The sequence below is a fragment of the Astyanax mexicanus genome, chromosome 20, assembly GCF_023375975.1.
Source record: "Astyanax mexicanus isolate ESR-SI-001 chromosome 20, AstMex3_surface, whole genome shotgun sequence".
NCBI lineage: Eukaryota > Metazoa > Chordata > Actinopteri > Characiformes > Acestrorhamphidae > Astyanax > Astyanax mexicanus.
Window position 1 is genome coordinate 42,331 of NC_064427.1, and position 139,715 is coordinate 182,045.

At 40.1% G+C, this 139,715-nt stretch overlaps 14 protein-coding genes and 1 long non-coding RNA gene across 30 annotated transcripts in view; 6 read left to right on the forward strand and 9 right to left on the reverse strand.

The window, feature by feature from the left end:
- Nucleotides 1–3,080: 3,080 nt before the first annotated feature.
- stc1l (stanniocalcin 1, like) lies at nt 3,081–4,618 on the reverse strand. The gene is made up of 4 exons (XM_007241376.3): nt 4,444–4,618; nt 4,203–4,345; nt 3,856–4,067; nt 3,081–3,737 (listed from the first exon to the last, which is right to left on the reverse strand). Exons 1-4 carry the CDS (start codon nt 4,547–4,549, stop codon nt 3,455–3,457), a joined length of 744 nt encoding a protein of 247 aa, XP_007241438.1. The 5' UTR covers nt 4,550–4,618; the 3' UTR covers nt 3,081–3,454.
- A 2,869-nt stretch (nt 4,619–7,487) lies between these two features.
- LOC103035310 (EKC/KEOPS complex subunit LAGE3) lies at nt 7,488–9,953 on the forward strand. Its single transcript, XM_022662522.2, has 3 exons — nt 7,488–7,590; nt 8,908–9,036; nt 9,150–9,953. Exons 1-3 carry the CDS (start codon nt 7,556–7,558, stop codon nt 9,262–9,264), a joined length of 279 nt encoding a protein of 92 aa, XP_022518243.1. The 5' UTR covers nt 7,488–7,555; the 3' UTR covers nt 9,265–9,953.
- A 236-nt stretch (nt 9,954–10,189) lies between these two features.
- Nucleotides 10,190–15,775, forward strand: wdr45 (WD repeat domain 45). The gene is made up of 11 exons (XM_022664591.2): nt 10,190–10,477; nt 10,669–10,724; nt 10,856–10,930; nt 11,969–12,073; nt 12,341–12,446; nt 12,543–12,637; nt 12,715–12,794; nt 13,333–13,541; nt 14,697–14,798; nt 15,324–15,469; nt 15,561–15,775. Exons 2-11 carry the CDS (start codon nt 10,676–10,678, stop codon nt 15,668–15,670), a joined length of 1,077 nt encoding a protein of 358 aa, XP_022520312.1. The 5' UTR covers nt 10,190–10,477; nt 10,669–10,675; the 3' UTR covers nt 15,671–15,775.
- Nucleotides 15,776–17,187: 1,412 nt separating this feature from the next.
- On the forward strand, nt 17,188–21,314 carry zcchc9 (zinc finger, CCHC domain containing 9). Of its 4 annotated transcripts, XM_049468869.1 has the most exons (7): nt 17,644–17,716; nt 17,797–18,000; nt 18,034–18,275; nt 18,361–18,511; nt 19,714–19,806; nt 20,007–20,075; nt 21,052–21,314. In XM_049468869.1, exons 1-7 carry the CDS (start codon nt 17,659–17,661, stop codon nt 21,162–21,164), a joined length of 930 nt encoding a protein of 309 aa, XP_049324826.1. In that variant the 5' UTR covers nt 17,644–17,658; the 3' UTR covers nt 21,165–21,314. The 4 variants fall into 4 exon arrangements, with proteins under 4 accessions (XP_049324828.1, XP_049324827.1, XP_049324826.1 ...); XM_049468871.1 differs by lacking the exon at nt 17,644–17,716 and adding an exon at nt 17,188–17,294 and having other exon boundaries at nt 17,797–18,275; XM_049468870.1 differs by having other exon boundaries at nt 17,634–17,716; nt 17,797–18,275; nt 21,033–21,314.
- A 1,413-nt stretch (nt 21,315–22,727) lies between these two features.
- On the forward strand, nt 22,728–26,016 carry atg10 (ATG10 autophagy related 10 homolog (S. cerevisiae)). 2 transcript variants are annotated; one of them, XM_007241379.4, is made up of 8 exons: nt 22,728–22,846; nt 23,787–23,915; nt 24,051–24,146; nt 24,451–24,580; nt 24,678–24,775; nt 24,934–25,031; nt 25,117–25,251; nt 25,785–26,016. In XM_007241379.4, the coding sequence occupies exons 1-7, from the start codon at nt 22,820–22,822 to the stop codon at nt 25,217–25,219; spliced, it is 681 nt and encodes a 226-aa protein (XP_007241441.1). In that variant the 5' UTR covers nt 22,728–22,819; the 3' UTR covers nt 25,220–25,251; nt 25,785–26,016. The 2 variants fall into 2 exon arrangements, with proteins under 2 accessions (XP_007241441.1, XP_007241442.1); XM_007241380.4 differs by lacking the exon at nt 22,728–22,846 and adding an exon at nt 22,905–23,017.
- Nucleotides 26,017–27,913: 1,897 nt separating this feature from the next.
- Nucleotides 27,914–30,451, reverse strand: tmem167a (transmembrane protein 167A). Its single transcript, XM_022664600.2, has 4 exons — nt 30,368–30,451; nt 29,850–29,959; nt 28,537–28,571; nt 27,914–28,433 (listed from the first exon to the last, which is right to left on the reverse strand). The coding sequence occupies exons 1-4, from the start codon at nt 30,440–30,442 to the stop codon at nt 28,363–28,365; spliced, it is 291 nt and encodes a 96-aa protein (XP_022520321.1). The 5' UTR covers nt 30,443–30,451; the 3' UTR covers nt 27,914–28,362.
- xrcc4 (X-ray repair complementing defective repair in Chinese hamster cells 4) lies at nt 30,417–44,974 on the forward strand. 4 transcript variants are annotated; one of them, XM_022664592.2, is made up of 8 exons: nt 30,417–30,503; nt 39,141–39,300; nt 39,388–39,578; nt 40,726–40,892; nt 41,322–41,551; nt 41,862–42,008; nt 42,349–42,490; nt 44,764–44,974. In XM_022664592.2, exons 2-8 carry the CDS (start codon nt 39,162–39,164, stop codon nt 44,858–44,860), a joined length of 1,113 nt encoding a protein of 370 aa, XP_022520313.2. In that variant the 5' UTR covers nt 30,417–30,503; nt 39,141–39,161; the 3' UTR covers nt 44,861–44,974. The 4 variants fall into 4 exon arrangements, with proteins under 4 accessions (XP_022520313.2, XP_022520314.2, XP_022520315.2 ...); XM_022664593.2 differs by having other exon boundaries at nt 41,322–41,471; nt 41,875–42,008; XM_022664594.2 differs by having other exon boundaries at nt 41,322–41,471; nt 41,878–42,008.
- Nucleotides 44,975–45,664: 690 nt separating this feature from the next.
- Nucleotides 45,665–60,097, forward strand: vcanb (versican b). 3 transcript variants are annotated; one of them, XM_022664601.2, is made up of 15 exons: nt 45,665–45,800; nt 46,346–46,549; nt 47,190–47,570; nt 49,318–49,492; nt 49,593–49,720; nt 50,377–50,667; nt 52,948–53,403; nt 54,282–55,223; nt 56,052–56,156; nt 56,245–56,358; nt 57,436–57,594; nt 57,921–58,003; nt 58,691–58,835; nt 58,955–59,137; nt 59,252–60,097. In XM_022664601.2, the coding sequence occupies exons 2-15, from the start codon at nt 46,438–46,440 to the stop codon at nt 59,329–59,331; spliced, it is 3,354 nt and encodes a 1,117-aa protein (XP_022520322.2). In that variant the 5' UTR covers nt 45,665–45,800; nt 46,346–46,437; the 3' UTR covers nt 59,332–60,097. The 3 variants fall into 3 exon arrangements, with proteins under 3 accessions (XP_022520322.2, XP_049324369.1, XP_049324370.1); XM_049468412.1 differs by having other exon boundaries at nt 46,390–46,549; XM_049468413.1 differs by having other exon boundaries at nt 46,479–46,549.
- A 1,319-nt stretch (nt 60,098–61,416) lies between these two features.
- hapln1b (hyaluronan and proteoglycan link protein 1b) lies at nt 61,417–72,302 on the reverse strand. 2 transcript variants are annotated; one of them, XM_007241381.3, is made up of 5 exons: nt 72,209–72,302; nt 65,693–65,826; nt 64,447–64,809; nt 63,650–63,952; nt 61,417–63,121 (listed from the first exon to the last, which is right to left on the reverse strand). In XM_007241381.3, exons 2-5 carry the CDS (start codon nt 65,793–65,795, stop codon nt 62,832–62,834), a joined length of 1,059 nt encoding a protein of 352 aa, XP_007241443.1. In that variant the 5' UTR covers nt 65,796–65,826; nt 72,209–72,302; the 3' UTR covers nt 61,417–62,831. The 2 variants fall into 2 exon arrangements, with proteins under 2 accessions (XP_007241443.1, XP_049324371.1); XM_049468414.1 differs by having other exon boundaries at nt 65,693–65,799; nt 72,209–72,273.
- Nucleotides 72,303–75,404: 3,102 nt separating this feature from the next.
- edil3b (EGF-like repeats and discoidin I-like domains 3b) lies at nt 75,405–85,822 on the reverse strand. Of its 2 annotated transcripts, XM_022664603.2 has the most exons (10): nt 85,609–85,822; nt 84,273–84,347; nt 83,647–83,760; nt 83,273–83,386; nt 81,698–81,879; nt 79,478–79,633; nt 78,830–78,974; nt 78,521–78,705; nt 77,314–77,469; nt 75,415–76,840 (listed from the first exon to the last, which is right to left on the reverse strand). In XM_022664603.2, the coding sequence occupies exons 1-10, from the start codon at nt 85,670–85,672 to the stop codon at nt 76,694–76,696; spliced, it is 1,338 nt and encodes a 445-aa protein (XP_022520324.1). In that variant the 5' UTR covers nt 85,673–85,822; the 3' UTR covers nt 75,415–76,693. The 2 variants fall into 2 exon arrangements, with proteins under 2 accessions (XP_049325040.1, XP_022520324.1); XM_049469083.1 differs by lacking the exons at nt 83,273–83,386; nt 83,647–83,760; nt 84,273–84,347; nt 85,609–85,822 and adding an exon at nt 81,976–82,580 and having other exon boundaries at nt 75,405–76,840.
- A 5,933-nt stretch (nt 85,823–91,755) lies between these two features.
- On the reverse strand, nt 91,756–108,752 carry mef2ca (myocyte enhancer factor 2ca). 5 transcript variants are annotated; one of them, XM_049468782.1, is made up of 17 exons: nt 107,915–108,752; nt 107,804–107,845; nt 107,586–107,659; nt 107,388–107,429; nt 107,191–107,310; nt 107,034–107,117; nt 106,322–106,887; nt 105,377–105,580; nt 97,919–98,059; nt 97,429–97,573; nt 97,159–97,230; nt 96,907–96,924; nt 96,271–96,318; nt 95,663–95,835; nt 94,674–94,803; nt 94,081–94,216; nt 91,756–93,627 (listed from the first exon to the last, which is right to left on the reverse strand). In XM_049468782.1, exons 7-17 carry the CDS (start codon nt 106,373–106,375, stop codon nt 93,252–93,254), a joined length of 1,497 nt encoding a protein of 498 aa, XP_049324739.1. In that variant the 5' UTR covers nt 106,376–106,887; nt 107,034–107,117; nt 107,191–107,310; nt 107,388–107,429; nt 107,586–107,659; nt 107,804–107,845; nt 107,915–108,752; the 3' UTR covers nt 91,756–93,251. The 5 variants fall into 5 exon arrangements, with proteins under 5 accessions (XP_049324739.1, XP_049324740.1, XP_049324738.1 ...); XM_049468783.1 differs by lacking the exons at nt 107,034–107,117; nt 107,388–107,429; nt 107,586–107,659; nt 107,915–108,752 and having other exon boundaries at nt 107,269–107,310; nt 107,748–107,906; XM_049468781.1 differs by lacking the exons at nt 107,034–107,117; nt 107,191–107,310; nt 107,388–107,429; nt 107,586–107,659; nt 107,915–108,752 and having other exon boundaries at nt 107,685–107,906.
- A 4,506-nt stretch (nt 108,753–113,258) lies between these two features.
- Nucleotides 113,259–116,598, reverse strand: LOC125784855 (uncharacterized). The gene is made up of 2 exons (XR_007427448.1): nt 116,273–116,598; nt 113,259–113,301 (listed from the first exon to the last, which is right to left on the reverse strand). It is a non-coding gene; the product is annotated as an uncharacterized LOC125784855 (long non-coding RNA).
- A 7,420-nt stretch (nt 116,599–124,018) lies between these two features.
- cetn3 (centrin 3) lies at nt 124,019–126,336 on the reverse strand. Its single transcript, XM_022664608.2, has 5 exons — nt 126,186–126,336; nt 125,315–125,450; nt 125,090–125,204; nt 124,697–124,888; nt 124,019–124,533 (listed from the first exon to the last, which is right to left on the reverse strand). The coding sequence occupies exons 1-5, from the start codon at nt 126,200–126,202 to the stop codon at nt 124,490–124,492; spliced, it is 504 nt and encodes a 167-aa protein (XP_022520329.1). The 5' UTR covers nt 126,203–126,336; the 3' UTR covers nt 124,019–124,489.
- A 4,009-nt stretch (nt 126,337–130,345) lies between these two features.
- arrdc3b (arrestin domain containing 3b) lies at nt 130,346–136,986 on the reverse strand. Its single transcript, XM_007242399.4, has 8 exons — nt 136,454–136,986; nt 134,288–134,369; nt 134,017–134,164; nt 133,782–133,884; nt 133,150–133,406; nt 132,870–133,032; nt 132,581–132,723; nt 130,346–132,408 (listed from the first exon to the last, which is right to left on the reverse strand). Exons 1-8 carry the CDS (start codon nt 136,731–136,733, stop codon nt 132,340–132,342), a joined length of 1,245 nt encoding a protein of 414 aa, XP_007242461.1. The 5' UTR covers nt 136,734–136,986; the 3' UTR covers nt 130,346–132,339.
- Nucleotides 136,987–138,243: 1,257 nt separating this feature from the next.
- tlr8b (toll-like receptor 8b) overlaps nt 138,244–139,715 on the reverse strand; it is a 4,083-nt gene continuing 2,611 nt past the window's right edge. The window contains exon 2 of the mRNA XM_022664584.2: nt 138,244–139,715. This exon is cut by the window's right edge and continues 2,352 nt beyond it. Within this exon, the coding sequence (XP_022520305.2) occupies nt 138,985–139,715 (731 nt within the window). The 3' untranslated portion in view covers nt 138,244–138,984.

Genomic DNA, 139,715 nt, shown 5'->3' on the forward strand with positions numbered 1-139,715 from the left:
AACCTAGAGGTCTGAAATTGAAATATGTTGTCCGAATAGAACATTTGAGGTTGCCTGTAAAGTTTCGTGCCACAGAAGTCAACGTAGGCCAAACTCCTTCCCCCGACAACTTAGAGGTCTGAAATTTAAATATGTTGTCCGAATGGTAGTTCTGGTGTTGTTTGTAAAGTTTCGTGTTACAGAAGTCAACGTAGGCTAAACTCCTTCCCCCGACAACCTAGAGGTCTGAAATTGAAATATGTTGTCCGAATGGAACATCTGGTGTTGTTTGTAAAGTTTCGTGACACAGAAGTCAACGTAGGCCAAACTCCTTCCCCCGACAACCTAGAGGTCTGAAATTGAAATATGTTGTCCGAATAGAACATTTGAGGTTGCCTGTAAAGTTTCGTGCCACAGAAGTCAACGTAGGCCAAACTCCTTCCCCCGACAACCTAGAGGTCTGAAATTGAAATATGTTGTCTGAATGGCACTTCTGGTGTTGTTTGTAAAGTTTCGTGACACAGAAGTCAACGTAGGCCAAACTCCTTCCCCCGACAACCTAGAGGTCTGAAATTTAAATATGTTGTCCGAATGGTACTTCTGGTGTTGTTTGTAAAGTTTCGTGTTACAGAAGTCAACGTAGGCCAAACTCCTTCCCCTGACAATCTAGAGGTCTGAAATTTAAATATGTTGTCTGAATGGCACTTCTGGTGTTGTTTGTAAAGTTTCGTGTTACAGAAGTCAACGTAGGCCAAACTCCTTCCCCCGACAACCCAGAGGTCTGAAATTTAAATATGTTGTCCGAATGGTACTTCTGGTGTTGTTTGTAAAGTTTCGTGTTACAGAAGTCAACGTAGGCCAAACTCCTTCCCCTGACAACCTAGAGGTCTGAAATTTAAATATGTTGTCCGAATGGTAGTTCTGGTGTTGTTTGTAAAGTTTCGTGTTACAGAAGTCAACGTAGGCCAAACTCCTTCCCCCGACAACCTAGAGGTCTGAAATTGAAATATGTTGTCTGAATGGCACTTCTGGTGTTGTTTCTAAAGTTTCGTGTTATAGAAGTCAACATAGGCCAAACTCGTTCCCCTGACAACCCAGAGGTCTGAAATTGGAATATGTTGTCAAAATGTCACCTGTGGGGTTGTCTGCAAAGTTTCGTGTTACAGAAGTCAACGTAGGCCAAACTCCTTCCCCTGACAATCCAGATGTCTAAAATCGTGATATGTTGTCCCGACAGCACAATTGGAGTTGCCTGTAAAGTTTCATACCACAGCAGTCAATGTAGGTCAAACTCCTTCCCCTGACAACCCAGACGTCTAAAATCGTAATATGTTGTTCAAATGACACCTTTGGTGTTGCCTGTAAAGTTTCGTGCCACAGAAGTCAACGTAGGCCAAACTCCTTCCCCTGACAACCCAGAATTCTGAAATCGTAATATGTTGTCCGGATAGCAAATTTGGAGTTGACTGTAAAGTTTCGTGACACAGAAGTCAACGTAGGCCAAACTCCTTCCCCTGACAACCCAGAATTCTGAAATCGTAATATGTTGTCCGGATAGCACAATTGGGGTTGCCTGTAAAGTTTCGTACTACAGCAGTCCATGTAGGTCAAACTGATTCCCCTGACAACCCAGACGTCTAAAATCGTAATATGTTGTCCGAATAGCAAATTTGGAGTTGACTGTAAAGTTTCGTGACACAGAAGTCAACGTAGGCCAAACTCCTTCCCCTGACAACCCAGAGGTCTGAAATCGAAATATTTTTTTCCAAATGGCACATCTGGGGTGGCCTGTAAAGTTTCATGTCACTGAAGTCAACGTAGACCAAACTCCTTCCTCTGACATCCCAGAGGTCTGAAACCATAGTATGTTGTCCAAATGGCACCTCTGAGGTCGCCTGTAAAGTTTCGTCTCAGGGAAGTTAACGTGGGCCAAACTCCTTCCCCTGACAACCCAGAGGCCTGAAATCGAAATATGTTGTCCCAATGGCAACTCTGGTGTTGCATGTAAAGTTTCATGACACAGAAGTCAACGTAGGCCAATCTCCTTCCCCTGACAACCCAGAGGTCTTAAATCATAGTATGTTGTCCAAATGGCACCTTTTGAGTTGCCTGTAAAGTTTCATGACACAAAAATCAACATAGGCCAAACTCCATCCCCTGACAACCCAGAGGTCTGAAATCGAAATATGCTGTCGGAATGGCACCTCTGGGGTTGCTTGTACAATTTCGTATGACAGAAATCAACATAGGCCAAACTCCTTCCCCCAACAACCCAGAGGTCTGAAATTGAAATATGTTGTCCTCCTTACACTCGGCAGCTGTGAGAACAGGGAGTGGCTTGGATAGGACGGGTCCTTCATGATCCTCGGTCCTTCATGAGTTCCCGTACCAGGTAGTGATGCTGGCCTTCAGAATGCTTTCCACAGTGCAGGTGTAGAAGGTCCTGAGGATGCTGGGGATCAGACCAAACCTCCTCAGCCAACCTCTTCCCTGCTGAAGTAAAGCAGGCCCAAACCATGATGCTGCCACCACATTGTTTGACAGTGGGGATGGTGGCTTCAGGGTGATTGGCTGTGTTACTTTTACATTTTGCATTGTGGCCCCAAAGTTCATCATTTGGTTGACATATTGAAATCCTGGCTCCCTGAATGGGCAGTAACAGGAAGTAGCTATGGGAAAGGAAAGATCCTAGAACTACGGGACCTGGATAGAAGTAACTCAGTGTCCTGAATCCAAATTTACCTCGTTTGTCCTTTTAGTGAAAGTAAAACTGTGAGTAGAATTAGGATATCATATCACTCACTGAAGTGTGGGCTTAGGCCTAATAAATATTTAGCACTAAATAAAGCCCCACTGTAAGCTTTATTTATATACACATCCAGAGATTATCAGGCACATAATGCATTGTTTGAATAATATACCAAAATACTTTAGATATTAATTAGAAACAGTGTCACACCCTTTTTGCTTTTCAAATATAAACTGTTTTTCCACATCTATTTTTAAACAAAATATGAATTTATTAAAGAAATTCCACTATATAAATGATTGTGTGTCATTGAGCTATAAGTGAAAACCCTCAAATAATGTTAGAGACAATATTATTTTAAACATATTTAAAGTTTTATTAATATTCAGGACAAAACTATAGCTGTGTTATCAAACCTTAAACCATAATAATTCCTATGGCCAGCATAAGGAATTAACTTTTTTCTCTGTGCTATAGCAAGCATTTAAATAGACATTAACAAAACAAACAGACCAATGAACAGACCAAGTCTAAATAAATTATTAACCAAGAAAATAAGCATATATAGAATTGTCTAACTATAAATATCTATCTCCAGTGTCATTTAAATATACAGACTAATGAATTTAGCTATGGTAAATATTTAAAATAAAAATTTGTGTTAAATTTGTAAGCAGAATTAACAACGTTTGTGGAAGCAATACAAGAAACATTCACATATTTATCTTATTGGTTTGGTGTTTCATTTTCAACTGAACGCTTCCTGGCAAAAAGATGATTTGGATCCCTGTTGTGTAAACTGGGTTGTATCTTGAAGGTCGGGGGTCCGAGGGGCCAGCGGAAACTGTCCTGACCGTCTGTCTCGCCGTCAGCAGAGCACGGTTTCTTCTGCAGCAGCTGGAACAGAGTGTCCATGTCTGGACCCAGTTTAGCCACGAGCCCCGACCGAACCACGCCCACCGTGTCCTCATCACACTCCATCAGGCTCTGCAGCAGAGTGCTGTAATACCTACAGCACACAGTTACACATCCCTCAGAATACATTATAATTATCTCATTAAAATCTCTAATTTTACAAATGACTAGTCCAGGCTAGCCCACATCCATTTCATTTACTCTGGATTTACCTGTTTGGAAAATGTTTGGGCACTTTAACCACTTCTCCAATAGCATCAGGGTTAGAACGTGCGACTCCACAGATGCCCAGCTTGCTGTAGCATTCCTCCTGCACCTCAGTGATCATGTTTTGGAAGGCAGCACAGCGCCGGATGGTCTGATGAACCTTGGAAGTGATGCCTTTAGCAATGCACTTGATGCTCTCTTTGACAAAGGTCTTGCCCTGTTAGAGATATTATATATATTTTGACCCACATACATTTGAAATGATAATTTCTCTCATAAACATAAATAAATATTACAATCCAATTTTTTATTTTAGCACACACACACAAATTTTATTTTATGTTTTTTTCACCTCTGTGTTCAAAACTGCTGCAGAATTGAGGAAGATGTTGCAGATGTCGTGCATGCCGTCAGTGTCGCATGTGGAACTCTCCAGGCAGGCGAACGCACTGCAGCCGACCTGCAGAGCACTGCTGAGACAGCGCGTCACTTCCGCTGCAGGAGGAGAAAACAAGTTCAAAAACTGCTAAACACACAAATAAACTCTTAATAAACTGAAATAACACTTTTAGGAATTTATGTAGAAAACTTACATGGAGTGCTGGCTATAAAACGAGTTTGTCTCAGTGCCGGTTCGTAATCACCCTGCGCAGTCACGGCGAGGACGAGGAACAGGAGGAATCCACCCTTTAGGATCATTTTCTCAGTTTCAACAAAATCTCTTTGTGTTGAAGTTTCACCTGTAACTCTCTGCTCACTGGATCCTGCTGAAGGTGGACAGAAAAGCACTATTTATACAACCTGACTACAAACAGAACATCATATATCATACTGTTTAGACACTCTGACCAATCAGAAGCCAGGATCTCAGAGTGAAGTGAAGCGTGCATGAGTTCTAAAAGTTTCCATGCTCTCGTAAATATTCATGATTCACACTGATATTATCTCTCCAAGGAAAGCACATGGTTACTTTTCTACTCTATAACTGGAAAAAAAGACTTGCAGTTTAAAAGTATTTTTTCAGAGTGAATTCATTTTCTTTTTTTCAGTGAGAGCTCACATTTTTAGAACATTTATGTTTGGTAAGCACCACATACTAATATATATATAAGATAGCATGAGATGACTGCCAAATATCTACTGTTTGGTTGTCAGTAGTAAGATTTTTTCTAGTTTAAAATAATTACACCTTCAGAGGCTCCAAAGTACGAAGCGATAATACCAGTAATGAAAGACACATTTACATATATTGACCTGAATATAAAAACACATATACATATTTCTATAGTTAGCTTTAGGCTGAAGTTCAAATAGTAATGTTTTTATCTGTTGAAGTGAAGTAGCTCAGTAAACTATCCTGTCCCACGCTGAGGAAGAGACCTTCACAGAACTGGAATTTCTCATTTTTCTATAAAACCCTGGTAACAATCTCTCCTCTAAATGTGTTGAAGCTTTTAGATGTCATGTCTGCAGATGTCCACCTGTTTAATGCTGAGACTCTAACTGAGCTTTTCTTAAAAACCTGCCTTCATGATCAGAGAAATGCACTTAGTTTGTCCTGCACCCTGGATACACTGTCAGTTTATGGCAATTGGAAGGTCTTTTGCAATCCAAAAGGGTTTTTGCAGTTTTATCACTGTTAGTTATTGTGTTTTAGCTTCTCTTAAATTATTAATAAACATGTTTCTGTTTGTGGTTATGGCGGGATGATTTACACAAGAATCTCTCTGGAAAAAGATGAAGATTGTGTAAATAATAATTGCTGTAAGTAATGTAAAGTGATGTAAAGTGATGCAAGAAAGCTGCAGTTCATAAGATAATACAGTAACATTGACATTAACATTAACATTGAGTAATTCAGATAATAAATCATTTGGTAAAGACAAGTGAATCTTTACAATAATAAAAACTGTTCCAAGTAAACTGTAGGTAAGAGCTCAGTACGGACGGATACCAGTTTTATGTTTTTAAGTTTGTTATTATTTATGGTTTGTGATTGTTTAAGTTTCTTTTTTTCAGTTTTTATCAGAATATAAGGCAGAAACTGAACCTTCTGACCAACAATAAACAGACATGACCGGTCTCTAAGTGAAACACTCCCTGCGCTCGGGTATTTTAATAAACTGGCCCAAATTTATTCAACTTAACAGAAAAGCTCATTTAAACATGATGTATAAAGGTTGTTAGGAAAGCTGACAATACAATTTTTAGCTTGACATTGTAAATTATTTAAATTATTATTTAGTCTCATTTAGATTGACTGATTTAGACTGTGGCATTATTTATTTGAATTATTTATTAAAAGGGGCTGTAATCACATTTTCCAACACCATTCCTACAACCCGTGGGAAACAGTTCACACAAAAGCAGCTTAACTCAAATAGCCTCATTTCCCCAAACCTGGCCAACTCTTTGATCATTATCAGTGTAGTTAACCCTTTAAAGCTAATTGTATCCGTCATGGAAAACAGCTCACTTCCTCCTCACTCTGAATACATTGTCAGATCAGGATCAGGACAGAATAAAAAAATATTTACCTTATTTTTTGCCCGGCCTTTAAAGATTAATCATAGTGCTAAGAACCTTTTTTGGAAACCCACCCCAGAACAGAAGGATGCACTAGCAGAATAAACAGTATTTTAAGGAATTAATGACTTAAGCAAATTTGATTATCCTGAAAAAAAGTGTTTCAGTATTACAGTAATATAAACATAAATCAAGAGATACATTAGAAAAAAAGTAAAAGAACATCAATGGGTCAAAACATAGTAGAGATATAGAAAAATAGATAGATAGATAGATAGATAGATAGATAGATAGATAGATAGATAGATAGATAGATAGATAGATAGATAGAGACAGAGAGAGATAAATATAGAGAGAGAAATAGAAAGAGAGAGGAAGAGAGATAGAGAGAGAGAGAGAGAGAGAGAGTAAAGAGTAAGTTAGTATGGAGAGAGTTAGTAGTAAGTGACTGAGTAGGGAGTGAGGAGTAAGTGAGAAGAGAGTTAGTTAGTATGGAGAGAGTTAGTAGTGAGTGAGTTGGTAGGGAGTGAGTCAGTTATATACAGACTGTACTGTCCTTCATTCTGCATTTATTCTGACATTCATGCACTTTTAGTATTTCTGAATGCTAAAACTAAATGTCTTTTATTTAAAACCGTCTTTAAATGTTGCCAATAAAACAATTGACAACTCTTCTTCTGTGGCTGATTATTAATTTTATATGATTTTTTGTTTTTATTTTTATTATGTGTTTATATCTTCAATCAGAAAACAACGCATTATATTTTGGGAGTAATAACTGTTATTACTAAAGAGCTTCTTTTCTGAGACTTTTATTTTGACTTCGTTTGTGAACTGCAGGAAAGAAACTGTAGAGAGGAGAATACCCACTTAAGAATCATATCCTGCTTTGACACTAGACCGCGTCCCGAGTACAACATGAAGCGGTTCCTATGGAGCAATGGAGCAAAATCATAATTTTTAAATGTTTATTTAATCATTTTTTATCTCAAAACAGAAAAAAAAAATTTTTATTCAACTTTCTGAAATTAAAGGAATAATATGATTATAATCTATATTTAATTAAAATGTATTTTTCTTGGGCTTCCCCTACTGGCGGTCTGCAGTATCACCTAATGTAGCCGGAAACAGGAAGTGGACGGTCTCGCTATAAACCAGCTCTGACCGCAGGAGAGAAAGATGGCGGCGCCCTGTGATCCTGATCAGCTGGAGTTGTATCCTTATCGATTATTAATTATTGATAGTTGAGATTAATTGGATTGGAGTTATGACGGATGTGTGATAATAACTCGCAGCTTTTGATTTGTATTTGTATTTGTATCGCTGTGTTTTATTCGCCTAGATTTAGGAAACAGTCTTAAGGTTTATTAGAATGAGAATTATTTTACTGCTTAAACCATAACAGTACTGGATAATACTAAACAATACTGAACAGTACTCAATAATATTGAACAATACTCAACAGTACTGAATAATACTGAACAGTACTAAATAATACTGAATAATACAAATCAATACAAAACAGTACTGAATAATACTGAATAAAAATGAACAGTACAGAATAATACTGAACGGTACAGAATAATAATAATAATAATAATAATAATAATAATAATAATAATAATAATAATAATAATAATCATATTCCTATTGATTTAGAACATTTTTATTATTTTAGTTTACTCAACCTAAAGTTACTAAACCTCACTTTAATACAAACATGGCTTTAGTCTTCACATTGTTTTATATTTCAAACATAAACAGCCTAACATTCTGGGACAGTTTTCCAGGCAGGGATTAAGCCTAGTTTTGAATTACACAGAAATTTTAATGAAGATTTTCCACTGAAGGGAAACTCTAAGACCAGGCTTAATCTCTCTCTGGGAAACTGACCCTCAGAGTAAAGAGCACAGAGATAGATAATATGTTTTAGAGGAATTTAGAAGTATTTACTGAAACTATATATATATTTAAATAGGAATAAGGCATTTTGCCTTAATGTTGGCGAGTTTTGTAAAAATATGAAGAAATTGGCCGAGTTTTCTTTTAGTGGTTTAATAATAGTGGTAATTTTCTTTGTTCTTTATGTATTTCTTTATTATGTTTGTGTAATTCTAGCTGCTTGGTTTGGGTTAGTGCTGCTGAGTGTTGTAGAGCTGGGCGGTGTTGCAGCCGCCATCTTGAAATTACAAGCACAAAAACTACAGCTGATTATTCACTCGCATTAGTTCTGGACTGGAGTTGGTGCAACAAAAGTTGACAAATATTCCAAGGATGGCGGAATATAAGAACACTGTTCAGGCTGTTCCTCTGTCCTCGTTCATCTCGTCAGTCAATTAGTTTTAAATATCAGGGCCTCGGGATTCTATCACTGAAGAGTGGAGTTGCTTTGAGCTTGTCAATCGTGTAAAAAATAGTGATTTATTTTTATGGGCAATGCTATGCCCCTATTTATCTATTTGGTTCATGATGCAGTGTTTCTAAACGATATGTGTAATAATTAATCTGATTTTCCTTTACTGTCGAGTCAGCGCTTTAGCGGTTCCGTTTCCGTCTCAGTGGGAAGCTTCTATTGCTGTCCGGTCTCTGTCTCCTGATCGCGAGCCCAGGAAAGGTGGAATCACCCGAACTCTCAGTGTTACAGAAAACATCCTGTCTGTGTAAGAGTTAAAACTCTGTATTTAACTCTGAGAGTTAGGGTAATAGAGTTAGTTGAGTTAATAGGTTTAGATGAGTTCATTTCTAACATAATGATTTTCTGCTGTGGTTTCAGGAAATGGACGGCTGATGAAGCTCGGGTTCTTCGCGTTGCCATCGCCTCGTTTTTGGATCACCTGGCGCTGGTCATGGAAACTATGGATGCCTTTGGACAGTCTGTTCCACAGTGAGAGCACTGGGAGCACTGGGAGCACTTGATGTGTTCTGTGTTGGCTGTAGCACAATTTTTGTGGCTGGAAAAAAAGACATCACAAATCTGCAAATTTCATTCATACATGTTTAAAACCCAATGTGCTATCATTATAATATGAATGACTTTATTTCTATATTTTATTTTTCTTTTCTGTCAACAATAAACTTATAACCAGTTCAGTTATATACATGGTATATACCAGTAGTAAAATACATCAAATTATGTTTTCTGTTGTAATAATGTTTTACATTTTCAACTAAAGTATTATAAATGTAAAAGTTACAATAATAAAATATAAAACAATAATTCTCAAATTCTCAGGTTTTATAAAAATCTCTCTTTTACAATCACACATAGTGAGAGATAAAGCAATAGTCTGTAGATTGTACACATTATTTTATGGATTGTCAGGAACAAGAATGTAGAGGTAACTTTTATGTCAATGTTTTGAGTATTTGTAGCTACACCTCCAGCTTTTCCCCGTATACCTGAGTGTTGTATGTACCTGTGGTCGGTGGGCGTGGCCTTGTTTAATACAAGGTAATCTTCTGCTGTAATTGTTAAGAATTCTACAGGCTGTTCCTACTGACGAACTCTATCGCTGGACTTACACTCTGTGAAGCTGCTTCCAAATGTGAGGGTGAAATAAATTCAGGGGTTACAATGTGGGGCCCTCTCTTTGCTTTTAGACAGAAGAAATGGATGGATGGATGGATGGATGGATGGATGGATGGATGGAAGGAAGGATGAATAGATGGATGGATGGGTGCAGACTGGGTTAAATATTTTCTAGGCCAATCAGCGCTCTTCTCTTCTCAACTCCCGCAGAATGAAGCACCTGGAGGGACTGCTGTCTCTGCGGGCGGGGGAGGTGCGCTGAGGGGGCAGCAGGGGGCGCTGTGTGGTTTAATACTGCAGCCGGAAACAGAGCCACAGCAGAGGAAGAAAAGCAGGACAAACAACAACAACTTAGCCTAACCCAGTTTATTTTATATTAACCCAATTTATCGAATATTAACCCAGTTTATTTTATATTAACATACCTTAGTTTATCTTAACCTAATTTATCCTTCAACTAGCACTTCGCTCCTGCACTCCGGGCTCGGTTTTCTCGGTTCTCTGGTTTTGTTTTGAGAAAATTATCTTCATGTGAGAAAGATCAGATTACTGCAGCTGTTTTTAACCGAGTGGTGAGTGAAATAAAAACTCAAACAGAATATTATTATCATTATTATTATTATTATTATTATTATTATTATTATTATTATTATTATTATTATTATCTATTATTATATTATTATAATCTATTATATATTTCTGTTTATATTATATCTTTCTGTATCTGTATAACAATGGTGTGTGTGTGTGTATGTGTGTACAGTTGAAATATGGCTCAGCAGAGAGGAGTCAACAGTCTTCACTTTAACCAGGATCAGAGTGAGTCAGATTCCTTGTTATTCCTTTTATTATTTGTTTTTGATATATTTATATGTTTCTGACAGTATTTAAACAGAAATAAATAAATATGAATATTATGCTTTATTTTTCCAACGTTTCATTGTTGGAAGGTTGTTTCTGTTGTGCGATGGAATCTGGAGTTCGGATTTATAATGTGGAACCGCTGATGGAAAAAGGACACTTAGGTGAGGAAATGTATATTTTTACTGATTATATTTTAGTAATCTAAAGCGGCAAACAAATCATTAAATAAAACAAAACAAAAAAAAACTGATTGTGGAAACTTCACACTAGACCTCGAGCAGTTTGGACTGTGTGTTTCTCCACTCTTCCTCCAGACTCTGCTCCCTTGATTTACAAATGAAATGTATTTACTGATGATCAGTGATGGTTTGGAGAGTCATGTCTGACATCTGCTGGTGTTGATCCACTGTGTTTCATTATCAAGTCTAAAGTCAGTTCAGTTTTGTTTTCCCACAAAATCTTACAGTACTTCATATCTTACAGCTTCCCTCTGCTGAAAACAACTTTTATAGAGATGCAGATTTCATTTTTCAGCAGGACTTGGTACACTGCCCACACTGCCAAGTACCAATTGGTCTTATATAATATTCAATTTTCTAAGAAACTGATTTTTAAGTTTTCATTGGCTATAAGAGTCAAGAGTCAAGTCAAGTCAAGAGGCTTTTATTGTCATTACATCTGAGTACAGGTACACAGTGTAATGAAATTACGTTCCTCCGGAACCATGGTGCAACATAGAACAACAAGCAATAGACAACATAAAGTGCAGGAGTGACGACAGTGCAACATAAAATCATAAAATTATAAAATTATGTTTATGGCTATAAGCCAATCTTTTTAGATGCACCTGTATTTGTGTGTACAATTAATAATTCACTGAGTTCTTTATTACTAGTTATAACTAAATATTTTATTTACATTTACATTTAAGGTATTTAGCAGACGCTCTTATCCAAAGTGACTTACAACAGTGCTTCATTGTTTACTTCAAATATCCAGAGCTAGTTATTAGAGACTTGGTTTAAGAGAAACAAAAAGCTTGAAAATGTTTAGAACCCAAGGAGAATTTTTTTTAATCTCATTTTCTGTTGCCCTGTTTTTATCAATTGTGTTCATCTTCAAATGGTAAAGTTTTAGAAGCCTGTTTTATTAGATAACTCTAAGAGACACTGTAATAATCCATATGAATATTTTCACAGATCATGAACAGGTTGGCAGCGTTGCCCACTGCTCCATGCTTCACCGCTCCAACCTCCTGGCTGTTGTGGGCGGCGGCGTCAACCCCAAGTTCTCTGAGATCTCCGGTACTCTATTATACTCACTTTATAATGAGAATAATATCTCATAATCATATCTGTATAAATGGGTTCCTTAGGTTCTAAAGCCCGAGTGAGGGAACCTCTGTTAATATTTTTGATAACTGGGTCTGAAATTAATAAATCAACCAACATGTTTAAATGCAGATCAAGCATCAAGTCATATAAAATGAAAATAATATCATTACAGAATAGCACTTATTAGTTGTGTTATAACATTGATATATTGTTAAAATCAGTGAGTTTCTCCTGCAGTGTTAATTTGGGACGATGCTCGAGAAGTGAGGGACACCAAAGACAAGCTAGTGCTGGAATTCACCTTCACCAAACCGGTTCTGGCCGTACGAATGAGACACGACAAGTAAGAGCCATATGCAGCATTTTATTTTAGAGTTTAATAAGGTGTTTTTATATTTATTTATGTCTAATATTTCTGTTCGTCTTCCTGTTTATTAAGAATCATCATCGTTCTGAAAAACAGGATCTACGTTTACAGTTTCCCAGACAACCCAGTCAAGCTCTTTGAGTTTGATACTCGAGATAATGCTAAAGGTAGTTAGAATTTGATTGTATTGAAAATAATCTGTGAATATAATCTGTAATTAAAGTTCTGAATATAAACTCTGCAGGTCTGTGTGACGTGTCTCCCAGTATGGAGAAGCAGTTGCTGGTTTTTCCGGGACACAAATGTGGAAGTTTACAGCTGGTGGTAAATTCTCCACATCTTTTGGCTTCTAGAGACTTACATTCACTAACTGCAGCTTAAAAACACACCCTTACTTATGAATGCATTCAGCTACTTTCATTTCCTCTCGTTGCTGAAACAGATGTGCAAATTTACTGGTTGTGAGAGACAGAAAATTGGGGTAGTTTTAAAATGCAGGATAAAATAAAACAGTTTTATGAGTGAATGTTTGAATATGGATATTTTAGGATATTTTAGTTTTCCTCTTCTTCACACATAGTAAACACAGAAACGGCAGGTTTAGCTCAGTTTTCACTGTTTTTTTATTGGGCTTTAACGTATGCATTTGTCATTTTAGCTCATTAGTTAATAGAAACGTAATAGTAATCAGCTCATCACAGCTAATTTAATAATCAATCCTGTTTTTATTTTGTTTGATCAGTCGATTTCTGTGGATTTTTGCACTAAAAAGAATAAATCCTTGGCATTTTCTAAACATTGTATTACAAAATAATTAAAAGAGCTGTTAATTAAAGTAATAAAAAGCTGTTTGTGTTTTTAGGATCTTTCCAACACGAAACCCGGAACATCATCTGCTCCGTTCACCATCAACGCCCATCAGAGTGAAATCGCTTGTTTGGCGCTGAACCAGCCGGGCAGCGTGGTCGCCTCCGCCTCCCGGAAGGGAACCCTGATCCGGCTGTTCGACACGACGACTCGGGATAAACTCGTGGAGCTGCGAAGAGGAACAGATCCGGCCACTTTATACTGGTACCAGTTCTTTAATACAGCCCTCTTTAACAGTTCTAATGAAGCAAAAAAAATATTAAAGAATTAATATTCTATTTGTCTCGGATCTGCACGGCTTTTCTGTTTATTATTAATCAACACCAACATTGTTTAATTTTTATAATACATTATCTGTAATAAACTGTACATAAACACAAATACAAAAAAATCCCCTCTCCTTTTTAATAATAAAAGATGTGAATAGAGATTTGGAATATAATTCTTATAGTTTGATATGGAGATTTATTTTAGTTTTTCTGAATAAATAAAGCAGTTTTATGGAAGCAACACATCTTTATCTAACAGCATCATTTAACTTCTAGTAATAAATATGTCAACACTATTATCTAGCTTTGTTTACTAAGTGAATTTGTTCAATATCAATATGTAACAGTAGCTTTTCCCAATCTGTATGTTCAAAATTAGGCAGGGTTATTTGCATAAACAAAATCACAATTTACATAGAATACAGTGGTATGAAAAATTTGGCCACCCCTGATAATTTTCATGATTTTCCTTTATTATTATTTTCCTGAATTAAGTTTACTTCACCATCTGAGCAGCACTTTCCCATAAACACGTCTTCAGGTGATAAAATAACCAAAACTATTCATCAAAGCCGGACGTCCAGTCACTGTGATGGCTCCTTTATATAGTCCTGTAGTTCTCCTTTAAAACAACACAGGCTTGACCTTAACCCTGCATAAATCATTGGTTGTTCAGATCAGCAATCTCAGTTATATCAAATATATCAGACGAACACAGTGATATTTCAGAAGTGAAATGAAGTTTATAGGATTTGTAGAAAGTGTGCAATAATTCTTTCAACTAAATTTTATTGTTTTGAATAGTTTTAGCAGTAATTATTGGAACACAAAGTTAGTTTGGTAAGCTCATTGATCCTTGACCTACACACACAGGTGAATCCAAATATAAAAAAGGGTTAAGGAGCCAATTGCAGGTTTTTCTCCTCTTTGCATCTTCTCTGAAACGTGGCAACACGAGAGCATCAAAACACAACTCCCAAATGACCTGAAAACAAAGATTGTTCAACATCATAGTTTAGAGAAAGAATAGAAAAAGCTATCTCAGAGATTTCAGTTGTCAGTTTCTACTATTTCTAATTTTGTTTTCCAGCATTAATTTCAGCCACGACTCGTCCTTCCTGTGCGCTTCCAGTGATAAAGGGACTGTCCACATTTTTGCCCTCAAGGACACCAAACTGAACCGCCGATCAGCGTAAGATTCATAACTGGTTCTGACCCAACAGAACTTTTTATACCTCATTTGACGAAGTTTAATTGTATATACAGTGCTGCCTTTCTGATTTCCTTCAGTCTCCTTAAATATTTTATATACTGAACAAAGTTTTACACACTGTTTATTACTTATTTATTAATCCTGAAATTAATTACTAAAATCTCAGACGAGCCGAATTTAATGAAACTGAGGTTTACTGTCAGAATGGTGTTGATGTGCAATGTGAGAGTTTTAAAAATAGAAACATGAGGATCTGATCAGTATAAATGTTGAAGAAAGGGGGAATTGTATGTCCTTCATTATAAAAATTTGACTCATGCTTAAATTAAACTTTTGTAACAGACAATTTCAGAGCTCTCTGTATATCTGAAGCTACTTTTTCACACATTTGGTGATTTTGCTCCATAATTACAATATGAAAAAAAAAAGTAAAACATCATTTTTAAAATAAAAAATGCATATATCAGCTGATTTTTTTTATTGTGTTTTTTGTTTTCTCGTTAGTTTGGCTCGGGTGGGAAAAGTGGGGCCAGTGATTGGTCAGTACGTGGACAGTCAGTGGTCTCTCGCCAGTTTTACTGTTCCGGCTGAATGTGCCTGTATTTGTGCCTTCGGGAAAAACACATCCAAAAACGTCAATTCCGTAATCGGTGGGTAGTTTTACCTTCTTCTTTATTATAATGTATGTATAATTAAAATAAACTACCAAAATGTCTTAATGTTTATATCTTGGATTTTCAGCAATATGTGTCGATGGGACATTCCACAAATACGTCTTCACACCTGATGGAAACTGTAACCGGGAAGCGTTTGATGTGTATCTGGACATATGTGATGATGATGATTTCTAAGGTTGGAATTGGAGTTGAAATGCTGTGTAATATTAGTGTATATGTTAAATGTAGATGTTTAATATAATCTCTGTGAGGGACAGTAAATAAAATGGCTTAAACAGTTGTGGACTTTATTATTGTCTAAACCTATAAAGCAACTTTTCACACATAAAACTTTAACACACATTTCACAAATACAAAAAAGGTTGACTAAAACAAAAATAGCAGTTTCCCACCTCACAACACAGGCTTGGTTAAAGCAGTTTTCTATTTATTAAAATTTATATATATTCATCCAATCTATGCAAATAATTACAGTATTATAATGAAGGCTGGGTGACCGGCAGAATCCCAGCAGTTCATCCAAAATTATACATCTACATGAAATCATTTATCTAGTGTTTTCTGTAGAAATCATGAACATTTTTTAAACTCCTTTAGAGCGAGAGGACCCTGGACCTGAGGAGGGGATCACTTGGCCGGACACTTTAAGGTCCTGAATTAAGTTTACTTCACCATCTGAGCAGCACTTTCCCATAAACACGTCTTCAGGTGATAAAATAACCAAAACTGTTCATCAAAGCCGGACGTCCAGTCACTGTGATGGCTCCTTTATATAGTCCTGTAGTTCTCCTTTAAAACAACACAGGCTTGACCTTAACCCTGCATACAGCAGACAACAAAATAATGAAAAGGAAAAGAGTACTGTGTATAGTTATAATGTATTGAATGGTTATAATGTACTGTATGGTTATAATGTAACCATAATGGTCTATTGCTGGGAATTTGACGTTCAGTGAGGATTACTCTCGTAATCTTGCGTTTCAATTAAAGGGAAAGTAAGGCTAATGTTATAATGCAATAATTTTATTCTAATAATTATATTAGCACAAACAATGTTACATTAGCTTTTAACTGCACTGGATATAAAGCTGTGAAAAGTATCTCCATTCATTACTCTGTAGGTGGAAATATACATACTAGAGTTTAATAAAATACTTTAGTAGAAGCTTTTTACTCTTTACGTAAAAGTTCTGGTTTCAAAACTACTTAAAGTATAAAAGTAAAAGTAATGCAAGGGGATAAAATAAAGCCATTACGAACAAAAGCACCCACAGATTCCTGTAGTGCACTTTTTATTTTAAATACAGATACACACACACCGTGTTTCTGTTGAGGGCTTTAGTCTGTAAATCAGTTTACTGGATGTTTACTTTCAATTGTGGCTCGTTTAGAGAAGAAGTTTCTGTTTAAAGTGCCTTATAGTGAAAATAAATACAGCCGTGCCTTGATTACAATCTTCTAAATTCTTCTGTATTACTTTTCAATAAAGAGATGAAGTTCAGCGACATGTAATATAATAGTGGTTTTGTTTTTAATTTGGCTATTATTCTGCGTGGTAGTACAGAAATGTTCTGTACTGAATAAAAACCTCTACCCTAAAAATAAAATTATTATTATTATTATTATTATTATTATTATTATTATTATTATTATTATTATTATTAGTAGTAGTAGTAGTAGTAGTAGTATGTGTGTTGGGGGGTTTGGGAGTTTGTAAACGGAACTACAGTGCGGGTGAAGAAACGCGACGGACATTTTCTTTGGTTGGACACAACACGAGCACGAGCTTCTCCTGCGGGTAAGATTCGGATTATTTTACTGCGGTTTACTTAAACTATTTTATCTGGTCAGTTCGGGTGTCGCGCGTGTTCAGCATTTATTTACTTATTTATGTGTTTAACTGCGGGAGGGATTACATTTACAGTCGCTGTTAAAATATTAAAAATAAATGTTAACTTTTAATCAGAAACGGATCATTTAAATCGGATTTTTTGTATAACTTTACAACTAAGAACTAATAAACACAAGCAAATAATAACCACAAGAATATAGTTAAAATATAAACAAACTTATTTACGTTTTCTCACAAATATACATATTTATTAATAACCCTCCTTTACGATTCATTTAAAATAATATATTAAAGTTAAATACAAATAAATATGCAAAAAAACGGATTGTTGCCTGAGGGTTACATTTCAGAGTTATCACCTGACTCGAGTAATTATTGTTGTTTTTATTATTATTATCATTATTATTATCTGTATTTTGTGTTCAGTTGGTTTTATTTGTATTTTTAGGAATCATGACTCGCTGGGCCAGAGCTAACAATGTTCATAAAGCCAGACCGACCGAACCGACTCCGTGGGCCGAACTCAGAACCCCCCAGCCCCACCAGAACAGAGGGAACACAGCCCAGCAGAGCCGGAGGGAGGAAGGAATGGATGAGAGAGGAAAGAGGAAGGAGGGAGGAGTGGATGAGAAAGAGAGCAGGAGAGAGGCAGGTGTAGAGGAGAGAGGGAACAGGAGAGAGGGAGGTGTAGAGGAGAGAGGGAACAGGAGAGAGGGAGGTGTAGAGGAGAGAGGAAAGAGGAGGAAGGGAGAAGTGGATGATGTAAATGGGTTTATGGAGTATTTAAAGAGAACAGGTCAGTCCCTCGCTCACGGATCAGCAGCTCCTCTGGATTCAGGCGAAGAAGGTTTTGCTTCGTTTCTCAGGAAAGATCAGAGGAGAGAGAAGCGCCGTCTGAAGAGACTTCAGGCTAAAAGCAGCAGCATGGTGAGCAGTTTTACTCAGATTTTGAGTAAATGTATTGCTCTGCTAGGATTCTGGTTCTGGTTCTGATTTTGGTTCTGTTGTTCAGGTTTGCTTTAACTGCAGGAAGCCCGGCCATGGACTCGCCGACTGCCCTGAAGCTGATGGTGATGAAGAGCTGGGCCGAGGGATCTGCTACCGCTGTGGATCTACTGAGCATGAGATCCAGAGATGTAGAGCTAAAGTAGATCCTGCTTTGGGTGAGAATGAAGAGTCGTGTTTACGAGTGTCATCGTGTTAGCTGTAAGAAACAAAAAAATTATTTGCATTTTAGAAATCACTGTGGAAAATTCTAAATATACCAAAAATAAATAAATAAATAAATAAAAATCCAAAAATACCAAATCCTACCTGCAGTTGAAGTTTACAGACACTTTGTGGACATGGGTAATTGGGTTAGACTGTATTACAACATACATTTTTAATGGAAAAAAATATTTTTTCATTTATATTTTCTTTTTGGATGTTTTCAACACAGGGTCAAAATAAGAAATACAGAATCATAAATATTCATGCGCACATGCAGATCCCACAGTCCCACAATTTTTCACTTGCCAAGAGCAAGAGCACATAACCTCCCTCAGCTGGTAGTTTCTTTAAGCCACATAAACAGGTTTGATTTACATTTTTCAGAGCATGATTAATAAACACACAGTCCAAGCAGCTCAGATCAGATCTGAGGAGGATATCAGTAAATTTATACAATTTAGAAACGTCTCTGAACCGTTATCAGATAATTCTAACCCTAGACAAACTATGTAAAACAGGGGTCGGCAATAGCCCCAAGCATGAAACATCTGGCCCATGAGATAGTTAGAACTATAATAGTAATGATAATATTATGTTGATAATAAAAAAACAAGGTGTGACTTTAGACAGGTGTCCCAATTCACTAGCCAGAGCAACGGTATTGTATTGGACCGTGACCCTGACGACATAGTGTGTTTGTTTATTTTTTTAATTTTTTCATTTCTTCTTGGGTTTACCTGCTTTCAAATTAACTGTTATGCAAGTGGGTTCAACAACCCTCTGGGCTGGAGAGCTACTAGTCTAGCAATCCATCCCATTACACTTTATTTTCCAAAAACATTTTTTGTGGCCAAATATTAGCTTGGAAAATATCTGGCCAAACTTGCCGACCCAGGTTGTAAATGTTGTTGGGTCACGTGGCCACTTAAAAAAATTAAGAAAATAATTAAAATGTATGATGACATCCTGCCTTAGAAAAAGAACAGTTCACAATGCTACAATTGGTTAATAATTATATTTAATGATTAATAATTATATTAATAATAATATTTTTCATTATTGCTGCTTTGTAGATTTTTGGTTAATTTATTCAATGTTATTGGAATACAATGTGAACGGTTTGGGTTTTATAACGCTGCTGTTGTTTCTGTAGGTGATTATCCATATGCCAAATGTTTTATTTGTGGTCAGACTGGTCACCTGTCCAGATCCTGCCCGGATAACCCACGGGGTCTCTACGCTGCAGGTGAGCTTTTACATTAAAGACACTGCTGAAAAAAGTTTACTGTTTATTAAAGAAAAGTTAATCCACACTTTGCAGCTTCTCTGATTAAGTGAAGGTCTATTTTGTTCAGCCTGTTTGTGCTTTGTGAGATGGCGATAGTAAATATTACTAGTGTAAAAGTGAGTTTCGCTGTGTGATGTACTGACTGTGTTCTTGTTCAGGGGGTTGCTGTCACGTCTGTGGTTCTGTGGAACACTTCCAGAAGGATTGCCCAGAACATCAGAACTCTGGTGAGTGGTCATCAAAGGGTTGTGCTTAAAACAAGATAACAAAATAATGAACAAAAAAACCCTGTATACATTTAAAAAGTTGAAAATCAGAGAAACTAGAAAATGAGAAGGATCTTTAAGATCTCAGGCTGTAAAAAGTGTTATAAATTTTAAGTTAACAATATCCGGAAGGAAAATGATTACTGTGATAAGGCATGTTAACTGTGGATATGAGGAACGGACTCTACACTCTACAGATTCTGATGATCTAAAACTAACCTGAAAGAATAATATATAATTTCTATTATATATAGTTTTATCTCTAATTTTGCCCATGTTGTCCCCAACTTACAAGGCCAATTATCCAACCCACTCACCAGAACTTCCCCCATCACTAGTAATGCCCCAACACACCAGGAGGGTGAAGACTAACACATGCCTCCTCCAATACATGTGAAGTCAGACTCCGCTTCTTTTTGCTCGATCTACTGTTCCCACCCGGAGGGAGCAGGGGCAATTTTGCTCCCTCTGAGCAACTGCAGCTTGATGGTAAAGCTGCATGAGCGGGGGTTTGAACCTGCGACCTCCCACTCATAGTGGCAGTGCTTTAAACCACTGGACGACTCGGCGCCGAAAAAATATAATTTACCACTGAAAAATAAAGAGCCCAGAGTGGATCTGGTAATTAGTGTCTCCCTTTGTGTTTCTGATCAGTTACAGAACGTTTTATATAAACCCATAATATGTTGCCTTTTCTTTGTGTTGTACTCATGAGCCACGCGGAGGCTGTATTTTATATTAAACCATCGTTTGTCTTATTAAAACTAAATTCTGGAGTAAATAATTACGATGCGATTCTTTAGTGCATCAGTTTAGTTTAAGGTTTTGTCAAAATAATAAATAAGGCAGATATGAGTTTGTTTCAGAGCTTCAACATGACTTTTTTTTCATATCTTTATTATATAAATATATTTGCAGTATTCTCTTTTGTCTACAGGAAGTTCAGTCACTCTGCGCCGCCTTTCCAACCAGATCAGCGCTGATCAGGAGGACGTCCACGTTTCTGTAAAACGAGCTCCACACAAGAAAACCAAGATGGTGATGTTCTGAGCGAAACCTGCCAGTCAAAAGATTATATTATTATTATTATTATTATTATTATTATTATTATTATTATTATTATTATTAATTGGATGTGTCCAGTGAGCTTAATGTTTAAATTCTTTGAATGTTAAAAAATAAAGATTTACATGAAAAGACTCTGTTCTATTATTGCTACAATATTTCAATCAGTCTGATCATCAGACATAACTGCCTTTTATTTCAGCGCTGATTTAATCATAATTAAAGTCTCATTATGAATCATCATGTTTATCATAATTACCATCATCACCATATTGCCAATCAGCAACGGTTTAACAGTTTTTTTTTATGTAATACATTTTTATGCTCTCTGAAAAAAAAATATATAAATCATTTTTAGATGCTCAACAGAATTAAATATTCAGAAATTACATAATATATTAAAATAAAATATACAATTACATGAAATTACAGTCCTCCAGAACCAACACGTAACAAACAGTACTGTATAGACAACATCATTATATTAGACAGTTTAAAAGCAGTATCAAAAGGTACATTCATTGTTTTATATACATTAGTGAAATGATGCAGATTATGAAGGAACACACAAGGAATCATGTAGAATCAAAAGTGTTATAAACAAACCAAAATACTCTGTGAAGTATTTAGATACTCTGATCTGGGGAGCTGTTTGTTAACTTGTGGTTTCTGAGGCTGGAAACTCTGATAAATTTATCCTGTACAACAGAGGAAACACTTACTCGTCCTCATCACCAAATTATCAAATTATACTGTTTTGATATATTTTTGTTATACTGCTGTGACTGCACTTGAGGATACTTCCAAAGTTCTTGAAATTCTTATTTTCAGATTGACTGACCTAACTTTCTTATTAAAATATTTTTTCTTTACTTCACATAATCTGGATTAGAACTCAAATATTCACTATCACTGTATACCTGTAACTCTACCTCTTCACTACTGTTAACTGAAAGCCTGAATTCCAGGTGACTCTACCTCATAAAGCTGACTGAGAAAATCAGGATGTACCACATTTTTCTCAACCCAAATGTTAGTTTCTTCTATTCTGTTTCTTCTTAGTTTTTTCCATTCTTTAAGTATATAATGCTGGTTGTTGAGATGGGTTTTTTTGTTTAAACAATGACAAATTTCTCAAAGTGTGATGTGACTTCTTATTCTTATTGTCACTAAATAAAATAATAATGATAATAATAATAATAATAGTAATACTTATTATTATTATTAATAATAATAATAATAATAATAATAATTATTATTATTATTATTATTATTATTATTATTATTATTATATTTTTAACAGTGTTTTATTAAAATTTCATTTGCTAACATGTTTTACAGTATAATATGGAGTTTTTTTTTTTTAATTAGTAAGACAATCGACGTTATTTAGGACAAACCTGTGTGGCAGAGTGAAATTCTACTTCTTACCTGTCTTACCTAACCTTCTTCTCGGTAAAATCACTTCGAAAACAAATTATTTCTTTTTAAATTTAGTATTTTAGAAGTGGACTTTTATTTTGACGGGAAAGTCACATGACTTTCCAGCAACTATTGCTCATTTCACGGAGCTCCCTACTTCCTAGTCCGAGTCCCTGAGCCAAATATAAATTAACTTCCTAAAGACTGCTGGATCCCAAATGACACACTTAACGCGCTGTGTGGAGGTAGTGGTGATTACTACTGTAGTGCCCTCCATAGGGTGTAGGCTGTAGGGAGCAGGGTGTAGAGTGTAGGGTGTAGGCTGCAGGGTGTAGAAAGTAGAAAATACGGAGCGATTTCAGATTAACTTTTTTCAGTCTAAAAAATGATACCGGAAGTCTCGTGGAGCCGCCGGGGTAAGAGCTGCGGGTTTAATAGATAATAATATTAGTAACAATTTCTATAGAGCGAATTTAATATATGTAATATTTAATATTCAGCTATTTAAAAGCCTCTGTTCTCAAAACAATAAAATGTAAACTAGCCAGCAGCTTTCCCTGATCATCTGATTTACATTTTAATAATAATATTTTAAAATAAAGAGGAACATTTTAACTGCAGGCTAAAAATATTATTATTACTTAGATTATTACTTGTTTATATTTGTTTATTATTGAATGTCTGGAGTAATAATCTCATAATTTAATGTAAACAGAACTAAATGCAGATTTAAAACTAAAGCTTCGAGTTCACTTTTCAGAAACTTGTATTTTAAGATTCTCTAAACAAAATGTTGTTTTCACCCAATTTTACTTTAGAAAAACATGAAGCATAAAATATAATAGATGTATCACATCTGATCATTAAAATAATCTGAACTAAAAAGGAAATTTTAAAAGTTTAATTAAATATGTAAAACATTTCAGGCTTTATTACTATAAAGCTAACAGGGTAAATATAAATTACAGTAGCGCTTATTGTATTGTAATTCTGAAGTGAATTAACTCATTCCCAGTTCTGACTGGATTTACTGGACAGTGTGGTTTTGAGTTCAGCTTTTGCAGTTTAACATGATGTTTTGAGTTTGTTGGGTGATTTTAAAGACTTCAGTTCACTCTGAATATGAGCACTGACTGTGTTTAGGATTATAAATATATTTATTTATATATTTATATGTTTTTTCAGATGTCTGATGATGGAGTGTTGGATCCTGGTCATTTTCACCTGGATGAGAAAAGTTTCCGGTTCTGCTGCCAGAGTTTCCTCCAGCACTCGGATCTCCTCAGCGACGGCTGGAGCTGGACTGAAGTGAAGGTGTGTATTAAATACTGCCCTGTTCATTTCAGATCTGTAGGGGTAATATATGTACGGAGTGATCTGCACTCTTTTCGTCTGCCCTCCAATTAATGCGTGGTATTGAATGTATTATTGGCATTTGCTGGGATTTAGGGTTCTGAGGGCTTCATGAAGAAGACGGTTCTGAGACCCAGGAGAAATTCGCCTCTGAAGACTGAAGCCCTGGATTTCATGACTGAAGAAGAAAAGGTAAAAAAACAGTTTTATTACAGAAACAACAACTAGTTTATAATAGAATACAGAAAAGTGAAAAGGTGAAAAATTATTTATTATTAAAAATAACATGTCAATTGAATCTTGATTGGTAATGTTTCAGTGCTGCTCCTGCTCCACGTGCGTTAGATGATCTTTAAATATTATTTTCATATTTTATTTCTGTTTTTTATTTATAAATAGGATTTTTGCAAACATTCTATATACAGTGTTGTATAATATATATATATATATATATATATATTTGTTTGTTTGTTTGTTTGTTTGTTTGTATCTGCAGGTGGAGGAAGAGGAGGAGGAGGATGCCCAAGTCGAGTGTGAGAAGCAGGATGTGGTAGTTTATGAGTATCATGTTTTATATTCCAGCAGTTATCAGGTCCCTGTCCTGTACTTCACTGCGTCGACTCTGGGTAGGAGTTTAGATGCTAATCAGATTCTCCTTGTGTTTTTAGCGTTGGGCTAAAGAGAGGAGAATTTCATTGTTTCAGTGTTCTGTTTGTGTTGCAGACGGTCGGCTGCTGTCGCTGGAGGAGGTTTGGAACAGTGTTCATCCGGACTGCAGGACGCAGCTTCTGAACGAACCCTGGAACACTCTGACCCAACAGGTTAAAATCCCTTCTTCTATAAATATAATATATACTTAAATCTAGAAATACAGAATATTTTTTTTTTATAAAACACACATGGACACTATATGGAAGAAAGAATGTGATGTTCGGCTGATAGCAGTGTGTGTGTGTGTGTGTGTGTGATTGGTCTGCAGGAGCACCCGGTCCTCGGCCAGCCGTTCTTCATGCTGCATCCGTGTCGGACGGAGGAATTTATGCAGCCGATTTTAGAAACGGCTAGAAGAGAGAAAAGGTAAATCAGTTCAGCCCTGAATTTAATTCTGCTGGACGCAGTAATGGTAACAGGTGTGCACAGTGCAGGAGTGTGTGTGTTGCAGGAGAATAAACTACGTGGTGACGTGGCTGAGTGTGGTTGGGCCGATGGTGAGGCTGGTGGTACCAGTAAGTTACTGTACAGTTCCGGATCAGAACCGAGTCTGAGGGTGGTTTACCGGACTGGACTCCGTGCTGAGGTTTGTGTGATTTATATATTGATATATTGATATACTGATATGAGGTATCAACTGAATTTGGTTCGGTTAGTTTCGGTTTCACACTGCAGTTTAGTGACGGATTGAAGCTGCTTGCTGAATAGAGCACCGGTTCTCTATTCCTCTGGACTTGGTTCCTCTGATTGGTCTGAAATTCTGAACCATCTAGTGTTTCACTCTGCAGAAGAACCGGACCGCAGTTCAGTAGATCCAGACTGAGAACATCTTTTCACCAGGGACTAAAATCTGGCATGAGGCTCAGCCGACCAATCACAGTCGCTGTATTCCACATCACTATGGAGCAGTATGATGTTGTTGGGGAGGTGTGTGCGCGCGTGCGCGTTTGTGTGTGTTAAAAAAAAAAAAGTAATTAATTAAATAGGGCACCATACAGCCCAGAGGGAGAGATTTTTAAACTGGGTGTACTGGTACTGGTTTGTAAAGTGGGCTGTTTTGGATGGGTGTGTGTATCAGAAATGACAAAATGTTTTAAATGTTTTTGTTTTTATTATTAGTAAGATTGATCTGAGGGCACTGAGCTGGAGGATGAAACAGCGTCCCAGTGAACCGGCTCAGATCCAGCAGAACCGCCGGGTCAGATCCAGCAGAACCGCCGGCTCTATTTATTATTATTCTGATATTATGATAAACCAGTTTGTACAAAAATGTTTGTTAATTTCCAGTCTACTGAACTATATTGTCTATCGATATTGTTTTAAAGTATTAAAGTTATTGGTAATTCTGATACACTGAGCACTGTGGGAAACTACCGAAAACCTAATATCTGCAGTTTACCCAACTACTGAACTAATGCAAATAACCCAGATGTTTTAATATAAATAGTTGCTGTGCTCTGTCTCTCAAAGTAATTAAGATTTTCACAGATACACAGATCAGTTAGTGCCCGCTGTGTTGCCCCCTTGGCCCTGTGCTGCAGCTCAGTGTATTTTGGGGGGGTCTTCATACTGGGCCTGTTAAAATACCCCCTCAGGTTTGGATCAGGGATGTCAGGGGAAGTAAAACCATATGGAGCCAATCAGAACCCAGTAAAGCCAACGAGACTTCATTCCAGTTCAGAAGGAGAACAGAGGAGCTGGATTCTCCAAAAACACAATTTTTTACATTTCCCACCTCAAATATCTGATCAGCACCAGTAACACTGCGTATACCAATATTGTTTTATATTATTGTTATGGATAACAGACAAGATATTTAGGGAGTTTTTGTCACAAGCTTATGTTTGGTATTATTGTTAAAAGTTGGGAGAGTTAAACATAATTCAGACAAAACATTTAAATAAAAGTAAGAATTTTATCTGGTTTACAGAAACATTAAAAATATAATTTGATGATTATTTCACTGATTTGGTTTCTAAACTGAAAGATTTCACTCTTGGAGCACAACAGTGCAGAAACCTGGGCATCAAACCCACAACCCGCTTCTGCTCCAACCACTAACCCACCACTGACCAAACCAACAAACTGAAGACAGAGTTCATACGGTCATGAAAAACCTGGAAAAGTCATGGAATTTGAAAACAGCAAATTCTAGGCCTGGATAAGTTTTGGAAAAATAAAAATACCCAGAAAGTTTTGGAAAAGTCATGGAAATTATTGCTCTACAAATCTCAGTGTTTCAGTTTATCGTCTAAGAAAAGCTAATTTGGTGTTAAAAATAATTGAATGTTTAGGCAAATCCATCGTGTCCCGTCTGCACTGATATTTTAAAGACTGTACGGTCTGGAAAAAACATGGAAATGTATTAGTTGAAAAGTGAAGAATTTACTTCTAGATGCTTGTTATACTGGGTTAAACTGGATATTAGCTTAATCTCCCAGTAAATAAAAAAACTAAAACAGTATAAAGCATTCCTCAGTTCATTATTAAATTAATTCATTAACAGCATAATAAAGTCTCTTCAGTAAGAATTTGAGAACTCAAACTTTGGATATCGACTCAAACCCTTCAGATCATCCAACTCTATGCGACAAAATATATGATATAGTTTTATATACTTGCATCTATACACGAACACACACACAAATATATACATATATAATACATACATGAACACTAGTGTTGTGACTGTAAAAGAGCAGAACAGTAAATGTTTGAGCTCTGTAGAGCCACAGCTTGATCTGGTTTAGCTGGACCCTCCTGATGCCCCTCTGGAAGCGTAAACACAGCAATCTTCAAACAGTGGATCTGCTGATTGTCCAGAGTTTACCACTCGCACTCGGGCACTGCTGGGCTGATGTATGCCCACGCGAAGGAAAATTACCCCACACAGAATCAGCGCCGAGCCGCTGCCAGCTCAGATCTCCCCGCGTTTATTATTCAATTTTACAAACATTAAAGCTGCAGGGGTTTCATTACACAATACCCACACAAAGCTCCATTCATAACCCAGCGCTGGTTCCAATTTACCACGAGAGGGGGTGAACAACCCCCACACCCCCAAAACTCACAGCGCACTCCTGTACTCTCCTGTGTATGTATGAATATATATATATATATATATATATATATATATATAAAATAAAGACACTGATGAGTAGTTGAGGTTTTTAAGGCAATATACTGTATAAAAAAAGAGAGAGAGAGCGGTTAAGCAAGAGGTTTAATAAACTGAGTTCAGACTTGGACGAGAGAAAGTCAGACTTTATTTAGTAGAGCCGCTTGAACGTTAACTCACACAGCTGAAAACACAGTCGCTGCAGGATGAGATTTATGGACTGGTCAGAGATCTCTGTGCAACTCGTTCACGAGCAGCTCTGGACTGAACCACGGCTTCTCCCACCACGTTTCATTACGTGGTTCTGGGCCTGAGATAATGGGAGCTTTTGGACACAAATAACAATAACAATAATTCATGTTTACAAAACAGTCAGAGTGAAAAATGCACAACTTTTACTTCAAAAGCAGTTCCTGTCCTTTAACAGAACCCCCGCGCTGCAGAACACAGCAAAGAAAACACCGCACAGAACCAGCCCAAACGCCGACACATCACACAGCCCCTCCCGCAGAGATGTCTTCTTCCTAAATCCCTCCATTTCTGATCCATCCATCCTCAGCCAACGCTCTTCAACTTCTGCTATTCCGAGAATAAAATGGTGAACGCCATGATGATACAGCAGCACGCCACGTACGGACTCTTCCGCTCACCTGCAAACAAAACAATGCATTAAATAATGTAGACCTACACTGTACACTCACACACACAAACACACATTCTCAAGGTGTTTGGAACCCATACAGAATAACATACCTATTCTTGCACATTTCCAGAAAATTCCTAGAAATCTGTTGGGGTAGAAAACAGAGAGTAAGAGAACTGTATTATTAAATATTACACACGCATCATTATTTACAATGTTATTTATGTTAATTAGTAGATATTGATTACACTATTAACAGTTACCCAAATGATTAACAGTCATCAGTAGTTTTTATAGTGGGAAGCACATTTCTCCGGTGAGTAAAATCTGATTAAAGGTAAATTAAAAAGTACATTCCGTTAGTTTTAATGTTGAGAACTGTAAATACCGTTAACTTCTTATGGAAACAGAATTCAACACAGCCGCTCTGTATCTGTAGCTCCTGGCTTAATGCCAAGGAGAATTAAGCTCTCATTAAATCATCTTCCTGCAGAGATGAGCAGGATCAGGGTTAGAAGAGAGACATCCCTCTCCGGAGGCGCCGGACCTCGCCAGAAATATCTACAGCCGACTGGAATATAAAGCCCATATAAACCCGGCCAGTTTCACCAGAACCAAACAAACATTTGGAACATCTCAGTCTTTATCAGAACAGATACAGTGCAGCAAAACATTTAATAAACTCTGATTCATCCATTACACACAGTTTTACCAGAACAACAACAACAAAAAAAAAAACATCTGCCATCCAACCAACATTACCTGCATACTCTATAAAAGTACCCCAGGTTTTTTCAGAAACATCTCAGAAAAACAACTTTGGGTTCCCTAGAAAACCAAGTCTAAAAACGAGACAAGAGTCTGAAGAACCGTTCTTTAAACACTGCAAAACAGCAGAATAGGTAAAACCGGTAAATGCAGCTTTGACATTACAGCTCCAGACTAACATTTTTCAAAACCATTCTAAAGCTTTGTGGTAGCCGCCCCAAAATACATATTCTTTTTTTTTTTTTCTTAACATTACTGTTACCTCTAGCAGCATTACCAGCTTTAATAATCTAATAGCCGTCGGAACGCAGAAATATATTTATATCTGGATTGAAACACACTCCTTTACACAAACGCACAGATTAAGATCTAAAGTTTCTCCCAAAAATAAAACACTATCTTTGCAAAATATCTATGTTATTTTTTTCCAAGGATCTATCATTTGACAAACCTCTTAAATATATTGATGCCTTATTTTTTTTTTATTTAAGATTCTAAACCAAAACATACTTTATTTTAGTGTTTAATTATGACTGTCCAACAATTATAATGTCCAACATTTTTTAAATAAATAAATATGTAAAGACAAATATCATTTTATTTCGCTTATTTTTAGGATGAATAAAAAGTACACGATCTTGTTTTAGATACATACCCTGTTTTATTCTTGTCCAGCAGGCTGGGAGCTAAAGCTCGGATATAAGCGCAGGTACAGATCAGCAGCAGAATTACCGTCAGTAAACTCTGGAAATTAAAAATTGCAGACTGCAAAAAATAGACAAACATTAGTTACATAGATTAATAATTGCAGTATACAATATAACTTACACTCTTTATTGCAGTGTTTAGGTTCAAGGTGAAATAAACTTTAGTTTAATGTTAAACAGGCTGTTGATTATTAATGATAATATTTAGTAGATGTAACTCGGGGTTCTAATGTAGAATCAGATTTATTCTACAGAGAAAAACTTTAATATTAATCAGAACTAACGAGCTAATGCTAAAGCTAACGGGCTAAAGCTAATGGGCTAAGGTTAGTGTTTCCCGGCGGTTCTGCAGCGGGATGTTCTGGGAGAAGCTCCGCGCGCCATCGGGAAGATATTAATTTTAGCGCTCCGTTTAGTAAATCAATTTAATCCGGGATTAAATAAAGAAATGTTTCGGTTTTCTCACCATTTCCACAGCTCCGGTAAGCCACCTCACACTTCCTGTACACAGAGGAAATGACGACACTACAGCGCGTCTCATCTGCACAGAGTAAACAGAGAAATCAAGCTGAGGCTAATGCTAACACCCTGCTGACCCACAGGTAAAACACTAACACTCCTCTCACTCTTTATACTCTCACTCTCTATACTCTCACTCTTTATACTCTCACTCTTTATACTCTCACTCTCTAACACTTTCCTTCTCTTTCCTTTCACTCTCTTTACTCAAATTCAAATTCAAATTCAAAGTTGCTTTATTAGCATGACAAATTTTCACATTTGTATTGCCAAAGCTGTGATTAACAAGTATATATATATATTCCTGACAAAATTTAACATAAGATAACTGTACAGGTAAATTTGAACACAAGTTTAAGTAAACAATTAAATTAATTATTATAAGAAAAAAAAAAAAAAAAAAAAAAAAAAAAAAAAAACATATGATTTATAATAAAGAGTAATAGAGCTTGTAGTTCTGTACAGCAGTGTATCTGTGGTCACTCACTGTCCCTCAGGCTGTGGCAGGCCTGGACGTACTGCGCTGCCAGAGTGCAGCACTCACTGTGTTCCCCCAGCAGGTAGGGGAGTTTTTCTGGATCGGGGATGTTTTTAAATGCAGGTAATTTGTGGGTGAATTTGGTGTAGAATTGGGTTCTAATCTGGGAATATTTGGGACATTCTGTAAGGAAGTGCAGCTCTGTCTCTGGTCTGTTCAGTGGGCAGTGTGGGCACACTCTCTGCTCTTTGGGCAGCCAGGATTTCTTGTGCCTGCCCGTCTCTATGGCCAGGCTGTGGGCACTGAGTCTGTACCTGGTCAGGGTGGACCTCAGTTTGGGGTCAGTCAGGGTGCTCAGGTATTCCGCTGCTCTGTACTGACGGTTTAGGGCCGAATAACACTGTAGTTTACTCTGAGATTTAGTTTGAGTTTCCCAATAGCTGATGTAGTTTTTTTGGAGTTGTTTTGTAATTTGGTTGAATCTGATTGGTGTCTGGTCCTGAGTGTGTGGGGTGTTAGTGTGTGTTAGAGCTGTGTGTGTAAGTGTGTTAATGTGTGTGAGTGTAGAACTGTGCTTCAGGACCAGCTGAGTGAGGGGACTGGTGTCTTTGCTCAACTCTTGGTACTGCAGAGATTTATAATGGTAAGAGTGGGGGTCGCTGTGTTGTAAATGTGTCCAGAATTTGATTGCCCTTTTTTGTATTTTTAAAATCAGTGGAAATTGGCCTAATTCTGCCCTGCATGCGTTGTTTGGGGTGTTTCTGTGAACCTTCAGAATAATTTTACAGAATTCTGCATGCAGGGTCTCAATTGGATGTTTGTCCCATTTACTAAATTCTTGGTTTGTAAGCGGACCCCACACTTCACTGCCATAAAGGGCAATAGGTTGAATTACAAACTCAAATATTTTTAACCAAATTCTAATTGGAATTTCTACAGGAATTTGTTGTTTTATGGCGTAGAAAGCTCTGCGTGCTTTTCCTTTCAGTTCATTCACTGCCAATGTAAAGTTTCCAGATGAACTGATTGTAATACCTAAATAATTGTAGTTTTTTGAATATTCAATATTATTTGTACCTAATTTAAATATGTGCTTTTGCCCCTGAGATCTGGATCTTTTTTGAAATACTAAAATATTTGTCTTTTTTAGGTTTACTGCCAGGGCCCAGGTCTGGCAGTACTGCTCCAGCAGGTCCAGGTTCTGCTGTAGACCCTGTTCTGTGGGGGACAGCAGGACCAGGTCGTCTGCGTAGAGCAGGAATTTGATCTCTGAGTCGTGCAGAGTGAGACCCGGGGCTGCAGACTTCTCTAATATTTTTGCCAATTGGTTAATATAAATATTGAATAATGTTGGACTCAAGCAGCAGCCCTGTCTCACTCCGCGCTCCTGAGAGATGGAGTTTGTTTGTTTGCTGCCAATTTTTATTCCGCATCTGTTTCCAGTGTACATTGATTTAATTAGATCATATGTTTTACCCCCTACACCGCTCTCTAGCAGAGTGTATAATAATCCTTGGTGCCAGATTGAATCAAATGCTTTTTTAAAGTCAATAAAACATGCAAAAATTTTGGATTTATTTTGGGTAACATATTTATCAATTAGGGTGTGTAGGGTGTAAATATGATCAGTGGTGCGGAAATTTGGTAAAAATCCAATCTGACTTCTACTCAAGACATTGTGCTCCATAAGGAAGTTTAAAAGTCTAGAATTTAAGATGCTGCACATCAACTTCCCCAGATTACTGTTCACACAGATGCCTCTGTAATTATTGGGGTCGAATTTATCTCCATTTTTAAAGATTGGTGTTATAAGTCCATAGTTCCAGATTTCAGGGAAGTAACCTACACTCAGAACCAGGTTAAATAATTTCACAATTGCCAGCTGTAATTTAGAACTTGAACTTTTTATCATTTCATTTAGTATGCCGTCTGGCCCACTTGCTTTCTTTGGTTTTAGTTTGTTAATCTTTTCTTTAAGTTCCTGCGCAGTAATTGAGAAGTCTAATGGGTTTTGATTGTCTTTAACAGCTAATTCTAGTTTTTTAAGCTTTTTGTTTATATTATTTTGCTGTGGATTTGAATTTGTCTCTATTTTTCTGAAAAGTGTCTGGAAGTGGTTCGTCCAAATATCTCCATTTTGTATAGCCAATACTTCACGGTCTCTTTTTTTAAGGTTGTTCCAGTTTTCCCAAAATTGATTGGTTTTGATTGACTCCTCAATTAGTGTCAGTTGTTTGTGAGTGTGCTGGGCTTTTTTGGTTCTGAGTGTACGTTTATACTGTTTTAATGTCTCACAGTAAAGAAGGCGTATGTGGGTGTTTTTTGGGTCACGGTGCTTTTGATTTGATAATTTCCTTAGTTCCTTACGTATGTTTTGGCACTCCTGGTCAAACCAGTTATCTTCTTTTTTAAGCTTAGGTTTTGATGTATTAATAATTTTTAATTTAGCCTTTTCTGATGTGTTTTTGAATATTGTATTTAGATTTTTTACTGCCAGATTGACTCCTTCTTTACTGTGATAATATATGGTATCCAGAAAGGTGTCTAACTGAGTTTGAATTTCTTGGGTGCTGATTGTTTTCTGGAACTCTTCTGTGCTGTTTTGGGCCCATCTGTATGGTCTCCGGATGTTGTACAGCTTACTGGGCTGAGTGTGTGCTGTGCTGTTAGTCTCTGTCCTTTTAATGAACACAGTAATTTGACTGTGGTCAGACAGAGGGGTTAGTGGTTTTACAGTGAATGCACTGAGAGAGAAAGGATCTAAATCTGTGATCATGTAATCTACTGTACTGTTCCCAAGAGGTGAGCAAAATGTGTATCTTCCTAAAGAGTCCCCTCGTGTCCTACCGTTGACAATGTACAGACCCAGGCTTTGACAGAGCTGCAGGAGGTCTCTTCCGTTTCTGTTTACTACGCTGTCATGGCTGTTTCTGGGGAGGTAAAAAGAATTATTGTTAATAAGATATGATAAGTTAGAATGATCTTTTTGTGAGGGTATAAAGTCAGGCTGTGTCCCTGTTCTGGCGTTCAGGTCCCCACACACAAGCACATTTCCCTGGGCCTGGAAATGGCACACCTCCTTCTCTAGCTCAGAAAACATGTCTTCGGTGTAGTATGGGGACTCTGGGGGAGGAATGTAAATGGCACAGAGGAAGATGTCCTTCTGTGAGCCGATTACAGTGTTTCTGATTTTAATCCAAATATGATATTTCCCTGTTTTTAGAATTTCTATAGCTAAATGAAGATTTGATTTGTACCACATTATTATCCCCCCTGAGCGTCTACCCTGACGTATTGTGCTCAGCTTCTGTGGGGGTACTATAATTTCTCTGTACTCTTTAGGACAGTGAGTGACCATCTCAGCCTTACACCATGTCTCCTGTAAGATTACGATGTCAAGGTCTTTGATACAGTCTAGAAAGTCTCTGTTTAGACTTTTTAGGCCAAAGGCTGATGAGTTTAAGCCTTGGATATTCCACATACATATTGAAAATGATGCCATAGTTTTCCTTCTTATTTTTTCAGTTAAAATGAGATAGACACATAAACATTAAATTTGTAAATGATCTGTGTACATGAGAGAATTATACACCATTCAATCAAGTGCTAAAACATGAACATGAACATTTTTTTTAAATTATATTTTTCTGCTCTTTTTTTAGTTTTTGTAGTTCCTACACAAGTCTGGTGCAGATATATTGCAGTAATTGCTTGATCTCACCCATGTCCTTTTTGGTGTGGGTTCCTTTGAGAGCATCTGCGTAGCTGCACTGTTGCTGTGGGTTGTGAGTCTGGGGCAGTGGGGCTTCTGTAGCTCTGCTCTCTGGTTGGTTCTGGTGGGTTGATGAAATTGGTGGGTGGTGGGGCTTTGCTTTGGGTGGTGAAGGCCGGGGTGCAGGTCTGGCAGGTGGGACATGCTGAGATGACTGAGGTAAGTTGAGCTGGTATCGCTGGAGTCCAGGCGGTGGCCTTTGGGGGGGTTTACGTGTGGGTGGGCTCCTTGTGATTGTGTGGAACCTTTGCATTGCTGCATGCTCTCCTTCTCTGTACATGGGTTTAGGACCTACATGTCTTTGTCGACCCAGTGCCACGTCTTTCAAAGTTTTGGCAAATTCTTTAACAGTGTTTCTGTTTAAGTGCACGTGATCATAAAGATGATGGGGGCCGATGTTGGAGTGGTGGGCCAGGTGCACATTAGGGATCAGGGAACATCCTCTTGAAATTTCAGCATTGACTTTCTGGATGGTGGCTGGATGAAAGTCCTTGCGAGGAAGGAGGGTGGAGACTATGATCTTGGCACTGGGGAAGTTTTCTGCAGCTCTCTGTGCTACTCTACACACTAATCCACCAACTCTCTCCTGCTCAGCTCTAAGGTCGTTTGTGCCTGTATGAATGATGATGCAGGTGGGCTTGTCAAGGATGTTGCCAGACAGGATTTGATGGGCGTCTCTTGTTCTTGGGCACCATATCTTTGTAGTTTTCCTTCCTGGGAAAAGTTTTTCTTCTTGTAAGAACTTTCCGTTTGAGTCAATAAGTATTGCTACTTCTGCATCTGTGTGTGATGCAGAAGGTCTGCTGGCTCTGGGGTCTCGGATTGGGGCGGTATGAGTTTTGTTTTCTTGGTGATTTTGGGGCACTGTGGCAGTCTCTGCAATTGGTTCAGTATGTTCTCTTTGTGTGGTGAGCGGTGTCTGGGTGTCCTCTGACCTGGTGGGGTTAGGAGCAGTGTCTGAGGAGCTTTGGGTGAGTTGGGCATCTTTAGTATGGGCAGTATTCATGGGGGATGATTGGGATTTTAGTTGTTCTTTTAGAGACTCTATGACTGTGTCTCTGAGGTGTATCTCCTGTCTGAGGCTCAATAATTCTTGGTTCAGCTCCTGTTTTAGGTCTGCAAACTCTTTCTGTGCACTCTCTTTATATTCGTCCAGCTCTTTTCTCAGAACCTCTCTGTCATTAAGCAGGCCATGGACTTCTTTTCTCAGATCCTGCACAGCTACTTTCAGCTGGTGTTTTGTCTGGTTGATCTGATCTCTGAGAGGTTCAGAATCTGAATTTGTGGAGATGTGAGTTTGCATTTGTTCCTTGAGCCCAATTAGCTCTGCCTCCATCATAGAGAGACTGTCTCTGAGCTGGGTCACAGTGCTGAGGAGGCGTGGACTCGGAAAAGGGGCAGTGCTGGTTGAAGGGGGCGTATCTTCTACAGTAGGGGTGTGGCTGTGGAGGGGTTGTGGTTCTCTCTGTGCACTGTGCTCTTCAGGTGGGAGATCCAGGCTGGGATCTGGTTCTCTCTCATTTTTACACTGAGTTTTAAGTGTGGGAAAGGTCTTCTCAAACTGTGTGAGTGCAGCCTCACTTCCCTGTATCATCACTGTTCCATTCTGATACAGGTTGATTGATAGGATTCTGTTGTCTGATTCTCTTTCACTATCCTCAAAAATGTAGATCTGACGGCCTTTGCAGATTCCACGTTTTGTCACATATTTATAGTGACTGCAGATAGCAGCATGCCACACGTCTGTGTCCTGTGTGTAAAACAGCAGGTTGGTGGTGGTGGTTTTCCCTTTAATCACACTGCAGTCTTTAAATAAGGTTTCTGGGTTTTCTCTCTGTGTTTTCAGCTTGTGCTGTTGTTTGCTGCTCTCAGACAGAGTGTCTGTGGGGAAGTGGAATGTTTGTGGGCGGGGCTCTGCTGCTGCTCCAGCCATTCTCACACAGTGTAGCGTTTTTAAAAAATGCCAAAACAGTTTATGGTGAGGGGCCCCTCTAACTGTCTCAGTCTCAGGATTAGCAGCTCTGCTAAAAACTTTAGCAGTTTGATAGGAAAGCAGCAAATATCTACTGTTTAAGGCTGATTAAAGTTCTGTAATAAATGATCATCCACAGTATTTATCTCTGGTAGGTGTTTCCTTACCCCTGATGTGGAGAAAAACTCAGAGCTGTCTGCTGGTTTAGTGAATCCAGTCCCTCTGTTCTTTAGCTGCTTAGATCCCTGCTTTTCTGTAGATATTATTCTGTAGCTGTCTTCTTTTCCTCTTTATCAGACAGAATCGAATTTTAATTCTCTATTCTTCCCTTTTTTGCTTCTGTTCCAGGTATTGTCCTCTTCTTTTCTTCTTCTTTTCTTCTGTGACACTTTGTGAGCTAGATTTGCTATGCTAAGCTAAGCTAAGCTAGTTGTAAGATTTCTTTATATATTTCAACCAAATTGACTAACTTTTAAACAAAAATTATCCGTTTAGGTTTACTACCTAACTATGATTTAATATGTGTTGTTTTCTAAGTTCTATCTCATTTTAAAATAGAAAAAATAAAAGAAAGTTCAGGAGCTCATCTGAAGCATGACAATCCGTGTATCATTCGTTCATTTGATATTCAACTGAGAATCAAAATCGGAAAATTAAAAAACCAATTCGTTTTTTCGTTTTTCGTTTTTGAATATAATACCAAAAAACGAATAACGGCTTGTATTTTGTATTTTTATTTGGTTATCCAAACAAAAATAGGAAATTTAAAAAACGGACCAGGAGCCGAATTTGATTTTGATTTTGAACTTGACCCATTTGTGTGCCCCGGAAGTTACTGATTTGTTTATTCTTGGTGTTTATTCTTGGTGACACTGGGACCGTGTACCTTTTCAAATGAAAACAGTGAGGGAAGAAGTTTACTACACCATGTATAGACTAACCAGCTAGCTAGCTAGGTTAGTTAGCCAGCTAGTCACGTATATAAAAAAGTATGTAGGCGGCAATTCACAGAATAACATTAACTAAATATGACATTTAGCTACGGAACGTTAGACAAACACCTGAAAGATCCTGCCGATTTTTTCTGTTGTCATATCGTCTTCTTTCACTGCAACGCGTTTAGTTCCTCTGAACAAGATAAAACTCTCCATCCTCAACTCCATCCAAAGCCTACAGCAATACAGACTGTGTAGATAACACTGCAGTGAACTCCCGCGCAACAGAAACCCACCAAGAATAAACAAATCAGTAACTTCCGGGGCACACAAATGGGTCAAGTTCAAAATCAAAATCAAATTCGGCTCCTGGTCCGTTTTTTAAATTTCCAATTTTTGTTTGGATAACCAAATAAAAAAACAAAATACAAGCCGTTATTCGTTTTTTGGTATTATATTCAAAAACGAAAAAACGAAAAAACGAATTGGTTTTTTAATTTTCCGATTTTGATTCTCAATTGAATATCAAATGAACGAATGATACACGGATTCATGACCTCTCTCTCTCTCTCTCTCTCTCTCTCTCCTCAGTCTCTAACACTCTCCTCTTCTGTCCTCTCACTCTCTCTCCTCTTCTCTCCTCTCACTCTCTCTCTCCTCTTCTCTCCTCTCACTCTATAATCTGTCTTCTCTCACTCTCTAACACTCTCCTCTTCTGTCCTCTCACTCTCTCTCCTCTTCTCTCCTCTCACTCTCTCTCTCCTCTTCTCTCCTCTCACTCTCTCTCCTCTCCTCTCACTCTCTCTCTCCTCTTCTCTCCTCTCACTCTCTAACACTCTCCTCTTCTGTCCTCTCACTCTCTCTCCTCTTCTCTCCTCTCACTCTCTCTCTCCTCTTCTCTCCTCTCACTCTCTATAATCTGTCTTCTCTCACTCTCTAACACTCTCCTCTTCTGTCCTCTCACTCTCTCTCCTCTTCTCTCCTCTCACTCTCTCTCTCCTCTTCTCTCCTCTCACTCTCTATAATCTGTCTTCTCTCACTCTCTAACACTCTCCTCTTCTGTCCTCTCACTCTCTCTCCTCTCCTCTCCTCTCACTCTCTCTCTCCTCTTCTCTCCTCTCACTCTCTAACACTCTCCTCTTCTGTCCTCTCACTCTCTCTCCTCTTCTCTCCTCTCACTCTCTCTCTCCTCTTCTCTCCTCTCACTCTCTATAATCTGTCTTCTCTCACTCTCTAACACTCTCCTCTTCTGTCCTCTCACTCTCTCTCCTCTTCTCTCCTCTCACTCTCTCTCTCCTCTTCTGTCCTCTCACTCTCTCTCCTCTTCTGTCCTCTCACTCTCTCTCCTCTTCTCTCCTCTCACTCTCTAACACTCTCCTCTTCTGTCCTCTCACTCTCTCTCCTCTCCTCTCACTCTCTCCTCTTCTCTCCTCTCACTCTTTCTCCTCCCTCTTCTCTCACTCTCTATACTCTCACTCCCTAACTTTTTCTATTCTCACTCAGATTTGATCTTAATTAGTATTGATAATTTGTATAATTGGTGTTTTTATATAATTATTTTAGGTGTGAACAGCCCTGTTAGTGATGAAGGTTACTGTGCGTCAGATTTCTGTTGACTCTAAACCTGAGAGCAGGTTGTTCCTGAAGCTGGAGTGGGACCGGGACCTGGGAGCGGGGTTCGTGGTGGTGCTGTGTGATGGTGTCTCGGCGTGGAGTGGTGAAGGTGGGTCTGCAGTGTTTTACTGACCGTATCTGATCCGTCTTCTCACTACAGTACAGTTCTGTTCAGAGTAAGGATCTGTGTTTTCAGTGTCGGAGGAGGATGTGACGAGGGAGGCGAGGGAGATGGAGATGGAGAGGAAGAGGTATGTTCAGGACCTGCAGCTGGTTCTGACCGGGGAGAACCAGACGACCCAGAACTACAGATTCTGTCTTACACCCGAGAGACCCGGCACCCCTGTGCTCCAGCTGTCCTACGAGAAAATGGAGAATGATATTTCAGTGAGTCGTCGGTTTAATGCAGATTAATGCAGATTGTCACTTGGGGTAAAAACAGGCAGAATATAATTTAGAAAGTTTTTAAAAGAATTAATGCATTTGTCTATCGGTCTCTATTCCACTAAGTGCAGTTTACTATACACTGTGTGTGTCTGTGTGTGCATGTGTCTTGTCAAATTACAATAACTAATACAAATATCAGTCAAATGTTTCTGATAAGTTGTCAGTAATTATCTTCCTGTATGATTTGAATATTTGTGTTGGGAGCTGGATTTTGATTAATTAGTATAATTAATAATTATAATTAGTTGTTCACCTTTATACTAAACCTTACACTCAGCTCAGTTCTGGGCTTTATACTCCTCCAGCCCACGCCTGACGTCTCACACACACACACACACACACACACAGGTTAATATTTATTTATCTGCTTCAGAAAGTGGTCCAATTCTATTAGTGTTTATCTGCAGGGTTTGGAAAGTTTGATCATCTGAGAGTTTTTAAAACAATTAGGTTTAAAATAAAGTTAAATTACAGCAGTGAGCTGTGAGAGGTTCTGTATTTTCTCCCGGAGAACTGCGGTTCTGTGTGAGGAACCCTTTATTCAGGAATGGTAGTTTAGGCTACTTGAACCAGATTGGGAAGTTTAGGAGAAGCTGCTGGAGATGCTGGGTGGTTCAGTGGTGTGTAGAAGGTACTGGTTCCCACAGGCTGAGCTGAGCTGGTTCTGGGCCGGGTTGGGGGTCTGATGACAGTCGAGCCGGGCGGTTGATTAATTGCAGAGTTGCAGCTGGATAATGTTTTCCAGACTCTGGAGGAACAATGCTCTCTCTGTAGAGAAGCTGCACTCAGTGCTACACTTTACTTCAATAATAACTTTATATTTTTTTCCAAAAATCAAAAACTCTTTGACTGGACATGCTGTGTTTTATCATCAGCAGTGGGCGGAGCTACCTGTAGCTCAGGTGATGATGTAGGATGGTTGGATCTTCTTTACTCGTCTTTTGGGGCGTATTCTAAATTGTTGCTCACAGAAAATTGCGTAATTAATAATATATATTATAAACTATGTATTTTGCGTTGTTTTTAATTATATAGCTTTATATATTATGTCTTATATTTTTTAAATATTTATATTTAATTTTTTCAGTTCAGGCTTGGCATGGTGGACCTGCTGCCTGTACCCGAGTCCACTGAGGTCATCAGGGAGCTCATCAGCTTCGGGCTTCAGAGGAACGCATCTCTGAAGACCAAGAACCAGAACCTGCTGGAAGAGAACCGGAGAATAAGAGACGAGCTGGAGCACATCACAGCGCAGTGAGTCCAACTGCATGACATCTGATACAGGATTTATTCACCTGGAAAAGCTCCACAATTTCACTTTAATTACAACAGAGCGACTTACAATAGTGAAATACAAAAGTAATGGGAGTTAAAGGTAAAAACATATTTATATAGGGCCTAAAGGAGGTCAAAGGGAAAAGGTTCAGTGTGAGTGGGAGTGTGAGGTTCAGTGTGAAGTACAGTGTGAGTGTGAGGTACAGTGTGAGTGTAAGGTTCAGTGTGAGAAAGTGTGAGGGGGAGTGTGAAGTACAGTGTAAGGCACAGTGTGAGTGTGAGGTACAGTGTGAGGGGGAATGTGAGGTACAGTGTGAGTGTGAGGTTCAGGCTGAGTGTGAGGTTCAGTGTGAGTGTGAGGTACAGTGTGAGAAGAACTCAGGTCATCTTCTCTCCCTCTTTCTTCAGGATGGAGGGATGTGTTCGGGAGAAGGAGGAGGTGGAGAGGGATCTGTTCAGCCGTTTTGTTCTGGTTCTAAACGAGAAGAAGAATAAACTCAGAGATTTACAGCAGAGGATCAAACAGCTGGAAGTGACTGTAGAGGAGGAGAAGCAGAGGTACACAGCCCGTCAATCATCTACTGTAACCAATCACAATCGTCCATCACAGAACCCACATATCTACTTCTTAAAGCTGTGTGAGTTCAGTAACATCGTGTTAAATCCTGTACGTTCCTCTTTATGCACTTTTTATTATAAAACGGGGGCGAGTAACTCAAAAGTAACGCAATAGTTACCTTTACTTGTAACTAATTACTTTCATATTGGAGTAACTCAGTTACTTTTTTGGAAAAGTAACTATTAACTATAACTAATTCCTTTTTCAAAGTAACGTGCCCAGCACTGATGATCAGTATTATTAGGTTTTGGATGAAGACGTGTTCAGTGTTAGAATTGTTTACAGATTCAGTTATTCAGACAGAAACCTTTACACTAAATATAAATCAGTTTCTTCTTTCAGAAGGAAACGAGGAGTGGCTGGTGATGAAAGAGAGCAGGCTGTGAAACTGGGAGGAGAGAGTGATTATGGGAGCACGACAGACGAGGAACAGCAGGAGGATCCAGAAAACTCTGCCCTGAAAACTCCAGATCAAGGTGGATTATCCAGTTCGGGTTAATGTTCAGCTCTGGCACTGTTCCAACATGGAGTTCAGGACAAATACAGCTCTTAAAGTTTTATATAACAGCGTCCGATTTCTCGTATTTTAACATTTCGATATTATATTATATTATATATTGGTTTTAGTATTTTGGTAAAGTCTCAACTGAACAAAGAATTTTATCTTGGTTCTGAAAATTAATTAATAATTTTGTGATCTGACTGGGTTATTACTGAAGAATATTTAATTTTGTAAATAATATATTTCTCTAGTGATTTACAGTTTTTGGTAAATTGTGAAACTAAACTTAATGTGTTTTATGGTCTGACTTATAGAAGCGTTGCCGGGTAACCCAATGAATGACAGCCTACATGACATCACAGACGTGGCACCCAGCCGCAAACGGCGACAGCGGCACCTCCAACAACCGCCGACCCAAAGCAAGAGACCCGCTCTGGAGCCGAGCCAGAACTCACGGTGAGACCAGCGGTAATACCTGAGGGTCCTGATTTATACCCGAGGGTCCTGAATTGTACCCGAGGGTCCTGAATTATACCCGAGGGTCCTGAATTATACCCGAGGGTCCTGAATTATACCCGAGGGTCCTGAATTATACCTGAGGGTCCTGATGTGTACCTGAGGGTCCTGATTTATACCAGAAGGTCCTGATTTATACCTGAGGGTCCTGAATTATACCCAAGGGTCCTGAATTATACCAGAGGGTCCTGAATTATACCCGAGGGTCCTGATTTATACCAGAAGGTCCTGATTTATACCCGAGGGTCCTGAATTATACCCAAGGGTCCTGAATTATACCAGAGGGTCCTGAATTATACCCGAGGGTCCTGAATTATACCAGAGGGTCCTGAATTATACCAGAGGGTCCTGATTTGTACCCGAGGGTCCTGATTTATACCAGAAGGTCCTGATTTATACCCGAGGGTCCTGAATTATACCCGAGGGTCCTGAATTATACCCGAGGGTCCTGATTTATACCAGAAGGTCCTGTTTTATACCTGAGGGTCCTAAAGCCCTGTGTTCAGTAGAGTCTCACTGAGCTTTTCTGTAACAGTTCACTATAATCTGCTGACTGAAGACTTTTTGGACGGTAAAATTTCTCCATCTCCAGTTTTTATTCTCACTGGTCTCTTTTCCCCCTGCAGAACAAGCAGCGGACACTTTTCCCACAGTTCTGTTCCATTAACTGCAAATCAAATGTTCTAATGTTCTCCTGCCAGGACTGTTCTACCCCCATTCCCCCACCCGTCCCCACTCGAACCTCCCCCCTTTTTTATTAATGGGAAAACATGAGGAAATCTCTTTCATTGTTCTTTTGAGGTCTTTTTTTTCAGATGGAACACATTTATTGAGCAATTTTCTAATCCCTCTGCAGATCTATCAGGATTCAGATGATGCGAAAAAGTTAAAAAGTAAAAATTCTGTTCCCTAAACATTTCTAAACTGTGTTATCAGAACAGCTACACTATTTCATCACATGAGCTTATCAGACTCTGATTAACATTAATGTTCAGGTCTCCAATAAGCAGCTCTGAGGGTTCTGGAGTTAAACCTCATGTAATTTTTATTCTGTTTTTGAAACTTTTGTCTTAAACGGGTCAGAACATTATTCCAGGCTGTAAACATTAACAATAATTGTTTGTATTGTTTTGATTTAGATTAGTAAACAGGTATCAATACTGGCTCTGATTATTTGTGAAGATCTATAACATTTTCTATACAGTTTATACAGGGGCTATAGATTATACAGTGATTATATATTTGATTATATATTAGAGTTATAACTCTACATTCTTTCTGTTATGAGTGTGTTTGGGTTGGTGGGGGGATGGACTCTGCAGGTTTGTAGTTTGTGAATTAATTGTCTGGAGTAAATCTGAGTAATAGTGGATGATCTGTTAGGAGCTGTTTGATTAGATGTGTGTGTGTGTGGGGGGTGTGTGGGGGGGTAATAATGCAGGGCTTTATGGACACAGTAGAAGTTCTGTGGATCATTGAGCTCACAGGCAGATGTTTGGAGGCGGAGCTGAGCACATCTGTTCTAATAAAGCCCGTATTCACAGCTTTTTATAAAGCAGAGTAAAGTCCATATTAAGTGCCAGTTTGGCACGGTGGGTACGGCGGGCACTCTGCTCTTTTCTTGAGTGTAAATATAAGCTTCCTCAGTAACGAGTCCGAGTCTGTGACTCCGCCTTCATCTCTGGGTCTGTCTGAAGATGTGAGCAGGCTGAGTGCAGAGGGTGAGCGAACTTTAACACACACTGAGAGACAGCGAGTGAGAGAGGAGAAGAACGGAGGAATAAAGGGATAAATGGTTCTGTTGGGATGGATGAATTGGAGCTGCAGCTGCCTCGACCCAAAACCCCCGAACCCACAAACACCAGCCCTTCATCACTGTTTTATTCTAAAGAGGAGCCAAAACTGAGTAACAGACCAAAATAAAAACATTATCTGGATTAAAATTGTTTTATTTCCAGTGAAGTGAACGTCACTTTTTTTTGCGTGACAGCGGTGAGAGATTAGACTCAGTGATTAAAAACGGAAGCTTATTTACTAAAGTTAAAACACAGTTAAAGTAACCAAATCAGCGCAGTATTTCTGCTGCAGTTTTATTTATAAAACCCTAATTCAGAATTCACTCCAACTGTTCTTAAATTTAGTGTGGGTTATTGTATTCATGTGTGTGTTATTGTGTGTGTAACTGTGTGTGTGTGTGTGTGTGTGTGTTACAGAGCTGAGTTGACTAAAGGACATAAAGGGGAAGTGCTGGCTGGTGTTGGGGCGCCGGTGGTCTCTCCGAATCCAGACGATCTGTTTGAGGATATCTGACGCTGTTCCGCGCTGAATTTGCAGAAAACTGTGATTAATAACTTTTATATAAAATTTTATATAAATAATTAAAGGACTGTTTTTGTTATAACATGAATAAAGCCCTTCCTGTGAGACGGTGTGTGCTCTTCATTTTACTGAGTTAAATCTACACCCGCCGCCACCACACACGCTACTACGCCCAGCGCTACACCCGCCAATACACCCAGCACTACACCCAGCGCTACACCCACCACCACACACGCTACTACACCCAGCACTACACCCGCCAATACACCCAGCACTACACCTGCCACCACACACGCTACTACACCTAGCACTACACCCGCCACCACACCTAGCACTACATCCGCCACCACACCCAGCACTACACCCGCCAATACACCCAGCACTACACACGCCAATACACCCAGCACTACACCCGCCACCACACACGCTACTACACCCAGCACTACACCCGCCACCACACCTTGTACTACACCCGCCAATACACCCGCCAAAACACCCAGCACTCCACCACACCCAGCACTACACCCGCCAATACACCCAACACTACACCCTACATTACATTACATTACCACTCAACATTACAGTACACTTACACTAGACTACACTACTCTGCACTACACTACAGTAAACTACGCTACTCTATACCTATAATATAACTCATAAACTAATAATGTAATCTAATAGAGCTCTGTGGTTCTGAATCTTTGGTTGGGGGCGTGGTTAAGGAAGGAGAGCCCGCAGTGGGCGTGGTTAAGGAAGGAGAGCCCGCGGTGGGCGTGGTCGCTGCTCTTTTCAGTGACTGAATTCTGGATGTATACTGGGTTGAAGTGGAACTGGTGATTTACTGGTTACCTGTCTGTCGGTGGAATCAGAGGGAGCTAGAACTTCAGGAGAGATTACTCAGGGTTTCGTGGATCAGCTCTGGAACCGGGTCAGAACCACCATTATTATTATTCTTTTTATTATTATTGTTATAATTGTTATTATTATTATTGTCCACATCTTAGTGTTGGCTGCTTAAGTTCTGTAAGGTTCGGTTAGGTTCTGTAAGGTTCTGTGGGTGTTAATCTGTTTATCTGTGAGGGAGTTCGAACTCTGAACACGTTTACCGGCTCCGATTCTAAACTGTTCTGGATTAACCGTTCTAGTGAAGGTTCTTCTGCACAAGAAAACAGCAGATTAGAGTTATTGTCCATCAGTCCGTCCGGATCCTGAACAGGAGCTGGTTCTTCAGTTCGGATGAGATCTGGTTTATGTTAAATTTGCAGAGAAGGTCCCGGTTCGGTTCTCTCAGTGTTTAATGTTCAGGTTCGGGTTCAAGTTCTCCTCTCCCGTTTTTTCCGTCTGGATCAGTTTGTGGATAAAAGTGTTAATTCAAAAATAAAGCTCGCCGTTTTTGATGATTAACGCGGATCAATACGGATCAGGATTCGGTTTATTAGCAGCGTTTTTTATATTTTTCTTTAACTGGTTCAGCATTTCAGAACTTTTCAGAACACGCCTGAAATGTGACCCAGCAGCGCGGCGGTGTAATTTCACTAAGTGGAGGACAGGCGGCGCTCCGGCTGATGGTTTCTCAGTGTGATCAGAAGGCTTTGATGTTCTGCAGGATGGAGATAGTGGTGGAGATGAGGCGCATCTTCTGGCTGCTGTCTGTCTGCGGTGCTCTGACCCAGCAGGGTGAGTTCTACTTAAGTTCTAGTCAAGTTGTAAAAATCCAGAATCTGCAGAGTTTGGTTTGATAATAAAATAATATTAATAAATTCCTCCCAGTGAAACTAATCCGATTAATAAATACTTGGATTAACCATTACAGTTCAGGACCAGTTTTAGTTGTTCTAAACTGGTCTTTGATGGTCTAAACTGGTATTTGATGGTTAAGGTGGGCAGGATTATACTGGTTAACCAGCTCTCAACAAGAAAAGTGTGTGATTTCAGTTATACTGGTCAACCAGTTTGGTTTGATGGGTTATACTGGTTGTTTATCTGGTTTATGTACATTACGCTTATAAACCAGTCAAACCATCAAACTCACCCTGTACTGATCAAGGGCTAAACCAGTTTAACCAGTTTAATCTGGCCATGCTGTTTTTAATGTTTTGGGTTTTCAGTAAATATTAAAAATAATTCTCCACAGTAATGAATAGTGAATGATTAATCTTAAATCCCTAAATTATTAAATTAATAATGTGTAGTTACTAAATTACTGAATGATTAATCTGTGATTTATAATTGATTAATCTTTAATTACTGAATGATTAATCTGTAATTACTGAATGATAAATCTGTAATTACTGAATTTAATATTTTTTATGTTCAGGCTCGAGCCCGCAGGCGGTAAGGACGGGTCCGGGTTCGGCTACGGTTCGGGGTTCTTTGGCACAGACGGCGGTTCTGCCCTGTTACTTTTCTACCCGATCCGAACCGGAACCCAGCAGCCCGGGCCCAGTAGACTCGCTCCGCATCAAGTGGACTAAACTGGACGGCGGTACCGAGCTGACGGTTCTGGTGTCTCAGAACGGGTTGATTAAAACCGGGCCGGAGTTCCGAGGCCGGGTTTCGGTACCGAAGCGAGCTGAGGAGCGGGGGCACGCGTCTCTGACGGTAACCGGACTGCGGGCCAGTGATGCGGGACTTTACCGCTGCGAGGTTCTGCGCGGGCTGGAGGACTTTCAGATCAGCGTCCCGCTGCGCGTGTCCGGTCAGAACCACCAGATTAATCACTCTTTCCTGATATTATTATTAATATTTATCATTTAAAGCCAGTCTCACTTTCAGTGACTGGAATCATAATGCACAATTATCTATTATTATCTATTATCTATTTGTATATATATATATATATGTGTGTGTAGCCCAATTTCAGGTCAGAATTGATAAACATTTTATTTGCTGTTAAAGAAGAACTCCAGTGTAAAATGGACTTTTGTTGTAGTAAAAACATGATTAAAAAAAAAAAGTACTTTGATGAATAGCACACCTCCGTTCTCCCACAGTGTTCCGAGATCCAGAAATTTTAACAGTTTGTCCAAACACCCTTCAGACTGGGAGATACGGGGCATAATTTACCCTGATAAATCACTTTTTACACTGTTATCTAGCTCAAAGTAGCTCCACACCTCCTTACTAGAATCCGGAGAGCCCTGACATTTAAAACGAGGCATAAATAACTTAAAAAGTGCAGAAGAAGCTTATTAAACCACTGTTTACATCCCATAATGCTAGCTTCAGCTCAGAGCGCATCTGTGTACTGATAATGTCATAGACATATATACACAGACTCCGCGTGGCTTGCACCAGAATGTTATTTTACACCTGAATGCTCTGCTGTGAAACTGACAGAAAATCAGCTGAGCAGTGACCTATAGGGGGCGCTATCTCAGTCATGTGACTGAGGACATGCATGTTAATACACACTAAGAAAAGTAAGTACAGATTTGTACTTAAAAGAGAAAAGAGTAAAAAGCTTGTCGCTGGGGCTGTACCTTATATTGAGGTACAAAAAAGTACCTTTCAGTAAAAGTCCTTTTTTGTACCCATATTTTTAAGGCAATAAAGATAGTAAAGATTATAAACATTATCATCAACTATATATGGCTCAAAAACTTGATAATCCAAAATTGTCTGGCTTTCAAATAAAAATGTGCAATTAAAATATATATATAGTTTATTAGTACAGTGATGCAGAATACTGAATGTACCCTTTGGCTGCAGGTTAAATGGTACAAATCTGTACTTATTGCTGTTAGAACAAATCTGACCCTATAAAGACCAATATTGTACCTTTGAGTGTACCTTTAAGAACCAAAAAGTACTCATATCATACCTCTGTTTTTTAGAGTGTATAGGCATAAAATATTCGGTTATTATTCTGTCCATTATCTGATTTCCGTACAAATCTGATTATTTAATTAAACTATAGATGATTTATTAATATAGAAATATGTAAATGCTGCAGTAGTAAGGGATGACTGTGTGATTATCAGGATATATATTAGATTATGAGTTTGAGTTTAACAATAGCCGGCTGTTCCAAACTTGGTTATAAAGACAGCCTTCATCACAGACGAGCCTCATAAATATTCATAAACGCCTCCAGAATTCAGAGCTCATCTACATCTCATCTGTTTCCTCTAGTAAAGCTGAATCAGAAAATATTCTTTAATCCTCATGTTTAATAATAACACTATTCTTATCCTATCAATTACTATATCAGCTCACGTTACACCAACTTCATTACCGGGTTAATTTAAGGTAGAGCTAATTAATCTTAATTAATTTAATCCTTTAAAATTAAACAAATGTTTGATTAAATATTGTTTGTGTTTATTTAAAGGACTCAGCAGGAGCATATAAACCAGATTATACCACATTAAACCAGATTATACCCGGTAATGAACGGAAAACCTGTCTGCATTCATTTACATAAAGAGTCATTGTTTTCACAGGTGTTGTATTTCATTATCGGACGAACACCAGCCGCTACAATCTGGATTTTGAAGGAGCTGGACGAGCCTGTAGAGACGTGGGCGCGACCATCGCCACCGCGGACCAGCTGACCGCCGCCTTCGAAGACGGATTTGACCAGTGTGATGCTGGATGGCTGGCTGACCAAACTGTCCGGTATGAATTTAATACAGATCAGATATTTTTTTGATTTTCCTACTAATTACGTTAATTAGAACAACAGAACAGGTGATTTTAATAAACCTGGACTCCACAGGTACCCGATTACCCGACCCAGAGACGGATGCCACGGAGACAAGATGGGGAAGCCGGGCGTCAGAACTTACGGACTCAGAAATCCCACGGAAACCTACGATGTGTACTGCTATGTGGATAAACTGGAAGGTGAGGGGAATTCTGGGAACTGCTCTCAACCAACCAATCACTACTCACACCCTTAATCTCTTGGGGTAGTGTTGAAAATTATTTTGCCAATCCGCTGATGATGTTTCCAATAAACAGGACCTTTTCTATAGATTTATTCTAAAAGTATCGTTTTATATAATCAGAATTTGGGGGTTTAAAACATGGCCACATACACTTCTGGTCTTTCCAAGAATTTCTTGATAGATTTACCTGCCTTATATTTGGGGTGTGGACCTTTCCCATTGGCTCCTGAGACCATTTATTAGCATATTGGACACCCCTTTACTCACCATCATTGTGTAGTCGTTCCCACCGGCTGTGTTATATATCATCTGTTTTATATTCAGCTCAGGGTTGTAGTATGTAAGCAGGTTTAATTGGATTATAAAAATAAAACAAATTTATATGTAAATATATATAAACAATATGTCCAGAAAGCCTAATTTAAATATGCTATTTTAAGGTACTGTATTGTAAGTTCTTCTGATCTGTGTTTCTCTCTCTCTTTCACTCTCTATGTGTGTGTGCGTGTGTGGTGTGTGTGTGTGTGTTGTATGGTGTGTGTGTGTGTGGTGTGTGTGTGTGTATGGTGTGTGTGTGTGTGTTGTGACTACGGTGTGTGTGTGTGTTAACAGGTGAAGTGTTTTACGGCTCGAGGGCGGGGTTAACTCTGCAGGAGGCAGTGGGTGTGTGTGAGCGGTTGGGGGCGGTTCTGGCGTCGCCGGGTCAGCTGTTCGCGGCGTGGAGGGCGGGTCTGGACGGCTGTGATTTCGGTTGGCTGTCGGACGGCAGCGCCCGCTATCCCGTCTCCGTTCCCCGGGTGCAGTGCGGGCGGGGCCAGCTGGGGGTCCGGACCAGGTACCTCTTCATCAACCAGACGGGGTTCCCGGTTCCGTCTGAGCGGCTCGGCGCGTTCTGCTTTAAAGGTTTTGTTTACCCTTCTTTACCCGAAGAACCAAAAAACATATTTTATTATATTTTAAAAGAAAAACATTTTTTCACTAAACAGATGCCTGTAGTGTTTCTGTGTGTCTGTGGTTCTGTGAGTAGGTTGTTCTGTGTGTCTGTGGTTCTGTGTGTCTGTGGTTCTGTGTGTCTGTGGTTCTGTGTGTCTGTGGTTCTGTGAGTAGGTGTTTCTGTGTGTATGTGGTTCTGTGTGTCTGTGCTTCTGTGAGTAGGTGTTTCTGTGTGTCTGTGGTTCTGTGAGTAGGTGTTTCTGTGTGTCTGTGGTTCTGTGAGTAGGTGTTTATGTGTGTCTGTGGTTCTGTGAGTAGGTGTTTATGTGTGTCTGTGGTTCTGTGTGTCTGTGGTTCTGTGAGTAGGTGTTTCTGTGTGTATGTGGTTCTGTGTGTCTGTGGTTCTGTGAGTAGGTGTTTCTGTGTGTCTGTGGTTCTGTGAGTAGGTGTTTCTGTGTGTCTGTGGTTCTGTGAGTAGGTGTTTCTGTGTGTCTGTGGTTCTGTGAGTAGGTGTTTCTGTGTGTCTGTGGTTCTGTGAGTAGGTGTTTCTGTGTGTCTGTGGTTCTGTGAGTAGGTGTTTCTGTGTGTCTGTGCTTCTGTGAGTAGGTGTTTCTGTGTGTCTGTGCTTCTGTGAGTAGGTGTTTCTGTGTGTCTGTGGTTCTGTGAGTAGGTGTTTCTGTGTGTCTGTGGTTCTGTGAGTAGGTGTTTCTGTGTGTCTGTGGTTCTGTGAGTAGGTGTTTATGTGTGTCTGTGGTTCTGTGTGTGATGTTTTGTGAAAGTGGGTCGTTGCTGTAAGTGAAGGTTTCTCGGACTGCAGCTGGGATTCCGGGTCTGAACTCTTCCCCTTTTTCTGGGAGGAAATGGGATCAGATTCTCCCCGGAGATCCGTTATCCTTCAGCACCGTCTCCCTGCAGCTCGGACTCGGTCCAGACGCTCCTCTAAACCCGGCTTCAGTACATCCTCCTCACCTCCTACTCCAGTTTTAACAGAGTTCCAGAAACTTCTGAATCCTGACACCAACCCCCCCCCCCCCCCCCAGTGGGAGGGGGGTGGTGAGGGTGATGGTACTTATGTTGATGATAATGGTGATGGTGAGTGAGAGGGGGGTGGTAAGGGTGATGGTGATGATAATGGTGAGGGTGATTTTTATGGATCAGATATTTGTAAGTAAATGATTTATCATTATGTTTTGTTCTTTTTGTTTTTTTGCTCTTTAACCTCAAAACTTGTGTCTGAGCAGCAGAACAGCAGAGATTGGATCTCAGTCCAGTTATTTACAGAATCCCCCTGAAGGTTCTGGTGTCATTTTTAGAGGAAACTGTAATTTGTTTCCAGAAAACCTTTGAAAGAAATTCTTTCAGACGCCCAGTTAAACTGCCGTCTCCCACAGAGCACTGAAATATAATCCTGGAGAGAACAGAGGTGCATGCTGGGTAAATGTCTAATGCTTTTACATATTTAAATTTATAGAGAGACATGATCAATGATCTTAAACAGCACTTAGAACCTGAGAACCGGGTCCAAACAGGAACCGGAGAACAGAACTGTTGGTGGATCAGTCGAGTTTACGGGAAAAAGTGCCTCATGTTTTACATCATCGCCTCTAAAACCAGGACACGTCCCTAATGTGGAACATCTGGCTCCACACCGGAGAGAGAGAGCGGCCGAGAGACCTGCACTCACTGTGGAGAGAGCGATAGAGAAGAAACCAATGATGGGGGCGGGGTGTTGTGGAGGGGGCAGGGTTCTACATTCTACATTCAGTGTTTCCCACTGACAGGGCTAATAATCAAAACACAAATCACCTGAAAAATCAACACCAGCTTCTGCTGGTTACTGTTTTAGATGGTGTGAGCTCTCTGGATGGTGAGTAGGTAGTTAAGAAACTGATAAAAACATACAGCTGAAGTTACCAGTATAATGACCAGCAGGACCAAGCAGAGTGACCAGCATAACCAGCAAGAACAAGCAACTCGACCAACAACATCAACCAGAAAACTCAACCTTGGTCTTTTCTGGTCCGGGTCGAGTTGCTGACGCTTGTAGATCAGCTAAACCATCAAACTCACTCAGAATCATACTGTATCATAAACTGGTAAATATCAGCTGGTCAACCAGTTAAACCAGGGCTGTTTCAGAGCACTGTGGGTTTTATTCAGAGGTCAGTGTTTATTTCATCTAAATGATCAGGTTTTATTATTAAAGCCAATTTTATCTTCTAATTAAACATTTCCACTTTGTGTCCTCAGGACCGGATCCCACAGCCACCCCTACAGAGACGGACCCCGGTTCCGACCACGAGGCCATCGACCAGATTATTAACCAAGTGGAGGCGCTGCCACCTCACAGACACCCCGTCGATACCCCCATGCCCCCCCTGCCCACCATGAAGAGCATGCTTCCTCATCTGGACATCACTGCAGACGAAGGGGGCGGCAGAGAAGGTGCTACCAAAGAGCCACAGGACCCAACGAAGCTCGCCGTAGTTTATAAAGAAGACAAGCAGGATTTACCTGAAGGGAAAGATGCAGCAGAAACACTTGGAAGCAGAACTGATGAAGCTACAGTAGATACGACCGCAGAGCGCTCCCCCCCGTTACATTCCTCACAACAAGAAATCCCAAAATCCGGCACAGGGGATCATGGACCTGACTCTGGACCTCCTATTAGCGTCATCGTAGTGGATATGACATATAATGTATCAGGTAAGATCATTCACAAACAGATTAGAGGTCTTTATATTTTGTTTATTAAGGGAAAAGTAAAAGTGGTATGAACTCTCTGTGCTTTGCCCCAGATTACCTGCTAAATTATATGAAATAAAACTGTTTACATTCAGTTTAAAAAATATCTGCACCAAGAAGGAAGTGTGGGATTGTACTGCTGTTCTTAAGAAAGAAAAAAGTTACCAGGATCAGTTAATGATTATATTTTAATTAAGCTACACATACAGACGTGTGTAACGATGCAAATCCAGTATTCTCTATACACAGTAGCTGCAGATTGTGTGGTAGGGATATAGGAGTGTTGATCGAGCGTCCAATAGAAACACATCCCACACATTTTCTATAATCAGGGATAGATCTGGAGATACAGCAGCTGCACATGGTTCAGTATCTGCAGTGTCTTCAAGACCTGAAGCTCTTGAGATGCAGCAGCAGCAGCAGTGTGTGGATGAACATTGTCCTGCTGGAATAGAGAGCGGAGTGTGGGTTCAGGAATGATGGTGCCACTGGTTGCAGAACCTCATTAACGTAACGTTGGCTTGTGCGTTTATCCATTAGCTTGTTATTGTAGCGTGCTCAGCTGACCCGTGTGGGTGGTGTGGTGTTGTGGTTGTTCTGTATGTTCTGACAGGGGAGGGGGCGTGGTTAATGTGTGCGGTGGATGGTGTGGTACAGCAGTTATTACACACGTTCTGCCGATGCTCCTCAAGACATGCAGTATTCCGTTCACACCTGTACTTTTGTATTTGTTCATCATAATCAGATCACCCAGGATGCAGGTTTATGCCAGGTGTGAATGGTGTATGTGTGTGTGTGTGTGTGTGTGTTTTCGTTGATTTTTTGGTTGTTTTTTACAGCTGATCACATAGCGGGGCTGATTGGAGGAGGAATCGGTTTGGAAACTGGGGACGGATTCTCTACATCTTCTGCCGTCACACACCCAATTCTGACCTTCATCAATGGGAGACATGAGCTCCAACTGAAACCCGAGGTGGATGTAACTCAGGAGGCGAGAGGAGACCAGTTTGAAACAGCGAGTCCAATAGCAAGTGAGGAGAACCTGTTTAAGATAGAAGTGATGACCTCATTTGTAGTGATGGATGAACTTCATTCTTCACAAACTGTCCCAGTTTCAGAGAGTCCTCAGACTCTATCCACAGAGTTCATACTGGACCAAACCTCCATCTACGGGTCCATCCACAGAACCTCTAGTTTTGATGATGGTTCTGGAGGACACCCCACAGCCGATGATGGCGTACCTCTGCAGCAAGGCTTTACGCATCACATCCTACCAACAACAGCTACTACTGATCCCAGAACTGTGGACACAGAAAGACAGCCGTACACAGGATCTGAGGACGGGTTCACACAAGAGCTGGATTCACATCAACCAGAACCGGGCCGGTCTCCTGCCTTTACTCCCTCATCCCTTCTCTTCACTGCCTCACCGGAGCCCACTGACTCTACAGGTCCGACTGACTCACCGCCTCATTCTCCTCGAGAAGAACAGCGGACCAGTTCTGTTTCCGTCTTCATCCAGGAGGTTTCTGATAATCAGACTGAGCTTTATGGTGTAGAAAGTTCAAATTTTACAGATACAGTGATCAATCAAGCAGCCGTCCAATCACAGCCAACTTCAGCCAACGAACCGACTTTTACAGAAGACTCTGCAGAACCCACCGGGTTGGAGGAGGAGTATGATGATGCTGAGAGTCCATCAGTAGTAGAAGCTGCACCTCCGGGACGGGTGGAGGAGAACGGGACTGATAACGGGACAGCAGTGGATCGGGACGGGTCCGGTAGAGTATCACAGTGTTTGCTCGTACACTGAAATACCTAAAGTCATGGGACAGCAGCGTGTGAGTTCATTAGCTAGTGTTACCTTAGGGAATAGTTTGGGAACATCCACACCTGCATTAGTTGTGAGTGAGGTTGATTGTGAAGGCGCTGTGTGCTTATGATAAGGCCAGGTGAATTATGGGAGTTGTAGTGAGGTCTGATTAGTGGGTGCAGATGGTGGAACGTCAGCAGGGGGTGGTATTATTGATTGACTGATTTGCATATTGTGAGCATCCACGTACCAAAGTACACATGGAAACATCATCCTCACCTGTAGCACAGTTAAACCTGAGAGAAGCTGCAGAGGTAGAAATTGACACAATAAAAGCGTTTTTTAAAGGTTAGAAAATTTAAATATTTTTTAAGCAGAACTGGTTTATTTCATTACTTTAAAGAAAAAATGTTCCTTATTCCGAAGTGTAACATGTACCTGTATAATATTAGGACCACAGTGGACGGGGGAAGGTGGAGTGAGGGGAGGGCTGATGGAGACGGCTTCTGGTTAGAATTGTTCAAACTAAAATCACACCCCCATTCAGTGCAGGAGACCCCGCCCACATGTCCCACAGGGCAGTGATCTTTAGATTACATGTGACATGGCAAAAGTCATGGAACACGATACCGTCCTTTGGCTTTTGACATGTCTGCTACAGTAGAAATAATGTGGAATTGGAATGGTTTAATATTGGGAAAATATGATTTGGGTAAAATATAACTGAAGATATTGAAGTGTGTATAATACAGTTGTGTAACAATAGTTGTGGTTCTAATTTATTATATTTTTCCAGATTTGTGCAGAGTAAATATTTGTGAAAATGGAGGAACCTGTGTCTCTAACGGTGAAGATCGGTGTTTCTGTGCTGCCGGATTCAGCGGCGATCGCTGTGAGACCGGTACGATTTAAACCAGCTGATTCTGGTGTTGTTTAATTTGGGTCTGAAGTATTTTAGTTTGAGTTTTTAACATTTTTACTTCCTGCAGATATTGATGAATGTCAGTCTAACCCTTGTCGTAACGGCGCCACCTGTCTGGACGGAGTCGATTCCTTCAGCTGTGTTTGTCTGCCAAGCTACTCGGGTTCTCTGTGTGAACGAGGTAAGAACTCTGAACCTGAATATCCAGCGTGTGATGAGTATCCTGCGTGTGATGAGTATCCGGTGTGTGATGAGTATCCTGTGTGATGAGTATCCTGTGTGATGAGTATCCGGTGTATCGGTGTGTGATGAGTATCCGGTGTGTGATGAGTATCCGGTGTGTGATGAGTATCCGGTGTGTGATGAGTATCCGGTGTGTGATGAGTATCCTGTGTGTGATGAGTATCCGGTGTGTGATGAGTATCCGGTGTGTGATGAGTATCCGGTGTGTGATGAGTATCCGGTGTGTGATGAGTATCCGGTGTGTGATGAGTATCCTGCGTGTGATGAGTATCCGGTGTGTGATGAGTATCCTGTGTGATGAGTATCCGGTGTATCGGTGTGTGATGAGTATCCGGTGTGTGATGAGTATCCTGCGTGTGATGAGTATCCGGTGTGTGATGAGTATCCTGTGTGTGATGAGTATCCGGTGTGTGATGAGTATCCGGTGTGTGATGAGTATCCGGTGTGTGATGAGTATCCTGTGTGTGATGAGTATCCGGTGTGTGATGAGTATCCGGTGTGTGATGAGTATCCGGTGTGTGATGAGTATCCGGTGTGTGATGAGTATCCTGTGTGATGAGTATCCGGTGTGTGATGAGTATCCAATCTCACTTTCTCAGACTCTCACTCTCTCACAATCTCACTCTCTCACAATCTCACTCTCTCACAATCTCACTCTCTCACAATCTCACTCTCTCATACTCTCACTCTCTCACTCTCTCACACTCTCACACTCTCACTCTCTCACTCTCATTCTCTCACTCTCTCACTCTCTCACTCTCTCACACTCTCACTCTCTCACACTCTCACTCTCATTCTCTCACTCTCTCAGACTCTGACTCTCTTAGAATCTCACTCTCATTCTCACTCTCTCACATTCTCACTCTCTCACATTCTCACTCTCTCACATTCTCACTCTCATTCTCTCACTCTCTCAGACTCTGGAAAGATTGGACAGTGTTATATTGTGTGTGTGTGTGTGTGTGTGTGTGTTTGTGTGTGTGTGTGTGTGTGTGTGTGTGTGTGTGTGTGTTAGATATGGATGTGTGTGATGTTGGGTGGTATAAGTTTCAGGGTCAGTGTTACAGGTATGTGGTACAGAGGAGGACGTGGGAGGCGGCTGAGCGCGAGTGTCGGCTGCACGGGGCTCATCTCACCAGCGTCCTCTCCTCCGAGGAGCAGCACTTCATCAACCGTACGTCCCGATATTCGTCTCAGTTCTCATGCAGAAGTAATGGTTCATTAAATAAAGGGTTATTGAACTTTCTATTGACGTTCTTTAAATACAGTGGACTTTCAGGCTTCGGGTTCGATGATAAAACCTGTTTAGTTAATTCCGGCAGGTTTAGACCCCTGAGGCTTTCTGATGTTTGAACATTTCATATGTTTAAATCAATTAATAGTTCATTCTTTTCAGAATTTGATTATTAATTGATATTTTTTATTGATATTTATTGATATTAATTGATATGATTTAGTCTGAGAGTTTGATATTTAATGTTTAATGTAATATTTTTAAAGGTTTGGGTCACGACTACCAGTGGATCGGACTGAACGACAAGATGTTTGAGAACGATTTCCGCTGGACAGACGGAAACCACTTGGTAATATTTATATTAATTTACTTTATTTTCACCCTTTTCTTCAATACTCAGAACCCACAGGATATAAAACCACCACAGAGCAGCTGTTATTATTATTATTATTATTATTATTATTAATATTATTGGGTGGTGGGTGGTTATTCTCAGCACTGATTAGCATGGTGGTCATAATGTTCTGGTATGTGTGTGGGATGTGTGATGGACAGCAATCCTTTACCCAGCATGCACCAGGAATCACATTTCTTACTTAAATATAAGCTTTTGTATTTTTTATTATAATATGAATGAATTGTCCCAGTTTATAATCAGTACTGGGAGTTCTGGAAACAGTGAGAATTTAGTTTATGTGTCTTTATTTTATATAAACTGTATTTATAATTAATTTCAGATCGTTAATGGTAGATTTATTATAGTAGATTATGTTTTGTTTAGCCCCATCACTTTCCCTGTTTTAAACTAATTGTCCGCTTCCGGTCTATAACAGGAAACCCCCTGGCTGCTGTGCCAGATGTGTAATGGGTTTAGCGCCCCCATGTGGAACTATATTAAACTTTGGCTGAGTATTTAAAGTGCTTGTTAAATTATGTTTATTTCTGTTTGAGGTGTGAATTTTCTAGTCCTTATAAAGTTTGTTTTTCTTTGTAAAAGTGATTTTATATAAAAGTGGATTTTTTGTGGATCTGTTAGCAATATGAGAACTGGAAACCGGATCAGCCGGACAGTTTCTTCTCCACCGGCGAGGACTGCGTGGTGATGATCTGGCACGAGGGCGGCCAGTGGAATGATGTGCCCTGTAATTACCACCTGACCTTCACCTGCAAAAAAGGCACAGGTAACAATTCAGTTTATCAAAGTAATGAAGTTTATTAAAGTAAAGAAGCACAAAGAAGCCCACCAATCAGGGAACAGTATTTTGAGCTGTTGGATGTACAGTCTGTTCTCCCTCTTCAGTGTCCTGCAGTCGGCCGCCCGTTGTGAAGGACGCTCACATCTTCGGTCGGATTAAATCGCGCTATGAGATTAACGCTCTGGTCAGATATCACTGTAAAGACGGATTCATCCAGAGACACCTGCCCACCATCAGGTGCAGAGCGGACGGCAGCTGGGACACGCCCCTAATCACCTGCATGAAGCGTAAGCTGCTTTCGATCAGCATTTAAATATTAATCTGATATTATAATAAAAACCATTAGTCTCTGTAAAATAATAAAATCATTCACAGAATTAAAAAGTATGTTTTTATTGCAGCTTCAACATTCCAGAAAACTTACCCAGGATACTACCACCCCAATAACAGCTCCAGCAGCAGGGGGCGCTACAGCGAGTGAAGTTCTGCAGCAGAAAGGAAACAGATCAAACACTGATCTCCAATCAGAACCAGCAACACAGACCCCCCCACCAATCACCGGGATCGACTCCCCAACGACGCGACTCTGAATGTTTCTCTCTTCTTTTATTTTCTTTCTTTTTTGATTCTTTAGTGTTTAAACTTTGCAATACTGTAACTTTATACTGTTTAAGAGGGGAGGAGTTTCTAAAGGAGGATAAAGCAAATTTAACTCAGAACTGTAGGTTTTTAGCATTCGGGTCGACTGCTGGTTCTGTTCCCTGAAGAGATTGGATCTACAGTACGCATACTAATTAACCGAACCGAACAACAGATTCTGTTCAAAAGAAAGAGAGAGAGAAAAGTCACATGACCAGAGGAAGACAATGCTGAAAGGACTGCAGTTCATCTTCACCAACATCCTCCTGCTCATCCCCATGTTTACAGCAGTAAGAGCCTCCCAGTTCACCCTGAACCCTGTTGCTTTCATGCAAAAAACTTGTAACTCCAATATAGTGAATTTTATCATTAAACTGTATTTTTGGTGATCTAGTAAATATATGGGTTTGGAAAAATAACCATATTTAACTTTTTTTATGAATGTTCTAATAGAAAGATGAATAGACCTACTGTACGCAACTGTGACGTCCGCCATCTTTATGACAGACAGTATTGATAAATGAAGCCATAGATTTTTAATTTATTTCAGAAAATTCATATAACAATGACTGTGAGATTTAAAAAAATAAAAATATGACAATATATTATTATAATGAGTTTGTTTGATGTTTGTCAGATATAACAATAAGGCAAAAAAAAGTTTTGGACATTAGAGTGTAAAGTAAGAATTGGAATCTGAAATTATTTGCCAAAAAAAAAAAAAAATGTATATAAAAAAAAATGTATAATAACAATGACCGGTGCTGCCTTTAAGTTCTCCTTGGAAAGTTTGGAGGTTGTAATTAAGAATTGACATGCGTTCTAGTGTTTTTTGGTCGGGTGGAAATTTTATTTTTAGGTATAAAAATAAAAAAACATCTGTTTGGTTCAATATAGAGTTGAGCACAGTAATAGAATTACTTCAGAATAAATTGTCTAAATTGTCTGTTAAGATTTTTTTAAACTTCTTTTACCTATTTCTTACCTGAGTGAATATTATATTCCACTATAATAATGTTCAGCTGTTGTTCTGGTGATGCCCAGAATTTAATAAAGTTTAATAAAGTATAATTTCTCTATACCTGACCAGAGTAATCAATAAATACAATATTTCTTGTCTTCAGTATCCTGGTGATCCACAGATTATCTTTACCCTCAGACACTCAAAGGTTTTAAGATTTTTAATCATTTTATATTAATAAAATTAATTGTGTTATTGTATATTTTTATTTGATTTTATTCATATCTTTCCAAATTAAACACCTCAGCAGTTTCACTCTGGCACCTGTACAGTTAAGGTCCCTCGAGCAGCTTTTTAAGGTCAATGAGAAGAATAAAAAGCAAATTTCAGATAATCACCAAAATAAAACATTAAAATAAAAAACAACAAATTAATAATAATTTACTGATTCAGTCCAGATTAACTAAACCGAAGCAACGGCGCCCCCGCAGGTCCTAAAGCCCTTTACACACCTGTAAAAACCATCATCAGAAAAAATATAACAATTTATTGAAATTCCCTAAAGCCTTATTAAACCAAATCACATCATCACCAGTTCTGACAAGTACTGATAAAAGTCCTGACAATAGATAACTTCCTGCATTTATTTATTAATGAACATTTATTATAATGCAGTAAATCACAGTCACACACAATAACTACAATATAAATCTAATAACACATGTTCTAAAATAAATCCTGCATTAAAGCAATTCAAATTAATCATTTTTTTAATATAATTTTATTTATCTCTGGGCCATGGGATACAATCAAATCGTAATTTAAAATTGTTTATGTACACAAAAGAAAGTATTTGGAGTAAAATTACAAAAACAGATCAGGATTAAATGTGTATTTAGACTGTAAACAGTCACAGTTACCAGTGAGGAAAGTAAACTGATGCTGAAATAAAAACAATAAACCAAGTTTCTGAATAGAGTTTATTCTTTTATTGAGTCTAACTATCCGAGCGCATGCCCTCTGTGTGTAAATGGCTGCTGGGTGAGAGTAATGTGTGTTTTATTGTTGGCAGTCTGTGTGTTTTTTATTCTGGGGTCATAATTCATGTTTTAAATTATATTTTAATTAATAAATCCCCAGGTTTTATTTATCAGCCAATCAGAGGCCTCCTGTCTGCAGCATGCCGGCGGTGCAGCGAATCACGCCATGTATTTTTGTTGTTTTTCTTTGGGTGAAAATTAGCTTTAAGATTTGTTTGCAATACTAAATCACTCTGTAAACTTTATTTTACTTCATTTTCTTTTCTGTTTTTTTTTTGTTGTCCTGTTAGCCTGTTTTTATCTTCAGGTTTAACATGCATTTACTAAAACTATGACTCCAAATCTAAGTGTTTACTTTATAAAGGAAAGATAACTCTGGGATCCTGAACGCTGATTGGACGGACTTCAGGAAAAATATCCACAGAGGTTAAATACAAATACAGTACATAACAATAATCTGCTATAAAATAAAAGTTTATGAATCTGATAATTTTTTTTATAATTTGAAGTGAACTAAACATTTTCACAGATTTTTTAAGTCACAAGATCAGTGCATCTGTTCTTTTCTTTTCTGGATAGAGAGCAGCACTGTCTAAACATCTGATAAAGAAAATACAGATGTAGGAATAATATAAACACAACATTCTGAGAAAAATTATTTGCATACAAACAATTCTAAATGCTTATTGCATTGTAAAAAATAAACAATGAGAGTCACGTCAAAATGTCAACATATGCAATACTGGATTTTTGGTCCACAGAAAAAAATATATATATTTAAAAAAAAAAAAAACAATCTAAAAACAACACTTTATTGTAGCACCCAGAAAGGATGATGGGAAAAAATGAGTGTATGTGTGAGAGAGAGAGAGATTGTGCTGTGGCCAGACGGCGGACTGGTCACTATATGTGTGCTGTTCTTATGGAATATAATAATTATTTATATTTATATTTATATTTTTAATCTATACTTTGTATATATTTTGCTTTATTTTTAAATTAGTCCTGAAAAGTTCTGAATGAAACAATACTGCATTATTTCAGAAATATTAGAACATTTTCTGTTCCGTCTGTAACTCAGAATTTCTGTCGTTTCTATTAATAATCATTTAATTTTTTTAAATATATTTGTGTGGATTATTTTATGATAATGATATTTGTGTTTTATGAAGTAAACTTTTTTGTCAGAAATGAGGGCTTCTATTTTGTTGTCAGTCCCTCCCCCAATTTCCTTCTGTTCAAAGCACTGTCACAGTTTAACTTACATAGACCCCGCCCCCAACAGACTCCGCCTCCTCCCGCCCTGCCCCCTACAGACTCTGCCCCTCCTCCACCTCCAGCTCAGTGTTGGTGTTTGAAGCAGTAAACACCGTAGAGTTTGTGTTTTTTGTCGGGAAATCCTGAGAAGCGAACGGCGGCTTCGGTGGGGCTGCAGCGCCTCCGCGGGCGGGAGATGGGATAACGGACGCTGCCGTCGGCCAGCCAGCCGGCGTCACACCGATCGTATCCCAGCAGCTTCCAGGCCGCGTACATCTGCCCCACTTTAGCGATCTGAGCACCGTCCTTCAGACACGCCCCCACCGCCTCCTCATAGGTCAACTTCGACGAGGGCATCAGGTAGTAGAACCGTCCTGCAGAAAAAAACTTCAGTTATTAAATACAAACCGATCAATAATCGATTATATCAGATAATATCAGTCAATACTGCCGTCAGAGCTCCTCCCCTTAGAACAGAGCCAATCAGCAGCAAAGGGCTGTGCTTGGAAAGTGTGAGAGTTGTAAATACACAAACAGGGACAGCTTGGGACCCCCTCCCCTGTATTAGTTGTGAGGTGTTATCATGTGAGTGTGGTTGGTTGAACACTGGTCAGTGTGCTCATGATAAGGTGAATTATGGGAGAGAGGATATGGTCTGAATGTATCTGTATGAATTATGGGATGGATCTGTCTGTTTTGTGGAGGTTATTAGGGAGGTTCTCCACAGCCTGAGGTGCCGATCAAACACTATAAAATGATGAAAAACAGTCAAAGAGAAAACTGTGTATTATATTATTAAATAAAATTTTAAATATTATATAATTATCAGCCAATTACTTTTGTGTTACAATAAAGGTAATTTTAGAGATTCTTCTACTGTACCATGTTTACTGTAAACACACCTTTAAAGTTAGAAGTAAAACAGAATACGTCATATCTGTTGTTGTCCTTGTCTCGCATCCCATAATTCCTCACACCGGGCACTGTGTTCTTTCCACCACACGGCTCACGAGGTATGGTGATTGGATACTGCACTGATCCGTCATTCAGCCAGCCAGCGTTGCACCAGTCCAGCCCCCCTCGCCAGGCGTCGTACAGCTGATCGAACGAGGCGACGATGGCGTCCTGATCCAGACAGGCTTTATTTGCATCCTGAAAGTTTAAGTTGTAGCGACCGAGACGTGGAAAATACGGGAAGACGATACCTGAAGAGATACGTAACCATCAGCCTCCAAACCATCAGATTAAACAACTTTCTACAGAGCAAAATACAACATATACCCCCATAACTACTGTAAAATACACGGTTCTGTTGTCTAGAACCAATCAATGAATTTAATCAGACTTAGGGTCACAACTGGGGAAAAAAATCTGATTTGTCTGAATGTAGTTTTAGTCTTATTTTAATACAACTTAAGCTCTCCTGTTTAGGAAGATTCTAAAAGCTTTTGTTTGTAGTTTTTAATGTCTTTAATCAGCAGTAAATCACTTTCCCTTTGTCCCACTGTCAATAAAGCAATTAACCTGTTCTTTTACATTTAAACATCGTAACTGATCATTATCAATCATTGCTGATGATTAATTTGCATTATTTATTGTTATTATTATGATATATCAGGTCAAATAAAGTCTCACCCTGTAATTTACATATCTTAGAGCAGCAGTAGTTTATTAAGAAGACTGATGTTCATCAGCTTACCTTGCAGATCGAGGGACACCACCCCTGTCCCATCCTCCAGCCCGTCAATCACCTCGCACTTGTATTTCCCATAATCCTCCAATGTGATTTCAGTGATGACGAGCGAGGCGTCGTTCTGATTGGCCGCCTGAAGGTGCACGCGGCCGTGAAAACTGCCGTAACTCTTCTTATGGAAACCCATCGCCACGAACACGTCAATCTCCTTCAGGTAGTCTGAGGTCAGCTTAGTCCATTTAATCCTCAGTTTGGGATTGGGCGGAGACGAGGGGTCCCTCTGGAAGCTGCATGGCAGTGTTACGTTTCCTCCCCGCCGAGACACAACTTTGGGCTGTTCCACCAGAACCGAGAGTTTCGGCCCGTTTTCTAAAGATTTAGGAAAGAGGAAATTAAATTCTGCAACACAATGATTCAAAATATGAAACCAAAACTAAAAAATAAAGTGTTATTTAAACCATAAGGACACTGATAATCCCGACAACAAATAAAATCAGGTAAAATATTAACTAGCCCCGTAATAACCGATTATATAGAGTTCCCTCCAAAACTCAGTATTAACATCCAGTAGCCTGCAGGACATCAGTTCCATTCCCAAAAATCTCTCAACCAATTAATTTATTCCGCTCGAGACTATCATATCTACACCAGAAAAATACATCATTCCAACTGGATAAAAATATGTGTAATTATATGTTTAGATGTAGTAAATTAAGTGCAAATAATATATACTATATAATAAATCTAATATCTGAAAATCAATGCTGTACTTGCTGGATTATCTCATCTTCTAGAGGAGATAAACTGTAAAATAAAGGAGTGGAGGGTCGTGGCGAGAGTCTGGCTGTTTGTTGATGTTTTGGTTAAAGTCAGTATTTCAGGGCGTCTCCACGCAGCGATCGGCCGCAGTGATTTATAGCGGATCTTCAGGCTGTTGTGAAAATTCTAACACATGAATCATTTTCCATTTAGCAAAAGCAGAACCGCCCCTCTGTGATTGGGTTCTGCAGTGGTTTGGAGAAGTAGGAACACGGTTCTGCAGGTTTAGAGAGCAGGTCAAAAATCTAGAACCACTAAACTTTTCCTCTCCACTGTTCTGCACTTTTGGAAGGTTTTTAAATTGTCCTGTAAATTTTTCAATCAGCAAAATGACGCTGCTGAAGAATCCAGATCAGGTTTCTGCTGGTAACTGGTCTAAGATGGTTTAAACTGGACTGTTAAGATGGTTGAGAATCTAATGGGTCGGACCTACCAGAGATGTAGATGGTTCTGTAGAGCTCCAGATCACTGTGGGCCTGATCCAAACTCTCGGTTCCGCCCAGAGAGAACAGACTGAGGAGCAGCAGCGGGATCATCTTCCTGTGTAGCACCAGCGGAGTCAGTTCACTACAAAACACATCAGCCGACAGTAATTACACAGTAATAACACAGTATTTACACAGTAATAACACAGTATTTACACAGTAATAACACAGTATTTACACAGTAATAACAGTATTTACACAGTAATAACATGGTAATTACAAAGGAATTGCACAGTAATAACATAGTATTAACATGGTAATTATGCAGTAGTAACTTTATAACGCAATAATAAGGCAATTATGACACAGTAATAACACACCTCTAGTAAAATCTAAAGAGTAAAGTAGTGTAAAGGAGACTGTAAGAGCTTTTCCAGAACCTGAACTCTTCCATCTAATCCGGTTCTAAACCCTGTATTTCCTTCTGCAGTTTCCCTACAAGCAGCACCAAACACATCATGCCCTCTTACTCACTGATCCACACACACACACACATTACACACACACACACTGTTAGGAGGGCCAGCCTCACACACACACACTCAGCTGCAGTAAGAGCTGTAATGCTACTGTCCCGCATTCTGTACTGCAGGACACTGAATGTCTCCTCATGCAGCACCTCCACCTCTCCCCCACCAAACTTTACAACACACGTCCCCGCCTGTTCCTCTACAGCACCGCCTGTCCCTCTACAGCACCGTCTGTCCTTCTACAGTATCATCTGTCCCTCTACAGCACCGCCTGTCCCTCTACAGTGTCATCTGTCCCTCTACAGCACCGCCTGTCCCTCTACAGCACCGCCTGTTCCTCTACAGTACCGCCTGTCCCTCTACAGCAACGCCTGTTCCCCTACAGCATCATCTGTCCCTCTACAGCACCGCCTGTCCCTCTACAGCAACGCCTGTTCCCCTACAGCATCATCTGTCCCTCTACAGCACCGCCTGTTCCCCTACAGCACCATCTGTCCCTCTACAGCATCATCTGTCCCTCTACAGCATCATCTGTCCCTCTACAGCATCGCCTGTCCCTCTACAGCATCGCCTGTCCCTCTACAGCACTGCCTGTCCCTCTACAGCACCGCCTGTCCCTCTACAGCACCGCCTGTCCCTCTACAGCACCGCCTGTCCCTCTACAGTATCATCTGTCCCTCTACAGCACCGCCTGTCCCTCTACAGCACCGCCTGTCCCTATACAGCATTGCCTGTCCCTCAACAGTAAAGTACAGAGTGGAGGACTCACCATCTTACACCCCGACGCCACCAGCGTCCCGAACGTGCAGAGAAACATGAGAAGGATGTGAGCGTGGGGTCTCTCTCTCTCTTTCTCTCTCTCTCTCTCTCTCTCGGTCTCTCGGTCTCTCTCTCCCTCCCCCTCTCTCTCTCTCTCTCTCTTTCTGTCTCTCTCTCCCTCCCCCTCTCTCTCTCTCTTTCTGTCTCTCTCTTTCTCCCCCCCTCTCTCTCTCTCTCTCTCTCTCTCTTTCTGTCTCTCTCTTTCTCCCCCTCTCTCTCTCTCTCTCTCTCTCGCTCTCTCTCTCTGCAGTCACACTGATTGATCTTTTTTCTCTTATTCAGTTCAGAGTGCTGACGCACCGGTGGAGAGAGCCAGGTGGAGCTCCTGCAGTCAGCAGATCCAGCAGCTCCCTCTGCAGAGCAGCCCCAACACCCCCCCACCCCCACTCACACCCCCACCCCACCCCCAACACAGCCTGCAAATACTCATCACACACCAGGGATCCACCACTGATAAGACCTGAGAGGACACTCTGCAGAGAAATTACAGAACTTTAAACCAGAACCACAAGATTCACACAAACAGTGACACTGCAGTTCTGTTCAGGCCAATATGTAAATGATTACTGGAGTGGGTCATTTCACCAGAGGTGTAAATTCTTCCCTCACTGCTCTTTAAAAAGAGAGGCTATGTTTGGGTGTTGCACCTCCTGGTGAGAGACTGTTCACTGATAGACACGCCTCTAAAATGCACTTTAATATATTTTGTTAACAAGAAACCAGAACTGCAGGACAGGAACTGTATCTTCTCTGTTCTGTTAGGGGTTTAGAGGCTTGTGGAGACAATTCAGTCCTGCCTTAACTGTGGAGCATCCTGTAGCACTTCCTCGTCCTGCCCGCTCTCTAGATTTATCACCAACTCAGCTTCAGCTTCAACCTACGAGTGTAGAGCTACAGGACCTACAGGCCCAGCTGTAGCAACATCTGTGGGTAAATTTGCTGCAGGATCCATACAGAACCTGTAGAACCTCCAAACCCAACCCTCTCAATCTCATCTTATATCCAGCATAGAGGAACCAACAGGTTCTAGATCCTCCTCTTGTTTACAGAGGTTTTACCCAATAAACTTATTAATAAACTTATTAATATTAATAAAAATAATATTTATCATTACACTCACACACATAAACAATCACTATATTACAGATATCTACTGCTAATAATGCATTATCAATTAATGTATAAAAGAGCATTTAAAGATATATCAGTAGTAATAATAAGCAGTATTATTGGGTACAGGAAGGCAGGGGTGTGGCTTCAGCGATAAGGAAGTTTATAGAACTGGTTAAAAACAGCTGAAACAGTTTATTCCCACCCAGGAGTCCCAGGAGCTTCACCATCTAACGCCTGCCAGATATCTGCTGCTCTGTGTGGCAACACTTAACCAAACACATCCCTTCAGACTGCAGCCAACAGCAAACACACACACACACACACATTGCACACACTGCACACACTATACACACACACACACATACACACACACTAGTGTTTACACCTAGAACACACAAGCCACAGTCTGACCCCAATACAGAGACACTACAGGGGGCGGAGCTCCAGAGAACAGCAGGAACCTGTTGTGTTGGAGAGTAAAGAAGTAATTGTTTCTGTACTGCAGTATTTTTGTGTATCTGTACTTTACTGAAGTATTTCCATTTTATGTGATTTTTTACTCCAGTTCACAGTTTCAGCAGAGCAGGTCGGAACTGAGCCAATGTAAACACTCGCTCATGCTGATGAGTCCGCCCACTGGAGGAATAAAAGCCACAGGACTGCACACTTCATTACTTTCACAACTACAGTCAGATTACAGCAGATTAACTGTGTTTCTCTGTGATCAGACCCTTCTGAGGTTCTCCTCATTATCTAGAACCGTATTAGAACTATTTCTGATGATGCAGCAAATCTGTATTATATGAGAAACAACAGTGTATAGAGCTGTGGTCAGTGTGTAGTTAGGGTTAGACACACACACACACACACACACACTATACACACACACACACACACATTACCACACACTACCACATGCACACACACACTATCACATGCTTCCACATGCACACACACACACACTACCACACACAATATCACATGCACACACTACCACAAACACTACACTGTAAGTTGTGCATTTGTCAGACAAACTAAAGTTTTTAGAGGACTGTTTCATTAAAAGTAGTAATATCTCTTCTACCATTACGATTTTCCACCTCTTTTGTTTCTTGACAGTAAATGTTTTTGGTACTGTAATTATAACTGTAATTATAACTGTAATTATACAAAAGCTGATTATTGTAATGGCTCAGTACTGCGCCTCATTCAACCTCTAAAACCAGGTAAAACATTCCTTATAAGGGCAGTGTGTGAGTGGGCGGGGAAAAACTGCTGAAGGCCATAACAATGACATCATCTCCAGAGTGTCATCAGCTGTGTTTGATCAGAATAACCCCTAATCGACTCATCCGTCAGTGATAACGGGTCAGTTCCTCTCTTTAAACAGGAAGCAGCACCTTTGAAGAGCGAGAGGTCTGTCTTCACCTGGAGAACGACGTCAGAGAAGATCAGCCATTCAGACAGATCAGACTTATAATCAGACTGAGAGAAAATCAGCAGGTTCTGCACACCTGAACTCCTCCCCTCACATTTCTCTCTGAACTCTTTACTAATATTAATATTTCTATAAAATAAAAGTGAATGAAGCCTAAAGCAGTCAGATTATATGGATGATATAACAGATTTATCTGCTGAATCATGTGGCAGCCAACAGTTTTACAGGTTTACAGAATCCTGCATTTATCACAATCATAATATAACTATTGAATAATTTTACTACATAATTTTTAAAGATGATAAAATGTGATGGTTTAAAGTAAAAGTCCCTTAAAAGGATTTTAACAGTATCTGATGATGAGCTATTTGGGTTACCTCACTACACTACTGTCATAACATGTTTTTTTAGGCCCCTCCCACATAATGTTTTACCTGCTGTCCACTCACAGGTCAGAGAAAACATCACATCACAGATCACAATGATTCACAGTGGAAATGATTTGGTTGTTGTCTTTTCGTTACACTGTGAAAATGTTCTGTATAAACTCCACCCATCTACCTGCTCAGGTGTGTGTGTCTGTTTACAGACAGCAATGTTAAAGAAACCTTTTGGCCCTTTTTAATCCGGTTGCGGATAAACTAAAGTTTTATACTCTACACTGTTTCTATAAAGGACACGTCCTGCGCTGGTTTCAGGGCTGTTCTGGGTGGAAGTATAACGGGTCTTTGATGGCGGAGCGACCTGCGTTTCTCAACAGTAAACTTTGGACTTTATCCAGAAACAGAAACATTTAGACTTAAAATCAACATCTGGGCACTCAGACATCCAGAGATCTAACAATAACCTGCTCCAGCATACAAACCTTCTGCCTGTTTAAAATCAGCAGGATCATTTAGTGTTTATTTAAAAACAGAAATGTTTAAATATATGATAAATAATGTCTTTGTTTGGAGGAGGATAACCCCCACCCTTTAGTAAATGGGGTAAGTTCACTCCAGTCCACCCCGTCCAGGATCTGAATTAGAACTCTGTGGGTTTTGACGTCACACTCGTACCACCTTAACTCACACAAAGACCCCTCAGTACTGCCCTCGCCACATCACTCCTCCAGTACCTTACCTACACTATTAATATAAACAATTATTTATAGAAATAAAATAAATAAACTGACCAACAGAGATCACAGAACTGAACAGAACCAAATCTGTTCTCATGACGATTTTCTCAGATTTACACTTTGAATTCTGTGACACTTTTTAAATATTGTTTTACTGTTTTTAATAAGCACTAAGTGAGCAATCTATTCATCTGTTTATAAGCAACACTGCAGCTTTAGTAGCGATATATAGGCAGCAACACCGGTGGGAAGAACTGGCTGATGATTGGCCGTTGGTGCTGTGGAGGCTGGTCTACAGACTGGCACTGCTGGAAGATCAGCAGGATTAATCTGTGCTGGCAGCTTCTCTATACCCGGGGTCAGAGGTCAGGATGCCCTGAACAAACCCAGTGAACTGAAAGTTCCAGAGTGACAAGATAACTGTGAATCCCAAGCAAAAAATTCCTCACTTAAAAATCTGAGAGAAAGCCAATTTTCATCAGTGATCTGTTACAATTTCCTAAAAATCAAAGGTTTTTATCACTTCAGTAAAACAGATTGCAGAAATATTTACCATCTTTCACTCTGAACCCTGAATACTGTACACTGAACTGGTGTGATGAATCTCTCTCTTTTTAATGCTCTCTCACTCTCTCTCTCTCTCTCTCTCTCTCTCTATATATATATATATATATTTATATATATATCACACTTTCCAGGTCCTGAGATGTGAACCAACGGTCTATATTGAACTGAGATCTGTGAACGGCTCGCCCCGCCCACTTTACCCATAAGAACATTCTGTTATTGCTGAAGGTCCACAAGTAGGCTTTTCATTAATGAGACTGTGGGCTACACTCCCTGGTTTCTGTGGAGCCAGAGAGTCTCATAATTCACTGAGAATAACAAGGGTATTTGTTTGTGTAAAATAAACAAACAGCAGCAATTCTTTAAATTCGCATCAACCACTGTGAGAACCCACTGAACCGCCACCAGTCTGAACCAGTTTATGAATGGATTTGATTTATGGGGGGCATTATAGATTAAGGCTGTTTGAAATGTTAATGGGTCTTCATAGAGTTTTAAAATTCCATAGCATATCTAAAATATTTTCTTTTATATTAGAGAAATATTATAGAAAATAACTCCATGTGAGCGTAAATATAAATATAAATAAACAAATAAACCACGTCCACTCGATCACACACAAACCGACTAATCTAAAGTCTGTAATGTTTAAAAGAATAAAAGTTTTATTTACAGTGTGAATTCTGTTCTGAACTCTTTGTTTATCATAGTCAGATCAAAACAATTCAGAGCAAATCTTCACACTTTCCTAAATTTCCTTCGGGATCAATAAAGTATCTATCTACAGATCAATGAACAATAAAGTTAGACTAACTCAATCTAAACTCATAAACTCTAAATTCTGAATGTCTTCATTAATTAATGCATGATTGAATAAGCGCGAGTCTGCGGGTTTAACCGTGTTACCAGTTTGAATTTAGAGGAACCGGGTTCTTACCTTGTGGACCAGACCGGACCGCGGAGGCTCTGAGGAGCTGCAGGACTGAAGCTGCGCGAGCTCGAGTCTGAGATCTACGTCACAGGTTTGGAAAAAAAGTCACGCGACGCTGCTGCTCTCATTGATCAGATTTCCGATCAGATTTACTTTCTATCGATCCTTTATGCTGTGGATCTTCAGTAAAACCCCGCCCTCTGAAAACAGATCAGTTTAATGTTTATTTTTAAATTAACTGAAATTAATTAATTATGAAAAGAGTATAAAGTTTAATTTAACTTAATGTTCCATACAGCGATGAGTGTCCAATAACACAAACACAGTTCCTAATTATTTATTAGGTTATTTGTTTGTTTTGAGCCTCTGAGGTCGAGGAGAGGCTGGAAGTTTACAGGAAACAGAAAATAATTATATGAAAATATGCAAATACATACAAATATGCAGTACAGGAGATCAGATATAGATTATAAATGTGTGTTTATTCTGCACTGGATTCACACTTCATAATTCTATACTGAACTGAACTCACTGTGGAGTCTAACTTTCTTATTAATTTCCAGGAAACACTAAAGTCACATCAGCCCAGGGGGAAGAGTTTATTCATCAGGCAGTGGAGGCAGTGGGTGGACTGGTGGAGGTGAGGCAGTGGAGGCACTGTCATCCAGCACACCTGAACTACCTAATGCTCCACCTGAATCAATCCCAAATCAGTACTGAACCAACGCTGCCCAGTCGACACCAAAACCCCGAACTCTAAAACTGTTACTGAGAGATCCACTTCTTATAATTACAGCCGTTTATGTCTTTGACACTGATTTTTGTAATAAACTCTGTGTGAGAAAGAAACTACCTTCCACTACCAGATCAGGAAAATCTCTCACTATCTTTAATAAACTCCTGAAGACTGAGCTCTTTAAAGAGCACTTACTCTCCTAACACCTCTAACTAACTACCTTCTACTACCAGATCAGGAGAATCTCTCACTATCTTTAATAAACTCCTGAAGACTGAGCTCTTTAAAGAGCACTAACTCTCCTTACACCTCTAACTAACTAACTACTTCTAACCTAATTTCCTTCTTTCCCTCCTTTCCTCCTTTATCCCATTATTTCCCCTTTAGCCTCCCTCAGGTCCTGCAAAATGTTTTTGCCCTGGGTTTTTATGTCCTTTATTGCTAATGTATCTCATTATTTGTAAGTTGCTTTGTAATGTAATGTAATATTTATTGAGAGTAAGTATGCATTAAAGTTAACAGGAAATATTGTGTTTTATGTTTGATCACTTAGAGGCTGCGTTTACCGTTTCTCTATGGAAAAAGACTAAATGTGTCGTTTGGCCTCAGGAGTGGAATTTACTGTAGGTACTGGTTTATAAGGAGTTATCAGGTTTTGTCTGGAGACAGTGGGAACAGTGGGAACAGTGCTGCGGGACAATAGTAAGAGATAAAGATGGTGCTGTTAACAATGGGTTAATTCCTCCAGCCTCTATCTCACAGCCACATGTAGGCATGAGGACTTCCCTGAGATAACGAGGAGACACGCTGTCCCGTCATTTTCACCAGAGAGCCAACCACCCCCACCCCCCCACTAAAAAGAGGAAGTGCAGATAGCGGGACAGCAGCAGCAGAAGAGTGTTTTCTTTCAGCTTATAAAGAATCACAGCATTACTAATCACACTAATAACACAATAATCTTGCTAAACACAATTATCATAATATTGTATATGTACTGGCATTATTGATTAATTGATTGATTGATTGTTTGTTGCATCAGAACATTTAAGGAAGGACTTTTGTCACATTTGGTGGTTTTGCTCCAGTTAATCCAGCTGGTGAGGAAGTGGAGCTGGTGGTGGAGTCAGCGTTTTTCCATAGACCCGCCTTGTTTAACATGAACAGCACTGAGTGCCCAGAGTCACACGCCTGAACTGAACACGCCTTTAAAATCAACAGCCTCCTGGACTGAGTGAACGGGCCGTTTGTACCAGGTTCTGGTCCGAGTTCAGGTTGGAGAAACGTGAGCTGAGCAAAAACATTCCAAACCCGCCGCTGTACACTGACCTCAGTCATCAACACTCCTTTTACAACATCGCCTAATCACGACATCACACGGTACCACACACTCAGACTTTCATTCCATTCACAATAATCCATCAATATTTCTTCAATAATGAATGTTCTAATCATATTTTCTAAATATTTTTTGTTGTCCTGTTAAGCTAGATGATAAATTCCCATCTGCTAATAATTCTGTAGGAGCAGCTAATCATTATCCTGAACAAAATAAATAGACGTATATTTAATATTTTTTATAGACATAAAACTATGTGCTCTGGTTGCCTCGAAATGACAGACATAGTATTAAAATAATATTAATGTATGCTCCACCTTTCATATGATTAACGATCAGAGAAAAGTAGAGAAATTACTTTCATGTTCTTCTCTGTTCTTATTGTACTCAGTTCTATACAGCAGGGTATTCCTCAGGGTTCCATCATCTGGCTGTGTGTCTCAGGCAGGTGTGTAAATGATTACAGGTGTAAAAGGTGTTTACACGGCCCAGTAAAAGCTCTCAGAGGTTATCATGGGTAGTGTACCTCTTGATGAGAGATCATTGACTGCAGTGCGCTCTGAGATATTTTGTCCAGTCCACAGACTGAGACATTCTAGAGTGAGATAAACGTCGGTCAGTCGTTCGGCCGTTAGTATCGCCTTCACTTCACAGTTTACTTTACAGCAGAGTCGTAAATGAAAAACCTGGACTGGAACTGTTTTGTCTTTAGTGACAAATCTAGGATCTGTTTGTGGTCTGGCAATTTATACCATTTATACCATTTATACCAATTATACCACCATTTATAAGAGCTGTAGTTACGCCTTTATGGGTTCAGGCTGGAGCCCAACAGGGTTCTGACCACACTGTTCTCATAATTTACCTTCAAGTCTCAGATGCAGCATATCTTTCTCAAATTAAACTCTTTTACGTCTGATAGTTTTAGATGGTACATCTTATTTTATGTATATTATATATCATCCTTTTTTATTAATGGAATTCCAGTGGTTTTGTCTTCTTAAACCCATCAATCCTGTATTAATTACACTGGCATTCTGTTTATGAATTGAAAAAAAATCATTTTAACAGGCAACCACCACAATACCACAATACCACTGAACCTCCAGCCCACCAACCCAAACATACAGTAGTCTGTTCTTCTTCTGGAATTTTCCCATCAGAGCGTATAATAATCTCAGCTGTGTGCCACAGGCAGAGAGGAGCGGCGTAGTTTTTAAATAAAATAACATCTCGTCATCTTCCCTACGTGTTCTTTGTCTGAGTTTGTATATTTTGTTCATGGTTCTTTTGTCTGGTCTTGTGTGTTTAGCCTCAATTCTCAGGGTGGTTCTCTGTGTTGTTCTCTTTGTTGTTCTCAAAATAATATTACTCTTAAGTTCTTAAAGTTCTTATTTTTATTGTAATAAACTCAAAAAAGAACAGGACAGTAAAGCTTGTTTATTACAAAAAAGTAAATCTTTTGGAAATATCAGGATTTCTGCATTTATAACATTTATTCTGCATTTATAAAAAACTGAAATATCTAAACACAATTCAGTACTGGTGCTGACGTCACTTTCACCACTTTTTCTAGCCTGCACTTAATACATACTGTGTGTGTGTGTGTTTGAGTGTGTGTGTTTCTGTGTGTGTGTGTGTTATTTGGTTAGTGTTATTTGTGTGTAATTGTGATTAACTGTAATGATCAGATCAGATTTGATTAGTAATAAGTGCAGAAATTCAGCCAATAATCAGCTTGAATACATTATCTTTGTAAAATCAAGAGTAAATAAATAGTAAATAAATTAAAACAGAATATCAAGTATGAAGAATAAGAACTTTATATGTGTTTAAACGGAAATTTACAGATTTCCTCTGCGCTGCTCTAATTAAACATCTAATAGACCTGAGCTACTGAAACTCTCATAATATCCATAATCAAATATCACAGATATTCCTCAGTTCAGCAAATGTTATTTAGCTACAGCTACTGCTCCTCAACTTTAATACTGTTTAATATTAAATCTATTCTATATTTTAGGACGGCAATAAAAATGACTGCAATTTGTGGAGTTGAAATGTTTAAAACATGAAATGAATGATATTTAATTATATTAAATTGATAATTAGTATTATTTGCAGTTATACATTGTGTGAAAGTTTGGACAAAAATACTGAATATTTTATTAGAAGTTGTGTTTCATAGTTCTCTACAAAAAATATCTGAACTCTAACATACTGTATTTTGTTGTTGTTGTTTTTAGGATTTGTTATTAAGCAGCAAAAATCTCTTAAACTAACCCTAAAATATTTTATTATCTTCTGAAAACTCTATTTTAACACATATACAGCAAACAGCAGCCTGTGGAAAGCATAATCTGATAATATTAATAAGTGATTATTAACAGTAAAAACAGTCTCAGTGGTTCCGTCCGGTTTACTCCTCAGAACAGCCCAGCAGTTCTGCTCTCATGGTGATCCGGCCGTACCACGACCACGGAATGATCCGGAGGAACCGAGCGTAGATGGGAGGATCTATTACATTCTTCCTGTGAGTTTCATTATCAGAATTACCCTGAAAGATCTGCAAACAACAGAACAAAGACATTAAAACAAAAATTAAATACATTAGAAATGAAATACAATAGAAAACTGTTTCTGTTTAACAGGTTAAATGTAGGTTCAGTGTAAGCCAGCAGGGGGCGGCACCACCAGATCAACATCAAAGATACAGACTGGAGGCTTCCTTAAAGTATCTGATCAAACTCTCTCTTTCTGTATCTCTCTCTTTCTCTGTCTGTATATCTGTCTCTCTCTCTTTCTCTCTCTTTCTCTGTCTGTAAATCTGTATCTCTCTCTGTCTCTCTCTCTCTTTCTCTGTCTGTATATCTGTCTCTCTCTCTTTCTCTCTCTTTCTCTGTCTGTAAATCTGTATCTCTCTCTGTCTCTCTCTCTCTCTCTCTGTCTGTATATTTGTCTCTCTCTTTGTCTCTCTCTCTCTCTCTCTTTCTCTGTCTGTATATCTGTCTCTCTCTCTTTCTCTCTCTCTCTCTGTACCTTGTCTCTATGTTGGGACTCATCCTGGTAAATGCTCCATTTCTCTCCGTCGTTACTGAATCCCAGTTTAAAGGATCCGACGAACTGAACGTGTCCGAAGTCTTTCGCTCCCTGCGTGATGATTCCTGTAACTTTGGTGGGAAGCAGCAGGTCGACCTGAAGATACAAATCATTAATTTATCAATAAATTTACAAAGTTCTGCTGATAATGAATCCAACATGATGCAGATCAATCAGAGTTTCCTGCAGGAGGTTCTGAGGGGGTTAATGAGGGACGAGAGTTTGACGCTCCCTCGAGCCGCTCGGCTAAATTCAGCAGTAAAACGACCTTCAGAGCCGAGCTGAGCTAAAGAGGACAAGCGGACCGACCGGAACACACACACACACACACACACTCACACACACACACACACACACACACACACTCACACACACACACACACACACACCTGCCCCACCCACTGATCACACAGCCAATCCGATTCATTTATCCCCTGCCTGATCACAGCAGCCCAATCACAGCTGACCAATAACAGCAGCCCAATCACAGATAACCAATCACAACTGATCAATCACAGCTGCCCAATCACAACTGACCAATTACAGCAGCCCAATCACAGATAACCAATCACAACTGCCCAATCACAACTGCCCAATCATAACTGACCACCTCACCCTTACCTCACCTCACCCATACCCTAACCCTTACCTACCTTCACCTCACCCTCACCTCACCTTTACCTTCACCTCACCCTCACCTCACCTTCACCTCACTTTTATCTTCACCTCACCCTCACCTCACCTTCACCTCACATTTATCTTCACCTCACCCTCACCTCACCTTCACCTCACTTTTATCTTCACCTCACCCTTACCTTACCTTCAGCTTCGCCTCACCTCACCTCACCTCACCTCACCCTTACCTCACCTTCACCTTACCCTTACCTCAGCTTCACCTCGCCTCACCTTCACATCACCTCAACCTCACCTTCACCTTAACCTTTACTTTCACCTTCACCTCACCTTCACCTCACCTTTTCCTTCACCTTCACCTCACCTTTTCCTTCACCTTCACCTCACCTCACCTCACCTTTTCTTTCACCTTCACCTCACCTTCACCTCACCTTTTCCTTCACCTTCACCTCAACTTTTCCTTCACCTTCACCTTAACCTTCATTTTGATGAGCAGGACGGGGGTGTGGTTTACCTGGAGCCACTGGGATTGGTCGTTCTGGGCGGGGGTCCAGGCGTTCACCTTCCCCTGTTTATCCAGTCTGGCTTTGCTGGGCTGCCAGGAAAACATGTTGATGTTGAGAGTTTGATGAACGCTGGAGGAGCTGATCTGATCGTCCTGAATGTGTCCCGTCTTCATTCCCATTGGCTCTGAGCATCCTGCCATGGCCAATCACAGAGCTTCATTACCCAGTTACATTTAATAAGAGAGGAATAGTAATTATAATATAATAATAATATTATTTATCAGTGTGACGCTGATCGCTGAGGAATATAAACGTACCTGTGAGCTCACAGCCGAGTAGCTCCGCCCTCAGCGTGCAGTGCTTCCTGCAGGATTGTGGGTAAATGCGGATGTACTGAGCCTCTATTGGAGGACTGAAGTGACTCTCAGCAGGACTGTTATTATCAGTGTTTCCAGTGAAAATCTACAGAAAGTACAAATAAATCAAATTCAGCACAAATACAACTACATTCATTTACATTAAGGAAATCCATCTCACTAGTTATTTAAACAGCTTGGGAATGCCCACACTTGCGTAAGTTTGAGGTTTTATCTTGTGAGTGGGTGAGTTGTAGCGAGGGCTCATAGTGGGTGCAGATGAACTATGGGAGTTGTAGTAAGGGCTGATAGTGGGTGCAGGTGAATTATGGGAGTTGTAGCGAGGGCTAATAGTGGGTGCAGGTGAACTATGGGAGTTGTAGTAAGGGCTGATAGTGGGTGCAGGTGAATTATGGGAGTTGTAGTGAGGGCTGATAGTGGGTGCAGGTGAATTATGGGAGTTGGAGTGAGGGCTAATAGTGGGTGCAGGTGTCACTTTTTTGATAGAGCTTTTACTTTTACTCAAGTATGAGTCTCTAGTATTTTGTATATGTCTGGTGGCGGGTGGCAGGTGGCAGCTGGCAGGTGGCAGTGAGGCAGTCAGCATACCATGTCCTCCTCCGTGTTCTTGAGTTTAACTGTGCTCCAGGTTTTGCCGTCGTCGCTGTACGCCACTTTATATGACTTCACAAACTCAGGACTCCCGATTCGTTTGGCCCCCTGAGTGATCAGTCCCGTCACCCTCAACCTCCTCTCCAGATTCACCTGCGATCAGAGAAAAGATCAGATCAGCTCCTCTCACTCTTCCTCCTCACTCACTCTTCCTCTCTTTCACTCCTCCTCCTCTCTCACTCTTCCTCCTCTCACTCTTCCTCCTCACTCACTCTTCCTCACTCACTCTTCCTCCTCTCACTCTTCCTCACTCACTCTTCCTCCTCTCACTCTTTCTCCTCTCACTCTTTCTCCTCTCACTCTTCCTCCTCTCTCACTCTTTCTCCTCTCACTTTTCGTCTCTCTCACTCTTCCTTTTCTCTCACTCTTCCTCCTCACTCACTCTTCCTCCTCTCACTCTTCCTCCTCTCACTCTTCCCCCTCTCACTCTTCCTCTTTCTCTGCAGCGTTGTCTAGTGTTATTATAAAAAGCTACCCTGTGTGTTTTTATGGTGATGCATTTCTGATTAAACTGGTAATAATGAATCATTGACTGTGGAATGTGAGGAGTATGAGTGCTGTGAGGAGTGTGTGAGATGTGTGTTTGAGGTGTAAGGTGTGTGTGAGGAGTGTGTAAGGAGTGTGAGGAGTGTGTGAGGTGTGTGGCTGAGAAGTGTGTGAGGTGTGTGTAAGGGGGGCTTGAGGAGTGTGAGGAGTGTGTGAGGTGTGTGTGAGGAGTATGGGGAGTGTGTGAGAAGTGTGTAAGGAGTGTGAGGAGTGTGCGAGAAGTGTGTTAGGTGTGGGTGTGAGGAGTGTGTGAGAAGTGTGTGACGTGTGTGTGAGGAGTATGGGGAGTGTGTGAGGAGTGTGTAAGGAGTATGGGGAGTGTGTGAGGAGTGTGTAAGGAGTGTGAGGAGTGTGTGAGGTGTGTGTGAGAAGTGTGTTAGGTGTGTGTGTGAGGAGTGTGTGAGAAGTGTGTGAGGTGTGTGTAAGGGGGGCTTGAGGAGTGTGAGGAGTGTGTGAGGTGTGTGTGAGGAGTATGGGGAGTGTGTGAGAAGTGTGTAAGGAGTGTGAGGAGTGTGTGTGAGAAGTGTGTTAGGTGTGGGTGTGAGGAGTGTGTGAGGAGTATGGGGAGTGTGTGAGGAGTGTGAGGAGGTGTGAGGTGTGTGTGAGCTTCAGCAGTACACTGATGATGATGATGATGATGATGGTGTGCAGGAAGACTGTGGGAAATTTGGGCGGGTCTGGTAATGTGGGTGGGGCTGACAGCGTGGGCGGGGCTGTCAGGGTGTAAATCTTATTATGTATTTAGAACATTGGTACACAGATTCTCTGTGTTCTAAAGTGCAGGAATGCTTTGATGTAATTAGACTCAGATTTGTATTTATCGTTTATATGGATGTTATTTTTAAACATATTTTTGGGTGAGTTTTAACAAGAATAAAGAGAATAAACTTTAATTTAATGTTTAAGTGATTAAAGCTACATTTCCATGGCGACTACACAAAACTGTAAAATAGATGTTTTGCTGTAAATATTGTTTGTCTGTTTTTTTTGTCAGATTTCATGCTGTGATATTAATGATGCACTGTGTGTATGTAATGATATGTAATGATGTGCTGCAATGTGTCTGGTATTGGAGTAAAATATATTATATTGGGCAGATATAATTTGGTATATATGTCATGAAAAATTAGAAAATGGGAATTTCATTTTGTATCAAATGATATAAAAATTGTGCATTTAATTACATTTGTTAAATATGACATTTTACATCCTGCGTTGGAATATTGCACGTGACCACAGTGCAATGATGCACGTGAAACATATGAAGTTTCAAATTCCAGTGCAAATGTTTAAAGATATATAATAGTTCAGAATTTACTTGTTAAATCCAGGACCAGAAAATGCTTATATGACAGAAAGTTTAAACTCAAGTTTCCGTTGAGTTAAAATTAGTGATCATTATCATTACAGATCAATCATGCATTAATTAAAGCTCTTTGTTTATTCATTTATATTTAACTTATAACAAATACAATTTAGATCTGCAGAAACGCTGAACTTCACAAACTCTGCTGAATTACAATCATACACTCTGAGATCCTGTAATTAAAGAAAATAGGACTTGCAGCAGGTCTGATCAAGTGATTATTGATCAGGTTACAGATTGATTACCTGAAGCCAGGGCGCGCGGTCGCTCTCCGCCGGACTCCAGGCGTTGATCAGTCCTCTACGGTTCAGTCGGGCGAGGTGCGCGTGCCACTTCTGCAGCCCGAACAGCGCGTGCAGGGTGGAGGAGGCCGTTATCTGCTGATTAGAGATGATTCCTCCTTCCATTCCTAAAGGTCCAGAACATTCTGAGAAGAAATATTCAGACTGATTCAGCATCAGTGTAAATACAGATCATATTTACTGTTAGTGTCTGATTATAAAATTGTATTAATTATGAATACCGCACGCGCAGCGTTCCTTGGTGGGTGGGGTTAAGATAAGGTCTTGGTTTCTGCTCTCGGTTCTGTCTGACTCTGACTCTAAATCTGCCTCTGACTCTAAATCTCTCGCGGGGTTGGGGGTTCCGATGTCGGGTAGACTCGAACACTTGGACACGGCATCCCGAGTCTCGCTCACAGAGACGCTGTCCTCGCTTTCGAGCGCTGAGATGTCCTCTCGTGTCTCGGTTGCGTCGGTTCTTCCGTCGGTAGAGACGGTATCGGCTCTCCGGCGCTCGGTTTCGTCCCCGCCCGCCACCGACTGCACCGACTTCTCCAGCGGGGACTCGAACAGCAGCCTCAGGCTGTTCAGACTGGCTCTCAGGGAGCTTCTGCTGCTGTGTTTAGACAGCATGATCTCAGATACCAGCAGAACCTCCGGCTTCAAGTATATATAACCCAAACTCCTGAAAACAGCCTTAAGAGGAAGAGCCTGACTCTAATCAGCACCTGATTTAATTACACTCACATCTACTGACAGCTCAGTGCTAATCTTCCCTCCTAAAGAGTGATGAAAAATGTTTTCCAAGAAAACTCAGAACAGCAGATCTAAAGCTCAGCACGAGAACAAACAGCAGTTTACTGTCTTTTCCCAGAAGTAATAAGTGATTACGTATAAGCCTTGAATTACAAAAGGATTAAGTTATTTAAGTTATCTTAAAATATATATTTATTATTATTATTATCAAACATCAATTAAAATTATCTTAGCAAAAATATTCTTTTGGGAAACAGATCAGTAAGGGAGATTACAGTAAAATATTGTACGCTCGGTGGTCTAACAGACACTTGCATATAAAAGGTTAAAATGAGGTCTAATAGATAGGAGCCAGTTTTAGCACAGAGGCGACAAAAAGCAGACAGTCCAAAAAGCTATCAGAAAAAAATAAAATAAACAAACAAGCAGTGATCAATAACCGGGTAGACAAACACCAAGAAAACACTCAAACAGAGAGGTTGGCTATACTTTGCAGAGAAACAGGACAAAAAAAGGGGTTTAATCACAGATTCATAACCAACAGGTGAAACAGATCAGCACTGTGAGTGTGAGAAAAGCTCCTGATTGCCTGGCTGGTGACATGCGACCTCCTTTAGAAGAGGTGCATTATGGGGATTAGACGAGCGGGTCAACAGAGGTGGATAGTAATATTTATTCTGTATTGATCTGGTTTCTTGTATTCTATGAATCACTCTGCTTATATTCCGGTAGATAAACAGAAAACACTTTAAAACACAGTTTTATAATAAATAAAACACTCACTGTACTGGCAGTTCTTGCCGGCGTATTCTCGAGGGCATTCGCATGAGTAGTCTGCTGCCAGGTCTGTGCAAATTCCTCCATTTTTGCAAGGATTTTTCTCACAATCATTAAAATCTGTAAAAGAGAACAAACAGTCTGACTATAGATTATTCTTCGTGAGCAAATTTAAAATCACAGTGTTTATCTTCAGTTCTTAACTGAATCTGTAACTGAATTCTTTGTAATCTGCATTTGGAGATTAAAACAGTGAGATTTTAGAATATTCTCCAGGTTGAGAATAAATGTATCCACTACATATTTTTTACCTGTTAAACAAAAAAATACAACAAATAATCACTAATCAGTTTAAAACTTAAGGATATGAAGGATCTTACTGTGCTGACAGTGGGCACCATAAAAGCCAGCTGAACACTGGCACAGATATCCAACAAAAGCAACGCCATCCTCACACACTCCTCCGTTATGGCAGGGGTTCGGGTGGCACGGTGCTGACATAAAAACATATAAACTCAAATCAGATAAAACCAAATGTGCAAAACTGTGCTGAAAAATGCATCTAAAAACAAACTGATCAATTCAGTTTCCCCGCTCTGAGGGCGAATAAAACACACTCAGAATGGCAGGAAAAAAAGCTTCAGATTAAACTTCAACAAGGTTATCAAACATCGATCATAAACATGGACATAAGCACATCAAACAGGTAAATAAATCCAGTCAGAAATCTGAGGATATAATTAGATTCTGATTTTTTATGAGGAGAATGAGACGTTTCAATAACCTCAAACTGCAGCCGGTCAGAACTGCCGGAACACTGGAAAGGAATTTGGGTCCAAATGCAAATAAAACTGCAGCAGAACCAAAATCCTCCCGTTCCAAATAAAACATAATCATAACATCCAATAAACATACTCACAACTTCCAATAAATATACTCATAACATCCACTAAACCTGCTCATAACATCAAATAAATATACTCACAACATTCAATAACATACTCACAAGACTGTGCATCGTCTGCAGATATGGAGCAATCAGGATCACTCTCACACGGGATTGGCTCGCACACTTCTGATTCTAATAAAAAAAATAAGATGAAATTGATTAGGCTGATCAGATCAGTTAAACAGTTAAACACTGTGCACCAGAACAGCAGGTTATCTCAGGGTAAGCGTGTTTGCTGGGATGCGGCTGAAACAGAATCAGGTCTGATTGATGAATCAGAGATAAACTGTTTACTCTGAAACTCTAAAGTTTTAATCAACATTTTATATAAATTATGTAAATGTGTGGAGTTTTGATTCTTATCAAATCATAACCCATAGTTCACCACAGTATTAAGTAATTTCCCATAGCAAATATACTTTATAATGAGGCTACAGTCAGAGTAAAAAGTCTGACAACATTACTACAATGTTTTAAGCCTTCTCACATCCTCATCATTAGCTAAAATTGTCTCTGTTATTAAATTACATTTCATAACTTTACAAAAATTCCAGTCATGTTCTATTAGCTGATGACATAAGTCCTCATATATCAGTGTCTGACTGATCTACTGAAGTTTGGCTCTTAAATCTCCAGTTTCTTATTCGGGCCTGTAGGTGGCGCAATTTGACAGTAAAAGGGGCGCATGTAAGGGAAACAATGTGCAAATGAATTCCTAAATAAAAACAAAGCGAGTTAAATAAGAAATAAGAGGATAAGTAATAAGGCAATAAAATAGAATCAAATGCAATAAAATAAGACTTTTTAATCCCACCCACACCACACACACTCACACACGCACACACACAGAATATACATATAATCATGACATAATGACCACCTCCTGCACAAATAATAATAATAATAATAATAATAATAATAGCTGCTCTGTGTTGGTTTTTCTGTCCTGTGGGTTCTGAGTTTTTAAAATAACAGGCTGAAAATAAGGAGAATAATAAAATATACAGAGAAACACAAACACAAATACAGTCTGTAATTATTACACAAATACTGAGGGAAATATATGATCAGTGCAGCTGATAAGTGTGTAATCGATAATCGATAGTGTAGAAACAGTATTTAAAACATTTTAGCTCAAAATACACTGACTTCACTTCCCTCATTAAATCCTGCAGCATTATAAACAATTTGTTGGAGTAATAATTTTGTTATGACGTAATTTACCACAGATAGCCCCTCCCCTCCCCAGATAGCTCCTCCTCCTAAACTTCAGACTGTAAACTTGGCCTTACACAGCGCGCGACATCAGTAAACAAGCCTAATGATCAATAACTGTTTATCAATGTCCAGCACGCGCTGCGCACCTGATCATTATCGGGTTACCGGGACTCACCTGTGCTTGGGTCCGGTCGGCACGCGCCGATGCGGAGGAAGGTAAACAAAAGGAAAAGCCGCATCTTCAATCCGGATTCTGATAATCGATCAGATGCGGGATCAGATTCTCCCCGGACTCCTGGAGAACAGAGCGGAACCGCGGCGGCCCGGTTCGGGCGGTGCTGCGGGGAACTGGGCGGGATGATCTGCTGCAGTGATGATGGAGCTCCACACCGTCAGGCTGCCATCTTCATCCTCCTCATCCTCCTCACCTTCATCCTCCTCATCCTCCTCACGCGGTCACCCAGCGGTCAGAGGGTGTAATGACCGGTTCTGTGGCGCAGAACCGAACCGGCTGATGTTTAGATATAATCCCCACAATATATTAAGGACAAACCCACATCCATAAAATACAGAATACTCAGGACTGGACCTGTATTTGCCTGAATATATAAAATATATTTTAATATGTTTAAATATTTTAATAAATTAAACTATCAGGCCAATTCTAGCTATTCTATGTATAATGCACTAAATATACATGTTCTGTAATATTCTATAACTGTACTGCTGTGGCAATATAATTACCGTTTTTTATTCTAAGTATAAAGCTGCACCTGAAGGATCATGCTGAAACTGTTGACAGTCACAATAACAATCACAGTCACAGTCACCATCAGAATCACAATCACAATCACAATCATAGTCACAATCACAGTCACAATCATAGTCACAATCACAGTCACAATCATAGTCACAATCACAGTCACAATCATAGTCACAGTCACAATCATAGTCACAATCACAGTCACAATCATAGTCACAAGCACAGTCACAAATACAACCACAATCACAACCACAATCACAATAATAATTCATATAAATATAAAGATATATTACTCTCTGAAGGACCTTCCCCTAAACTCTGCAGTTCTGTAGATCCGCTGATAAAACCTGTTTATTTGCATTCTTCTAGAGCAATTCTTTAAAAGTAAAGATTACGTTCTAAAATGTTTGTTAATAAAATGCATCAGAATATTTAATCTGATAAACCCGTGACTCAATAGGAAGAGGGACTGTAATTCTATACTGAAAGAAGTTAAAAGTGATCAGGAACAATAAATGATTATACATTTAGGCTGATATGGGAAATATTTATTGGTCTACACATACAGAAGTAATGTGTAATGTCTCAGCATGGAGTTGTGAGGTTCCTAATGTCCCTCCTGTGATAATCCATTCCATAATGTGGCATCGAACCAAATTACACCATCACGACAGACCTTTTTACTTTTAAGGTGCATTATTTTATTCAGATCAGTGTTTATAATGCCATGAATAAAACGTATTTATTAAAAAGGTAATCAGGTTGATTGTACTTGTTTAAAGTAAATAATTGTGAAAACAGTAATTAATCAAACACGCAAAAGGAAGGATCCATGCGAGGCAGCTTGGTTCTTTTTAGGAAGCTTTTTATTTAGTTTTTTTTTCTTGTTTAAAGTTGGTCGATTTGCCCGTTATCTATTTAGATTTTCAGTCTAAATCAGCACATTTAAACTGATGGAGATGAAGCTCAGTGTCCACAGGGTTTTAGGTGACCTTTAGCCCATCGGATTTCATATGTCAGTCAGTTTACCCAGTCTCTGTTTAAAACTGTTTAACAATGGAGACAAGCGTATATTCAGTTACCAGCTTTAGACCCTCGACACCAACCGTTTAACCCCTGACCTCCCAAAGCCCACTCTAAAGCAACAGATCCCAGACCAGCGGGACACTCAGAGACTTCAGGATAATCCACTAAACACTGATTTATATATATATATTTCATTTTAGCTGCTGTTTTTTATGATGGATCTTCCAGTTTTCATTAAACATTTAAATTTATATCTATTTATATATATTTATATAGGCATTTATCAGATGCCCTTATCCATTCTTATTTATCTAAGAAATTATCTGAATCTAGTGAACAGAATCTGTAGATATCAAAAGTTGAGATACTGATAAATCCAGTATAAATATCTAGAAGATCAGTGTTAAATTAGGAACTCTGTGAGTAAAGGGTGTTTAGTCGATGTTTGAAGAACATGTTTTGTGGTTCCTGAGGGATTCTGGGTGGAGTTGAGCCGTACTGGAAGCTGGAGTTCTTGGTGCAGATCTGGCTTTGATCATTACCATCAGGTGTAAAAGAGCTGGTCCATTCTTGGCTTTGTAGAACATCATCAGAGTTCTGAATCTAATGCGGGCGACTACAGGAAGTCAGTGGAGATACATGGCTGAACATGTGGTTGAAGATGAGACATGCTGCTGATTCTGGATCAGTTGCAGTGCCTGATGGGAGCTGCAGTGGTTCAGGAAGAACCTCCTTTATGTTATAAAGGAGAATTCTGCCCGAGTCAGATTTACAACATAATTATAAATGATAAAATAACTGATCATCTCTAGAGCCCAATGCAGAATTCTGACAGTACCACATTAAAATATCATATGGAGACACAGAACACTGCAGTAGATCATGTGACTAAAATTTACAGTCTTTCAGTAAACAAACAGATGCTAAAGCTAAATTAACTCAACTATTCTAGTCCTGCACAGCTCATATCTTTCAGCTGAGGCAGGAAACTGATATCTCTGATTCATCTCATATGTGTGATGATTTTATTAATAACATAAAAATTACAATTACATTTTTAGATGAAAATCTCAGTCATTTCTTGGAGTGGAGGTGATTTTATGGAGTTAGTTTTGCTTGTATTCTTCAGGTTAAGGATTATTTTCTTGGCTGGTTGTGAGGGATGGTATTTATACTCCTCTCTCTCCCAATTGTGGATATGAGATGTAAATTAGCATAACAAAGCCTGAGATCCTGTGAACCCGGGGAAGCTCCTGACGCTGAGTCCCAGCCCTGAATAGAACCTTCAGCCGGGCCATTCATCTCCTCTGCTGCTCCCTGATCGTGGCTAAATTGTTAATCAGGGTAATTTAATATAGTTCAGTGTGAACATTGCTCTGCATGAGGGAGTTCACACTGTTTCACCACTCCAGTTACCCCCAGTCACCCCCCCCAATTCATACTGGTCTAGACGGGCAGCTGCAGTCTCGCCTCCTGTAGAAAAATCTGTACATGAAAACCTCAGTCCAGTCACACCAGTCCGTCTTATTTTATAATAATTCAGAACCAGAAGCAATAATTACAAAAAACACCTTCATTAATATAAAAAAAGAATCCAGAACTTAGAACTTTTCTGTGACACCAGAAACACTACAATGTGATGCAAATAATGCATTATAAAATCAATAAAATGAAAAACAAACATTTCAGAAGATTTGGATGTATTAAACATTCACATTCAGGTTACACAATATTAACGTATAAAATTGCTCTGACTTTTTCATTTTTTCCATTTTAACAAAAAAACATATTAACATGCTTCTGCTAATTACAAATGTATTATGCATTATGTGGCTAATACATTTTGCCATTGACATGTGGTGTTTTATATCATTTAAGACACAAATTTAGTTTTTTTTATTATTAATAAAATCAATTTACACAAAAAACATCAGCAGTTTTTTAGACGACCAATAACAAAACATCAGATTTCAGTTGTTTATTTACTGATGTTCCTCAGTGTGGCAAAAAAATCTGTAAGACATAAAACATCAGATTTTACATAAAACAATAGTTTAGTAAATCATTTGACTTTAAACTGGTTATGTGGAAGTTCTGGTTTATTACTGGTTTTCAGGAGAACTCTAATACAATTGTCCTTCACAGTGCCGAGCTTCAGCTGATAATGTAAATAAGATAAAAATGTATCATAGAAAGTTTTATCAGATTTATTTTAAAAAGTTTGTCACTAAAAGGGACCAGTCTACAGATAGAATTACAGTAAAGTACAGTAAAGTGTTTTTAATGAAACGGCTGATCTTGTGAACAAAAAGTTCAGGCTAGAAAAAGTAAGTAAACCTCTGAAGGATTCTTCTTACTGTAGAAAGAGTTTAAATAAAGGAACTCAGCAGGTCAGTGATCAGTAGTTCGTGTCCAGATTGCAATGGGAAACATTAAAGGTATGCAGATGGGGGAGTGTGTGTGTGTGTGTGTTTGTGGTGTATGGTGTATGGTGTATGGTGGTGGAGGGGGGGGGGGGGGTTCTCAGAGCTGCCCGTCACTCTGAACCAAACACTGTTAATTTTCACCAATAGCTTTCTGTGTGCTATCTGTATTATTATTATTATTATTATTATTATTATTATTATTATTATTATTATTATTATTATTATTATTATTAGTATTACTATTATTATTACTATTGTCCTGATGTTGATGGAAGCGGTTCTTACTTTCGGTTTTCCAGCTTTATGACAAACAGCAAACATACAGCTAGATAACCAAAGATAATAACGCCCCTCCCAGAATGCAACAGGACTCAATTAGAGAAGTTATGAGCTCCAGTTATGATCGGACCACCCAACCAAGAAAAAAATCCTGTTAGAAGAAAACGTGTCTCTGATCAGAACTGGATCCAGTTCTGTTTGAGACTAAAGACGGTCGGGACTCTTTGGGAGTCGCGGGGTTAAATATCAGGGGGAGATTTCGCGCTTCGGGAGCAGGACGTGGTGAGGGCACGCGGAGGGATTCTCGCGCAACAGCTGGATTGCATATCTGACCGGTACAACCACTTCCACTGTAGAGTCTTTACAAAAATACTGCCGCAAATGAGTTCTTAATAACTAAATCTTGCATTCTTTTCTTATAGATACAATTTACTGTACATTTCAGTGTATCATACTTTAAAATAAGTTAAAATAAGTTAATTTATTTTTAAACATTTACTCTTTTTATTTTTGCAAATAATCGCGCATAATAATAGTCTTCATCACGTGATCGCAGTGCAGGCAGACCTAGCATTAAATTAAATATATATGGACCTTGATGTCATTATTGACGCCACAGTGAGAAGAAATGTGAGATGGCCTGTTTTGATTACTACTCCAGAAATGAATTAAATGCTATTTCAAAACAATTTTACTTATACCAATTCACATGACAAAATAGATCCTTTATTGTATTTAACAATGACATTTTACACTACTATATGTATTCATTCATTCATATGTATTCATATGTATTCATATGTATTTAAAGGTACAATTTTACGGAATTAAAGAAAAATAAGCTTCTTTCAACAAACCACTAATAGCAGTCGTTAGGTCCCTTTGATTAGAGCATAAATGTAATTTACTGAAGTTTAATTTCAGTGCTTAAAAGAGAATGAGATGATTCTAGGTTGTATTGTGTAAATTGGACGGAACTTTTATCAGACATCTTTAAACAATCTAAACTGGAGAAAATAAGAATTTAATTTTTTTGGAAGAAATCATTTGTGATGGTTTAATTCGGATTGTCAGTTCTTAGACACTTACCGGATCAGGTATTGAAAGAGTTATTGACCCCGCTGCTGGTGTGAAGATTTTAGGTCAGGAATTGTCCACCAAAAGTGGATAATAATCATTCGATTATTGATCAATTGTTGAGCACATCCATAAAATCCCTCTTGTAGTTCTTGCGGTGAATCAGCGCGCGAGAGGAACTTAAGCATCACCTTCAGAGACGATCAGGACAGTGGAGGAGCAGCACGTGGGGTGTATGGAATCGAAGTGTGTGTGTGTATGTGCTCCACATCCACTATACACACGCGCTCGTCATTAAAGGCATGCTGGGTATTTTACTGCTTTACAATTAACCCAAAATCAACTTCAGATAAACATATTGCTTTATTGTTGAACTGGCCATCCAATCATGTTCCACTTTGTACAGTTTGTTTATTTTAAGTTTATTTTAAACTTTAACAGTTTGTTAAACAGTTTTTATTTGTTTAACAGTGTATATTTTGAACCGATCTACGAATGACGTCACATTTAGTCGCGTAGCTACTCAAATTTGGAAACAAATGGAAAATGTATTTGACCATTATGTCTGATATAGATTTTCTCATTGATGTCCTAAATATAATTCCATGTTTTTGTCATAGTTCTGATGTGTTTAATATTTATCTACAGTATGAGTGGAAAATAATACAAATAAATAAAAAAACAGAATTATTTCTGCATACACATGTAAAAAAGAATGAAACACAAACAAAGAAAAGAAAAAGTCCAGAGATAAAAGGTTTATATGGCTTTATTATGGGAGCTAATGTTGCTTTACCTCTTTGTTCAACATCAGTAAAGCGTAACATTACAATTCGAATCAACAGCGTTCAACAGGTCGCAACAAATGCTCTGCATTTTTATGAAAATATAAGTAAAATGTATTGTACATCTTTTCCACCGGGGAGAGGCAGTACATAACTCAGAGTATCTCAGAGTAGCTCAGATCTTATTGCGGCCCTTTGATCAAAATATCAACAACATTTACAATAGTTTAATATAATAAGCAATCTTTTTAAAATATTACTAAAAACCCAAAGTAGAGTGAGGTCCTGAATATGTATTTAATTCATCTGGTCTGTCTGTCTGTCTGTGATGTAAATAATTCTGCAAATCCTGGCAAGTTATTTACCTCAGACCCTCGGCCCACTATTTACATAAATAGGTTGAACCTGCAACACAACGGAACCTGTAATAAGATATTCTGGCCATTAGAGAGCGCTGTTCTGCGGGTTGCCGGGCCCGGTCTCAGCCCTGCGTGCATTAATACATTAATTATGTATATTTATATATTGATAAACTGAACTAAAAGTAGTTTTTATTAAACAGGAGTACCAGAAGAGTTCTAGAGGTAATCCAGTCCGGAGAGTAAAGCTCGAAATTCTGGGATGGATTTTTATTACTCAGGTTTGGATTATTCACCTCTTCATTCCTGTATGCTCATTACATACTTACATAAACACACAGGTGTACACACTGTGTGTGTATATTTATATATAAATATATATATACTTATAATAATTCCCCACACACGGCACAAGCAACGCATGCCCCGCCCCTCAGAGTCTCCCCCAAACCCTGCCCACCCGCCCCGCCCCACTTCAAATGCCTTCCTGCTTCTCATAAATCACATAATACTTAATGCAGCACTCACACTCAAATAAGGAGAAAATAATACTAAAAATATAGAAAAGCCCTCCCTGAGGGGTGGCACCACCACCACACTTCCACAGACACAGAGTTAATCAGAGCCACAGAACCACCTGTCTGGTTCTCTAAAGATACAGTTTTGAGTGATTATTTAAATATTTTCCTAATAAACAGAATATCGCTGTTTTCCTCGTTTCAACAATGTTTTTTTATTGTGCTCCTGTAGCTGTCCAATTACTTTGCCAATAATCAATGGTGAAGACTGGGGATTAAAAACTGCAACTGAAAACTTGAAGTTAAGATGGATAAATGTTATACTGATAGAATGGGCACTAATTTGGTATTTTGGTAGCTAAGCTAAACTAAGCTAATAATCTAGAGGTGATTATTGCCGTGTACAGGATGAGTTAGTGATAGTCTCTAATTAGGTTCTATAAAAGCGGCTGTTTATTTTATTATGAGGTAAAACTCTAGAACAGATCTTTAGGGAACCCGCAGGGTTCTTTACGGTTCTGCAGAACTGCTCCGTGTTCTCGTTTTTTGAGAGTGTAGCCGGTGGTTGAAGGCAGCAGTGCGCGATCACGAGGCCCAGCCCTCCGTCAGTCGCACGCGTTTGACAGACGGGCTCTCGCGCTCCTCGTGCGACGGCGCGCGCAGCAGTCCGAGCGGAGAGTGGAAGTCGGCGCGGTGATCGTCGCGGTCGCTTCCGTCGTAAGAACTTCCGCAGCTGCTCAGACTGTCGACGGGGGACCGGCCCGAGTCCTGCCGCAGCAGGGGCTGCTGGGCCGCCAGGGAAGGCTGCTGCTGCGGGGGAGGGGGGTTGGTCTGCTGGCCGTAGCCTCCGGTCCCGGTCCGGTCTCGGGGAGGAGACACCGGCTCGGACTTGATGTTCAGACTCTGGCCGGCGGGCAGTGAGAGGCTGGAGCTCGCGCACAACTGAGAGCTGGAACAGTTCCTAAAGGAAGGAGAGCAAAACAGATTACACACATTTATATTTATATTTAAAGACTCCACATTCTAATAATAACATCTTACAAACATGTTATTAGTCCTGATATAAATTTGTATAAAAATCCCTTTTGTTAATGAAAGAACTTTCTGTTCTGTGTTTCGCTCTCGGGTTGTTTCTCTAAATTGTTCTTTTCCTTAACTTTAAATACTGACATGTAAAGTTATTCTAACTGATCGAATGGTTTGTAAGTTAAATCAGCAAGAAAGACATTCAGAAAGCACTGTAGTTCTGCAGACTTTAAAGAACCATTATCAGCACAATTTATGTGTATAAAAAAGTGTTAATTAGAATTTACAAATCTGTAGAACCAGGTTTGATCCCGGTTTGAACCCGGTGTGCTACAGGGCAGCGGGATAGTAGTTGGTGGCAGGACTACAGGCAGTATGTAAAGCTCACCCCAGGTGCCCGAGTGCCGGGTGCTGCATGTTCTGCAGGTGCTGCTGCTGCCACCCCGTCATGGAGCCCAGGTGAAGCGAGGCGGCGCCGTTAAAACCCGACAGCGAGGTCAGATCCCCCCCACTCAGAGAATATTCTGCACACAGAGACTCATTTATTAAATATTATCTTCAGCTCAATTATTCTGTATAAATAATACAGCTAATGATCAATACTACTTAATCCATTTCTAAATATGTTTACTGATATTTAACAGAATAAGCACAAATAAACAAATTCATCAGGTTCATCAGAGGTTTGGGTGCTAATTAGTTCCAAATATACAGAATCCAAACCGCCAATAAGTACAGAATAATTCTATAGCAAACAGTGACTCATTTACGTTATATTTTGGTGCTGCAACACCAGAGGGCACAAAAAGCAGTTGTGCAGCATTAAAAATAAAAAAAATGTATTTTTATATAAAAGGGTTATTTTTGGGCTTGCTTGCTAAATTAATTTAGCTGTATTATAAACAGAGAAGATAATCAGAAGCAGAAATTAGTAAAAATTACTTTCCTGGTTATTAAGAACAAATGATCTGTTATCCTCACCTGTACCATACGAAGCAGAAATGGCTGATGGGTATCCTCCCATACCTTGCCCAGGTAGAGTAGGCGTGGCCACAGACACTACTGGAGTGGTTAGAGACTGGGCAGACTGGGAGTTGTTAATTCTCTGGTTCTGTGGAAAAAGAGAGAAGATCAGTACTGAGCTCCAATACGCCACGAACACTGATAACAGACCAGCCTTACACTCAACTGTTACATCATCATCTCCATCATCTCTATCTCTATCAACTCCATCATCCCTATCATCTCCATCATCTCCATCATCTCTATCTCTATCAACTCCATCATCCCTATCATCTCCATCAACTCCATCATCCCTATCATCTCCATCATCTCCATCATCCCTATCATCTCCATCATCTCTATCTCTATCAACTCCATCATCCCTATCATCTCCATCAACTCCATCATCCCTATCATCTCCATCATCTCTATCTCCATCAACTCCATCATCCCTATCATCTCCATCAACTCCATCATCCCTATCATCTCCATCATCCCTATCATCTCCATCATCTCCATCATCCCTATCATCTCCATCATCTCTATCTCTATCAACTCCATCATCCCTATCATCTCCATCATCTCCATCATCCCTATCATCTTCATCGTCTCTTTTATCAGAACCGTTTCAGAACATTTACTGTTTGTCTAATTGTTTCAGTAAAACACAGAATTCTGAAACTTACCAGCAGCAGATCAACATCCTCTGACTGCAGCAATTAAAATCACAGTTATGATCATTAATTATCACAGGATTTACTGTTATTAATCATTATAAAAAAATTACTGATTATAATGGTCTTGTTTTTGAATTCATTAATAGCAAAATAGGATCTGTTTTTTAATCACAATCATAGATAAACCCAATCTAACTTATCTAATTACAGCAGTTTAAAAACATTATCTTTCAGTAATAATAATAATAATAATAATAATAGACTATATTGAGAGTAGTATAAGTAACTTACAGAAGGCATGTTGTTTTTGGATCCGGTGGGAATCAGAACGCGGAGGTCTGGTTTGCGGTTACTCATATTCATACTGGATATGGGGGGCGGGGACTTGGCCTGCAGGCTCTTGCTGATTCCCCCTGGAGAAACCAGCAGACCAGGGGAGTTACGGAGGCTCCCGTACCCGTTTCCTACAGGCAGGAGAGCAGCGGTCAGTATCAGCACCACTAGGGGCGCTTATAACAGTTACTTATACACAGAGCTGAAGGTTTGGTGGCATTTTATATATGTTTTTTTGTTTGTTTTATTTGAAACACAAGCTGTTTCTATACATCGTGTAAACATCCAAAAATAGACTTAATACTAATAGCCTTTATAATTATTAATGTAGGTAAACAAAATTAAAAGGTACAAAATCAGAAGATGCACCACAATGAGAAATTCTGAATTTTACACTGATAAAAATAAAGTTCATAAACATAAACTTGTATAATGGTGGCAGAAGCATGCTGTAAATCCTGCTGTAAGATTACATATATATTTCTGGGAGTGGGAGGAGCTAAAGCTTAAATAAACTCCGCCTCTTTACTGAAACATCAAACACACAGGAAGTACATCGCTCTTACCGGCGACTCCGCCCAGACTGCCGGACAGGTCCGGACCCATCAGCCCACCTGAGATCAAACACAGCAGATATTAACACTCAGCTATTACCTCACCGAGCCCAGTTACCCCACACTACCCACCCGGTTACCCCATACTACCCCAAACAGTAGCTGTGTTAGTGGCAGTACCTGTGTTAGAGTCAGTACCTGTGTTAGTGGCAGTACCTGTGTTAGAGTCAGTACCTGTGTTAGTGGCAGTACCTGTGTTAGTGGCAGTACCTGTGTTAGAGTCAGTACCTGTGTTAGTGGCAGTACCTGTGTTAGTGGCAGTACCTGTGTTAGAGTCAGTACCTGTGTTAGTGGCAGTACCTGTGTTAGAGTCAGTACCTGTGTTAGTGGCAGTACCTGTGTTAGTGGCAGTACCTGTGTTAGAGTCAGTACCTGTGTTAGAATCAGTACCTCTGTTAGAGTCAGTACCTGTGTTAGTGGCAGTACCTGTGTTAGTGGCAGTACCTGTGTTAGAGTCAGTACCTGTGTTAGAATCAGTACCTGTATTAGAGTCAGTACCTGTGTTAGTGGCAGTACCTGTGTTAGAGTCAGTACCTGTGTTAGTGGCAGTACCTGTGTTAGAGTCAGTACCTGTGTTAGTGGCAGTACCTGTGTTAGTGGCAGTACCTGTGTTAGAATCAGTACCTGTATTAGAGTCAGTACCTGTGTTAGTGGCAGTACCTATGTTAGTGGCAGTACCTGTATTAGAGTCAGTACCTGTGTTAGTGGCAGTACCTGTGTTAGAGTCAGTATCTGTGTTAGAGTCAGTACCTGTGTTAGAATCAGTACCTGTATTAGAGTCAGTACCTGTGTTAGTGGCAGTACCTGTGTTAGTGGCAGTACCTGTGTTAGAGTCAGTACCTGTGTTAGAGTCAGTACCTGTGTTAGAATCAGTACCTGTATTAGAGTCAGTACCTGTGTTAGTGGCAGTACCTGTGTTAGAGTCAGTACCTGTATTAGAGTCAGTACCTGTGTTAGTGGCAGTACCTGTGTTAGAGTCAGTACCTGTGTTAGTGGCAGTACCTGTGTTAGAGTCAGTACCTGTGTTAGAATCAGTACCTGTATTAGAGTCAGTACCTGTATTAGAGTCAGTACCTGTGTTAGTGGCAGTACCTGTGTTAGAGTCAGTACCTGTGTTGCCGGCACTGGGGGGTCGGTGGGGGGTCGGAGGGGCGAGTGGCAGCAGGTTGGGTGGCGGGTGGCCGTAGATCAGGCCGGTGGGGTTGGTGACCGGCAGGGGGAGGGACATGTCGTAACTGGAGGGCGGGATCGTCTGCTGGTTCAGAAAAGAGAAAAGAAAAAGAAAAAGATCTGATTTAAAGAAAATTAAAATGAGTCGATCTTCCTCAGAATTATTAGAACTAATCAATCAATCAATCAATCAATCAATCAATCCAAAAATAAAATCACATCAGACGCTGATCAAACGCAAATAATCCAGATCAAAAAATTAATTTTAACAATAACAAAAATATCAATAACAATACGATAAACAGCATAAGCCTGAAATTCATGCGCATTTACACTGAGATCCTGTCCCGTGACTTTTGGGATGTGAGTGTACAGCATATTCTTATCATATTCATATTCAGCAGTAAAAACTGTGTAAAATCACACTTACACACAGTCTCTGCCGGCTGATCATCAGATCAATATCTTCATTAATTTTACGGTATTTGTCTTCGGACTCTGGACTGTGACCCGAATCATCGCCATCGATATCAGGACTGTCGCATCCATTCAGACCCTTCTTCCTCAGCGTCTGCAGGAAATAAAATCATAATTAATCATAATTAATCATAATTAATAATCATTAATGAATACACTGATATAAAATCACAATTAATAATCATTAAAAACACCACAATCTGATAAAACACAAACAGCTTTAAAACACTGATATAAAATAATTTTATTAATCTTTCTCAAAGTTCTAAAATCAGTCAAAGAGAAGCATCACTTCAGTTACTGAACCTCACAGAACTGATGAGTTTTTAAATCATATTCGTCTTTTATACATCTTGAATTTGCAAAACAGAAAAATTGAGAATCACTGCAGACCACTGGGGGGCAGCAGCGCACAGCTTAAAAACTGCTGCCTGTAGGTGAGAGAGAGTCAGGCCTCCACCAGGGGGAGCAGTGGGTCTCGTGCGGTTGTTCTGGGGGCGGGGCCTGAAGAGTCAGATGATGGTGAGGTATGCGGCGGGGTTTAGCGGGTTGCCAGGTCTCTCTGCAGGCATGTAGACAGTATTCCACTGCCGGGCGGGGGGTGTGTGTGTGTGTGGGGGGGTGTCATTGCCCACCTGTCGGGGCTTTGCACCTGTCTGCCCAGCACTGAGGGGAGGGGCGGATCATCAGCAGCCAATCACAGACACCGACCCCGGAGATGCCCGTACAAGGCTATTTCTGCCCCCTGATGCCACCCAGTGTCCCAACACCCCCCAACACACACTATACACACACACACACACACACACACACACACACACAAACACACACACTATACTAACACACACACACACACACACACACATTTAGAAACACTCACAACACACACACACACACACACACACACTATACACACTACACTCACACACACTACACACACACACACACTATACACACTACACTCACACACACTACACACACACACACACTATACTCACACACACACTACACACACACTACACGCACACACACATACAGCTCCAACACTTCCAGCATCAGCTCAGCCGTCTCATCTACTAATAACAGCCCACCCCCAACGCTACTAAACATGATTATAGTGGTTATAGTGATGATGTGATTACAGTGATTATGGTGATTATAGTGATTATAGTGATGATGTGATTACAGTGATTATGGTGGTTATAGTGATGATGTGATTACAGTGATTATAGTGATGATGTGATTACAGTGATTATGGTGATTATGGTGATTATAGTGATGATGTGATTACAGTGATTATGGTGGTTATAGTGATGATGTGATTACAGTGATTATGGTGATTATAGTGATGATGTGATTACAGTGATTATGGTGGTTATAGTGATGATGTGATTACAGTGATTATGGTGATTATAGTGATGATGTGATTACAGTGATTATAGTGATGATGTGATTACAGTGATTATGGTGATTATGGTGATTATAGTGATGATGTGATTACAGTGATTATGGTGATTATAGTGATGATGTGATTACAGTGATTATGGTGATTATAGTAGTTATAGTGATGATGTGATTACAGTGATTAAGGCGATTATAGTGGTTATAGTGATGAGGTGATTACAGTGATTATGGTGATTATAGTGATGATGTGATTACAGTGATTATGGTGGTTATAGTGATGATGTGATTACAGTGATTATAGTGGTTATAGTGATGATGTGATTACAGTGATTATGGTGGTTATAGTGATGATGTGATTACAGTGATTATGGTGGTTATAGTGATGATGTGATTACAGTGATTATAGTGGTTATAGTGATGATGTGATTACAGTGATTATGGTGGTTATAGTGATGATGTGATTACAGTGATTATGGTGGTTATAGTGATGATGTGATTACAGTGATTATAGTGGTTATAGTGATGATGTGATTACAGTGATTATGGTGATTATAGTGATGATGTGATTACAGTGATTATGGTGATTATAGTGATGATGTGATTACAGTGATTATGGTGATTATAGTGATGATGTGATTACAGTGATTATGGTGGTTATAGTGATGATGTGATTACAGTGGTTATGGTGATTATAGTGATGATGTGATTACAGTGATTATGGTGATTATATATATATATATATATGATATCCCATAAGTCAGTGCAGCATTCATTAGCTTCTATGGGTAAATCTGATAACATCATCAGACTGGAGTTTACTGAAGAGTCTGTCTGTACTGAGAGAGAGAGACAGGCGTCTTCCTGCTCGACTGGTTTAAACTCTGCAGAGGATCGATCTCATTAAACCAGCCCAGTATCTTCTCCCAGTCGACCCACAGACACGGTGTCCTACATACCACCGTAACCTCCACACACACACACACAATCCTCTGTAATGACACACTGAGTGTGAGAGTGTGTGTGTGAGTGTGTGTGTGGTAGAAGAGTGACAGGTGAGATTTGTACAGTTAATTCAGTTCATTATAACTAAAATCATTAAACATCTTATTCCAGAATCCAGTCCTTCATATTTATTGGTTGGTGTGAACCACATTCATTCCAGGACAAAATCCAGGACTGGAAATTGGATTCAAGCTCCAGATTTTAGACCCGGAACGGGAGCTGGAGACCAGTACAGACTTCAATCTGCCCAGTAACAGATTAACTGATTAACCAACATGAAGCCGCTTCCAGCAGCAGAGAACTGTAAGTTAACTTACAGCTTAAACACTGTCTTGAAGAGGCAGATGTATCACTGTATGTATTTCTGAGTTAACTGAAAATATTATTAATCAGTTAAAGTGATTATTATTATAATTCAGATCCACTCAGTCAGACATGGAGGCCCTTATTCTGCCGGGAGTCACATGACTTCCATATGGCCCAACCCGTCAGGCCAAACCACAGCAGCTGGGCATCTCGCAGGGTGTTGGAGAAGTTCATTCCACTCCAAAAATACTGAATTACAGCCTCCGCCTCGCAACCGCAACCCAGCGGCTACATCAGGATCTCAGAGGAACCTCCCCGACTTCGCCCACAAACCCCCAGTCCAGCCAAAACACACCACCTGACACCTCCACCAGGAACCAGGATCACCAAACCTAAAGAGAGTAAGACGCTATCTGTCCTGATCCCGGGGGATTTATGGGCTCATTAGATGTTTGATGTGAAACTGCACCTCCTGCATCTATATCTCTATATAGTTCTATATCTCCACATCCTCCTCAGAGACGAGGAACAGCACAGATATTCATATTCCTTCATTTTGATCCAGTCTGTCTGAACACACTGCGGTTCACTGTCCTCCAGCAACAGCCGAACTCTTCTGAATCAGACTAGGACTCGGCTTTATGGACTGAACCGGAAATCTGCACCAATCAGAAGCACAGAACTTAAAACAGGGGATTTACAATCCATCATGTTTTTTTCTGTAAATAAGAATAACTGGAATTAAAAAAGGCTATAATAAAAAGGAAGGAAAAAGTGGAAAGTCGAAAGAGTAAATGGTAAGTGATAAGTATCAGTCCATACGTTTCTCCAGCATATCAAATAATACAATAGGAAAAGTCATTAAATTTCAAGCTAAAAAATATATAATTTTTTCTCTGCTGTTAAACATGGGGTGGGTTTTAAACTAAACAAAAAGAGCTGAGTGTGAGGAGCTGAGTGTGAGGAGTTGAGTGTGAGCTGAGTGTGAGGAGCTGAGTGTGAGGAGCTGAGTGTGAGCTGAGTGTGAGGAGTTGAGTGTGAGGAGCTGAGTGTGAGGAGCTGAGTGTGAGGAGTTGAGTGTGAGCTGAGTGTGAGGAGTTGAGTGTGAGGAGCTGAGTGTGAGGAGCTGAGTGTGAGGAGCTGAGTGTGAGGAGTTGAGTGTGAGGAGCTGAGTGTGAGGAGCTGAGTGTGAGGAGCTGAGTGTGAGCTGAGTGTGAGGAGCTGAGTGTGAGGAGCTGAGTGTGAGGAGCTGAGTGTGAGGAGCTGAGTGTGAGGAGCTGAGTGTGAGCTGAGTGTGAGGAGCTGAGTGTGAGGAGCTGAGTGTGAGGAGCTGAGTGTGAGGAGCTGAGTGTGAGGAGCTGAGTGTGAGCTGAGTGTGAGGAGCTGAGTGTGAGGAGCTGAGTGTGAGCTGAGTGTGAGGAGCTGAGTGTGAGGAGCTGAGTGTGAGCTGAGTGTGAGGAGCTGAGTGTGAGGAGCTGAGTGTGAGCTGAGTGTGAGGAGCTGAGTGTGAGGAGCTGAGTGTGAGCTGAGTGTGAGGAGCTGAGTGTGAGGAGCTGAGTGTGAGGAGCTGAGTGTGAGCTGAGTGTGAGGAGCTGAGCGGCGGGTGGAGGTGGTGGGTGGAGGTTCTGATGAGCTGCTGGTGAACGTTTGTTCTGGTGCTGCTATTCTTAGCTGTGCTGTTCTCTATTTTTAGAAAACTACAGCTTTCAGGAATTTAATGGGGATGGATGACGGTATGGAGGGAGGAGGAGCAGAGGGAGGGGAGGAGCTTGGCTGGATAAGCAGGAGTCTTCACTCGGACTGAGGATGTTGTGGGTGGAGCCGGGCCGGGGGAGGGGTGTGGTTTGTAGAGGAATGTAGAAATCTTCCGTTTATAAATAAATCTGGATTCTGGTCCAAGAGCACAAAATACAACACATTTTAAACCTGCACTAGCCCCTCCCCCCCAAAACTCCGCCCACTCTGTAAAACAGGAGGAGCAACTCTCTCTGAAGCTCTGGTTGTTTTGTGAGACTCTCCTACAGTATCTTTATTTTCTCACTGTTATTACTGCAGAACTGCTGCTTCAAGAACAGAACAATATACAATTAATATTTATTAATATTTTAAACAAAAGATTCATTCTGTTTACTATTCAGAATCACAACCAGCACAACCAGTATAAACCAGATTAATGACAAGCAGACCAACATGACCAGAATCCAATAAAACATACAGTAGATCTGGATGATTTATAGATGATCAGCTTTTCAACCAACATCAAAGCCCAGCTTAATTGTGCAGACAGACAGACAGACAGACAGACAGACAGACAGACACTGTTTATAACACACACTGGTCACATAATACACACTGCCTATTGTTCAACTGAACTACCTCCATTTTACATAACACACACTAAAGACTGTACTTTTACACTGTACATTCTATTTTCTATCTGATTTTTTATTTTATTTTATTATTTTATTTGATTGTATTTATATGTATCTTTTTATCTTTTATATATTTTATTTTGTAACTTTGTGTATTATACCTGCTGCTGGATGTCTAGAATTTCCCCTCTGGATCAATAAAGTATCTATCTATCTATCTATCTATCTATCTATCTATCTATCTGTCTATCTATCTATCTATCTATCTATCTATCTATCTATCTACACCTGAATCAGGAGAGAAAACAGTGGAGGAATGCGCTGCTACATGAGGATAAATGATGGTAATTAAAGGAGAGGAAAACAGTTTCAGGCGAAAGTTCCTGAAACGCTTCCAGAACATCAATCAGGAACTGAAGAACATGAAGGAAGACTACAGATAAACCCCTGTACTGGTGAGGGGCGTGTACAGTGACAGTGTGGTTGTGTTGGGGGTGAGGTTGTGTTAGGGGTGTGTTGGGGTGAGGTTGTTTTGGGGGTGTGGTTGTGTTGGGGGTGAGGTTGTGTTAGGGGTGTGTTGGGGGTGTGGTTGTGTTGGGGGTGAGGTTGTGTTGGGGGTGTGGTTGTGTTGGGGGTGAGGTTGTGTTGGGGGTGAGGTTGTGTTAGGGGTGTGGTTGTGTTGGGGGTGTGGTTGTGTTGGGGGTGAGATTGTGTTGGGGGTGTGGTTGTGTTGGGGGTGAGGTTGTGTAAGGGGTGTGTTGGGGTGAGGTTGTGTTGGGGGTGAGGTTGTGTTAGGGGTGTGGATGTGTTGGGGGTGTGGTTGTGTTGGGGGTGAGGTTGTGTTGGGGGTGTGGTTGTGTTGGGGGTGAGGTTGTGTTGGGGGTGAGGTTGTGTTAGGGGTGTGGTTGTGTTGGGGGTGTGGTTGTGTTGGGGGTGAGGTTGTGTTGGGGGTGTGGTTGTGTTGGGGGTGAGGTTGTGTAAGGGGTGTGTTGGGGGTATGGTTGTGTTGGGGGTATGGTTGTGTTGGGGGTGAGGTTGTGTTGGGGTGAGGTTGCGTTGGGGGTGTTGGGGGTGTGTTGGGGGTGTGGTTGTGTTGGGGGTGAGGTTGTGTTAGGGGTGTGTTGGGGTGAGGTTGTGTTGGGGGTGTGGATGTGTTGGGGGTATGGTTGTGTTGGGGGTGTGGATGTGTTGGGGGTATGGTTGTGTTGGGGGTGAGGTTGTGTTGGGGTGTGGTTGTGTTGGGGGTGTGTTGGGGTTGTGGATGCAGTCAGTTGTAAAGGTTAAAGCAGTGTTATGGATTATGCTGATTAGGGTAATAGGATTAGGCTGGCTCTGGTCCGGGATGTGTCGAGGGCTTGGCTGGTGGCTGGTGGCAGGCTGGCGCTGGCACTGGGGCTGGTGGTGGGCTAGTGGCAGGCTGGCGCTGGTACTGGGGCTGGTGGTGGGCTAGTGGCAGGCTGGCGCTGGTACTGGGGCTGGTGGTGGGCTAGTGGCAGGCTGGTGCTGGTACTGGGGCTGGTGGTGGGCTGGTGGTGGGCTGGCGGGCTAGTGGCAGGCTGGCGCTGGTACTGGGGCTGGAGGTGGGCTGGTGGCAGGCTGGCGCTGGTACTGGGGCTGGTGGTGGGCTGGTGGCAGGCTGGCGCTGGTACAGCATGAGGCCGTGCTGCTGTTTTGTGACCCAATCACACCTGATAGTGAAAGTGTTACTAACTAGATTTGCAGGTGAAACTTATCACTGGGACACGGCCAGTTACCTCTGATTTTCCCAACACTCCCACTGGGATCATCATGGCCCTGAATTACAATCTGTTCTTCCAGCTGGTCTGTGTTCTGGATCAGTTCTCCCAGTGCTGATTGCAGCAGTTTGGCTACAGGTCAGCATTAACAGGTGACCTCTGCCTGAGAACAACACCTGACCTTTGACCTTCTGCTCACATGTTGCAGGAGGTGGCGCTGATGATCTCCTTACAGACCACCTGGCTCCCACCCCGGAACCTGCATCGTCCTTTTAAAGCTGTTGCGTAACGCCGTGGCGGCGGAATCCGATAAAGACTCCTTAAACTCGCCCTGAGCCTGAATCACACGCCAGCCTGCCATGTGCCGGCCTTCAGTTCCAGAGTCCACATTACGCCAACGCCCATCAGGTTCATAACAGACACAGCAAACACCAACACTAACACTAACGCCAATACCAATACCAATACCAATACCAATACCAACACCAATACCAATACCAACACTAACGCCAAGACCAACACCAATACCAACACCAACACTAATAACAACAACAACACTATCAGATAATTAACATTAAAAACAGAACCCACCTCTACAATGTCGGAGTTGGTCCGGCTCTCGTGGGGCTCGTTGTACTCGGTGTATTTCAGCAGAACTTTGTCCATGTCGGTGCTGGCGTACTGGAACAGCTTGTTGGTGCTGTTGAAGATGATGAGGGCGATCTCACAATCACAAAGAACACTCAGCTCGTATGCTTTCTTCATCAGCCCAAACTTCCTCTTTGTGAACGTAACCTGAGGAACACAGAGGATCATTCTGAGTTTTTTACATTATTTCACATCATGTCTCCACTATTTAAATCATTTACAGTCAGACACCCCCCCCCCTTTTCCAAACCTGCGGGATTCTCCTGCATATCGATAACTACCCAATCATATCAAATCCTGCACAGTTTCTGGAAGTGATGAAGTGAACAAAACAAATGACAGATGAAGGAAAAGTTCTGAATTGAGGGGTGTTGGATTGAGTGGTTTTGGGTTGAGGGGTGTTGGATTGAGGGGTGTTGGATTGAGTGGTGTTGGGTTGAGGGGTGTTGGGTTGAGGGGTGTTGGATTGAGGGGTGTTGGGTTGAAGGGTGTTGGGTTGAGGGCTGTTGGGTTGAGGGGTGTTGGGTTGAGTGGTGTTGGGTTGAGGGGGGTTGGGTTGATGGGTGTTGGATTGAGGGGTGTTGGGTTGAAGGGTGTTGGGTTGATGGGTGTTGGGTTGAGGGGTGTTGGGTTGAGTGGTGTTGGGTTGAAGGGGGTTGGGTTGATGGGTGTTGGATTGAGGGGTGTTGGGTTGAGGGGTGTTGGGTTGATGGGTGTTGGGTTGAGGGGTGTTGGGTTGAGTGGTGTTGGGTTGAGGGGTGTTGGGTTGAGTGGTGTTGGGTTGAGGGATGTTGGGTTGATGGGTGTTGGGTTGAGGGGTGTTGGGTTGAGTGGTGTTGAGGGTTAGAAGCGTAAACCCGTATCTCCGCACACCTGCGCTGGTCTTACCTGTCTGTTGCGTTCGTCCATAATTCGAGCAATCTGAATTTTTTTCCTCCCCATGGTTCTGATTCGATAGTCCTTCCAGTTCCAGCAGTGTTTCTTTCTCTTCTCTCACTCTTCTCTCGTTCTTCTCTCTTTCACTCCTCTGCTCACTCTTCCCTCTCTCTCTCACTCCTCCGCTCACTCTTCCCTCTCTAACTCACTCCTCTCAGCTTTACACACTCCGCCACTCGCTTCTGCAGAGAGAGAAAGAGAGAAATTACAGCTCTGAAAAATGTGATTTATACATTTTATCTAAACACTCCGCTTTCTATTCAATCAGGACAATAAAGCACAATCTGCAGAAACTGTGTGATTTGGAGTTATTATGGGATGGAGTATCACAGGAGGAACATTAGGAACCTCTACAACTGCATGAAGGTGTGCATTTATGATTCCAGTGCTCCAGAGTCCGGCTTGACCCACAGCCATTCTAATCCCCTTTTCTTTCCTTCCTCTGTTTTCTATCTCTTTTGCATGTTTTGGTACAATCACTTACTCACACTCACTACTCACTTACTCACACTTACTCCCTACTTACTCACTCCCTACTTACTCACACTCACTTACTCACACTCACTCCCTACTTACTCACTACTCACTTACTCACACTCACTCCCTACTTACTCACACTCACTACTTACTTACTCACACTCACTCCTTCCTTACTTACTCACACTCACTAACTCACACTTACTCCTTACTTACTCACACTCACTCCTTACTTACTCACACTCACTACTCACTTACTCACACTCACTCCCTACTTACTCACACTCACTTACTCACACTCACTACTTACTCACACTCACTACTCACTTACTCACACTCACTACTTACTTACTCACACTCACTCCCTACTTACTCACACTCACTACTCACTTACTCACTACTCACTTACTCACACTCACTACTTACTTACTCACACTCACTCCCTACTTACTCACACTCACTCCCTACTTACTCACACTCACTACTTACTTACTCACACTCACTCCTTACTTACTCACACTCACTTACTCACACTCACTACTTACTTACTCACACTCACTCCCTACTTACTCACACTCACTCCCTACTTACTCACACTCACTTACTCACACTCACTCACTACTTACTCACACTCACTACTCACACTCACTTACTCACACTCACTACTCACTTACTCACACTCACTCCCTACTTACTCACACTCACTTACTCACACTCACTACTTACTCACACTCACTACTCACTTACTCACACTCACTACTTACTTACTCACACTCACTCCCTACTTACTCACACTCACTACTCACTTACTCACTACTCACTTACTCACACTCACTACTTACTTACTCACACTCACTCCCTACTTACTCACACTCACTCCCTACTTACTCACACTCACTACTTACTTACTCACACTCACTCCTTACTTACTCACACTCACTTACTCACACTCACTACTTACTTACTCACACTCACTCCCTACTTACTCACACTCACTCCCTACTTACTCACACTCACTTACTCACACTCACTCACTACTTACTCACACTCACTACTCACACTCACTACTCACTTACTCACACTCACTCCCTACTTACTCACACTCACTACTCACTTACTCACACTCACTCCCTACTTACTCACACTCACTTACTCACACTCACTACTCTACCTTCCCACCTACATTAGCTATAGCTCCTCACTATCTCTCTGTTCTGTTATTGTTTGTACTGAGCGGGTCGAGCCGAGGGGGAGGGGCTTCTCTGACTGAGTAATAACTGTGTTGTTACTCATGAGACACTTGGATCCGTATCGCTGTAAATCTGCTCTGTTGTAAAAAACTGTAAATAAATAAAACAGAATTTAAATACAGCAGAACCGGATCAGCATGAGCCGAAAACTACAAGCAGGACAATACAGCACTATTATAATAATATCTAGACTGAAGTCATGTGACACAATTATCCGCAGTTTCTATTTATAGCGTAAACAAATCATTTAGGCCTATTTATGTTCCCCAGTGATATATATGATATATCAGAATGCAGCAGCACGTCTGGTCTTCAACCAGCCAAAACGGGCACATGTCACCCCGCTGCTCATTGAGCTCCACTGGCTACCGGTTGCTGCTCGCATCAAATTCAAAGCTCTTACAATCGCCTACAAGGTGATACAGAACAGCTCCTTCCTACCTGCACTCACTCCTGAAGGCTTACGCTACCTCCCGGCCGCTGCGCTCCTCCAATGAACGTCGCCTCGCTTTACCAAACAAACACTCACACAAAGCAATCCAGACTGTTCTCATACAGAGTTCCCCAATGGTGGAACAAACTACCTTCCACTACCAGATCAGGAGAATCTCTCACTATCTTTAATAAACTCCTGAAGACAGAGCTCTTCAAAGAGCACTTACTCTCCTAACACCTCTAACTAACTACCTTCTACTACCAGATCAGGAGAATCTCTCACTATCTTTAATAAACTCCTGAAGACAGAGCTCTTCAAAGAGCACTTACTCTCCTAACACCTCTAACACACTACCTTCCACTACCAGATCAGGAGAATCTCTCACTATCTTTAATAAACTCCTGAAGACAGAGCTCTTCAAAGAGCACTTACTCTCCTAACACCTCTAACTAACTAACTAATTCTAACCTCATCTCCTTCTTCCTCTTCTCTACTCCTCTATCCCATTATTTCCCTCTGACCCCCTTAAGGCCCTATCTATAGATGCTTTATTTTTAACTTCTATTATTTTTGTACTTAACCTCTTCTATTATTTGCACTTCAATATTGTAAGTCGCTTTGGACAAAAGCGTCTGCCAAATGTAATGTAATGTAATGTAATATGAATATATATGATATGTATGTATGTATATATATATATATATATATATATATATTACTGGTAGCACTGAACCATTACTAACACACTGCTGAGCTTCAACAACATCGGTCTGTTACGTAACTCAGAACCTTTAATCCATTAAACCTGGACTTAAAACATTCCTTTAGCTGCTCCACAACACGACTGATCCCCCTCACCCTGATACTCCACACATTTACACTGTTCCTCCACTCTTCTCTCACTGTTCCTCCATTCTTCTCTCACTGTTCTTCCACTCTTCTCTCACTGTTCCTCCATTCTTCTCTCACTGTTCCTCCACTCTTCTCTCACTGTTCCTCCACTCTTCTCTCACTGTTCCTCCAATCTTCTCTCACTGTTCCTCCACTCTTCTCTCACTGTTCCTCCAATCTTCTCTCACTGTTCCTCCACTCTTCTTTCACTGTTCCTCCAATCTTCTCTCACTGTTCCTCCACTCTTCTCTCACTGTTCCTCCACTCTTCACTCACTGTTCCTCCACTCTTCTCTCACTGTTCCTCCATTCTTCTCTCACTGTTCCTCCACTCTTCTCTCACTGTTCCTCCACTCTTCTCTCACTGTTCCTCCACTCTTCTCTCACTGTTCCTCCACTCTTCTCTCACTGTTTTCACTGTTCCTGAGACTGATCTCAGTGAGGCAGAACTGACCTTACCAGTACCTCATCATTACCTCATTACCTCACCAGTATCTCACCGGTACCTCGTTATAATGCTGCTCTGAGGAATAGAAACTATAATAATAATAATAATAATAACCAGAGTGTGGTTTGATTGACGCTGCAGAGACAGGTCGGGGCATCACTCGCTCACGTCTGCCGGCTCCTCCGGCAGCGAGGAGTATGACCTCATTATCACCAGCTTTCAGAGCATCTGAAGCTCTGAGGAGATCTGCCAGCCTGAACAGGAACCCGCTCTCCACACACCCTGGAGCTGAAAGCCGGCACACTCTGTCTGAGAGAAGAAAGTGTCTCTTTACACTCAGCACCCGGCACGCGGCACCTTTTACAGGCGGACAGAGTGACAGGAAACCTTTGCAGAGATGTTTGTAGAAGGATGTGACATCATAGAGGAAATGAAAATAAAAGGTCTAAAAGGTGCTTCTGATCACCAGCACTGATCACCAGCACTGATCACCAGTCCTGATCACCAGAACTGATCACCAGCACTGATCACCAGCACTGATCACCAGTCCTGATCACCAGAACTGATCACCAGCACTGATCACCAGCACTGATCACCAGCACTGATCACCAGCACTGATCACCAGCACTGATCTCCAGCACTGATCACCAGTCCTGATCACCAGCACTGATCACCAGCACTGATCTCCAGCACTGATCACCAGTCCTGTTCACCAGCCATGATCACCAGCACTGATCACCAGCACTGATCACCAGCACTGATCTCCAGCACTGATCACAAGCCATGATCACCAGCACTGATCTCCAGAACTGATCACCAGCACTGACCTCCAGCACTGATCACCATATCACTGCTATAAACTTCACTCACTGCTGGTTTTACAGTGGCTTTACTTCACAGCCGACTCTGTTAGGGTTATTAGAGAGCTCTGAAAACAAAAAGCATTAGAAATAATCAATATTAATTAATAAATGTAGATGTAAATTTTTAGAACAATTAAATATGAATGTAATTTGGTTTAGACGATGTTTACGTATCCTGTTGACGCCTCTGCCTTGTCCTGGTCTGTCTGGAAACCTTTGATCTGCTATAAGTAACAGAAATGACTGAATATTGTAGAATAATTCAGTAAGGTAATTATGGAGACAGGACTCGTTTATAAAGTTAGGAATCATGCATATCTTTAATTTCACAGTTTAGATGGTTCAGTGAAATCTGCTGGTCAGACTGCAGTGACTGGCGGTCTGGTGTGGGACCCTGGCAGAACCTCTCTGACCACCATCAGCTGCCAGCTGGAACCTCCAGCTCTGATTCCTGCAGGATGTTCTGTAACTCAGGATCTCAGAAACAGCGTTAATTCACTTTAAAGTCATGATCAGATCTGAGACCATCTCAGTCCAAACCTCAAGCACGTGAGGCACTAAAAATACTGGGTTTAAGTGGCGCTGTGAGCAGAGCGAGCTGATTAACACAATCCTTCCTCACACAAACAGCTCTATGTGCGGATCCTCCTCCCCAACACTGAGCTCCTCACCGCACACTGAGACTCATCAGGTCTGAGGAGGAATATCTGAGAGGGTTCCAGTGATTTTACTCTGAGACCTGAACCGGAAGAACCGGCAAAATCAGCTTAAACCAGAACCAGAACCGGGTCCGGTTTCACCCGCTCAGCTATCTGGGGGTTAAACTCCAGCCTAAATATGTATAATGTAAACACATTAACCATTCATTTAAATATGAGTACAGGAGTCTGAGTACAGGAGTCTAAATACAGGAGTCTGAACTGGGTTTTTGTTCAGATCCTGTTGAGATCTGTTATAAGGTCCTGTACGTGTGAACTGAGTAATAGATCTCATAAAGAGCAGCTGTTTAATAGGCGTTTAATAGCAACACGAATAAAAATTATTTTAAATAAATAAACTAAACTTGTAGAGCAGGATGTGCGTCACGGTATTTGGAAAAAAAAAATGATTTTAGGGATGAGCTGAAAAGTGAAAAGTGATTTTTATTAAACAACATTTTTAATGACTCAGTCCTGTTACCGCCAGCAGGAATGATGCTGAAATGATTATTATTCAGCCCCAAAACCACTGGCTTTACAACTGAAATAATGTTATAAAAATATTTATAATTCACACTACAGAACTGATCCGATCTGAACATCACCTGTTTACATCACGCTTACTTTTAATCCTGAACTCTAAACTGAACCTAATACTGACTCTAACTGTTAATAATTTAGGTATATCAGACCCCAGTAATCTATAGAGGATTATTGATCAGTGATCGTCCTCCAGTCCAGCTCAGCTCTAAGTTTACACATCACTCCAGTATGAATTCACTGGTTCTGATTATAAACCGCTGTTTGATTATTTAATAATCAGGACCTGAACTGGAGCTGCGGTGTTATTCTGATCAGACTGGAGTCTGATCAGTGATCGATATGTGAATCAGTACTCACTCTGCAGGTCATGGGTCCGGTTTCTGGTTTAGTTCTCAGGTCCAGCTGAAGGTTCTGGTCGGTTCGGCGGGTCAGTTTAACATGTTCGGTAAATCCGCGCGAAGTTTTTTCAGAGCGGAACTCAGAACCGGTCCAGCAGCGCGCGGAGCCTCCAGGGTTCTCTGACCGAACCTGCGGAGGGTTCTGGGTTCTCCTGCGGGATCGGTCCCGGTGTGGAACTGTGCTCTACACTCCGCTCTCACTCCTCTAATCACTCCGCTCTCACTCTGATCACTCCTCTGATCAATCCGCTCTCACTCCTTTGATCACTCCGCTCTCACTCTGATCACTCCTCTGATCAATCCGCTCTCACTTCTCTGATCACTCCGCTCTCTGTGGGTTGGTGGTGTTCTGGTTGTGGAGGGGGTGGATCAACTCTCCGCGTGAACATCACAGCAGAGGGGGGGAGGGGAGGGGGGGGTTCGCTTAGTGTGCGCGAGCGCTTAGAGTTTATATTAAATAAACAAATAGATAAATAAATAAATAAATAAATAAATAAAGGCACCGAAACTATGATTTGAGGATGTTATTACTGTTACAGTAAATAATCAAATCAGACTGTTTACTGAATCTTGTTTGTTTAAAAGTAAAAAAAATACGATTTGAAATTTTGATAAACACTGAACATTTTAACATTCCAGCAGAAATAACAACAAACTACTAAATACTATTTATATATTATAGATCTGAATAAATTATTCATGATAACAAGATTAATAATCAAATTAATCCTACTTATAATAATAATAATAATAATAATAATAATAATAATAATAATAATAATAATATTAATAATTAATTCTCACCAACTACTTCCGCATATCCTTCTGTCGGCACTTCTCTCTGATCCCTCTGTTTTATTCCTCAGTGTTTTTATGTTTCCATCAGTTTTTATTTCTTGCGGCGTCCAGGCCTTTATTCCTTCCGGCACCTGAGAGAAATCAGCCCATAATACCATCAATTAACTAATAATCAGACGATTAATCAATACAGACAGACAGACAGACATATAGATAGATAGATAGATAGATAGATAGATAGATAGATAGATAGATAGATAGATAGATAGATAGATAGATAGATAGATAGATAGATAGATAGATAGATAGACAAACAGTAATGCAGCAGGTCCTGAGTTTTTTTAGTGGCTCATCAGTGCAGATCAGTGGCGGGTGTGAATATTACACTCTCACTAGTAAACACTACACTACTGAGCACTTCACTAAAACTCTCAGTGGAAATGGGTTTGATATTTTGAAAATGAAGCAGTATAGTAAAGAATTATAAACACATTAATGAACCTCATTAAAGTTTAAAGAAAGTTTTTATTATTTACCATAAACTAAGTTACTAATAAATCCTAAACTGAAACTTGTGTGTAAAATGTTATTTAAAGCACCAGATTCTAATGTAATGGAAGTTGTTTCCCTCAGTATTTTGAGTTATTTTAATAGATTAATCAATGTCTGAATAATTGATGAGATTCTATTAACAGATTGATGAAGTGAGAAATATCAACCTTAAAATGAGCTGATTTATCAGTGTTGTTATAAAATGAAAACAGGACATTAGAATCATAATAAATTACAGTACTTTTACTATTCAGTAAATGTGATGGTAAATACTTTAGTATTTTACTAAAGTATAGGATAAAGAGAGGAATTCTGCTGTAATATTTTACTGTAACTGTAATAAAGAGCCTGATATTCACACTGACCCCTACTGTCCCGCTGTCTGTCCCGCTTTAGGACAGACAGTGATCCTCTGGGGAAGCCCCGCCCCTCTCTGGGGAAAGTTTCTGATTGGTAAATTTCCTCTGAAGTTGCCAAGTGTGTTTAAGGGTAAGATGAACTTTTAGCAGCCAATCAGAAGCTCAGTCTGCTGTGTTTTTGAGAACACTGTGTACCTCTGAGATAAAGTTTAATATAATTTATGATTTATAGCATTACTGCAGTTCAGTCAGAAACCAGAACAACTAAAGATATCAATAACAAAACTGGTCACAGATTTCACACTGAATATATAATATTTAATCAATATAATAAACAATTTTAACATAATACGAAATAAACACTGGCATACAAAACACCATGAGACAGGAACTAGTATTGTTCACAAGGAAGCTAAAGTATGTGTGGGATATGTGGGCGGGGCCTCCTGCATTAAATGTGGATGTGATTTCTGTTCACAGACAATTCTAGCCAGATGCTGCCGGTCTCCATCATTATCCCCCACTGCTACCACTATTAGCCCTCACTACAACTCCCATAATTCATCTGCACCCACTATCAGCCCCTCACTACAACTCCCATAATTCACCTGCACCCACTATCAGCCCCTTACTACAACTCCCATAATTCACCTGCACTCACTATCAGCCCTCACTACAACTCCCATAATTCACCTGCACTCACTATCAGCCCTCACTACAACTCCCATAATTCACCTGCACTCACTATCATCCCTCACTACAACTCCCATAATTCACCTGCACCCACTATCAATCAGCCCTCACTACAACTCCCATAATTCACCTGCACCCACTATCAATCAGCCCTCACTACAACTCCCATAATTCACCTGCACCCAACATCAATCAGCCCTCACTACAACTCCCATAATTCACCTGCACCCGCTATCAGTCATCACTACAACTCCCATAATTCACCTGCACCCACTATCAATCAGCCCTCACTACAACTCCCATAATTCACCTGCACCCGCTATCAGCCATCACTACAACTCCCATAATTCACCTGCACCCAACATCAATCAGCCCTCACTACAACTCCCATAATTCACCTGAACCCAACATCAATCAGCCCTCACTACAACTCCCATAATTCACCTGCACCCACTATCAGTTATCACTACAACTCCCATAATTCACCTGCACCCACTATCAATCAGCCCTCACTACAACTCCCATAATTCACCTGCACCCGCTATCAGTCATCACTACAACTCCCATAATTCACCTGCACCCACTATCAATCAGCCATCACTACAACTCCTATAATTCACCTGCACCCGCTATCAGCCATCACTACAACTCCCATAATTCACCTGCACCAACTATCAATCAGCCATCACTACAACTCCCATAATTCACCTGCACCCACTATCAATCAGCCCTCACTACAACTCCCATAATTCACCTGCACCCGCTATCAGCCATCACTACAACTCCCATAATTCACCTGCACCCACACCAACCTGCCTACAAATCTGTCCACCAGTTGTCTCTAATTGTTATTGCATGTTCTTATTAATTAATGAATGTTAACTGCACTGGTACCACTGATCGTTTTCTGGTGTCCCTTAAGACAGACAGATACAGATCTGTCCCGTAATTAAGAGCTAAAACTAACTGTATAAAACAAAAGAAAAAATGGAGACAAATTATTTAAATGTAAAAATTTAGAATGTTAGTTATGTTTTTTATTTCTTCATTTATTCCCTGTTTATAATAGAGATTTTTGATTGATTTTTATTTGTTCTTGATGTTTTGTCTTTTTAACACTAAGAAAAGCAGCTAAAAGAGATAAAACAATAAACAATAAATAAAACAATGAACAACAAATAAAACATAAAAAATAAACCTGAAGGTTCTGAAGATACAGCCCTGAGGGATCCCGCACTGTTTTAGTTTTAAACTATTCTTTACAGAGTGAACACAAATCATTGTCCTGCAGAGCGAGACGGGACGTCCTGACTGTCCCAAACGGATCTGTTTACTTAGCCAAAAAAAAAAACTCTCTAAATCTGATCATTCTATTTCTATTCTCAGTTCAGAAATATCCCAAACTCCACCACCCGGCACTCCACCCGCCACACCACCCGACACTCAACCTCACACACACTCAGTACCAGTAAAACCCAGATCATCCAGCAGAACTCACCAGTCCGTTATAATCCGTTTCTTCTCCAGGAAGCAGAACCAGTCGACCCGTCAGCACCAGCTGTGAGTCAGAAACACAAAAACCTCAAATAAAAAATAATAAAAAAAGATTAAAAGATACAAATAAAAGAAATAAAGAAATAAAGCCAGACCAGCTGGCTTCCCCAGAAACACACAACTGATCTGATCCCAAACCCAACTGAGGAGAGACGCTACTCTCACCCCGACCACACCCACAACACACACACACACACACTATACACACACACACACACACTATACACACACACTACACACTACACACACACACACACACTATACACACACACACACACACTATACACACACACACACACACTATACACACACACACACACACATACACTCACACACTATACACACACACACACTATACACACACACACACACACACACACACACACACACACTATACACACACACACACACACTATACACGCACACACACACACATACACACACACACACTATACACACTACACACACACACTATACACACACACACACTATAAACACACTATATACACACACATTATACACACACAACACACACAATACACACACACAACACACACACACAACACACACATTATACTCACACATACACACACACACACACACACACACACACACACACACACACACTGCAGTGTGACCTACAGGCTCTGGTTGATCATTCAGTGCCGGGTCCACCTGCCGCTGCCACTCAGGGGTAAATATAGATGGGGGGTATCGGTGACATGTGGCTTTTGTCGGGTTCTGTTCTGCTGGATCTGAAGAAACTGGAACAAATTAAATCAGTAATAAAAACAGTTCAGTTATGGTTTATATGTTCAGCAATTAAACACATATAAATTATTAATAATTCACTGATCATTACATATTAGAAACTTATGAAATCTATACTGTTAATTAACTAGTTATCTGTTTATGATCAGCGCTCTTCTCTTCTCACTTTAATTCACTGAATCTAAATCATAATTTAATAATGAACATTTTTGTTTTCTACAGCTTTTCTCTCAGCTTTTGGTTTGATCTGGAGACTCGATGCTCCTCCAGCTGAAACCTTTTCCTCTACTGTTCCTCTACTGTTCCCTTTACTATTCCTCTACTGTTCCCTTTACTATTCCTCTACTGTTCCCTTTACTATTCCTCTACTGTTCCTCTACTGTTCCCTTTACTGTTCCTCTACTGTTCCCTTTACTATTCCTCTACTGTTCCCTTTACTATTCCTCTACTGTTCCCTTTACTATTCCTCTACTGTTCCCTTTACTATTCCTCTACTGTTCCCTTTACTGTTCCTCTACTGTTCCCTTTACTATTCCTCTACTGTTCCCTTTACTATTCCTCTACTGTTCCCTTTACTATTCCTCTACTGTTCCCTTTACTATTCCTCTACTGTTCCCTTTACTGTTCCTCTACTGTTCCCTTTACTATTCCTCTACTGTTCCCTTTACTATTCCTCTACTGTTCCCTTTACTGTTCCTCTACTGTTCCCTTTACTGTTCCTCTACTGTTCCCTTTACTGTTCCTCTACTGTTCCCTTTACTATTCCTCTACTGTTCCTCTACTGTTCCCTTTACTATTCCTCTACTGTTCCCTTTACTGTTCCTCTACTGTTCCCTTTACTGTTCCTCTACTGTTCCCTTTACTATTCCTCTACTGTTCCCTTTACTATTCCTCTACTGTTCCTCTACTGTTCCCTTTACTATTCCTCTACTGTTCCCTTTACTGTTCCTCTACTGTTCCCTTTACTGTTCCTCTACTGTTCCCTTTACTATTCCTCTACTGTTCCTCTACTGTTCCCTTTACTATTCCTCTACTGTTCCCTTTACTGTTCCTCTACTGTTCCCTTTACTGTTCCTCTACTGTTCCCTTTACTATTCCTCTACTGTTCCCTTTACTGTTCCTCTACTGTTCCCTTTACTGTTCCTCTACTGTTCCCTTTACTGTTCCTCTACTGTTCCTCTACTGTTCCCTTTACTGTTCCTCTACTGTTCCCTTTACTGTTCCTCTACTGTTCCTTTTACTGTTCCTCTACTGTTCCCTTTACTGTTCCTCTACTGTTCCCTTTACTGTTCCCTTTACTGTTCCTCTACTGTTCCCTTTACTGTTCCATACTGTTCCTCTACTGTTCCCTTCACAGTTCCTCTCCTCTACTCTTCCTGTACTGTTCCTCTACTGTTCCTCTACTCTGCTCTGCATGGCTCTGGGAGGCACCGGCGGCGGGGCCTAATGACAGAGTGCCAGGTCCAGTGGCAGTCTGTGGGAACGGCGTGTCCGGCACACCCAGGAGGGGCTCCACCAGTAACACACATTTACTGGGAGCCGTTCCCGGCACTGGACTCCTGTTTCATTCTGTGGCTGCTGGCACTGGCGTTGTTGTCGGCGGCGCCGGGTTGCTGTGCCGGGTTACAGTAAAATATCACTGCAGTTACAGCAGAACTCCACCCTTAATTCCTCACTTCAGTAAAATACTAAAGTATTTACCATCTGATGTACTTTAGTATAAAAAGGGCTTTAATATAACTCTAATATCCTGTTATTATTTTATAACAACACTCTTTATAAACTTTATAAAGTTTAAGTTTGATAAATGGTTCATTAATGTTTTTATAAACCCTTTCTATTCTGCATCTACAGTTATTCATAATTTATGCAGCAGAGCCACGCCCACTATTCTGCTCTGATGCACTGGGAGATACTGTACGTCCAACAGATCAAAACCAGTTAAGGATTAAGGGAACACAGTCACCTGATTGGTCGGCCGCTTTGTATTTCTTTTGTATTGATAGTTTATGTCTTTATTTCCCCACAAACTAGCGATTTATTAGTGTTTCTGATTGTGTATAATGTGAAATAGTTACAGTAAAATCTCACTCTGAATAAAAAGTACAGATAAACCATTAACAATTAATTACATTTACTTAATTACTGCAGTAAATACAGCTGATACTGTAGAAGAGATCCTGTGAGGAACCTCCTGGTGTTTTGGAGCAGGAGGCTGAGGGGTTGTTTTGAAGGTTTGTGGGTAACGATGGTGTTCAGAAGGTTTTACCCTCCAAAGATAATATTTTCTGCGGATCAGAACTCAGTACATCTGGTTCTCCTCAGGGTCGGGTTTAAACTCGGCTGCTTTATTTTGTTTTGTGCTGAAGCTTTTCCACCACTTCAGTCTGACAGCGTGGAGAGCCGGAACTGCTGAGGAACATCAGCCCGAATAAAACTTTCACCCACAGCCTCCAGAACTGATCACTATTATCTGAGTAAAACATGTTAAATTATTGTAGCAGAAAATGCGGATTAAAGGAAGTAGAGTATAACGCATTAGTAACTCCAGTATTCTCTATACACAGTTCCTGCAGATTGTGTGGTAGGGTTATAGGAGTGTTGATCGAGCATCCAATAGAAACACATCCCACACATTTTCTATAATCAGGGATTATAGATCTGGAGATGCAGCAGCTGAAGATGGTTCAGTATCTGCAGCGTCTTCTGGAAACAAACTGCTGATCTGTTCCTCCACACAGATTCATCTCCTCTGCTCGTCTCCTTCAGGACTAAAGCAGGACTCGTCTCTGATGATCTGCTGTTATTCTGACCGAGTTTCAGTCCTGTCAGTTCATTCATTTTGGGCACAGCTGTTTTTATAAATGAATTCTTATATGCTGAATATATATATATATATACTGTTTAAATGTAATGTAAGTGTTGGAGTGTATTGGGGTTATGGTGGTGGTGGTTTGCTGAGAACGCTGAGTTGATCTCAGACTGGATGAAGTTTCATGTGAAAGTCATGATGAAGGGTAAAGTAATCCTGCTGGTGGAGCTGCTGAACATTCCTCAGCTCTCTAACATTCCTCCTCCGGGTGAGGAGCTCACCTGCTCCCACTCAGATTCCAACCAATCTAAACATCCTGATCAATCAAACAAATCAACAAATAAAGAACTGAACCCCTCTGTGCTTCTCTTCATAACGTTTTCTTTTATATTTGATGGAGTGAAAAGTAAAAAGAAGATTATAACTGTTGTTGTTTTGTAATTATTTATGTAATTGTATTAACTGTAATTTTGTAACTGTAATTATACTTTTAGGATTTTCTCATTAAGCAGATCATAGCTGGTTCACTGGTTAGCTTTTAGCTTTTAGCATTACAGCATTTCTGCTTCTGATGTTTTTATAGTGGATGTAAATAAGTCAGGACTGTGATGTAACAGTTTGGAGGGGTTGGAAGTGGCCTGTTTTACAGTAGAATTGCTGTGAATAATAAATTGTGAGCAGCAGGGTCAGATTAGCTCTGTAGAAATTCAGGCCTCAGATTCACAAACTACTAAATTCCTCAGACAACTAAAATCTCCAAAACAGCCGCTTCCCTCACCGCCCCACAGACAGGCGTCTACCCCTGCCGAGCGAGACCGGCGACAGACAGACAGACAGGCAGGAAGACAGACCGGGAGGTGGGTGGACAGTGTCAGATATTTGGGGACCACACAGACCTCCAGACACTTCCAACCACAGATAAACATTATCAGGTTGAGTGACAGCTGCAGGACCCGCCCCCTCAGGAACAAACTATCCGACACGTCTCATTCGTCCATCATCTGACCAGCTGACCTGCTCTCCCACAGATCTGATCCTCACACCGCCTCCATAATTCATACCGGAGTAAATCACCATATGCAAAATCAATAACTTCAGATTTAAACAAACACAAACTCATGATTTATTTTATAGTGAAGAATAATCATCTGTTCACTATTCACCAAATTCTCACTACTGCCTTTATTTACGCTGCATTTATTATCAATTAATAAAAGAACAGTTTACTGCAGGGTTTGGTGGTCGGGTATAAATGTGTTGTGTGCAGTGTGTGTGTGTGCAGTGTGTGTGTCTGTGTGTCTGTGTGTGTGTGTGTGTTTAGCTTTTTTTCTATTTATATTTTATATATTTTTTTTTCTGTACTTGTTGTCACCTGGAATATCTGATTTCACCAGATCTAATGTTGTTGAGATCAGATATTCCAGGTGACTCATGATATTTTGAAGAATCTAAATTATAAATCAGATTCTGATTAATTTAACTCTAATTATTTATTCAATAATTCAGTGCAGTTTCCTGTTTGGTGTGTTTGTGAACAGAAGTTTTTATGGTGGTTTATGATGTTTGATTTGATCTAAACTCACTTCCTCCAGTCTGACGCTCGATTAGTGAGAATCTGATCTGCGTCTGACTGTCGCTGTGTGATACTGTATCACACCGAGTCCGATCTGATCCCTTCCTGGACTGGAGTTCTGGACTGTGATTGGGCAGGGAGTGGGCGGAGTTATCTCAGGGAGTGTTTACTCTAGATAAATTGTGTCTAAAAGCTTCCGCTGAGATAACGACCCGCTGTGAGGATCTGATACAGAACCTCCGAACATCCAATCAGAACTCAGAGAGGAGGGGAGATGTAGTGGAGACGGTTGGGACACTGTAAGTCTTACTGATGGACCCGGTGGGGGGGTGGTAGAGGGGTCAGTAACCCCCCCGTGTGCCCCCATGGTTAAAAAGACGTCTCTAAAGTGACTCTATAGAGGCAAAAAAAAACACAGTCTCCTATTCTCCTATTGGCTGCCCTTCTGCTGGAAAAAGTGATGGAGTGCAAATTGTTTTAGTTTTAAGATTAAAATTAAGATTAAATGGATTTGAACAGATTTGAATAAAAGTCTCAGTTTAAAGAGTTTAAATGGGAACTAAAATTGAACTGGTTTAGAGATCAGTTCTCTGATTAAATAAGGAAGTTGATGGGAAGGTAATTTGGGGTTATTTAGTGTAATTAGGTTTTGCTGCTGAGAACACTGGATTGTTGGATGGTTTATTATTCAGTATAATTTATATATTATATTTATATATAATATTTATCCACTGCACTGCATTAGGTTTAATCCAGTATTTATTCCGTCAGCAGTTGAACAGGAAGTTGTGGATGGATGTAAAGTTTTACGGCTGGAGTTGGTTCTGCTTTTGCTCTGGAGTTTATTATTACTGAGTAGAACATTTGCTGTTGTTTTATGAAGGGAAGGTTTATAATTTACCTGGAACAGTTTACGGCTTATTGTAGAACTGTGAGAACATTTTACTAAAGATTTAACTCATCAGTAACTCTATTATTAATAAATTCTTTTTTTTCTACCATTTGGTGCCTTAATTCTATTTTCTAACCTTAAACTTTATTTTTTAATCAATATAACAAAATAAAGCTGATTTATAATACGTTACAATATATGATAAATTACATTTTTAATAGTGAATAACTATGTAATTAATATTAATTTTCAAATTTGATAAAAATAGGTTTTATCTGAGACACAGAATGTTCTTTTAAAAATATCAGATAAGTAATTGTTTTTTAATTTTCTGATTTTAGATTCTCAGTTGAACAGAATGATACAGAATCTGAAGGTTGTTTTAATCTGCATTCAAATAAATCAGAATCAGTGTGACTGTAACCATATTGATCTCCTGTGTCTGAAAGTTATTCAATACATCAATATTAATATATCAGTACTGATATATCAGCCAGCTGTAATCTGGTGGAGACTGTGTTCCTGGGAAACCCTTGCTGTGTGTGGGTGAACATTATCCTGCTGAAAAATGCTGCTGCTATCAGCTGGAAGTTCTGCAGGAGAGAAAGCAGCAACACAGGATGTTCTGCACAGATCACTGAGATCACTGTTAGTAATGTTCCTCCTATCACTACTAGGTGAACAGTGAATCCGTGGTTCAGAGAATTCTACAGAACTGATCTGGGTCAGCGGCTCCAGGCCTCCCCCTGCAGAACTAGCGCTGAGTTCTGGTGTCGCTGGGGAAGAAGCAGCTCGACGGTTATTTCTGGAGCGTTTCTGCTGGATGAATCACAGCCTGGAAAACCAGCCAAGTCTTCAACAGCTGAGCATGTGCCAACACACACACACAGTGTTATACTGCCCCCCCCCCCCCCCCCCGCCCCACATATACCCATACAGATCATCATTCACCTATTTATTCCTCCTTTAATCCTCAGATACCAGTTTTATAACCAACATCACACTGACCTTCTGCAGAGTTCAGAGAGGGACAGACAGACAGACAGAAAACACAGACAGACAGAGATACAGACGGACAGAGATACAGACCGACAGAAAACACACAGACAGACAGACAACACAGACAGATGGATAGACAGACAGAATAATAGATTGATTAATTAATTGTTAGACTGGTTAGTCTGTAAGATATTGGGACTCAAGTCAGGCCCATTCTATACTCAGGGGCAGGAAGTGATGTCGGGCTGCAGGAAGTCAGGTGAGGCCAATAGGGTGAGACTCTGTGCAGGTGACACTACAGCGGGCGATCTGACCCTTCAATATTTTCTGCTTCTTTTTATTAGAGTTCTGATTAAAGTTTTATAATGTAATATGTGATGTTATTTGTTATGTTATTAATGTGATGGGTGACCTGTAGTTGAGAGTAAATGAGGACAGTAATGTAATGAACACGGGAGAGTCGCCCCCTGCTGGAAACTAATGAAACATCTGCTATTTATTATTATTTAACCGTATGATCACTTTAATCACTTCATATGAACATAATACTAAATCACACTGATGTATTTTTTACACCACAAAATAAAGCTAATAGTGAGTAAACAGAATACCTCACTGTACAGAACAGGACAATGCTAATCAATTAACCTACAAAACTTTATTCAAGAACACAGAGCAGATTTTACTGTACATAAAAAATGGGGGAAAAAATTATGTTTAATTTATGAAATTCTAAAAAATATGTATAGACAAAAACACTGCACTGCCTTATAAATAAACAAAATACAAATAATGTACTATTTACTGTCTGACTGTTACACTCCTGCAGTAAACAAATACACAAAACATCAATCAGAACCACTGAAATCACCGTTCAGATCTATCCCATAATTCCTTTACCTGCTGAAAAACAATGCAGACAGTATTTACTATGATTTATAGTCCTGTATCTACAAAACAAGATAATCTAATATAAACTAATCACAGTAATAAAATGATTTATTTCATTATATACAAATAGAAAACTGAACAATCCCAGAAAACAGGAAATCTGAACCAAAACACTGAGATAAAAAACATCATCTCAGTCAGTCATCATCTCAACAGCAGCTCTTCAGGAATCTCCCGTCATTATAGAGACAAACTCCTCCTGATTAACTGCAGAGAGAGAGAGACAGTTAACGCTCTTACAGATTTATTCATAATTCATTATTTGTCAGAAGGTCTTTAATAATAACAGAACAGACCTGTCTGTCTGTCCGTCTGTCTTTTAGAAGGAAGTAAAAGTGCAGATTTTCAGTGTAAATATGTAAATACTCACTCTCTCCGTCTCCGTCGGTGTCGAACTCGTCGATCATGGCTCTCAGCTCCTCGTCGCTCATGTCCTCCCCCAGCTCTCGCGCGACTCGCCTCAGATTCCTCAGACTGATCTTCCCCGACTCGTCATCATCAAACAGCTTAAACGCCTTCAGGATCTCCTCCTTAGGATCTCGCTCCAGGATCCTGTCTGTCACTGAGAAACGCCCACAACCCCAATAAATTACCATAAATACAAACAAAAATACTAAATATACAAAAACCAGAATAAACTACTGTAAACACAAAATAATAATTATACATGACGATCGTGAATTGTCCTTCTGAACTGAGGCGAGAAGGCTCCGCCCACATATCCCCCAGATAAATGTGTTACTCTCACAAAACATGAACTCACCAACTTCTCTAAAATCTTCAAACGTTATTTTTCCGGTTCCTTCTCGATCATAATCTTTTAGGATTTTCAGCACATCCACCTTCTTCACCTCGAAGCCCAGAGCTCTCATAGCCACCTGCTCACAAACGTAAACCATATTAACCATGTTCTGATATATTTAATATGTTTCAGGAATAACAGAGATAATAAACTGGACTAGAAGATGAAGATAAATAAATTTCTCACCTTCAGTTCATGATAATCGATTTCTTTATCTTTATCTGTGTCGAACAGTTCAAACGCTTCCTTTATCTCATCCTTCTGCTCTTCAGTCAGTTCTCTCCTCTTCTTGCGCTTCGTTTTATCAGCGGGTAGTTCAGTCCTGCAGGAGATTACAGCTCAGAATTAAACTCGTATTAAAAAGTCAAAGCTTTTTGTAATTAATGCCATTATTCAATTTGGGTAAATATAATATTCATATGTGTAATGGTAAAATGACCTATTTCATTTGTTTATGTGTGATTAATTTCATTAAAAGTGTGTCACATATAAGGAACCCTAAAATAAAAACAAAGAAAAAAGTCTGTTAATAGTCAAATTTTTTCACATTTTACACAGTAATTTGTGTAAATTAAAGTAATAATTATTGAGTGTTTTTCTTTCTGAGAAACCAGTAAATTAATCTGATTAACAGAATTAACACACAGCTAATATCGGCCTTTAACACAAATTAAACACAGCTTTATATTTATTAATCAAAATCAGATGCAGTAAATTTAACTGATATAAACTCAGATTATCTTGTAAAATTCAGATTATTATTAAACTCAGACTAAAAGCTTTAATATCAGATAATCAGATACAGCTCTGATCTAACAGTGTGATTTACTTTAACACATTTATTATATATTAATATAATTTATAAACACAGATTTCACCATTAGCACAAGCTGCAGCATTAGCATTAGCTCAGTAGCATTAGCATTAGCTGCAGCATTAGCATTAGCATTAGCTCAGTAGCATTAGCAGGGATTAGTTATCAGGGTTTAAATCGGCTGAATGAATTAAAGATCCGTTTCCCGCGGATTCAGTGAGACCCAGAGTTCATCAGCGTTACCTGATCGACAAGCTCATCTCCCTGGATCGATAATATGATCAGATTAATCAGCGGATTTATAAATTTAGTTTAATTCAGGAGGCTTTAGGGAGCTAGCTGCAGCTCTATTCCCACCATCCGGGTTACTAGGCTACAAACACTGTGATGTCATCGCGACGCTACGCTGTGATTGGTCTGTTAAGTTAACCTCCTCAACAGTTGCAGTTATGATGTTATATAGATACAATACATTTATATATTCATACAAGTTCTTCATAACAGAAACGTTAATTTTGTTTTATCTATTATATCTGTATCTAATATATAACTAAAATAAATGTATAGAATAAATATAAGAGAAGAAAACGATTGCGGGACACGTATATAATTCTGTAGTAAACAGTAAAAAATAATTTATTTTTTACATAGTTTTTTATTTAGTTATTGCTCCACATTAATCCCCTGATCTAAACCTGATGAACTGAGAGTAATTTAATTGGGATGAGCTGGAGCTTATTATTAAAATAATTCAGCATGTTTTCCTGTAGAGCTTTATAGTCTTTAATATGAAATGAAATGTTTAATATAAAAAAAATCACAGTAATAATGTTTTGTTGTAGTAAATTAGTCTTGTGGTTAAAGCTATAAAATCAGACCGAACTGTAATTTCAGTTTATGAATAATCATGTCCATCAGATCTAATGCAGTTTACACTAATGACCACTGGGGAGCGCCATAAACCTAAAGATAATATCTGACCAATAGAGAGATAGAACACACATAATAAAAACAGCCTGTATTTCTTTATATATGACAAACATTTCAAATTGTATTTATTTAGACAGATTAATACGATAAATAGAAATGTGTAAAAATATGCATTATTCCAACAGTCAGTGCAGTGATTAATAAAACAGTATTCAGGAGGTGAAGATAACAGCAGATACTGAGAACACAAAAAAACAAAGCTTTAGTGATCCTTTATTTATTACAAATTATTTCAATTTTTTCCCATTTTCTCCTAAATTTACACGGACAAATACCCAACCCACTCATTAGGACTCCCCCCACCTATCACTAGTGATGCTCCAACGCCAGGAGGGTTAAGAAGACCAGCACACGCCTCCTCCGATACATGTGAAGTCAGACCTCGCCTCTTTTTGAGCTGCTGCTGATGCTGTAGCATTGCCGAGTAGCATCACAGTGCTAACGCTCGGAGGAAAACGCAGCAACTTGTTTCTGATACATCAGCTCACAGACGCAGCCTTGTGCTGATCCACATCACCCTAGGAGTACTGAGGGGAAAGAGAGAGCGCTACTGTGCTCTTTTAGGGCTCCGGCAGCTGATGGCAAGCTACATGAGCGGGATTCAAACCAGCGATCTCCTAGACCGTTGGACCACTTGGAGCCCACAGCTTTAGTAATCCTACACGATTCCTACAATCTGAAAACAGCCCTCAGATTCTGTGTTTTTGTGTTTATTTTGTGTTAATTATGTAAATGATTTAATTAATAACAGTTCTGATGACTTTATTCTACAGTGTAATTCGCTGGTGGAAGCTGTGGGATGATGGGAGGGAGGGAGGGGGATGATCCAGTGGGGGGTTGTGGGAGTAGACCTGATGCTCTGGTTTTTGTTGTCCTGCTGGGAGGTGAAGGGGGCGGGGTCAGAGGTTATGTAAATGAGAGGAGTGTTGCTACAGCTGGACTTCAGTATTTCTTCAGTTACACTAAAAATACAGCATAAATATAAACACAGCCGTCCACCTGCTGCAGCTCCCGCCCCCGTCCCCTCCCACTGATCTACAGCACAAATACATTATTATTATATGTAAATATCTAATCTTCACTTATATTTAAATACACTGACCGGCCAAAACTCATGGGACAGCAGTGTGCAGTTCATGTTCATGAAGAGTTTTCCTTTTTAGCTCCACATGGGATATGCCATAAGTCATGGAACACAAGTTATGTTTCTGTCCCATGACTTTTGGCATGTCAGGGAAAATGTTACACAGCTATGTTTGTATATGATTAAAATAATATGTTTGAATATACATCACATACATATGTTGCAATAAGTGACACATTTATGTTGGCTATGTAATATAATAATATTCTCTATTATCATAATTATAACCATATAATGTTCTATAAAATAATGACTCTATATTCAAATATACTATATGTGGGGGGGAGATATTTTTTTATATTTAGAGAGTAGAAACAGAACCAGCCTCTCTCTCTCTCTCTCTCTCTCTTTCTCTGTGTTTCTCTCTCTCTCTCTGTGTTTCTCTCTCTCTCTCTGTTTCTCTCTCTCTCTCTCTCTCTCTCTGTTTCTCTCTCTCTCTCTCTCTCTCTCTCTCTCTGTTTCTCTCTCTCTCTCTTTCTCTCTCTCTCTGTTTCTCTCTCTCTCTCTTTCTCTGTCTCTCTCTCTCTCTTTCTCTGTCTCTCTCTCTCTCTCTGTGTTTCTCTCTCTCTCTCTCTCTCTGTCTCTCTCTCTCTCTCTGACTCAGACTGAGGTAAACAGCGTGTTTAACACTGAGGTTCTAGACTGAGCTTGGTTCCCCCGGCGGCGCTGGTCGGGTCGGGTCGGATCGGTCGTGACGTCAGGGTCTGGTTTACAGGTATTTGTAACTCAGGTGGAAGTTTTTACAATCCGGTGAGGAGAGGAAACTGCTGACGCTCCCCGCCGGACCCAGGGTCACCCGTCCCATCATTAACGGCACCGTGTGGATCTTTACACCCAGAAACTGCTGAACCACCAGCACACACACATTAGTCATGGCGGCCGGACTGAACCCTGATCTGCCCTGATAAAATATTTGGTATAGTGGTGCTGAGGATCCGGGGGGTTGGGTTCCCTCCAGCCGGCTGTTCTCAGACCAGTTCAGACTGATCCTGTTTATGGGAGGAACAGTAGCTGATCTGAGATAAACAACAGGAGGGAGAGTTCCGGTCTGAACCCCGACCAGAACCAGAACACCGGGCCCACAGTTCTGCTACAGAGTCCGATACTGTTCTCACATAATACAGATAAAGAAACTGACCGGTCATCATCATCATCATCATCATCATCATCATCATGTCCTGCAGTGATATACTAAATTTTACTTGCTAATTTTTCAGTGTAAAGCTGATGTTACTGTAGGAGCTGGAATGTAAGAGATGCAGGTTGGGTACTCCTGTCTGTCACGCCTCCTCGGTGGGGGCGTGGCTTGTCCGCTGACTCAGCAGAACCGGATCCAGGGTGTTGTGTATCGGGTCTGACCCCTCTGGCAGCACCGCGAGCTACACTAACAGCTCAGACCCGAACTGAACCGGCCCGGTCCGCCCGGTCCAGCCGTCTCCCGTTACACAGCCAACCCCCCCCCCTCCCCCCCCCCACCCCCCACCTCTAGAGATGTGATCTTTGGTTACAGTTACGAAAGTGTTCTTCACCCATTTATAGATCAGTTACATCAGTTATATTAGTTCTATTACATAATACTGAATATACTGCATTTCTACACTCAGACTGAACCTGCTGACTGATGCTGTAAATACTGACACTGCTCTGCTACAGTAACTTACTGTACATTAATACACTAAACAGAAATAACCCTGTAAATCAGCTAAATGAGGTAAATGTAACTGATGTAATTTAAACTATTGTAAATCTAAATATAGAGATTTTAACAACTGTTTCAACAAACTGCCCAAAACTGTCATCTTTATTTAAAGTTGTGTTATAAATGAGAAACCTGATGTGCTGTGGACTCAAACCGCATCATCTTTATAGAAGAGTGATTCATGTGGAACTGCCTGTCCAGGGCTGTTCCGGATCAGAACCACCAGAAACACCAGAGTCTGAGCTCCTTCAGTCACTCAGAACAAAAACCTCCTTGTGTTCAGTCTGATCCTCAGGTAAACTCACCTCTACAGGGTGGAGGAACGCAAGTAAAGCCCCTTATTCTGCTCAGAGAAACATTACCTGGTCCTATAAACCACATCCTGTGTGTAAAAAAGCACCATAATGTATATAATTCCCTCAATAAACCTCACAAGCTGGTAAAACTTCATCCAAAAAGTTAAAACATCAACTTGTGTAAATACTCTGAATTACTTCATCAATAGTTACAAACAATGGTTAATTATTTATTGCACCAAACAAACTTTAAATAAAACAATAATAATACTAATTCAGTAGAAAAGCTTATTTATTTAACTGACAACAGAACATTGATCTTGGCATAATATACATACATCCATACTACAAAATTATATATAAAAGTCAGCAACATACAAAATATACAAAACTGTAAAAAGACTCACAAACAAACAAATACATATATTGCACCTTTTCTAGAATTTTAAGAGAAGCTTAAATCAGGTTAGACCCTTTTTTCAGCCCCTGAAGCAGGAAGTGAGGTAGCATAGACACGAGTCAATATCCGATAGCTATGCACCCGCAGGACTGAACGTACGTCTGATTACCACACGCATTAAATACTCAACATTATCTTTCTTCAACATCATCACTTCATCTTTATCCTCCTGGAATTGCATTAATATCAGAGTGTGAAGAGGAAGAGTTCTGATACGCTGAAATTCGCTCACTTTCATCAAACATAATAAAAAGGAAGGAAATCTCTCGAACAGGAAAATGCAAACACAACACACAGCGCATCCAATCAAATCCCATCAGGAGGAGAAAAACTGCAGCACAAAATCTGAACTGTTCATCATGTGTTGTATGAAGGCCACAGAATTCAAAACAATGTGATAAAAAAAGAGTTAATCTGCATATTATTCTGCCCCACAGGTCTCAGTTTCTTCTGAAATAAACTGCTAAACTGACTAAATGTTGTTGTTTATGGCGTTGTTTTAGACCTCAGCCTGCCTTTACTAATAAGTGCTAAATCATCGTTAGGCTGAAGCAGTCTCCCTCCATCAGAACCTCTTCAACAATTAAACGAGTTTAAAAACAAATGTGACACTCGTTTAATTTAATAACCCTAAACTGATAAGAGATCTGGGTGGGATTCTGCAGCTCCACCGTCTTTCAGACGTCGATCATCTGGAGTCATATTGGGGGAAAAAATAAAAGTACAAAAAGGAATGATATTTCTCTTCTATCTCTATACTGGATCATGTTCAGGTCATTATATATGTTAACATATATTCACCAGTTCACACGGTGCAGAATAATAACGGAGAGAGAATAAGCACTTATCATGGGATAACCTAATCATAAGGGTTTTCTTTGTTTTTCACAGTGGAAATTCTGTACGGGAAGCCAATTTATGCTCATGTATTGAATCTGTGCTGTAGGCTATGAGTAGCCGCAGACCCTGCGCCACATAATTCACCATAGCCCCTCTTTTACCCCCTACAACTGCAACAGTGCAGTGCAGTATATGAGCACCATATTCTCCATATTCGTATTTACGCCCTTGCTGAAAAACATATTTTTGGTGGTGTACCAGCAGAGCGAAGGAGACACACAGACTCAGGAGCATAGATGCTCAGTGAGGTCACTTCTGAAGACTTTGTGTGGAATTAGAAGTTTATACTGGTATTGGTTATAAATCATCTTTGTGAATGTCCAATCATGTCCCAGTAACAACAACTCATGCCCACCTAAAACCCACCAAGCCCCTGCTCCTGACATGGTTATATATAATTAATTTGCCCCAAACAAACAGCATCCCAAACTCGAATTTTCTGATGAAGAAAACAGGTCTTTCTATCCAGTACAGACCAGTACAGACGCGCCCGTCAGTGGAAACAGTACAGCTTCTTTTTTTTCTTTCAGTAATGGAGTTTTATATAAAGGTATAAAGCCACTGTTTGGTTCTGATCTTTTCTAAGTTCTGGAGAGCAGATCTGTCCCTGGACCGGTTCCTTTCTGTCCATCGTGCTTTAAAGGACACCGTCTTTCTCCGTCACAGTTCTGTCCTGAAACTCTACGGACGGACGAGACGTTTACTCGAGACCTCCAGCAGCTCAGTTCTCAGGTCTCTCGGCTTGGATCAGCAGGTCTATCGCAGCTCCAGCACCAGTTTCTCTTCCTGCAGTGAACAGCTGACTGGTTATTCACTCGTCCTGCAGCGCAGAGGAAGATCTAACCCTGGACTGTGGATTAATCTCAGCAGGTAAGTAACTCCTGACTTCATCAGGGTCTGATCTTCCTTCAGCGAGACGGACAGACTTCAGCTCTTCTGTCCTGGTGAAGATCCTCCTGCTCTGGATTGGGATCAATCTAAAACAAGAAAACATGAAAGCAGGGTAAGAATGAGATGATCGGTTTTCAGAGTCTTACTTGGTGTTAAGCAGGAATGTTCTGCTCTGATCCAGTAGTGAATTCACTGATTTTATATCAGGAAAGCATCCTTAAAAGAGAACAAAGCGTTCTGAAGTTCTCGGTGACGTACCTCAGAGTAGAGAGGAGGTGGCTGGAGGCGGAACTCCTGAATATAGGCGTACAGTCGTCCCTCCAGATCATCTCGAACCACAGGAAGCTCCAGACTGTGGCGCCGCTGCTCGTCTGACACCACCTCACAATAGTTTGGTGGAGCTGAAAGAAAAAAACAAAGAAACATTTCTAAAATGTGAAGCAGAAGAAGCTATTTTACTATGAAAGCATGTAATAATCGTTTTCTTTAATTTCTTTAATTTACATTTTGCTGAATTCAATTCTAAACTATAGTACAGGTGCTGTACCTTCAGGCCTCTCAGGTAAGGCCACGCCCAGCCAGCTCAGGGCGGTGCTGTACTGGCTGCTGATGGAGGAGGTGCGACTGCCGAAAGAATGGAGAGGTATGGTCCCGATAACCAGCGGCAGGTTCAGAGAGAGATTCACCGCTCGAGGAATATCTACATACACCTGAGTAAAGACCAGAAATCATCATCATTAACACACCCGGACCTTCTGATCACTACACACCACACCTGCACTGATCCAACACACCAGAACATCGTTCAGACCCGGTCCTGAACTCACCGTGAGGGAATACTCCACACGGATGATGCCGCAGTCCAGGATGGAGGGGGAGATGGGAGGGATCTTCAGCATCTTTCCGTCCCAGGTCTCGGTTTTTCCGGACGGTAGTGGATCTCCGCGGACGTTAGCGATCAGCTGCTTGATCTCCTTCACTTTCCCTTTAGCGAAGAAGGTCTGCGTCTGATAGATAGCAGCTTTTGGCACGACAACTCGTGAGGAGCAGTTCTCGATCTCAGCGAAGATCTGGATGGATTCTCCTGCAGGAAACCACAGTTCTGTTACTGATAAAAGTGGTAAGGTCATTCTAGAATCAGAGGTTTAGGAGAGCTGAGAAAAATTTATATTAATATCTATTAATAATTCCGGTTTGGATCAGACACACTGTCTACAATAATCTATTATCAATACTATAATATACCATAAAATATTATGCACAGGTGACAGGTGTGTTACTCTCATGTTAAACACATTTTAGCAGATAAGAAGGAAATAAATCTGTAATCTCATGCTGCTGTATATTAGTTGTTAAAATATAACATTTAGCAATAAACTTTCTTTCCTCAGATTATCAGAGACAAACGTATAAATAACACACAAAATAAACTGTATTATTATTTTAAAGCTAAACTCACCTGGAGTGTAGCCTTTCCTTTCAATTTTAGCACTTAGTGAAACGGGTCCTGAAGTGCAGAACCAGCAGCACAGGGTTTTGTCTTTAGTTCCAGCCTGCGGTGACTGTAAATCATAATAATAACAATAATTAAATTAAACAAGAAGATAAAACACATTTCTAAACCATTTCCCTGCAGAATATTTACTGATATATTTTTCTGTGTTTCTGCAGGAAGTGTGTGATGATTCTCTCACCAGCAGCAGAGGGGTGTTGATGTCTATGTGCTCGAACACAGTGAACTCCTTCTTCAGTTTGATGGGCAGGAGCCACGGCCTGTGCAGCTCCGCCTTCACCCAGTACCGCACGCTGCCGTGCTTCCCCTCAAACGAGGTGGCCAGAGGTCTGCAGCACAAACACAGAGAATCAGAACCGCTGCTCCCACAGGATCATCCTCACAGTTTAATCCAAAGAATCATCTTTAATTACTGATCTAATTCAGATTAAGCAGAAACAGGAAGTACTCACGTCTGGGGAAGTTCCAGGCTGAAGGGGTACTCGTGTCTCCCTGAGTGAAGCACAGTGAAGCCCTCCTCAGCAGGGTCTTCATCTACAACACAGATAAATCAAACTCTATATAACCTGAAAACAACACTTCATCTACACATCACATCACAGCTACACAAAACATCCCATTTACACATTACGTTTCTCAACAGTATTCAATTATTATTCAAAAAAATGGTACAACAACAAAAGAACAGAACAAACAACAGAACAAAACATGAAATCAAATGTTGAAATCAGCTGAAATAAGTCTTACAGTAAAACAAATTAAGGACATTTAAAAATATAAAACAATAATAAATATAGTCATTAGATTACAGCTGAGACTCTTTAGTGTTGCCAATAATTTTTATTTAAAGCTTAAAATAAACTAATTTGTGTGTCTGCCTGTGTGTTTTATTTATCTGTTTATATATTGTTATGATTTGTATTTTGAATAAAAACTTCAAACTGAGTTTATATTTTTCTGAGTTTATCTGTTTTGTGTTTGTTTTATGTTATATTTTTTTGAGTTTATATTTTTCTGCCACCTCAGCAGCTCAGAGCAGCCAAACAGCAGCAGCTCAGATAAACAACCAGCAGCTGAAACTCGGGAACTCGGGCGGCAGCCGGCAGAGACCGGACCAAACCGGCGCGAGCTGCCGCCCTCAGCCGGATTTCCCCCGCATTCATTACCGCGAGCCGCTCAGAGCAGGAGCCAGTTTAGCGCCCCCACCAGGAGCCTCAACACTATACACCATATATAGATAAATATATAACCTGATAAAAACACAATAAATATCACACTTAAAATAAACATACAGAGACAGAAATACAGTTCAGTGTGTTTTATTGGTAAATAATCAGAAGAACAGGAATATACATTAAATAAATATACAGAATACAGAAAGAGCGTTATAATAAAACAAAACAGCAACAAACAACAATAATTCAATAACTCAAGGTTTTTAAATAAACACTGTATTAGTTTTTTTTGTGTTGTCCCGGGATTGTATTGGTTGTGTAAAGATAAAAAAGTCACAAATAAAAAAAAGAAACTATTGTTATTAAATCTTCCATGTGAAAAAATATATAAAAATAAATAAATATCTACATTATCTTTCAATATAGACTTGGTGTCAATTTTCTTGTTCAGATTTGGGTTTTATATAATTCTTTTGTGCATGTGCACAAATTGTCTTGAAATTTTGACAAAATGTCAAATATCAAAAAGTGAAGAAGAGCAGTAAAAGTGTATTTTTGTGATGATCTGATATTTTGATCATGATGTTCCACACCCCAAAAAACAGCAGTTCTCGGGTCAGTGATGCGGTTCTGTGGGTTTCGGGCTGAGCGGAACTGCGCGGTTCTGCAGAACTCTTCTGACACTTCTGCAAAGGTATGAGGTCATCCGACACACACGAGCACCTCCACCAATCAGAGCGCAGAGGCTGTTCCGCACCCACCTCCCCTCCCCTCCTCTCCACATCCAGTTTCTGAACAGGTTTAAACCGCTTCTAACAAAGAGCACAAACTTACAGCTCTGCCCCACAATCCGGAAAATGTACCATTTACCCAACTGCAGCTGTTTATTTAAAAATACTTTATTAAAGAACTGAATTAATTCAGCAGAGAAACCCGACTTAAAGGGGCTGCAGTTGGTCAGATGGTTTGTTGGTGTTTGTTTGGTTCTCCAGACTCTTCCTGTAAGTTGGTATATCTGAACTATTCTACTCTATGACTGATTTTTGGGTTTAAAGCGAATTCGGAAAATAATTCCAACATATTCAAAATCATTTTATACCGTTATACAGAAGGAGTTTGTTTTTAATGTAGTTTTATTAATAATTGGGGGTATGCACTATATGGATCAAGCATCATCATAATCACCACCATCTTTTCATCTCGTTTTTCTCTGAAAAGTCTAAAACTTGATTTTTACTGATTTTAAAGTGCCGCATCTTGATTGCGGTTGATTGATGAATTGTGATTCTATAATTCTAGTTTTGCGGTGTTTTAAGGAGATAATGATTGAACCCTGCACCGATTGAACTATGAGGAGCATCCGACATTGTAGCACTATCTGAGCATCATGAACTGACAGTCAATTTGCTTCAAAAAGTGCACAGGTGTGAACATGCTCCTTACCTCGGAAGTGTCCGATCAGGAGGTCTGTATGGTTTAGATACTCCACCTCCTCGGTAAAGTTCTGAGTGTACGCGGTGTTGGATCCGGCATTGCGGGACTCGGTCCACCGAACTTTAGCCAGTCCTCTCGCGTGAATGTTCAGAGATTTGACCCGAATTTCTCCGGTCACTTCTATGATCACCCGCCCTGAGACGCAGTCCCCGCTCGCGAACACGGGGACGGTGCAGTCGGTGGGACAGTCGAAGCTCACCGAGAAGTTCTTCACCTTTCCGAGCACCATGATGGAGCTTCAGAACCACAACCAGAACCCGGGAGAAGAAACAGAACAGAACCCTCGCGCTGAGAGTCCGGTGTCCTCGTGCCCCGCAGGGTTTATGCCGTGCAGCCGGTCTGCGGGCCGGTACCGGGCGGCTGGTACCGGGCGCTCATTGATGCTGCGGTTCTTCAGGAGCAGCTCTGCGGGCTGAAGCTGCTGGTAGACCAGCTGTCTGTCTGTCTGTCTGAGCGCAGTCTGCTCTTATGGCAGAGTTTAGTGAAAAACAACCCTTCTGAGCATGCGCAGTGAGACTTCCGCTTCCCTCTGCTGCTGTTCAGAGATGCTCAACATCAACAATTTACCAACAAAACAAATATAAATAAAGATAATTAATAAAAACTGGTAATATGCACGTTATTTATACAGACTCTGATACACAGATACGATTTTAAATGCTTGAATGCTATAAAGAAGATTTATTACATAAAAGTAGAAATATTACATTTAAAAAATACTGAGAGCAATACAGAAATGAAGTACATGCAAGCAAGCAATCTTTAATCAAATCTTCATTAAATACATTTATTAGAGCTTTATGATATTTCTGAAACTGTGCGTCACATCAGATGTTCCTTATAGTTTTTCTTTGTATTTTGAATCAATGAATTTTGAATTGGGGATTGACTCGTGACCACATAAAGATGAAGATGAAGCATCTCAGAAAATGAAGATGAAAGTGCATGTCGTGTTTTGATTCATAAAACCTCTTAGTTTTTTAACCTAAAATATCATAAACCTTTCATCAACTCCTAAGCGCCATCTGCCTGTTAACTGTGGTAATTATATTTTTAAGGATCCTTGGCATAATTTTTCACTTATGACCTTTATTTTGTAGTTTAGGGTTTAGGGATACGGGTTGAATTATTCGCATTGTTTGTGTGTTTCAAAAATATCAGAATTATTTTTGTGAATTCTTTTATCCACAGAAGTAAAAATAGTTTAATTTGTTTTTATGAAACTGCTACATGTGCCAAACTGAGCTCTGGACGCGCATGTAAAAATTCGTTCTGGGGGAAATTCGTCTTTTTGTTGAATAGTCTGGAATAATTAATAATCTACATTATCTACAAAATAGTTTTTGTATTTTTACAGAACAACAAATAAAGAGATAAGAATGGTAAAGCGAAAGAATGGTTAAGCTCACAATTCTAAATAAATAAACAATCACGTGGATTAAATCCACAACCTGTTTGTCCTTAATTCACCAAAATTGTGTATGAATTCTCCTTTAATTTATTTAAAGGTTCCTAAATGAGTTGTTGCAAAAAAAAATAGCAGAAAGATTAATCAGTTTAAATTTCTATATTAATTATATTGTAGATTATCGGAGTTTTAATCTGTTTTAGGGAGAGTTTTTTTGCTCGGTTGGTGAATTAAGCTCACAATTATTTTATGGGTTCTTGCTCATTTTAATAATGTGAGTCAGTCCTACTGAATGACTGTTTCAATCCCAGAACATGAAAAATGAGTCAAAGTTAAGTATATTACATATACTGGAAAAAACAGTTTCAGCATTACAGAAATATAAACATAAATAAAGAGATACGTTAGAAAAGAAAAGTACATTAATGGGTCAAAATGTATTATAATTACATCTCCACAGCTCAGCACTGGGACCTACTGTATGTCCAACACATCAAAACAAGTTCAGAAGTAACTGAACTCTGTGTCCTGATTGGTCGGCTGCTTCACATTTCTTTCAAAATAAAAGGAACGACTTTTACTGTATAATGTAGTAAAGTTAAAATACAAAATCATACAAAATACAATACAAACTACTGCAGTACAGTAACCAATTACAATTACTTCATTACTGTCCAACACGGGATGTTACAAGTAGTGCTGATACTCTTCAAATATATTAACGATTCTCAATTAAAGTTTTTAGTTCTTACATAACAAATTTACATTTTTATTGGTAAACAAACAACATCATTTAAAATGATGCACAAGTTACTGTTTCCTTTAGATATAATTAAACTTTTCTATATTTAGTTTCGGAGAGGGAAAAGTGTAGAATATGTAAATTGCTGCCACATAAAAAATTCTTTACAGGTTTCTGTCAGAAGCAAATCTTTATCTGTTCTATATGTAGCGATGTACAATCTCCATTATCCCAATTATACAATAATTCAATTAATCAAATTAATTCAATCAACCCCCCAGCCCTAATTACACCTGAAATTAATTAAATGATTAAATACCATTAAGTTTATTAGGTAGTAAAATAGTTCTTGAACAGCTTGTTCTGCATCCCCTGCTTCTCCTTTTTGATGGCGTTCCTCAGACTCTGCCAGAACCAGTTCTGGGCTGAAGGGTTCCTGGGCCATTCCAGAACGCTGTTCCCACACAGACACCGCCGCAGGTGCAGGATTCTGGAATGCTGGAGAACTGGTTCCAGCAGGATTAACACCATTACGTCCACACCTTCCTCCAGAAGCCTCTGCTGAGCCAGATACGCTGCCACCTTAAAGACCCCACTGCAGACGAAGCCCTCCGTCAGCACGAAGACCGTCTTCCTGCTCCACCGGATGCTCTGGTTGAGGTTCTCCATGATGGACACGCCGGGCGTCCAGTCCCTTTCCTCCAGACAGAGGGGACGGACTGTCTCGCCCACGTCTTCCAGCTCCACCCTCAGCTGGTTCAGCACCCAATCAGACGCCAGCGGGTCGTTGGTGTCGTACATGACAAAGGCGTCGTAGAGGCACTGGTGCTCTGATGATCTGTGGATCTTCATCTTGGATTTCCAGTAGTGAAGGACGTAGGACAGGTCCCAGTAGAACAGGTGTACGGTGATGGCAGTCACCATCACAGTCAGGGTGAAGGTGAATGAGATGATGTAGAGGACCTGAGCCGTGCCGTCGTTGATGCAGGCGTTTTTCAGATCGAGGTTGATCATTGGCTGGCCTTTCTTGGGGGCCGGCAGATCACATAAGACTCCTGTTG

Coding starts and splice junctions, on each gene's coding strand:
- LOC103035310 (XM_022662522.2), top strand. CDS start 7,556: ATGGCGGCGCCCTGTGATCCTGATCAGCTGGAGTT. Junction 7,591..8,907: donor GATCCTGATCAGCTGGAGTT/GTATCCTTATCG, acceptor CTGTCGAGTCAG/CGCTTTAGCGGTTCCGTTTC. Junction 9,037..9,149: donor ACAGAAAACATCCTGTCTGT/GTAAGAGTTAAA, acceptor CTGTGGTTTCAG/GAAATGGACGGCTGATGAAG.
- hapln1b (XM_007241381.3), bottom strand. CDS start 65,795: ATGATCCCGCTGCTGCTCCTCAGTCTGTTCTCTCTGGGCGGAACCGAG. Junction 64,810..65,692: donor CAGAACCATCTACATCTCTG/GTAGGTCCGACC, acceptor CTAAATCTTTAG/AAAACGGGCCGAAACTCTCG. Junction 63,953..64,446: donor GGTGTCCCTCGATCTGCAAG/GTAAGCTGATGA, acceptor GTATCTCTTCAG/GTATCGTCTTCCCGTATTTT.
- xrcc4 (XM_022664592.2), top strand. CDS start 39,162: ATGAAGGTTACTGTGCGTCAGATTTCTGTTGACTCTAAACCTGAGAGC. Junction 40,893..41,321: donor CTGGAGCACATCACAGCGCA/GTGAGTCCAACT, acceptor CTCTTTCTTCAG/GATGGAGGGATGTGTTCGGG. Junction 41,552..41,861: donor TATCTACTTCTTAAAGCTGT/GTGAGTTCAGTA, acceptor AATATAAATCAG/TTTCTTCTTTCAGAAGGAAA.
- arrdc3b (XM_007242399.4), bottom strand. CDS start 136,733: ATGGTGCTCGGAAAGGTGAAGAACTTCTCGGTGAGCTTCGACTGTCCC. Junction 134,370..136,453: donor CCTGATCGGACACTTCCGAG/GTAAGGAGCATG, acceptor TCTGTGTTGTAG/ATGAAGACCCTGCTGAGGAG. Junction 132,409..132,580: donor CACCTCCTCTCTACTCTGAG/GTACGTCACCGA, acceptor TTCTTGTTTTAG/ATTGATCCCAATCCAGAGCA.
- wdr45 (XM_022664591.2), top strand. CDS start 10,676: ATGGCTCAGCAGAGAGGAGTCAACAGTCTTCACTTTAACCAGGATCAG. Junction 12,074..12,340: donor CAAGTTCTCTGAGATCTCCG/GTACTCTATTAT, acceptor TTTCTCCTGCAG/TGTTAATTTGGGACGATGCT. Junction 14,799..15,323: donor AAACTGAACCGCCGATCAGC/GTAAGATTCATA, acceptor TTTTCTCGTTAG/TTTGGCTCGGGTGGGAAAAG.
- edil3b (XM_049469083.1), bottom strand. CDS start 82,366: ATGCTGTCTAAACACAGCAGCAGAAGCTCCCTGAGAGCCAGTCTGAAC. Junction 81,880..81,975: donor CAAGGAACGCTGCGCGTGCG/GTATTCATAATT, acceptor ATTTCTTCTCAG/AATGTTCTGGACCTTTAGGA. Junction 79,634..81,697: donor ACCGCGCGCCCTGGCTTCAG/GTAATCAATCTG, acceptor CTCTGATCGCAG/GTGAATCTGGAGAGGAGGTT.
- zcchc9 (XM_049468868.1), top strand. CDS start 17,659: ATGCAAAAAAACGGATTGTTGCCTGAGGGTTACATTTCAGAGTTATCA. Junction 18,512..19,713: donor TAAAGTAGATCCTGCTTTGG/GTGAGAATGAAG, acceptor TTGTTTCTGTAG/GTGATTATCCATATGCCAAA. Junction 19,807..20,006: donor ACGGGGTCTCTACGCTGCAG/GTGAGCTTTTAC, acceptor GTTCTTGTTCAG/GGGGTTGCTGTCACGTCTGT.
- vcanb (XM_022664601.2), top strand. CDS start 46,438: ATGGTTTCTCAGTGTGATCAGAAGGCTTTGATGTTCTGCAGGATGGAG. Junction 55,224..56,051: donor AGTGGATCGGGACGGGTCCG/GTAGAGTATCAC, acceptor ATATTTTTCCAG/ATTTGTGCAGAGTAAATATT. Junction 56,359..57,435: donor GGGTTCTCTGTGTGAACGAG/GTAAGAACTCTG, acceptor TGTGTGTGTTAG/ATATGGATGTGTGTGATGTT.
- stc1l (XM_007241376.3), bottom strand. CDS start 4,549: ATGATCCTAAAGGGTGGATTCCTCCTGTTCCTCGTCCTCGCCGTGACT. Junction 4,346..4,443: donor TTTTATAGCCAGCACTCCAT/GTAAGTTTTCTA, acceptor CTCCTCCTGCAG/CGGAAGTGACGCGCTGTCTC. Junction 4,068..4,202: donor CAGCAGTTTTGAACACAGAG/GTGAAAAAAACA, acceptor TATCTCTAACAG/GGCAAGACCTTTGTCAAAGA.
- tmem167a (XM_022664600.2), bottom strand. CDS start 30,442: ATGAGACGCGCTGTAGTGTCGTCATTTCCTCTGTGTACAGGAAGTGTG. Junction 28,572..29,849: donor CTGGACAAGAATAAAACAGG/GTATGTATCTAA, acceptor CTACCCCAACAG/ATTTCTAGGAATTTTCTGGA. Junction 28,434..28,536: donor CTGGAAATGTGCAAGAATAG/GTATGTTATTCT, acceptor TTTTGTTTGCAG/GTGAGCGGAAGAGTCCGTAC.
- atg10 (XM_007241379.4), top strand. CDS start 22,820: ATGACACACTTAACGCGCTGTGTGGAG. Junction 24,581..24,677: donor CTTCACTGCGTCGACTCTGG/GTAGGAGTTTAG, acceptor TTTGTGTTGCAG/ACGGTCGGCTGCTGTCGCTG. Junction 24,776..24,933: donor GGAACACTCTGACCCAACAG/GTTAAAATCCCT, acceptor ATTGGTCTGCAG/GAGCACCCGGTCCTCGGCCA.
- cetn3 (XM_022664608.2), bottom strand. Junction 124,889..125,089: donor TGAAGATTTTAGAGAAGTTG/GTGAGTTCATGT, acceptor GGCGTTTCTCAG/TGACAGACAGGATCCTGGAG. Junction 124,534..124,696: donor CACCGACGGAGACGGAGAGA/GTGAGTATTTAC, acceptor CTCTCTCTGCAG/TTAATCAGGAGGAGTTTGTC.
- mef2ca (XM_049468782.1), bottom strand. CDS start 106,375: ATGGGGAGGAAAAAAATTCAGATTGCTCGAATTATGGACGAACGCAAC. Junction 98,060..105,376: donor CCAACTCCGACATTGTAGAG/GTGGGTTCTGTT, acceptor TATTTCCTGCAG/ACGCTGAGGAAGAAGGGTCT. Junction 94,804..95,662: donor CCAAAAACAACATGCCTTCT/GTAAGTTACTTA, acceptor CTTTTTCCACAG/AACCAGAGAATTAACAACTC.